The following is a 144,179-nucleotide window of genomic DNA, read 5'->3' as shown; positions in this document are numbered from 1 at the left end:
GCTCTAATCTAACGAGAAGATAAAGAAACAGAAGCGATATGAGAAATTGGAGGCTGTTTCATTGGTGGGCAAAGGGAACTGACGACCAGGCCACGGTGGCAGTACAGTCGTTGTTACGTTAGCGGTACAGGGTGGGAAGCCATCGCCCTTGCCGCAGTGGTAACACGAGTTCCCGTCATATCACCGAAGTTAAGTACTGTTGGGCTTGGCTAGCAATTAGATGGGTGACCGTCCGGATCTACTGAGTACTGTCGGAAAGCGAGATGCACTCAGCCCTTGTAAGGCAATTGAAGAGCTACTTGACTGAGAAGTAGCGGCACCTGTCGCGAAAACTAACACCGGTCGGGAGAGCGGTGTGCTGACCACACCACCCTCCACATTCGCAGCCAGTGACGGCTTTCGGCTGAGGCTGACACGGCGGTCGGTCGGTACCCTTGGACCTTGCGAGGCCTGCTCGGACGGAGATAGAATTACATGGAGCGGAGCTAGGCCACCAAGAGCTGTTGCCGGACGATTGATTCACGGATCCAGTTACATGGCTCCTTGCATGTATAGCGATTTTACGACTATGACGAGTGGGGCCTGAAGATGGCATCAATGTAATGCCGAAACTGGTAGCACATAGAAGTTCATAAAATAAAATAAGTTTCTACAATACATACGGCTGTTGGTAAATTATTGCATCAAGAAACACAAAGTTGACGTCACGGGCTGCAAAGCCCACAGTCGGAAAGCCCATGACACTGCACCATAGCACACCACTAAAGGATTCAAAACAAAATTACAAAGTACTTTGAGAAAATGGAGGACGTGTGAATGGTAATCATACAGTTTTAACTGTCATCTCGAAAATAAAGTTACGTAATTAATTGTTATTTTTTAAGGTAATTCTCTACAATCCTAGAACATAATTAAATCCCTGATAGAGGGGAAACAACAAAACCGTGTAGTCTATATTTAATTTATCGATGGCAACTTCAGTAGAACTGGGCAGATGAATCAGCAGACAAAAAAAAAAAAAAAAAATGATTCTTCGTATGAGATGAAAACAATGCGCCACTCTGGGATTCGAATTCGATTCCTTGCCATTTGCGAGCTAGTGCCCCACCGACTGAGGCATCCAAGCACAACTCAGACAACTCGCACTCACAGCTTCATTTCCACCAGAACCTCATCTGCTTTACTGATTTCTTTGCAACCAGTGACGTGGTGTTTCCGACCATATATATCTTGTGAGGTACCTACGCTGACTGAAGCGAGGAATGAAAATTTGTACCAGGGGTGACATTCTAACCCAGGTCTCCTGCTCAATAACCTGCACTATGGCTTGAACAATTGCGTGGACTACTCTAGCACGATTCCCTCCTCAATCCAAATTTCAGTCAGGATCCTCCATTTCGTCCGATGCTCTGATGCTATTGAAATACAATTGGAGATCTTTAGCAATGATGTTCGAGTTTATGGGGAATACCAAGTGGACTTAGGTCTGAGTCAGAATTTTGGTTGAGGAGGGAGGCGCGCTAGGGTAGTCTGTGCAGTCGTGAAAAGCCACTGTGTCAGGATAGGTTAATGGTTAGCGGATCTGTCTGCTGAGGAGGACACCCAGTTTCGAATCCTGGTTTCCGTACAAAATTTCATTCTTTACTTCAGTTCTGTATATATACATCAAAGATGTTTAAGACCTGAAAATGTCTCTGGACCTATTAAATTTCATTTGACAGTTATTTACGGGTATATATACATCAAAGATGTTTAAGATCTGAAAATGTCTCTGGACCTATTACATTTCATTTGACAGTTATTTACGGGTGACTTTTCCTACCGCCAAAGGAAGCCACTCCGCTGATAAGAACAGGCCTTCACATTTCATCCACGCTTAGTGCCAGCTGTGCACCTTACGGTACTGGCACGCGTGAAGGAAAGGATATAGCAGAGACATGGCTTAGCCGCAGCCTGAAGGATTGTTTCCACAATGAAATTTTGATTCTGCAGTGGAGTGTATGGCAATCTGGAACTTCTTGGTAGATGAAAGCTGCGTGCCAGACCGTGACTCGGAGCCTTGCCTGCATTTTGCCTGCCACTTCTCAGTTTTTTCCCAGCAGTGCTGTTGGGATGTCGCACGACATCTCACAGATTCCATCGATTAAAATATCATCGCTTTTTAGGGTTTAGTATCTCAGGCTTTAATAAAGGAACCCTCATCACTTTGTTGTTCAAAAATCTGTTTCTCAGGGATACGGAGACTTCAGAATTTGAAATTTACGTCATATAATACGGTCAATAACAAACTTTCTAAGTCAATGCAATCAAAAGATACGGCAATTTATGTACACTGATCAGCCAGAACATAATGACCACTGATGACTGGGTGTTGTGTGATGCCCTTAGGTTAGTTAGGTTTAAGTAGTTCTAAGTTCTAGGGGACTGATGACCATAGATGTTAAGTCCCATACTGCTCAGAGCCATTTGAACCATAATGACCACAGACCTACTATCGATATAAACGTGTCCAGACTACAGCAGCGTCACCTGCCAAGAGCTGACTGCTAGTCAGACACTCGCATGGTACATATAGTATCAGTGAGCGTGCTGTCCATGTGTAGAATGGGGAAGGCGCGCTATCTGTCTGAATTGGACAAGGACGGATTGTGATGGCCTGGAGGCTCGGCACGAGCATTTCGAAAACTGCACAGCATGTTACAGAACCAAGGTGAAACTGTTGTGTCCTGCCTACTAGTCGAATATGGGGTGCCTAGGGAACCTGCTACTCGGATCGCTAGACAACAGTTCAAGCAAATCGCATTAATAAATTTAATTTACAGAAAATAAATGACAATACTTAACTCCGTGAAATACAGAAGTGTTGCAAGCAATGGCGACAGACAAATAAGTAGTCTCTTCAGTATATAAAACTCCTAACACAAGCGAAACACCGAGCGAGGTGGCGCAGTGGTTAGCACACTGGACTCGCATTCGGGAGGACGACGGTTCAATCCCGTCTCCGGCCATCCTGATTTAGGTTTTCCGTGATTTCCCTAAATCTTTTCAGGCAAATGCCGGGATGGTTCCTTTGAAAGGGCACGGCCGATTTCCTTCCCAATCCTTCCCTAACCCGAGCTTGCGCTCCGTCTCTAATGACCTCGTTGTCGACGGGACGTTAAACACTAACCACCACCACCACCACAAGCGAAACAGTACAGTTCCTAAGTCACTGCAGTAGCGTTCGGAGAATGGCTAGTCTTCATCTGGGCTGCAACCAGGCGGCGGGGCGCTCTATGTCCTCTTCGTGTAAATGCTGCTGCTGTCTTGTTGTCGTCCTACAGTGGGGTCGGTCAGCGTACTATTCGCCGACGTCGTCTCACACCCTTCTCTGCTCTAACGTTCTTGACCGCCATGACGGCGCTTGACTTTACGCCGGAACAGAAACCGTGTCCAGACGTCGTGGGGTTGGGCAGCCACCACTCATTACAGAAGTTGGTCGTCATAGTATTGGAAGACCGGTAAAATAGGACAGGCGGCGAACTGTGGGTCAATTAAAATCAGACATTAATGCTGGACAGAGTACAGGTGTGTGTGAACACACAGTGCACCGAAAACGCCTAACGATGAGCCCCCGCAGCCAACGATCCATGCATTTGCCACTGTTAACAGCAGAACATAGACAACAACTACAACTGAAAAGGGCACGTAACCATCGGCATTGAACGCTGCTACAATGGCACAGCGTTGCATGGTCTGATGGATTACGATACATTCTTCATCATGCCGAAGGAAGGTCGTGAATCTGTTGTCTTCCAGGGGAACAGTTTCTTGACACCTGTACTGCGGTATGGAGACAAACTGGCGGCGGCTCCATTGTGCTCTGGAGAACATGCACGTGTGTATCCGAGGGTCCAATGCAGGTCATGAAAGGCACAATGACTGCCAAGGAGTATCGTACACTCGTTGCAGACCATGCATACCCTTCATGACTATCTTGGCAGTTTTCAAAAGATAATGCACCATGTCATAAAGCCAAAAGTGTGATGGATTGGTTCGAGTCACAGTGGCGAGTTCCTGTTGACGTGCTGGTCCCCCACCACGCCAGATCTGAACCCGACCGATCTGGGATGTGATTGAACGTGGCGTCAGAGCTCAGCCCCCGACCCCCCTCTCCCCGAAATTTACGGATATTAGATAACACATGCACATGCACATGCGATAAAAACTCCCTTCAGCAATCTACAGAGGCCTCATTACTTCCATGCCACGACGCATGGCCTTGTTTCCGTGCCAAAGCTGGATAAACCGATCATTAGGTAGGTGGCCGTTATGTTCTGGCTCGTCAGTGTAATTGCAAACTACCTCAGTGAAACATATAAAGAGTTTCTCGTTGACATGAAATTATGAAATTCGGCAAGAAGAAAGGTTTCACAGTGCAAGTGAAGGATAAGAATTGCCATTTCGCTGACCGAACATGTTAAGCTACCATGACGGCACCGACTCAACCAAATAAATAAAATATATAAATTGCACTGACCAATATGTTTCGTTTCATATGAGTTACATGCCCTGCTGCCGCAGGGGAATTAAGGGAACCTGTGTACAACGCTCCTATCGCAGCAGAAAAAGGGAGAATATATTTGTGCTTAAAAGATTCTGACAGGAAAGTAGTATACCAGCTGCCTCATTCTACATTATTCAGTGCCTTTAAAAAATTTCCCATAATTTTTGATTTGTAAACATATTCGCGCTCTTTTATGGTGAGAGAGAGGAAAACGGAAAAGTAATAAGTTGTTGTTGTGGTCTTCAGTCCTGAGACTGGTTTGATGCAGCTCTCCATGCTACTCTATCCTGTGCAAGCTTCTTCATCTCCCAGTACCTACTGCAACCTACATCCTTCTGAATCTGTTTAGTGTATTCATCTCTTGGTCTCCCTCTACGATTTTTACCCTCCATGCTGCCGTCCAATGCTAAATTTGTGATCCCTTGATGCCTCAAAACATACCCTACCAACCGGTCCCTTCTTCTAGTCAAGTTGTGCCACAAACTTCTCTTCTCCCCAATCCCATTCAATACCTCCTCATTAGTTACATGATCTACCCACCTTATCTTCAGCATTCTTCTGTAGCACCAGAAATAAGTAATAAGTACTGGAATAAGTAATAAGTACTGGAATATAATAGACAGTGGTTATTTTATAGAAAGAGCGAAGGATAGAATGGCAGTGTGAGGAAAGAGAGGCAGTGGACCATAGTTGCCAGTGATTTAACAGTGCTAGGAAAAGAGTGAGGGATACAGTGCCAGTGTGCCAGGGTGAGGGGGAGGGAGGGGGGGGGGCAGAGGAATAAACAGAAATAGGAAGTGCAAGAATGTGAGAACCACTGATATTGAGAGATAGTATATATGACAACGACAGTGAGGAAGAGAGAAAGAGTGACAGTGAGAAGAGACAGTAGCAGTATGGAGGAAGGAATGAGATATTAGCAGTAAGAGAGAGCAAGAAGGAGACACAGTGAGAGGAGACTGTAGCAGAAGGACAGAACGAAGGGGTCTTTGACTGTGACACGGAAGAGAATGACAGAAAGAGATAATGACAAAGAGTCGGGCTGAACGAGTGAGAGAGGAAGGGCAGTTTGAGGTGGATGGCTTTCAGGACTAATGGGTGTGAGTGACTTACAGTTAGGCGAGGTTGTGGGAGTTGAACGTGAGTAGCGCGTTTAAAAAAAAAAAAACAAAAAAAAACAAAAAAAACGCGAATACGTTTGCATGCCAAAACTTTTGAGAAGTTTTTTAAAGTAAAGGTGCTGATGAAAGTACAGCGAGGCAACTGGTACGCCTGTGAGAGCCCTGTAAATAAACAGGAACATAATCGCACTTTATGTACTGCGATACGAGCATTTTTCCGCGGGTAACATATGCTTAGAAAGGTATGTTTTCGGGTTCTTGTGACTGTCCTGTGTGATCAACCCATCTTGCTGAAACACACACACACACACACACACACACACACACACACACACACCTCTGTGACATCAGCACATGAAACCCCGGCCGCGTGTGCTGCTGCAGAGTGGGGCATGTAAACTAATGTTTGCCGGCAGTAAACAAGCGCTGCAGCCACGTGTTGGACTAGTGCCCCGCCGAGCAGTGAGCCACGCCTAGTTCAGCGGGCAAACTGTAAACAGAGACGGAGCAGCGGGCAGCCGTAGCAGACCAGAAGGGAGCAGAGCAGGGCGGGCAGCGCGCGCCGGGCCGGGCGACACTGAATAATGCACGCCGGCATCCGGCGCCAGCCAGTTCCCCGACCTCCCTCCCACGCCCCACCACACGCTGTCCCCTCCCCTCTCCCACTGCACCCTGCTGCATAATTCGCGGTGCTCGATTTTTAAACAAGGGCCGCCCAGGCGCCGTGTGGCCGCGGCGGGAAAATATCACGAAGGTCGCGGCGAGGTGTCCCGATGCGGAGTGATGCAACTTTCACGCCACGCCGGTTTTTCAAAGTCTGCCAGCTCTCACAGAGATCTGACGCGGCGTTCGGCAATGTCTGCGGTGAATTCGTGAGGCGACCAACCACTGTAAGGCAACATCTAGAACCTTTTTTCCCCCGCGTAGCGCTTCAGGTAGTCGTGGTCACTGCAAAATGATGTCATTTCGTGCTAAAGATATGGTATGTAGGACATCCGCAACTGAGAGGCATGATAATTAATTAAGAGAAATCCGCCTCAGCTGTACTACTTATTTATTCAAACCAGGACCTGTTTCGGGATTTTAAAGTACCATCTTCAGGAATATGAAACTGAAACATACAAATGATAGGAGGGAAGAAATGTAGTGCAACATATCTGTAAAAACCAGAAGATTAGACTACCGACACAAGGCGACTCACTTATTGTACTTCGTAACGTAAGTCACTCTACTCAGTGCAAAGACTCCAGATCACTGCATCTTGGCGGTACTAAAAAAAGGAGAGAGCATAGTAATCAAACTCGCCTAAAAATCTAACTTACGGGCCGGTGGGACGAAGAAAGAGAAACCGAGAACAAACCCTATACTCACACTGTCCGCCGTTGGGCAGCCGCACGGTATGAACGCCAACCACTTGTGTGGGCGGCAACGCCAGTGGTCACGAGGTGTGGTGCGACACAAAATAAACTGACGTTATCAGGGAATATATAAAAAATCTGGAATGACTGATCTAAGCGTTTGCAATACTTCATTTAGAAGCCTAATACAATACGAACAAGCTGTGGTTTTCCGTTAGGCTGAATAAACTTCAAATATGACGTGACGTTTTTAGGCAACAAGGTAATGGTGTGCAGGCAAGATGAATGAACAAGAGATAAAAACAGTAAAAAAAGTGATAAAAAATAATGCTAACATACAGGGTGGTTATAATTAAACTTTCCCTATCCAACACGTTACAACACGGAAACTAATTACCGTACAAGTACCAGAATTGGTAGCATTATTGTCAAAGACATGCGAAAAAGAAATAATGCAGAATCAGTTCAACTGAAACACTTTTAATGTGCTGATACGGTACATCATAACATTACACCCCGGTATTGTTATTGGTACAAAAGGGACTCAATATGGCTCCCATCAGTGAAGATAACCATACTCGGCAATTCTGTGTGTTCACCTCATCCGTCAGAGAAAAATGAGCTTCGTCTGTCCATAGGACGGTGCAGGGCCAGCCATCGCCAACTTCAATCCTTGTGAAAAAGGGGAGAGCGAAGTCAACACGTTGTTGTGAGTCCTGTGGTGCAAGCTGCTGTACGATATCCATCTAGTATGGATACCATTTGAGAATGGTTCGAACCACCTTCCGTACAGTGGACCAAGAGATGTTCGACTGTCGTGACACAGCGCGCGCACTGCCTGGTGATTGAGAATTTCGTGCAGCGTTATCTGCCATACCAACAACTACCTGTGGTGCAACCGGGCGTCAGCCTCTTCCTGGAGTTGATTCAAACTTCCTCATCATGCTCAGCACAGCAAGTGGAGAAAAAGGAACCTTCCATAATCCTATCAGCCGGCGATATTCTCGAACTGCACCCGCAGCATTACTGTTATTTTGATAATAGAGGTTCACCAAGAATGTCCTGCTACTTTTGTTCAAGCTCATGTCGACACATCAACAGTCATAATGAATCATGATGACTGATCACGGCACCTGGTGGCTATAATTGGAACTGGACGCCGCGCAGGATTAGCTGAGCGGTCTAAGTCGTTGCAGTCATGGACTGTGCGGCTGGTCCTGGCGGAGGTTCGAGTCCTCCCTCGGGAATGGGTGTGTGTGTTTGCCCTTAGGATAATTAAGTTTAACTAGTGTGTAAGATTAGGGACTGATGACCCTAGCAGGTAAGTCCCATAAGATTTCACACACATTTGAACATTTTTTGGAACTGAACGGTGGCGCTGTGACGCACGGAAATCAACCACCACATACTCTGGTCATTAATGATACCAAGTGTCACGGTGATTAGTTTCCGTATTATAATGGTCTCCCTCTACGATTTTTACCCTCCACACTGCCCTCCAATGCTAAATTTGTGATCCCTTGATGCCTCAGAACATGTTCTACCAACCGGTCCCTTCCTCTTGTCAAGTTGTGCCACAAACTCCTCCTCTCCCCGATTCTATTCAGTACCTCCTCATTAGTTATGTGATCTACCCATCTAATCTTCAGCATTCTTCTGTAGCACCACATTTCGAAAGCTTCTATTCTCTTCTTGTCCAAACTATTTATCGTCCATGTTTCACTTCCATACATGGATACACTCCATACAAATACGTTCAGAAACGAATTCCTGACATTTAAATCTATACACGATGTTAACAAATTTCTCTTCTTCAGAAACGCTTTCCTTGCCATTGCCAGTCTACATTTTATATCCTCTCTACTTCAACCATCATCAGTTATTTTTCTCCACAAATAGCAAAAAACCTTTGACTTTAAGTGTCTCATTTCCTAATCTAATTCCCTCAGTATCACCCGACTTAATTCGACTACATACCATTACCCTCGTTTTGCTTTTGTTGATGTTCATCCTACATCCTCCTTTCAAGACACTGTCCATTCCGTTCAACTGCTCTTCCAAGTCCTTTGCTGTCTCTGACAGAATTACAATGTCATCGGCGAACCTCAACGTTTTTATTTCTTCTCCTTGGACTTTAATAACTACTCCGAATTTTTCTTTTGTTTCCTTTACTGCTTGCTCAATATACAGATTGAATAATATCGGGGACGGGCTACAACCCTGTCTCACTCCCTTCCCAACCGCTGCTTCCCTTTCATGCCCCTCGACTCTTATAACTGCCATCTGGTTTCTGTACAAATTGTAAATAACCTTTCGCTCCCTGTATTTTACCCCTGCCATCTTTAGAATTTGAAAGAGAGTATTCCAGTCAACATTGTCAAAAGCTTTCTCTAAGTCTACAAATGCTAGAAATGTAGGTTTGCCTTTCTTTAATCTATTTTCTAAGATACGTCGTAGGGTCAGTATTGCCTCACGTGTTCCAACAGTTCTACGAAATCCAAACTGATCTTCGCCGAGGTCGGCTTCTACCAGTTTTTCCATTCGTCTGTAAAGAATACGCGTTAGTATTTTGCAGCTGTGACTTATTAAACTAATAGTTCGGTAATTTTCACATCTGTCAACATCTGCTTTCTTTGGGATTGGAATTATTATATTCTTCTTGAAGTCTGAGGGTATTTCGCCTGTTTCATACATCTTGCTCACCAGATGGTAGAGTTTTGTCAGGACTGGCTCTCCCAAGACCGTCAGTAGTTCCAATGGAAGTTGTCTACTTCCGGGGCCTTGTTTCGACTCATGTCTTTCTGCTTTGTCAAACTCTTCACGCAGTATCGTATCTCCCATTTCATCTTCATCTACATCCTCTTCCATTTCCATAATATTATCCTCAAGTACATCGCCTTTGTATAGACCCTCTAGATACTCCTTCCACCTTTCTGCTTTCCCTTCTTTCCTTAGAACTGGGTTGCCATCTGGGCTCTTGATATTCATACAAGTCGTTCTCTTATCTCCAAAGGTGTCTTTAATTTTCCTGTAGGCAGTATCTATCTTACCCCTAGTGAGATAAGCCTCTACATTCTTACGTTTGTCCTCTAGCCATCCCTGTTTAGCCATTTTGCACTTCCTGTCGATCTCATTTTTGAGGCGTTTGTATTCCCTTTTGCCTGGTTCATTTACTGCGTTTTAATATTTTCTCCTTTCATCAATTAAATTTAATATTTCTTCTGTTATCCAAGGATTTCTACTAGCCCTCGTCTTTTTACCTACTTGATCCTTTGCTGCCTTCACTACTTCATCCCTCAGAGCTACCCATTCTTCTTCTACTTTATTTCTTTCCCCCATTACTGTCAATTGTTCCCTTATGCTCTCTCTGAAACTCTGTACAAGCTCTGGTTTAGTCAGTTTATCCAGGTCCCATCTCCTTAAATTCCCACCTTTTTGCAGGTTCTTCAGTTTTAATCTACAGTTCATAACCAATAGATTGTGGTCAGAGTCTACATCTGCCCCTGGAAATGCCTTACAATTTAAAACCTGGTTCCTAAATCTCTCTTACCATTATATAATCTATCTGATACCTTCTAGTATCGCCACGATTCTTCCATGTATACAACCTTCTTTCATGATTCTTGAACCAAGTGTTAGCTATGATTAAGTTATGCTCTGTGCAAAATTCTACCAGACGGCTTCCTCTTTCATTTCTCTCCCCCAATCCATATTCACCCACTATGTTTCTTTCTCTCCCTTTTCCTACTCTCGAATTCCAGTCACCCATGACTATTAAATTTTCGTCTCCCTGCCACCGAACTTCAATAATTCCCACTATATCTAACTTCAACCTATCCATTTCCCTTTTTAAATTTTCTAACCTACCTGCCAGATTAAGGGATCTGACATTCCACGCTCCGATCCGTAGAACGCCAGTTTTCTTTCTCCTCATAACGACGTCCTCCTGAGTAGTCCCCGCCTGGAGATCCGAATGGGGGACTATACCTCCGGAATATTTTACCCAAGAGGACGCCATTATCATTTAACCATACAGTAAAGTTGCATGCCCTCGGGAAAAATTACGGCTGTAGTTTCCCCTTGCTTTCAGCCGTTCGCAGTACCAGCACAGCAAGGCCGTTTTGGTTACTGTTGCAAGGCGAGATCAGTCAATCATGCCGACTGTTGCCCCTGCAACTACTGAGAAGGCTGCTGCCCCTCTTCAGGAACCACGCGTTTCTCTGGCCTCTCAACAGATACCCCTCCGTTGTGGTTGCACCTACGGTACGGCCATCTGTATCGCTGAGGCACGCAAGCCTCCCCACCAACGGGAAGGTCCATGGTTCATGGGGGTAGGGTTTAAGGGATCACAAATTTAGCATTGGAGGGCAGCGTGGAGGGTAAAAATCATAGAGGGAGACCAAGAGATGAATACACGAAGCAGATTCAGAAGGATGTAGGTTGCAGTAAGTACTGGGAGATGAAGAAGCTTGCACAGAATAGAGTAGGGTGGAGAGCTGCATCAAACCAGTCTCAGGACTGAAGACAACAACAACAACAACAACAACAACAATGTGTTAAACAGGAAAGCGTAATTATAACCACCCGGTAGATCATGCTAAGCAAATCGTCGTGTGTACGGTACATTATAGTCTCAAGTGATGTAAAATAAAATATATAAAAACAATCACAAGACTAAAATGTGCGTTTAATAATGCAAGCAGCGAAATAACAAACGAAAATGATCGGGCTGAGCGACCTACATCATACAAAGCAATAATGACTCGGAAAGATAGCTGAGAGACGATAAACGAATGGGAAAAAATAAGCCTGAGCCGCACAGACTTTTAAAAATATGTACCGTAGTAGGCAAAACCGCAATGAGTGAACAGAGTATTAGACAGAAACTTTGAATAAATAATTAGTACAACTGAAGCGAATCTCTCTAAACTAATTATCATGTCATACAGTTTCACAACAATGCTTCATTTATTTTAAGTTGCAGTTGACTTCATAGGTTTCCTTATTTCGTCTTTAAGGCTGATTGCTTAAACAAGAGAGTGTAGCTTTTAAGTATTTATTTAAATCAGAACTGACGTCCCGGGTTGCAGATTCGTTGAGCGTTGCAGTTTTTACTGTGCTGGACGTACACCAATACATCGTTGAAGCAGTAGCGACTATTCTTTGCAAAACAGAGTCAGGAAAACGAATGGAAAGCATAATTAAATATAAACATTATTTTAAAACAAATTTGAAAATCCTTTATTTAAATTTGTAATTCACGAAACTTCACAACTGACAGCAAAAAATTACAACAAATTAACAATTTCCACAAAATGAACCAGCTTGGCAAGTCTGTCTTGATAACTTGAAATCGATAAGCATAACAGGAAAGACGTAAATCCTAATTCTAACATAATCTTGAATTTAACAATAAAAAAATTCATAATAGCAGTTGGTTAATTAGTTCTGTCTTCGCCTCCACCCATGGGCAGAAACAGTTAGTTACAGACCGATAAGAGAACTAAAACAGAGAAAAGAGAACACTCTTAAAAGATTACACTAAATTAATCAGTTCGAAACAGAGTAGTAATAAGGACGTGACTAAACATAATCCTTCAAAGCGAAAGCTCAAAACTTTATGGAATGGAAACCATTGTAGCTCAGTAGCAAAACTGGTACCTCAGCTGACGGAACTGTTTTATACACGGAACAGCCAAAGAAACTGGTACACCTGCCTAATATCGCGTAGGGCGCCCGAGAGCACGCCGAAGTGCAACAGGACGACTTGGTATGGACTCGAATAATGTCTGAAGTAGTGCTGGAGTTAACTGACACCATTAATCCTCCAGGGTTCTTCACAAATGCGTAAGAGTACGACGGGGTGGGGATCTCTTGGAGCAGCACGTGGCAAGGCATCCCAGATGTGCTACATAATGTTCATGTCTGGACAGTTTGGTGCCCAGCGGAAGTGTTTAATCTCCTAAGAGCGTTCCTGGAGCACACTGTAGCAATTCTGGATGTGTGGGACGTCGCATTGTCCTGCTGGAATTGCCCAAGTCCGTCGGAATGCACAATGGACATGAATGGATGCAGGTGGTCAGACAGGACGCTTACATACCCCCCTCCCCCCCGTCAGAGTCGAGAGTCGTATCTAGACGAATCAGGAGTCCCTTGTCACTCCGACTGCTCATGCTCCACACCAGCTTGAACAGTCCCCCACTGACATGCAGGGTACACGGATTCCTCAAGTTGTCTCCATACCCGCATACGTCCATCCGCTCGATACAATTTGGAACGAGACTCGTCCGACCAGGCAACATGTTTCCAGTGGTCAACAGGCCAACGTCGCGGTTGATGGGCCCAGGCGAGGCGTAAGGCTTTGTCGTGCAGTCATCAAGGGTACACGACCGGGCCTTCGACTCCGAAAGCCCATGTCGATGATTTTTTGTTGAATGGTTAGCACGGTGACACTTGTTGATGGCCCGACATTGAAATCTGCAGCCATTTGCGGAAGGGTTTCACTTTTGTCATGTTGAATGATGCTCTTCAGTCGTCGTTAGTCCTGTTCTTGCAGAATCTTTTTTCGGTAGCAGTGATGTCGCAGATATGATGTTTTACCGGGTTATTCACGGTAAACTCGTGATATGGTCGTACGGGAAAAATCCCCACTTCACCGCTACATCGGAGATGCTATGTCTCATCGCTCGTGCACTGACTATAATGCCAGGTTCAAACTCATTTAAATCGTGGTAAATGCCATTATAGCAGGAGTAACCAATCTAACAACTGAGTGAGACACGTGTTGTCTTATATAGGCGTTGCTGATCGCTGCGCCGTATACTACCTGTTTACATATCTCTGTATTTGAATACGCATGCTTATACCAGTTTCTTTGGCGCTTTAGTGCAAATCCTTTCAGGTAGCGTAATAGCTATTGACTGTCTAACACACTTTTTACAAAAATGTGTTGGCTTGTGACGTCTCGCAAAAGAAATATTTTTAAAGACACGTTAAAATAATTGTACGTAGTGGAATCTGGAGCAGCTAAAGTATTAATCTTTTATTATAATATTAACACGCCGACGTATCTAACACTTACGATGCTCATCTTTATGAGCCCAGCGGAGCCGACCGCTGTGGCCGAGCGTTTGGAGGCGCTTCAGTCCGGAACCACGCAGGTTTGAATCCTGCCTCGGGCATGGATGTGTATGATGTCCTTAGGTTAGGTGTGCTTAGTTCTAAGTCCAGGGGACTGGTGACCTCAGATGTCAAGTCCCTTAGTGCGTAGAGCCATTTGAACCATTTGAGTCCTGCGGAGCGACTTCTCCTATGCGAGACGTGACTGCAGATGCCCAGGACAAAAATGGGATACTAATCTGACTGTCGTCCGCCATAAGGCTCGACAACCAGGAATGATGGTCTGGGGTGCTATTTATTTTAATAGCAGGACCCCTTTCGTTGTCATCGGCAGCACGACTTCAGCACAGCGGTACGTCGGCGGTATTCTAAGCCCCGTTTTGTTGCTGTTCTTGGCGAGCCATCCTGGGCCTACATTTCAGCAAGATAATGCTGCCCGTACACAGTGAGGGTTTCTACTGCTTGGCGTTTTGCTTCCCGCATCCTTCTCGGGATGTTGACGCTCTGACGCGCCAGTTAGGCAGAAAAAATGGTTCAAATGGCTCTGAGCACTATGGGACTCAACATCTTAGGTCATAAGTCCCCTAGAACTTAGAACAACTGAAACCTAACTAACCTAAGGACATCACACACACGCATGCCCGAGGCAGGATTCGAACCTGCGACCGTAGCAGCCTCGCGGTTCCGGACTGCAGCGCCAGAACCGCACGGCCACCGCGGCCGGCCAGTTAGGCAGAGTTTGGCATGATATCCTTATGGAGGGCATGCAACCAGTCTATCAATCAATGATAATCCGAATGACTGCCTGAATAAGGGCCAGAAGTGGACCAACGTGGTACTGACTTCCTCGATTTGTGACGTTTTTTCACGTGAATCAGTCAACCGTTTTTTTTCTGGAATTATAATCATTTGACTTCCCGTAGATCTACTGATTTCCGTCCTATCTGGATAATTCATTCGTGATGCGTCGTTATTTTTGTCTTTGATTGCACGTTGCATTTCATTTCTGGAAATATCCCCAATGACTGATGGGCGAGCTATAAAGTTGTTATTAGAGTGTGCTTAATAGCGCTGGTTGGTGCCTGCCTGCAGCGGTCTGTGGTCTGCATGACGGCGGAAAGACAGAAGCCTACAGCTCTCGGCGTCTAAGATGAAATTTAATTTTTATACAGCCATCCACCAACTCGCAGTCGTAGGAACATGAGCCATAATCACAACAGCGTAGTGATGGGCCAGTGACTGTGGTACGGCTTGCCTTCATCAGTCAGATGCGTAGCAGTGCCCGTAACAAGTATATAATGGTGGAGGTAGCAGAAGCACAGGTTCGTAGCGTGAGACAGCGTCATCTGGTGTGGAACTGTTTGATGTGAGTGGGGGCACTTTATCGTGTGGTGCTTGTTTGAATAAATACGTCGCTATTGCTCCTGTCCTATCCGACCAGTTGGTCGCACACGTATAATCATAAAATATAGACATCACTAGTGCTGATAAAGTCAGGTGCAAGCACAAGTTCCTTACTGTGGCTATACTTTTAAAGAAGGTACTGCTGCCGTCACTAAACGTGGGTAGTTAGATGATCTTGAAATATAGCATAACTAAGTATCTGAAAGGATAGTAACGCTCATTCCTTACTTATTTGAAATGTAGTTGCCAGTGGGTAGTTGAAATGCTGCGAGAAACTTGGCAAGGGATACTACTGCTAAACATTAAGGGGGAATGTAATGGATTTTGGTCCAAAACACGATTTTCAAAAATATTATTTTCTTGATCTACACAGTTTAATCTATGTTGTGTGTGAATTTTATCGTGATAGCAGTTGTAGAAATGCCTTTAAGTTGCCGACATTTAAGAAACTGTTTTCTTCAGCGGAATTTTTGTCAGTGTGAAGGCTATTTTCTTTCTATATCTTTGGCTGACATCTATGTCTCTGGCTGACATCTGTATCTTTGCCTGTAAACTTTCCTGCATGTTATTTATTTACGTTTTGACGATAGTAACAAATATTAGCAGGTGGAAGGTTGAATTCACAAACCCTTACGTGTAAGTCAAGATTGATGCGTAATGGGTGGTGGAAAAACTGTGATTAGGAATAGGAGTTTTCATGAAGGTCGGTTTACCAACAAAAAAGAAGAAGCAGCTCGAAATGAAGAACATAAGCTCTCAGCTTCAGTATCGAAACTTGCGACAGGAGAATTGTACAGCTGCGTGAATGATGCTGATATGGATTCCACTGGATTCAGACTTACTGATTTCGAGCTTCTCTGCCAAGCTGTAAAGTTTTCATGTTCATCTGTTAGCTGTAAAAATACGGAACGCATGATTGTTGTTTAAGGAAGAAGAGTGGGAATAGCTTGAGATTTTAAATTAATTTGTGATTTATGTGGCTATGAATTTTCATTTTCCTCCTCCAAAAAAACTGACACTGGTACCTATTGAAGCGATTTTTGGTTAGCATATGCTCTGAAATGCCTTGGACAGAGCAGGGAAGGAGGTAATGTACTGTGTCGTTTACTGAACATGCCTCCACCTTACGTGAGGTTTGAAAAAATAAATAAAGAAATGTTTGATGCTGAATGCTGCTGCGCTAGTATTAGTCTTAGCGTCTGCCTGGTTAGCCGAGCGGTCTAACGTACAGCTTTCTAGAGCAGGAAGGAGCGCCTGGTCGCCCCAGTGGACTTGTGTCAAGGTCCGGTGAGCCGGCCAGTCTGTTGATGGTTTTTAGGCAGTTTTGCATCTGCCTCGGCGAATGTGGGCTGGTTCCCCTTATTCCACCTCAGCTACACTATGTCAGCGATTGCTGCGTAAACAAATTCTCCATGTACGCGTACACCACCATTACTCTACCACGCAAACATAGGGGTTACACACGTCTCGTGTGAGACGTTCCCTGGGGGGGGGGGGGGGGGGCGAACTGCACAATAACCGTGGGTTTGGTGTGGGGTGGAGGAGTGAAGTGGACTGCGGTAGTCGTCGTGGGGTTGTGGACCACTACGGCTGCAGTGGGAATGGAGCCTCTCCGTCGTTTTTAGGTCCCCAGTTAACATACATACATACATACATACATACATTAGTCTTAGTCGTAGGAAAGGGGAATTTTGTTAAAATTCAGTAAAGGCGCGGTTGGGTGATGAAGTCTGGCCCCGCTGGCAGTGTGTGGTAATAGTCGGCAGCCAGTAGGCCAGGCAGAGTAAACAGCGGCGTATTGCACGTACGCTTTGTTTGGAGTAGAGCAACAGCGAGGTAGGGAACTTCAGTGTTGCTTTAAGTATTGCGATGTACAGGGCGAGGCAGTGGGCCAGAGCCAGGAATGACGATGTGTAAGTGGCTGACGCATGGGAATTTACCCCTGCCATATTTCTGTCTCTTTTTGACACTACAACAGAAGCGAGGGGGAAAGCAGTATAAATAGTCAGGCACTTTTAGCTAGGGGGGTGTGCCAGGTCAGTAGAAAGTCGGGTCAGACCTGTGCTGGTCTACGCTTATAGGGCCCAGTCTGGCAGCGATGTTGTCAATATTCTGTGTAAACCTGTACTTTGTTTCTATGTACTTCCTCGAGCTGTATTCCACCTCTAGGGACACAACACCGGGGTGGGTCGGAACCGCAGCCGGGTACTTGGAGATTGCACGGTCTGCCTGAAGGAGGATAGTGACAGCGGTCTGCAGCGGGTCCAGGACAGGCCATGTTCGTTCTCCCACCTGGTGTACCGGGGTCTGGGCGAAACGTACGCTGTGGGAGGTGCAGCAGTGATGAAACATCATTAGGGATGGCGGCGGGTGTTGACATTCGGCAAGCACTATTAGCAGCAAGTTGCGGCATGCGTCCAGGAGGGCGCGGGTTCGAGTCCGGTCCTGTCCTGGGAGGAGCAGCGGCCGAGAGCCACGGGTGACCAGTACAACCACCTTTGTCCCACGGTCGGATAGAGCATGCCAAACGGGGCGGAGTACGGCGAGGACCAGGGACTGTAACAGTCTCCAGAACCACGGGCAGTGGAGCGACGCCAGTCACTACGCCTCGGCGGACGGCGACCGAGCGAGTGCGGCTGATTTTCATCGTTGGGCAGCCTTGATGACCACAGCAGTGGTGTTGGCAGTCCAGGAGTGCTGAGATGTCCGGACGCGCGGAACAGCATGCGGGTGGTGCACCAACATTAAGCTTCTTTAAACCAGCTGAATAAAGGAATACTTCTGAATACCGCTGTATCACTCTGCACTGCCCCTTGACACTAATGAACTTGCTTGGCCGCCCGACGAAATATGGCAGGGTGGCCCTGGCTTCAGCTCTACCAACTAGAGTCCCAGGTTCGACTATCGACGGTCCGCAACTATGCGATACTGTCAAAGTTTCTTTGAAGAGAGCACAGGAGGAATTGGTGGCAATAAACAAAAAGATGTAGCTCCTGGGGTAGATATTCATGTGAGTGAATCTGCTACAAATGTTACTGTCTTGTGTGTGTATGTAGATGGGACTTGGATGAAAAGGAGTAACACAACGCTGTATGGAGTTTATCTGTTATTGGTATTGACTCAGGTAAAGTTTTAGTGGTAGAAATTTCCAGTAAGCAACAAGGAAAATGTCCAACAATGAAGACAGTGAGAAACTGTGACAAGAAAAACATGCTGTACCATGCTCTAAAAATTATAGTTTCTCAAATGGGTGCATGGTTGCATTTGCATTTGTGAGGATGTTCTCCGAATCTGATGACTAGTATGGTGTTAGTACATCTAAATACCTTGGCAATGGGGACTCCTCTTTTTTCAGTGTGGTAGCAGATAAAAATCCGCACAATACAACAATAGAAAAGTTGAAATGTGTTGGACACATCCAAAAGAGGCTTCGTCGCTTGCTGAAATAGAAGTAATGTGAAATACTTGAGGATGGAAAACCACTAGGGTGAAAAGGCAAGTTTACTCTGAAATAAATTGATTCTCTTAAGTTATTTTACGGGAGAGCTATCAGGTGACACACACATAATTTAGAAACAATGTGGCGTGCTGTGTGGGCAATGTTTTCCACAAAATACCCACTGACCAAACACCAATGCACAAACTGTGTCCGAAAGATGATTGGGGTAAGTCCAACAACCGAAATGAGACGTATTCACATAAACACTCATTACCAGAACCTGTTATGAATAAAATTAAGCCCACATTCAGGTTTCTTGCAAACCCAAATTTATTGAGGAACTATCTTCATCGAAAGAAACAAAATGCATATGAGAGCCTCAATAATTTAATTTGGATTAGATGCTCAAAAAGGACATTCTGTGGACTTGAAGTACTCAAAATAGGCGTGTATGACGCAGTTTTACGTTAAAATAACGGAAATAACGACAGAAATGAAGTGCTGAAGAGAATTGGTATAGATCCTGGAGTGTTTAGAACAAAAGCATTTTACACCATCGACGGGAGCAGGGTCAAGAAAGCTAACAGATACGTGTCTTACCTGCAAATACAGGCCAGGCAGATTTGAAGAGGCGAGAAGAGAAACATGGAGCGAGAGGAATATCAGTATGGAGGATTTTAAAATTGATGTAAGCTTGTTACGTGCGGAAGTATAAGAAGAAACTCTTTGAACCTTATATTCTCTGTTTTACATTCTTTACGTTATTAGAAGCATTTTCTCAAAAAGTACATGCGCTAATGCTATGAAATTTTCAGGAACTGGTCGCAACGGGTTACTGTCTCCCTAGAACTAAAGCGTACGAGATCCTGCAATTACATTCTGATTTTTAGATGATTGTATGTAGAAAAAAGTTAATTTTGGGTATGCGAAATTAAAAACTATGTGAAATCTGGTTTTGCAAGATAGAGCGTATCAGGTTATGGTTGTGGAGGGGGCCGTAATCAGTTACTGCTAGTTGCAGAAAACACACAAACCTTTATTTCCTATGAACTACTTAATTACACATTCTCTTAAAAGGATCAATTAACACAATGCAGCTGAAGGCTAAGTCAAGAAAACTTGGGATACCTCATGGGCTGAAGGCCCAAAGCCGCACCAAAAACTAGAATGGCTGAAGGCTTGAACAAAACTTATAAAAATGCCTTTAAAGAATACACGTGGCTTAAGGCCTTATTTTAAAAAAAAATCACTTAAATATTCGGCTGAAGGCCACACACATTCTACGTCTACATCTACATCTACATCTACTCTGCTATTCACAATAAAGTTCAATGAATCACCTTCAAGCTGTCTCTCTACCGTTCTACTCTCGAACCGCACGCGGAAAAAACAAGCACTTAAATTTTTCTGTGCGAGCCCTGATTTCTCTTATTTTATCGTGATGATCATTTCTCCCTAAGTAGGGGGATGGCAAAAGAATGTTTTCGCAATCGGAGGAGAAATCTGGTGATGAAATTTCATGAGAAGATCCCTTCGCAACGAAAAACACCTTTGTTTTAATGATTGTCACTCCAATTCACGTATCATGTCTGTGACACTATCTCCCCTATTTCACGATAATACAAAACGAGGTGTCCTTCTTTGTACTTTCTCGATGTCATCCGTCAGCCCCACCTGATGCGGATCCCACACCACACAGCAATACTCCAGCACAGGGCGGACAAGCGTGGTGTAAGCAGTCTCTTTAGTAGACCTCTTGCACCTTCTAAGTGTTCTGCCAATGAATCGCAATCTTTGGTTTGCTCTACCCACAATATTATCTATGTGATCGTTCCAGTTTAGGTTATTTGTAATTGTAATCCCTAAGTATTTAGTTTAATATACAGCTTTCAAATTTGTGTGACTTATCGCATAATAGAAATTTAGCTGATTTCTTTTAGTACTCATGTGAATAACTTTACACTTTCCTCTTTTCCTTATTCAAGGGTCGACCGGGGTGGCCGAGTGGTTCTAGGCGCTACAGTCTAGAACCGCGCGACCGCTACGGTCACAGGTTCCGATCCTGCCTCAGTTATGGATGTGTGTGATGTCCTTAAGTTTAAGTATTTCTGAGTTATAGGGGCTAATGACTTCATAAATTAAGTCCCATAGTGCTCAGAGCCAATTTGAACCTTATTCAGGGTCAGTTGCCACTTTTCGCACCATACAGATATCTTATCTAAATCATTTTGCAAGTCGTTTTGATCATCTGATGACTTTACAAGAGGGTAAATGACAACATCATCTGCAAACAATCTAAGACGGCTACTAAGATTATCTCCTATGTCGTTAATATAGAACTGGAACGATAGAGGGCCTATAACACTTCCTTGGGGAACGCCGGATATTACCTCTGTTTTACTCGATGACTTTCCGTCTGTTACTACGAACTGTGACTTTTCTGACAGGAAATCACGAGTCCAGTCGCACAACTGATACGACACGCCGTAGGCACGCAGTTTGGTTAGAAGACGCTTGTGAGGAACGGTGTCGAAAGCCTTCTGGAAATCTAAAAATATGGAATCAATTTGACAGCCCCTGTCGATAGTACTTATTACTTCATGAGTATAAAAAGCTAGTTGTGTTTCACAAGAACGATATTTTCTGAAACCGAGCTGACTATGTGTCAATAAATCGTTTTCTTCGAGGTACTTTCTAATGTTCGAATACAGCATATGTTCCAAAACCCTACTGAAGATTGACGTTAGTGATATAGGCGTGTAATTCAGCGGATTACTCCTACTTCCCTTTTTGGGTACTGGTGTGACTTCAGCAATTTTCCAGTCTTAGGTACGTGGTCTAAGGGTAGCGTCTTTGATTCATAATCAAAAACGTCTTCGGTCCCGGGTTCGATCCCCGCCACTGCCTAAATTTTGATAAATAATCAGCATTGGCGGCCGAAGACCTATGGCATAAGAAGTCAGCCTCATTCTGCCAACGGCCTTGTCAAAGAGGGCGGAGGAGCGGATAGAGGTTCAGGGCACCCTCTTGTCCTAGGGGTGGGAAATTGCCCCTAAAGGCGGAAGAATCAGCAATGATCAACGACATGAGGATGCAGAAGGCAATGGAAATCACTGCATTAAAGACACGTAACGTGTATCCACAGGACATGTGGCCTGTAATTGAAGAAGTGTCATGATGATCTCTCCATTGGCAAAAGATCTCCGGGAGGGGACTGCCAAAGGGGAGGTTACCATGAGAGAAAGACTGAATAATCTACGAAAGGATAACGTTCTAAGAGTCGGGGCGTGGAATGTCAGAAACTTGAACGTGGTAGGGAAAATAGAAAATCTGAAAAGGGAAATGCAAAGGCTCAATCTACACTCCTGGAAATGGAAAAAAGAACACATTGACACCGGTGTGTCAGACCCACCATACTTGCTCTGGACACTGCGAGAGGGCTGTACAAGCAATGATCACACGCACGGCACAGCGGACACACCAGGAACCGCGGTGTTGGCCGTCGAATGGCGCTAGCTGCGCAGCATTTGTGCACTGCCGCCGTCAGTGTCAGCCAGTTTGCCGTGGCATACGGAGCTCCATCGCAGTCTTTAACACTGGTAGCATGCCGCGACAGCGTGAACGTGAACCGTATGTGCAGTTGACGGTCTTTGAGCGAGGGCGTATAGTGGGCATGCGGGAGGCCGGGTGGACGTACCGCCGAATTGCTCAACACGTGGGGCGTGAGGTCTCCACAGTACATCGATGTTGTCGCCAGTGGTCGGCGGAAGGTGCACGTGCCCGTCGACCTGGGACCGGACCGCAGCGACGCACGGATGCACGCCAAGACCGTAGGATCCTACGCAGTGCCGTAGGGGACCGCACCGCCACTTCCCAGCAAATTAGGGACACTGTTGCTCCTGGGGTATCGGCGAGGACCATTCGCAACCGTCTCCATGAAGCTGGGCTACGGTCCCGCACACCGTTAGGCCGTCTTCCGCTCACGCCCCAACATCGTGCAGCCCGCCTCCAGTTGTGTCGCGACAGGCGTGAATGGAGGGACGAATGGAGACGTGTCGTCTTCAGCGATGAGAGTCGCTTCTGCCTTGGTGCCAATGATGGTCGTATGCGTGTTTGGCGCCGTGCAGGTGAGCGCCACAATCAGGACTGCATACGACCGAGGCACACAGGCCCAACACCCGGCATCATGGTGTGGGGAGCGATCTCCTACACTGGCCGTACACCACTGGTGATCGTCGAGGGGACACTGAATAGTGCACGGTACATCCAAACCGTCATCGAACCCATCGTTCTACCATTCCTAGACCGGCAAGGGAACTTGCTGTTCCAACAGGACAATGCATGTCCGCATGTATCCCGTGCCACCCAACGTGCTCTAGAAGGTGTAAGTCAACTACCCTGGCCAACAAGATCTCCGGATCTGTCCCCCATTGAGCATGTTTGGGACTGGATGAAGCGTCGTCTCACGCGGTCTGCACGTCCAGCACGAACGCTGGTCCAACTGAGGCGCCAGGTGGAAATGGCATGGCAAGCCGTTCCACAGGACTACATCCAGCATCTCTACGATCGTCTCCATGGGAGAATAGCAGCCTGCATTGCTGCGAAAGGTGGATATACACTGTACTAGTGCCGACATTGTGCATGCTCTGTTGCCTGTGTCTATGTGCCTGTGGTTCTGTCAGTGTGATCATGTGATGTATCTGACCCCAGGAATGTGTCAATAAAGTTTCCCCTTCCTGGGACAATGAATTCACGGTGTTCTTATTTCAATTTCCAGGAGTGTAGATATAGTAGGGGTCAGTGAAGTGGAAGGAAGACAAGGATTTCTGGTCAGATAAGTATCGGGTAATATCAACAGCAGCAGAAAATGGTATAACAGGTGTAGCATTCGTTATGAATAGGAAGGTAGGGCAGAGGGTGTGTTACTGTGAACAGTTCAGTGACCGGGTTGTTCTAATCAGAATCGAAAGCAGACCAACACCGACAACGATAGTTCAGGTATACATGCCGACGTCGCAAGCTGAAGATGAACAAATAGAGAAAGTGTATGAGGATATTGAAAGGGTAACGCAGTATGTAAAGGGGGACGAAAATGTAATAGTCATGGGCGACTGGTATGCAGTTGTAGGGGAAGGAGTAGAAGAAAAGGTTACAGGAGAATATGGGTTTGGGACGAGGAATGACAGAGGAGAAAGACTAATTGAGTTCTGTAACAAGTTTCAGCTAGTAATTGCGAATACCTTGTTCAAGAATCACAAGAGGAGGAGGTGTACTTGGAAAAGGCCGGGAGATACGGGAAGATTTCAATTAGATTACATCACGGTCAGACAGAGATTCCGAAATCAGATACTGGAGTGTAAGGCGTACCCAGGAGCAGATATAGACTCAGATCACAATATAGTAGTGATGAAGAGTAGGGTGAAGTTCAAGACATTAGTCAGGAAGAATCAATACGCAAAGAAGTGGGATACGGAAGTACTAAGGAATGACGAGATACGTTTGAAGTTCTCTAACGCTATAGATACAGCAATAAGGAATAGCGCAGTAGGCAGTACAGTTGAAGAGGAATGGACATCTCTAAAAAGGGCCATCACAGAAGTTGGGAAGGAAAACATAGGTACAAAGAAGGTAGCTGCAAAGAAACCATAGGCAACAGAAGAAATACTTTAGCTGATTCATGAAAGGAGCAAGTACAAACATGTTCCGGGAAGATCAGGAATACAGAAATACAAGTCGCTGAGGAATAAAATAAACAGGAAGTGCAGGGAAGCTAAGACGAAATGGTTGCAGGAAAAATGTGAAGACATCGAAAAAGATATGATTGTCGGAAGGACAGACTCAGCATACAGGAAAGTCAAAACAACCTTTGGTGACATTAAAAGCAACGGTGGTAACATTAAGAGTGCAACGGGAATTCCACTGTTAAATGCAGCGGAGAGAGCAGATAGGTGGAAAGAATACATAGAAGGCCTCTATGAGGGTGAAGATTTGTCTGATGTGATAGAAGAAGAAACAGGAGTCGATTTAGAAGAGATAGTGGATCCAGTATTAGAATCGGAATTTAAAAGTGCTTTGGAGGACTTACGGTCAAATAAGGCAGAAGGGATAGATAACATTCCATCAGAATTTCTAAAACCATTGGGGGAAGTGGCATCAAAACGACTATTCACGTTGGTGTGTAGAATATATGAGTCTGGCGATATACCATGACTTTCGGAAAAGCATCATCCACACAATTCCGAAGACGGCAAGAGCTGAAAGTGCGAGAATTATCGCACAATCAGCTTAACAGCTCATGCATCGCAGCTTCTTACAAGAATAATATACAGAAGAATGGAAAAGAAAATTGAGAATGCGCTAGGGACGATCAGTTTGGCTTTAGGAAAAGTAAAGGGACGAGAGAGGAAATTCTGACGTTACGGCTAATAATGGAAGCAAGGTTAAAGAAAAATCAAGATACTTTCATAGGATTTGTCGACCTGGAAAAAGCGTTCGACAATATAAAATGGTGCAAACTGTTCGAGATTCTGAAAAAAGTAGGGGTAAGCTATAGGGAGAGACGGGTCATATACAATATGTACAACAACCAAGAGGGAATAATAAGAGTGGACGATCAAGAACGAAGTGCTTGTATTAAGAAGGGTGTAAGACAAGGCTGTAGCCTTTCGCCCCTACTCTTCAATCTGTACATCGAGGAAGCAATGATGGAAATAAAAGAAAGGTTCAGGAGTGGAATTAAAATACAAGGTGAAAGGATACAAATGATACGATTCGCTGATGACATTGCTATCCTGAGTGAAAGTGAAGAAGAATTAAATGATCTGCTGAACGGAATGAACAGTCTAATGAGTACACAGTATGGTTTGAGAGTAAATCGGAGAAAGACGAAGGTAATGAGAAGTAGTAGAAATGAGAACAGCGAGAAACTTAACATCAGGATTGATGGTCAGGAAGTCAATGAAGTTAAGGAATTCTGCTACCTAGGCAGCAAAATAACCAATGAGGGACGGAGCAAGGAGGACATCAAAAGCAGACTCGCTATGGCAAAAAAGGCATTTCTGGCCAAGAGAAGTCTACTAATATCAAATACCGGCCTTAATTTGAGGAAGAAACTTCTGAGGATGTACGTCTGGAGTACAGCATTGTATGGTAGTGAAGCATGGACTGTGGGAAAACCGGAACAGAAGAGAATCGAAGCATTTGAGATGTGGTGCTACAGACGAATGTTGAAAATTAGGTGGACAGATAAGGTAAGGAATGAGGAGGTTCTACGCAGAATCGGAGAGGAAAGGAATATGTGGAAAACACTGATAAGGAGAAGGGACAAGATGATAGGACATATGCTAAGACATGAGGGAATGACTTCCATGGTACTAGAGGGAGCTGTAGAGGGCAAAAACTGTAGAGGAAGACAGAGATTGGAATACGTCAAGCAAATAATTGAGGACGTAGGTTGCAAGTGCTACTCTGAGATGAAGAGGTTAGCACAGGAGAGGAATTTGTGGCGGGCCGCATCAAACCAGTCAGTAGACTGATGACCAAAACAAAAAGTTACGGATCTTTCTGTGAGAGAGTGGTTGTATGGAGCTATTGATCAGCGTAATCTGAGAGGAACCTGACTGGTATATAATCTGGACCGGCGGCCTTGCCTTTATTAAGTAATTTTAGCTGCTTCGTTACTCCAAGGATATCTACTTCTATGTTTCTCATCATGGCAGTTCAAAAATGGTTCAAATGGCTCTGAGCACTATGCGACTTAACTTCTGAGGTCATCAGTCGCCTAGACCTTAGAACTAATTAAACCTAACTAACCTAAGGACATCACACACATCCTAGAACCGCTCGGCCACTCCGGCCGGCATCATCATGGCAGTTGTTCGTGATTGGACTTCAGGAATATTTACTTCGTCTTTTTTGGTGAAGGAGGTTTGGAAAACCGTGTTTAATAACATTGAACATTGAACATTGAACACCTTAGGAAATAGGGCCTGGATAACAAGAATTTCATATAGAACAAATTTTCAAAATTTAATTCTTAAACAAATCAATCTTCAAATTTTAATTTAAGACAGATGAAGGCTTTTTTTTTAAATTGAAACAAACTAAATTAATAGACGGATGATGGCCTCACACAGTTCATCAGACTAAAGTGAAAATCACAATCTAAAACCAAGAGAACAGTGATACTCAGAAGTGTTCCAAGGGTTGGCCTGAGGAGGTGGCTCTAGCGTAGGGTGTGGCGAGTCAGGCAGCCAAGAGTAAGGTTAAATAATCGGATAGCAGCCCGACCCAGGGATGGCTACAATACCGACCAACAACCTAATCAATTCCCTTCTGCCCAACCAACGGTACGACAATGAAAAATATCAACCGAGGACGAAGATACCAGCAGCACTACGTCTTCAAAATTAGCGTCCACAGTTAGGAAAAACATACTGCCGGAATAGCTACGCTAACGCCAGGGCATGTAACTGGGGCGTTAACGGCCACAAGACAGAAAATACCGCAGATGGACTTCAATGATAAATAACAGCCAAATAAATAGTTTTAGACCACACAGGAAGATGGTTCCAAGATAAATAACAGCCAAATAAATAGTTTTAGACCACACAGGAAGATGGTTCCAAAATTCTGCAGACTCCAACACACCAAACGTTCCTGCTAGCCAGAATGGCCCAGGAAGAAACACCCAACAATGAACGAAGAGATGTCACAGCAATTGAGGTTTCATAACAGGTTAACTGATCACTCAACTTCAGTGTCCAGGTTCGGTGGGCAACGAACTTTGTAGCTCTCGCAGCTACCACCTCACAATCCGACAGTGCTTGCACGCTGCCAGCGCTCCCAGCCTGACCTCACACTGCGGAGACTTCTTCGCTGCTCTGTCCCAACTGACAGACTCAATCCAGCATGCAGACAGCATTAAAATAACGGTTCAGGCAAAACCACCTGAGGTACACGCGGCTGCATGAAAACTCTTACACAAACAGCTCAAACAGTACGAAAACGGTCACTGTGGAACAACAAGGACCAATCACAAGTCGACACACACAGAGAACCCAGAAGTGGTCGGCGATGAGACGACTGACCGAACGACCAACCAAGTTCGTCCCCACTCAAGTTATGTGTGTCGGCAACGGTAGGGCAAGGCATGGCTGTCCGGACCTCACTGCTTCTCCGTCCCGACTGAACTCACGACACGTGTCGACCCGGAAATACTACCGGTCGCCCCAAAGATAGTACAACAGTGCTCTTATCGATAAGTGCTGCTGCTGCCATTCACGGTCAGGCAAGCCAGCAACTTATCGACGCCAGTAAATCGAATAAGAAACGGGACAGCAGTGCTGCAAATACAAGATATCAAGTAATAAATGGCACGAACACAGGCCGCGCACTGCTAACTTTGTTAATGATACAATTTGTACCATAAATTAATAACTATAGTTGAGTAGTCTTAAGCTTCTCAGGGCACTAAAATAAAATTTTCAGATAAATTACATTATTAGAATTTGAGTTATGCCTTGTTATAAAAAGACAATAAAAAAATTAAAAATTACAATTTCTGGCAAAATATGAATCCTGAATATTTAAATACATTCTCACGTTAAAACTCAGCTCTTTGGCTTTACACATGCAAAATTTTTGATTTGTACATTAATAAATATGGCAGTAACGATTTTTTTAAAATAAATGTTAACATTTTCCGTTACATCGCCCCTTAGAGATCTCATGTTAAAAGTGATCTAGTGTGCCTTTTGACGACGATCCTGAACTATAGTTGGATGTGCGCTGTTGGAATTCCGTGGAAAAGATTGGCAAGGAAGCACTGTTTGGTGATAACATCATAGTGTGTCGGCCATTTTTTCACACAGTAGTAATCCATGGACAAAATCTTTACAATGAAACGTTCCCGTATAAATAGATGTGGTTTGTGACAAGACATATTTGTTTAAGTATTGCACTGTAGTAATTGTTAAACATTAATGTCTCGTATTTGCAATAATCTACATGTGTTTATGAATGACGGTCTTGAAAAGAAGTTGACAATGCGTAGTTACAATACTGATAAACCGACAAGGGTTCAGCAAAAACTGTAACAAATTTCACCAAAACTATAGCATGCGTTACCCCAAAACTGTAACTACTGGTTATCTTGGAGAGCTTGCAGAAAATGCCATTGAGCACAATTCTCTGCTGCAAAATGTAAGTGAATTGGCCTACAGGGGAGAGGGAGGTGTAACAAGGACATTGAATCTGTGTGGTGGAGGAAGAAGACGGTATGGTGGTTCTCCAACAGATCGCATCACTGTGACATCGAACTGAGGCAACAGCTGCAAGTGTACTATTTGTGCAACCGTGGGTTGGATCGTTGAGTAGTTTGAGTTTGTGAGCGTGTCATGCTTGAGTGTTGTTTAACAGGGCAAGTCGATTGTGTCCGTGAATAGCTACATGCCGCATATGTTCACCCATGCAGAATACACAGACATGTTGTTTGTGTAAGGGTACTGTCAAGGGGGCGTACCCAGGAGCTGAACTAGGGGGGGGGGGGGAGGAGCTGAACTAGGGGGGGGGGGGGACAGCTCAAACTCGAGACAACATACAGCACTTCTTATTAAATAAAACTGATTTTAATAAACATTTTAAATACAACGATGTACTTGTACAATCCGAGAAAACATGCAGCATTTTTTATTAAATAAAACAGTAAACTAGTGAAAAACTGCTTTCAATAGACATTTTAAATATAATAATGCACTTGTTTAAAAATAGAACTTTTTAATTCAGTAATAATCTTCTTGGATTTGCCTCAAATTTCTCAATTACTTTCTTCTCTAACATCTCGCACTTTTCTTTTACATAATTGCGGTGTACGCTCATCAGGCACAATCCTGTGAGCCTTTCTTCTCCCATAGTGCTTCTGAGCCACGTCTTCACTCTTCCAAGTGTGCCTGAAGGATTGTTCCACAGTCGCTGTCGTGCATGGAATAGTGCTCAAAATTTTTAGTGCTTTTTTCATGCTAGGGAAAAAAATATTGGTCTCGTTAAACAGGTTAACGAATTCCATATCCTTTAATTTAGCTTCAGTTATATTCTTTTTCCTCCACAAATTGTACCATAGTTCCAGTTCTCCGGCAATATGATCCAATCCATAAAATGTTTTAAACAATTCTGCACTTCTAAGGAAGTCTGTTACACTAGAATTGCTCATATTCAAGGGATGTAGCTTATTTAGAGCAAAAGCTGGTGTATTTCCTGGTGAAAATCATATATTTAATTATGACATGAATGATTCGATGTATGGTATTACCAGCGACCGTCGCCAGTATTAGTTGTAATTTTGGGATGGTGGATTGTTTCTGAATTTTTGCTTGCAAGCAAAACGTGGAACAGCAATTTCTATTTCCAGTTCCTCTGCTATAACTTGTGCTTTTGCAAGTAATTCGCTAGTTACTTTGTCCGCTTCCTTTCGATCATTACTGAGGACGTCAAGGATTCCTCTGATGCGTTCCCTCACCGCGATCATATCTACAGACTTAGACTGCAGGACGTTAGCTACTGGATCCAAAACTGCTGAGTATGTGGCTGTTGTTTGTAAGATAAGATGAACACTGGTTTGGTAATGGCTGAAAGCAACTGATACGCAGATTTCCTCGTTGCATAATTTCCCTCAGTAGACAATTTTTCTAGAGCTCTCACAACTTCTGGGAAATTTTGAGAAAATAGTTTGATGGATTTATATTTTTCAGACCATCTCGTCTCATACATTCTTGTTAAATTAGGAGCGTATTTCCGACGTGTACTCGAGTTTCTAAAAAAGTTTATAGTGTCTTTCATGGTGGCAACAGTATTCCTATTTTCCGGCACTGCGTTTGCATCGTTGACCACAAGGTTGAATTTGTGGCTTGAGCAATGAACGTATGATGCTCGATAATATTCCTTTATTAAAATGGCTTGTACACCACTCTCTCTAACTGCCATTGTAGAACAGCCATCGAAGCCAAATCCTACACAGTCTTCTGCTGGAAGATTATTACTGATCAAAAAACTGTTAATTGCTTCGGCGATTTAAGTGGCATTTTGTGACTTCAGTTCTATAAAACCTACAAATTCTTCCCGGATTTTCACTTTTCTTTCGTCGTAGAACCGCACGCCTATTGATGCCTGTTCCTTCCCAGCTACGTCAGCTGTCAGCTGTTTCATCAGCCAAGACTGCATAAAACGTCGCTTTTTTAACGCCAGTGCTTATATTATCCATAATAACATCGCCAAACAAATTTATGAATTCATTTTGTATTTTTGGCGATGTGTAAACAGGATTGCGGCGACATTTTTCCAGATGACTCCCTAACTTGCCGTCCCCAGAATCATTTCTTAAGTTCAGTAAATCAAATAAAACACCTTCATCTGTCTGTTTTCCTCTAAGAGGCATATCATGTGTGCCGCAAAACACTATACAAGAAAGAATGGATGACAGTATTTGCCTGTTTTCATCGATCGCTCTTTGGTGCACATTCTGCAATTGGACGTCCACAGGTACATTTTCAAGTAAAGATTTTGCTGCAGCTGACGCTGTTAAGTGAATGTGGGTTTTAACATGTTTCCGAGAGTCTTCATATATATTCTTGAATTTTGTGAATGGCCTAATGATAAATGATCCCAAAACGCCTCTAACAGTGCCAGTGACAGGAGGGAACAAAACACAGTGCTTGCATTGGGCACCTTTCACAAACTTGGAGTCTACTAGCCATGGTGAATATTGATCTAACCATGCATGATTAAATTTTCTTTGCAAATGGCTTGCATCACTTTCAAAATCATAATTATTTGAAGGGATCCAAGTATTTAGTAAGAGATCCTTCTTCTTGTCTACTGGTAGCTGGGTAGTTAGCCCAATAAACCGACCCAGATCATTTTCATTGCAGTAATTATTAATTACAATTTCCGAATCGTCTTTGGACACAAAAGCTAGTTGGGCTGTTGAGTAAGAATAGTGAACAAGGGCTGCTATAGTTACAGGTGCTGCTGATGAATTTGATTGTTGTTCAGCGTCACCTTTAGGTGATGATTGTGACACTTCATTTTTCTTATGATCGTCATCGCTTCCACTGCTACTATTCCGACTCCTTTTCCTTTCGTGAGCGTAGTCCCTACAAAATAAATACATGTTTTTTATTTTCCTACTACTTAGCCATAGAAAGAAAACAGGGTTAAGAGAAATAAAGGGAAGACTTATAGGAAATGGAGGAGGGTTGCCTACATTGGTCCACCTTTAGATTTTGTCACCCCAAGTCTTCAATATGTATTTAATTGAAACAAAATATACTGAACAATAATGTACAAGCTATACACTTCCATCAAATGATATTAGATGTACTCATCGAAAAGCAGGCTTGATTGATTCTTGTTCTTACCAAATAAGGAGTTGCCCTTTAAGATCAATGTTCAGATCACAGACCTTTTTATTCTTACAAACGTTTCACAGATTTATTTTTATAGCAGTGTTACGGGCACTAGTTAATTTTCAACCATGTCACGGTGCTGTCTCTGGCACCAATGTCGAAGTGCCTTCCTTACATTAGAGTTGGCTAACACGATTCTTTTTCAGCACAATACGTATCGATTCCTACGATTCGTTCACAATTCTTTCTAGTTTGCGGTGGCACGATTCTTACAGAATGCCAAAACGTTCTTCATCTTACTCATAAATGGCAGAACATGTCTGAAAATGTCAATGAAATGAGAAACACGCCTATACAGATAAACTTAAAATCAAAATCCGTGTCTAAATATAAAATTTTATCCACATCGTTGAAGCCGTTTCCGAGATACACGAAATTCGCGTTTTTATATAAAAATGTTTTTTGTTTAAAATCGCATTCTTTTAGGAAAGACACATATATGCAGATAAACATAAAGACCAAAATCTTAGCTACATTCAATCATAACACAGATTTACAAGATGGCGCCATAAAACATGCAAAATCGCGTTTTTATATAATTTTTTTTTGTAAAATTGCGTTTTTACGAAACATACAGCTCAGTAAGTGAACTCTAAAAGCAAAAACCTGTCTACATACAAAATTTCATACAAATCGTTAGCGCTGTTTCCGAGATATGCGAAATATTATACGGTATGTACAAGAATTTCTCGTTTAAATATATGTAAACTGTATAAAGAACGTGCGTTTGTGTTGCATTGCATCTGGAACAAATTAGATGTACATATTTATTCATCATACTTTGATTTCTTGATTTTAATCGTGTGTATTGGCAGCTCTGTATTCGCTGTATTTCGTTTCTGTTATCCAGTATCTTATGTATTTAAAAAAAACTTTTTACAGTTCATGGCGGATTTTGGTACAGTAACCAGTGGTCAACTGACAGAAAACAAAACAAGACTGTTTTGTTTTCTGCCTTGTGTATTTAGTCAACGGCGCACGATATTCGTTCCGTGCTTCGTTTCTTCACACGAGTCCCCCTCTTGACTGCTTTCTGGCGTTCGTAATCATTCGGCACGATTCGGCAGTTGCCATCGATGCATAGCGTTCTAATGAATCGTTGGAACTTGGAATCGTCATGAGACAGAAATACGCAATCGTTCTTACGATTCTTTTGAACGACGATTCGTCCCTACCACGATTCGATTCTTACGATTCTTTATTTATATTCATTCAAATGAACGATTCGTTCAGAAATCACCACAACTCTAGTCACTTGCACCAAGCCATGTGGACACGGTGGATAGCGCAGCTGCAGGAGCTAGCCTAGCACGCTCCCAGATAGACGCAACTTTTCAACTTTTATCCTTCACTACTATCGTAGTCCAGAATGAAATTTTCACTCCGCAGTGGAGTGTGCGCTGATATGAAACATCCTGGCAGATTAAAACTGTGTGGCGGACCGAGACTCAAAATTCGGACCTTTGCCTCTATAAAAATAGCCTTCTTCCTCAAGGAATTCAAATATACAACACAAATAAGTCAACAATTTTCCGTTCGGCTAGAACAGTATACTTTTAAGTGCTTTCTGGAAGTATTTTATGACTAATATATAAATATAATCGTAGGATTCATGATGTATAAGTTTAAAAGATAGCTTTATTCAGAACTGTTGACAGAGATACACTCCTGGAAATGGAAAAAAGAACACATTGACACCGGTGTGTCAGACCCACCATACTTTCTCCGGACACTGCGAGAGGGCTGTACAAGCAATGATCACACGCACGGCACAGCGGACACACCAGGAACCGCGGTGTTGGCCGTCGAATGGCGCTAGCTGCGCAGCATTTGTGCACCGCCGCCGCCAGTGTCAGCCAGTTTGCCGTGGCATACGGAGCTCCATCGCAGTCTTTAGCACTGGTAGCATGCCGCAACAGCGTGGAGGTGAACCGTATGTGCAGTTGACGGACTTTGAGCGAGGGCGTATAGTGGGCATGCGGGAGGCCGGGTGGACGTACCGCCGAATTGCTCAACACGTGGGGCGTGAGGTCTCCACAGTACATCGATGTTGTCGCCAGTGGTCGGCGGAAGGTGCACGTGCCCGTCGACCTGGGACCGGACCGCAGCGACGCACGGATGCACGCCAAGACCGTAGGATCCTACTCAGTGCCGTAGGGGACCGCACCGCCACTTCCCAGCAAATTAGGGACACTGTTGCTCCTGGGGTATCGGCGAGGACCATTCGCAACCGTCTCCATGAAGCTGGGCTACGGTCCCGCACACCGTTAGGCCGTCTTCTGCTCACGCCCCAACATCGTGCAGCCCGCCTCCAGTGGTGTCGCGACAGGCGTGAATGGAGGGACGAATGGAGACGTGTCGTCTTCAGCGATGAGAGTCGCTTCTGCCTTGGTGCCAATGATGGTCGTATGCGTGTTTGGCGCCGTGCAGGTGAGCGCCACAATCAGGACTGCATACGACCGAGGCACACAGGCCCAACACCCGGCATCATGGTGTGGGGAGCGATCTCCTACACTGGCCGTACACCACTGGTGATCGTCGAGGGGACACTGAATAGTGCACGGTACATCCAAACCGTCATCGAACCCATCGTTCTACCATTCCTAGACCGGCAAGGGAACTTGCTGTGGCAACAGGACAATGCACGTCCGCATGTATCCCGTGCCACCCAACGTGCTCTAGAAGGTGTAAGTCAACTACCCTGGCCAGCAAGATCTCCGGATCTGTTCCCCATTGAGCATGTTTGGGACTGGATGAAGCGTCGTCTCACGCGGTCTGCACGTCCAGCACGAACGCTGGTCCAACTGAGGCGCCAGGTGGAAATGGCATGGCAAGCCGTTCCACAGGACTACATCCAGCATCTCTACGATCGTCTCCATGGGAGAATAGCAGCCTGCATTGCTGCGAAAGGTGGATATACACTGTACTAGTGCCGACATTGTGCATGCTCTGTTGCCTGTGTCTATGTGCCTGTGGTTCTGTCAGTGTGATCATGTGATGTATCTGACCCCAGGAATGTGTCAATAAAGTTTCCCCTTCCTGGGACAATGAATTCACGGTGTTCTTATTTCAATTTCCAGGAGTGTATATTGAAAGTAACATGGTTATACGCCTCCGTCTCCTTTCCCAACTGTAACTGCAAGTTACACCAAAAATTACATTCTTTTGACAGATGTCCATTTGATGGTTACATCAACTCCATGGAACAATAAAGAAATGGAAGATTAGTTTAAATTTACACTGCTTCCCCGATGAAATACAATGCGATGTCGAGCCGAACCGAGGGATGACAAAGGAATGGAAAATGAAATCGTGTAATGAGCGTGGGTGGATGCGGGGGGGGGGGGGGGGGGGGGAAGGGTCGAGTGGGGGGAGCTAGCCTGGTTTCAACAGTAGCATAGCGAGGTGCCCGTTTAGACTGCGGGATGAGCAGAGCAATGCAGAACAGTGCTGCACGGTAGCTCCGAGTTTTGTTTCGAGCGATCGTTGGATGCGTTTTGTTGCGATGGACATCGAAAGTCCCATATGAACATCAACAACCCATGTTGTGGGATCAGAAAAACAAACACTGCTACGACAGAGGTCTGGTATGCCGAGCTTGGAATGAACTGTACAAGTACAAAAAATTAAAATAAATAACTACCAAAAATACTACAGATAAGAAACGCATAAATTTGGTATATTATCATATTTGAGTTACGTACAAATTTTGTCATTTTAATAAAGAAATGATAGCCCCAGTAGTTACAGTATTCAATAAACGATTCATGAGGTAAATTTGCAATAATGACAGTTGACAGGTTTTGAACACCTCTCCTCCGCTCCCCATCCATCTTGAAGCGCCACTGTTTGCCTCTGAAAGCATGCTTCAAAGCGCTGTTTTCGATTATGTCCTGGTAAAAACTCAACTAAAGGGAGATTTTGGGTCTACCTTTATCGATTAATACGTCTTCGTGTTCTAAAGGAGTTTTTTTTTTCCTTGGGAGAATATGCAACTTGCTCGTCAAAAATCCGAACGTGCGTTCCACTAGCACTCTAGCCGCCGATAATTTCTTGGAAAATAATCTTTCTTCGTCACATAGTAACAATCCATAATATGGACTCATTAAATTATGCAAGTGAGCAAGGGCTTCAGGCAGCCCTAATGGGGCTTTTACTGAAGTGCCCGCTAGTTTTTTCGGTGATGGCCAGTTATGTGGAACGTTCTAAAAATTATTTTATAAATCACTTGCACTAAATGTCTCGCCATCTACTGCTTGTCATAACCTGCATGTCAACTGCTATTAATCTACAGTTAGCGTCAGCTGTAACTAAAAAATTAATAGTTTAGGAGCTGAAAAGCATTTTACATTTAAGTATGGTGGGAGAAACGAAGTCGTTCGTTAGAAACTTCACATAGTCATTATCCCTTACTGCCTACAAGTGAATACGCTGTTCCTTGGCGACGTAACATGCCTGCGAATAGCAGAGCGGATTGCTTACCGCTAAATTTATTATTTCTATAAACTTCCCTGCCGACAGTAACGTGCCGAAGACGAAAAAATTACTCCCGGATCTGCGCGAACGAGTTCGGATATCTTCTAGGGGGTGGGGGGGGGCATCCCCCGCCCCCCCTTGCCCCTCGCTGGGTACGCCCAGGGGTACTGTAATGGCAGTGCCCGAGTGACTGTAAAAGAATATCAGAGATGTTTCCCTGATCAACGAACTCCCTGTATCAGGATATATCCAAGGGTTTTCCAAACTTAAAGTGAATCCAGAACACTACCCAGTGTACACGTAACATCAGAAAGAGAGGACATCCAATGCAATGATACAACAGAGTACCACCACCAGTACGTGGCGCATTAGCCGTCCGTTCTGAATTTCACAAACACGAGTGTGACGTAAGCTATGTTCTGAGCGCTTGTGCAGCTATGCCATATCTACATCCAGGTAACTCAGCAAGCAGTCAACAATTTTGTGAAAGGCTAGCTGTAGACAGAGTCGTCATGCAATAGGCTTTATTTACAGATGAGACTACATTTAAGGGGAAATGGTATCATGAACACCTGCATTTCTCATACATGGGCAATGGAGAACCCACATGACACTAGGGATACAAAATTCGAAGTTGTCAGTCAACGTCTGATGTGGTATTGTTGATGACTTGGTGACAGTGCCTGTGCTCCTGCCGAATCACATGACAGCCGTAGCACACATACATTTATTGATAGAAGAACTTTTTTGTACGAGTTATCAGTTTTCTGATTGGTTTGATGTGGCCTGCAACGAATTCCTCTCCTGTGCCAATCTTTTCATCTCAGAGTATGAGTTGCACCATGCTTCCTCAATTATTCGCTGGATGTGTTCCAATCTCTGTCTCCCTCTACAGATTTTACCCAACATAGCCCCCTCTAGTACCATGGTAGTTATGCCTTGAGGTCCTAACAGATGTCCTATCATCCTACCCCTTCTTCCTGTCACTGTGTTCTGTATGTTCCTTTCCTGGCTAATCCTTCTGAGAACCTCCTCATTCCTTCCCTTGTAATCCACCCAGTTTTCAACATTCTTCTGTAGCATCACATCTCAAATTCTTTGATTCCTTCCTGTTCTTGTTTTCCCACACCTCGTTTTCCACTACCATATAATACTATACTCGAAACGTACATTCTCAGAAATTTCTTCCTCAAATTAAGGTCTATGTTTGATACTAGTAGACATCTCTTTGCCAGGAATGACATTTTCGCCTATGCTCGTCCTCTTATTATCTCCTCCTCACTCTGTCCGTCATGGGTTAGTTTGCTGTCTTAGGTAGCAGAATTCCTTAACTTCGTCTATTTCATGATCCCGAATGATAATGTTAAGTTTGTCGTTGGTCTCATTACCTTGGCCTTTCTTAGGTTTTTTCAGTCCACATACTGCACTCATTAGGCTATTCATTCCATTCAACACATCCTGCAGTTCTTCTTCACTCTCACTGAGGATAGGAATGTCATCAGTGAATCTTATCACTAATATTTTTTCACCCCACATTTTAACCCCATTCTTGAACCTTTCATTTCTCTCACTGCTTCTTCGATGTGTCGATCGAACGGTAAGTTAGAAGGGCTACATCCCTATCTTACACCCTTTTTAATCAGAGCACTTCGTTCTTGGTCTTCCTGTGTTATTGTTCCTTTCTTGTTTCTCATACATGTAGTATGTTACCCGACTTTTCCTATAGCTTTTCCTATTTTTGTCATAACTTGGAACATCTGGCACCGTTTTACATTGTCGAACGCTTTTTCCAGTTTCACAAATCCTAGGAACGTGTTTTGATTGTTCTTCAGTCTTGCTTCCATTATCAATCGCAACGTCAGGATTGCCTCCCTCACTGGGGCCTTTACCTTTTCTGAAGTCAAACTTATCGTTACCTAACAGATATTCACCAACTATCTTTTCCACTCTTCTGTATATTATTCTTGTCAGCTACTGGGATGCGTGAGCTGCGAAGCTGATTGTGCGATAATTCCCTCACTTGTCGGCTCTTACTATCTTCGGAATTGTGTGAATGATGTGCTCCTGAAAGTCTGATGATATGTCGCCAGTCTCATTGACTTGACACAACAACGTGAGTAATCGTTTTATTGCCACTTGCCCCACCGATTTTAGATATTCCCAAGGTCTTTTATCTATCCCTTCTCCCTTGTTTGATCTTAAGCCTTCCAAGGCTCTTTTAAATTCTGATTCCAATAATGAATCCCCTAATTCTTACCTGTCCACCATTGTTTTTTCTTATGTCAAGTGATCAGAAAAGTTCTCCCTCTCATAGAGGCGTTGAATGTAGTCTTCCCACCTACACGCTCTCTCTCCTCCGAATTTAAATGTGGAATTTTCAGTGAACTCTCAATGTTACCACCATTGCTTTTCATATAAACATGGGCTGTATTGATTATCCTATACGTCGAATCCGTCCTTCCGAGACTCACTTCTTTTTCGACATCTTCATATTTTCCATGCAGCCATTTTACCTTCGCTTCCCTGCACTTCCTCTTTATTTCTCTCCTAAGTGACTTGTATTTGCGTCCTCCTGAATTTCCTGAAGATTTTTGTACTTTCTTCTTTCGTCTATCAGCTGGACTATTTCATCTGATATCCATGGTTCCTTCGCAGTTGTCTTCGTTCTATCTACTGTTTTCTTTCCAGCTTCTGTAGTGGCCCTCTTTATAGATATCCATTCTTCTTCAGCTGAACTGCCTGCAGATGTATTCAACATCGTAATGTTTATAGTCTCAGAGAAGTTCAAGAGACTAGTCAGGAAAAATAAATGCGCAAATAATTGGGATACCGGAGTGCTCAAGGCCGCCTCCCCCTTGACAAACCCTCCATCCCGTCCCCCTAGAGATCCGACTGGTGGACATTCCGGAGCCTTCTGTCAATGAAGAGATCATCATGACACTTTCTCAATTACATGCTACATGTCCTGCGGATATACATTGAGTCATTAATGCAGTGGCTTGAATTGCCTTTTGCGTCCTCATGCCGTTGATCATTGCTGATACTTCTGCCTTTAGGGGAACACTTCTTGTAGGACGGATCAGTCATCTGAGCCCCACCTCGACCTCCATTAATCTGTCCACCACAGCGCCTATATAGTATTTCGATAAGTAATATTCAGACTTGTCTTCATGATCATTTGTGGAGGTGAGTAGTCTTCAACCTGCTCCAGTTCCGGAACAATTGGAAATGTTCATAGGAATTTTTTCGGTTTATTTTCACATGTAGAATCATCTCAAAATGGTTCAAATGGCTCTGAGCACTATGGGAGTTATCATCTGAGGTTATCAGTCCCCTAGACTTAGAACTACTTAAACCTAACTGACCTAAGGACATCATACACACCCATGCCCGAGGCAGGATTCAAACCTGCGACTGTAGCGGTCGCGCGGTTCCCGACTGAAGCGCCTAGAACCTCTCGACCACACCGGCCGGCTTAGAATCATCTCACAAATTATGTGACGTTCCCCTGTGTCACAATGAATAGTGAATTCGTCTAGGAAGCAAGAGACCCAGATTCGAACCCTGGTGCTGATAAAAATATTAATGCATTGCTTCAGCCTTCATCGTTACTGTAAAACCTAAAAGTGTTTGTGCTTTGCATGCAAAGTCAGAAAAATGAACCACAAATTACAGTACAAAAGACAGCTGCAGCGACTGATACTCACGAAGATGTTTATATACTAAGCCAAATGGAAATAGATGAAATCCCGAAATGTGTCTTGCAAAGCATAAAGCTGTACCAAAAAGCGGAAGGTTGCAGTATTTCTTCAAGTAACTGAAATAAAAATGATTAACCAGATATCCGTAACTGCGTATTCTTACCCGACACTTACACGAGGACAGGAATATTGAGCACTTCCCTCTCTTGGAGAACACTGGAAGTGACATAACAATATATCCTAGAAATTTCGCTCACTGGAAGAGAAGTCAAAATGAGTGAACACGTGTCTCGACTTATGCGTAGATACTGGACCATTCCTGAGGAAACGATGCTCAAATGTTTCGACGTAATTTATCTCTTTTTGCGCGCAATAGTCTCAGCTGAGATGGTGGCACAGTGGCTAGAGTTGCAGGCTTTCATTTTTGCGCCCAGTGTTCGCAGCCTGTTTTTTGCTTTTATTTATTTTAGTGTTTTAACCATCCTCAGCTACTAGAATTGTATATAACGAAATAATAAGCAACCAGTTGCATAAAAGAAAATTAATTTCTTTACCGGCACTTTACAGGCACTTATGTGTCCTTCTTCAGAAGATTATACCTATCACATTATTTGCGAGTGTCAACAATAAGATGCATACCGTCGTCATGTGGTTCATAGCATCTGTACAGAACAGGTTTGCTCCATCATAAATTCGCTGCACCACATAACCTATCTTTATACTTGATTTTGAACGAAAACCGGTTCATTTAACAAATAATAAATGATGTAGAATAATTCATTCATGATGTATAAAATATTTTACCAAGAACCGACGGAACAATCACCAATGCAATTAATTCTTATTTTGTATGCTTATGTTTATTGCTCAAGAAGGTGTGGTGCACTTCTTTGGATGATATTAATCGTGGAAACATTCGAAACATATAAATTCGAACACACCACGAGCATCGCGTTAAGGTAGGTTTGCCACAAATTCATGCACATGGTATACACGTACAGTTAGTAGACGAACAAGGGCAACTTTATTTCAATATACATTGACAGATATTCATGTAGTAATCTCCTATGGTCATGGGTAGATAAATGACAGACAGAAATGAAAATAGGAGTCGTGTTTCGAACAAGGGGCGCGGATGTGCAAAGCCTCGACGCAGTGCACGGTGCCACCGCTTCTACTGAGCTAATTATTCACTAACAGACACTTAAAGTACCTCGAAAACTTGGACCATCGTTTTCTCAGAAACGGTTGAGTATCTACGTATGTGCAGAGACACTTGTTTGATGATTTGGCTCTCTCCCACTGAGGGAAGTTTCTGGGAAATCGTATTAATGGCACTTGCCATGTTCTCCTCGTCAGTATAGACAATTCTAAATAATCGCAGTAGCTCGCTGCTGGGAATCGCTGCCACATTAGTTTCGGTTTCTGCCCCTTGAAATAAGCTCGCGAGGGTAGCAGTGCGCTATTGACCCCGAGTGCCGGAATGGCTGCCTCCCTAGACCGGTGTCCAGCCGTGCGGAAGACGTGGGTCGGCTGCTGCCTGGTCTGGCCTTTGTCCGGGATGCCCGCTGGAAATAAGCGCCTCTCGCCGCCCACCGCCGGCGCCTCGGACGCCGCTGTATCTCGGCCGCATCTGGAGGCTGAAAGGCGCGCTGCGTCGCACCTGATTACACCCGCAATGCTTTCAGCGCCGCAGACCGCGCCGCTACATCTCGTCGTCCTTGTGCGTCCCCGGGGCTGCTGTCTGCTAGCGTAGCCACACCTGAGTTCACCGCGATTCTCATCGTTCACTTCAGTTTCTTCCTTCGGTTACTACACCCAAATTTCAATATACGGCGTTATTAATTAGGAATGACACACAGTTTTTGGGATGGTTCTATATGTGAAAGTAAACCGAAAAAGTCCTATAAACATGCATCCGATTTTCGACCATTACGGAACTGTAATTGGTTCAAGCCTACACATGTTCATGAATGATTACCAGGGCCCGGACCCGGATTTTAATGACAAGTCATATTTATTTCTGAACTATAGGGTGAATTTTAGAACAATTTATTCACAAATCTAGGCTTTTTAGCGTCGAAAAATGTATTTTGATGGTGCATATAAAGTCATATTTCCACAAATTTTAGTAATAGGTCATATTCCGGATAACTTTTAATATAATAGGTCATATTTCCGTCAACGTTTGCCAAAAATGCATATACCGTTTTTCTCGTATCTTACAGGATACACGAATAAGAAAATGAATATGTTGCTCACGAGACAATATTTAACGTGCTATTATGAAAGATAAACAGATTAATTAGTACACAGCTTCATTTCTCAGGGCTGTAGCAGAAAATCGGTGTACCACAACAGTCGTTTCGAGAACATAAAACACTGATTTGCACAGTCGACAATACGCTCTCAGCCAACAAAGGCGGCTTCTGCCTTAATAATCATCGCAGTCGCACAGGTGTTTCTAGTAACCAGTTTGAATACAGCCTTTGCCTTGTTCAACATGCCTAAAGAAATGTGCTCCGACAGTGTGAAATTGCGATGATTTGTTTGAGAATTTGGAGAGATGTTCTTTAAAACTGATGGGAAAATATTATTTTGTAAACTGTGTGAAGTTATAGTTAGTGCAGAATAGCGCTTTAATGTGCAAGAACACTCTAATACCACTAAACACAGCAGCTGTGTGAAACGAAGTGCTGAAAATAACAGCAGGCAAACGCTGTTATTTGAACAGACAGGTCAATCGTCAACCCTGCAATCATTCTGTAAGGATTTGTGTGAGATGATGGTGTCCTGCTACATCCCATTGGAAAAGCTGAAGAATCCACTCTTCAGACGGTTCTTGGAAAAGTACAAAACACATCCAGTTCCAGATGAATCTACACTGAGAAAGAAGTATTTATCCGTAAGCTACAATGATGTGCTCAACAAAATACGAATTACTATTGCTGAGCAAAAGATCTGGCTGTCGATAAATGAAACTACGGATAATAGTGGAAGATATATTGCAAATGTTATTGTTGGTGTTCTAAAAGTTGATGGCCCTGGAGATATGTTCCAGTAACGTGTGAAGCTCTCGACAGAGTAAACAATTCGCCGATTGCTATTTTGTTTGACAACTCTCTGAAGCTACTGTGGCCGTATGGTGTGAAAAGTGACAACGTTTTGCTGCTTGTAACAGATGGTGCTTGATATATGGCTAAAGCAGCCACAGGGATTCAGATTCTCTACCCCAGTATGGTGTACGCCACTTAGCTTGCACATGCGACATGCGTTGCACAGAGTTGCCGAAGAGGTGCGATCAGATTACCCTGACCTGGACAAATTAATTTCCAGTGGCAAGAAAATCTATGTGAAGGCTCCGCTACGGGTGCAGAAATTCAAGGAACAACCACCTTCAACGCCCCTCCCACCTAAACCTGTTCTTACACGATGGGGTACTTGGCTGAATGCTGCTGAGTATTACTGCACCAACTACACCCAAATAAAGACAATCTTCTGTGAGCTTGATAGCTATGAATCAAGTGCTATCAAAATTGTGAAAGACGTTTTTACAGATACATTGTCTCAAAATTTGACATACATCAACACCAATTTTTCATTGATATCAAAAGCCATCAAACGACTGGAAGCTGTTGGCAATCAGCTATGTGAGGCCCTGAGTATTGCGCAACATGTGCAGAGTGAGTTGGGTCGAGCTCGTAGTCATGTGGCTGACAAAGTGAAAACCAAGTTGCAAAGTGTTCTCTAACAGAATCCTAGATATTCTATGATGTGTCGACAGAAGTGCCGACACAGTGTGATTTGAGGGGACCGCAATGCACGCTATAAACACACGAAGGATTGCGTGAGGTCTGAAACAGGATACGTAATAAATGCTATAAAGAAAAGTACGTAGCTTTTGGAATACTTAACTTTAATCCATCCTTGTAGTATACATCGTTCTTATGAGACATGCTTTATACGATAAGTATCAATTGCTATGTAAGGCTAATGGCGCCTTGCTAGGTCGTAGCCATGGACTTAGCTGAAGGCTATTCTAACTATCTGCTCGGCAAAGGAGCGAGGCTTCGTCAGTGTAGTCGCTAGCAAAGGCGTCCGTACAACTGGGGCGAGTGCTAGTCCGTCTCTCGAGACCTGCCGTGTGGTGGCGCTCGGTCTGCGATCACACAGTGGCGACACGCGGGTCCGACATGTACTAATGGACCGCGGCCGATTTGAAACTACCACCTAGCAAGTGTGGTGTCTGGCGGTGACACCACATTCTACACTGTGCAAAATTAGTGACAGTCTTTCAGGGAGTGCCGCAACATATGAAGATACTGAAACAAAGCTGAACTCCAGTGACCTGGCTGCCTTAAAATACGCTCCAGTGAAGTCTTGTGAAGTGGAGAGGAGCTTTTCCAGATACAAAACTATCCTCAGTGACAACCGTAGATCTTTGACAATGGAATACCTGAAAATGCACCTTGTGATCCAGTGCAACTTTGCAGATACTGAAGATTGACATACGGTATTCAATAATGTGAAACCCTTTAAATACTATGTAGAAATAAAAACATTGTTTTACTGTTTCGATTGATGATCTTTTCGCTGTACTTTCTGTTTAGAAAATAAAACATTCAGACATTCAAAAAGTAGGTGCAGATTAGCCACAAACCCTACAGAAAGAAAGAAATATACTTACAATAATTTGAGAAGTGAATTTTGTATTACTTTATGGTGAATAAAAAATTAAATAAACAAGCAAGAATGCTTTAAATAGACTTCTTCTAAGTCATATTTTATTTCTTAAGGTTATATTTATGTACGTTTTAGGTCATAAATGCTTGCTTATTTCACTGTGTTTTACGTAATTAAAATTCGTGCCTTAATGATTATGAAGACAAGTATCAATATTACTTACCAAAACACTATGTAAGCACTGTGATGCACAGAGTAATGGTAGCACAAATGATTGGTCCATTCAACAAGAGTTCTTCAAAAAGTGGGCCAATACACTGGTCAAGGCATGGGAGGCCGTGTTGTGTTGCATATCCAACATCATCTGGGTGGGCTTTAATGCGGACAACATCGTCGGTAATGTGAGAATGTTCTTCACTTGTATCCACATTCATAGCGTGTACATTCCCATTTAACCACTCCCATAAACACAAGTGATCTGCCAGGTTAGTTAATAGGTCGCCCACGGCCAATCTGTCGTTGAGGAAGTACTCAGATACTGAAATAACTGTGGTTCAGTCAAACGGTGATCCATTACGCTGCAGCTACACTTGCTATCGCTGCTCTAATGTCACGTCTTCCAAAATGCAGGTATGTCTTCTGTCAGGAAAGAAGCTGTCATACGATTTGGCGGGATCATGGACACAATCACCAGGTCATCAATCATACCACACCAGACGTTCACTGAGAACGTAGCTTTAAATCTTGTTTCCCTAGTGTAATGTGGGTTCTCCATCGGGGTCTTCATGATACCATTGTGGCCTCACCTGTAATTAAGTGTATTGTATGACGTCTCTGTGTAAAGCCAATCTTTCACAAAATTGTAGTTAGCTTACTGAGTAACCTGGATGTAGATGTTGTACTGGATGTCGATGGAATGGGTACAGTCCCACGCAATGTAACGTACGCCACACTCGGGCTTAGGGAATATTTTGCTAACGGCTAAAACGGTGTGTACTGATAGTGGGACTCTGCTGCACCATAACGTCGTCACTTTCCTCAGCTGGCTGGATGGCCTCACGTTCTGACGTTACCTGTACACTGGGTATTGTTCTGGGTTCAGGTAATATTTGAAAAACTCTGGGAAATACCCTGCTGCAGAGGGTTCGCCGGTAAGGGAAACGTCTTTGGTATTCTGTCACAGCTGCAGGGGGATTAATATTACAGTACCAACACTCAAGCAACATGTCTTTGTATTGTACATGGGTGAACGTAGATGGCATGTTGGTATTCATGGACACAATGCACTTCATTAAACAACAGTCAATCACGAGTTCACACAGCATCACGACTGCTCACTGATCCAGTGGACAATACCACACTGGGTACCCTAGCAGCTATGGCTTCAGTGCGACGTCAAAGTTCTGCCATCTGCTGGAGAGCTCTAACACCTCCTGTAAGATGGATCAATCTTCCGCACCACCATTATTCTGTCCAACCCAGAGCCTACACGACATTTTGCTAAGTAATATTGCACCTGTGGTCTAGGGGGAGCGTCTTTGATTCATAGTCAAAACGTCTTAGGTCCCGGGTTTCAATCCCGCCGCTGCTTACATTTTGATTAATAATCAGCATTGGCGTCCGAAGACTTCCGGCATACGAAGTGACCCGTCATTTTTCCAACTGCCTTGTCAAAAACGGCGGAGGAGCGGACGGAGGCTCAGAGCACTCTTGTCCTAGGGATGGGAAACTGCCCGTAAAGGCAGAAGAAACAGCAATGATCAACTGCATGAGGATTCAGAAGGCAGTCAAAACCACTGCATTCAAGACATAACTTGTATCTAAAGGACATGTGACCTGTAATTCAAGAAGTGTCATGAAGATCTCTCCATTGGCAAAAGAAACCGGAATAGTCCCCTATTCAGGTCTTCGGGAGGTGACTGCCAAGCGGGAGGTTACCATAAGAAAAAGATTGAATAATCAACGGAAGGGTAACGTTCTACGATTCGGGGCGTGGAATGTCAGAAGCTTGAACGTGATAGGGAAACTAGAAAATCTGAAAAGGAAAATGCAAAGGCTCACTCTAGATATAGTACGGATCAGTGAAGTGAAGTGTAAATAAGACAAGTATTTCTGGTCCGATGAGTATAGTGTAATATCAGCAGCAGCAGAAAATGGTATAACTGGAGTAGGAGTCGTTATGAATAGGCAGGTAGGGCAGTAGTGTGAATAGTTCAGTGATAGGCTTGTTGTTATCAGAATCGACAGCAAACCAACACCGAAACCTTTCAGTATCCTCATACACTTTCTCTATCTCTCCATCTTCAGCTTGCGACGTCGGCATAAAACATCAGATGTTTTATGCCGACGTCGCAATCTGAAGATGGAGAGATAGAGAAAGTGTATGAGGATGTTGAAAGGGTAATACAGTATGTAAAGGGATATGAATATCTGATAGTCATGGGAGACTGGAATGCAGTTGTAGGGGAAGAAGTAGAAGATAAGGTTACAGGAGAATATAGGCTTGGGACAAGGAATGAGAGAGGAGAAAGACTACTTGAGTTCTGTAACAAGATTTAGCCCCAGTAATAGCGAATGCTTTGCTCAAGAATCACAAGAGGTGGAGGTAGACTTCGAAGAGGCCGGGTGATAGGAGAAGATTTCATTTAGATTACATCATTGTCAGACAGAGATTCCGAAATATGGCGTACCCAGGAGCAGATATAAACTTAGACAACAATATGGTAGTGATGAAGAGTAGGTTGTAGTTTAAGACATGAGTCAGGAGGAATCAATACGCAAAGAAGTGGGATACGGAACTACTAAGGAATGACGAGATACGTTTGAAGTTCTCTGAAGTTATAGATACAGCAATAAGGAATAGCGCAGTAGGCAGTACAGTTGAAGAGAAATAGACATCTCTAAAAAGGGCCATCACAGAAGTTGGGAAGGAAAACATAGGTACATAGAAGGAAACTGCGAAGCAAACACGGGTAGCAGAAGAAATACTTCAATTGATCGATGAAATAAGGAAGTACAAAAATGTTCGGGGAAACTCAGAAATGGAGAAATACAAGTCGCTGAGGAATGAAATAAATAGGAAGTGCAGGGAAGCTAAGACGAAATGGCTGCAAGAAAAATGTGAAGAAATCAAAAAAGAAATGACTGTCTGAAAGACAGACCAGCATATAGGAAAGTCAAAACAACCTTCGATGACATTAAAAGCAAGGGTAATAACTGTTAAATGCGCAGGAGAGAGCGGATAGGTGGAAAGAATAAACTGAAGGCCTCCATGATGGGAATATTTGTTTCATGTGATAGATGAAGAAACAGGAATCGATTTAGAAGAGATAGGGGATCCAGTATTCGAATCAGAATTTAAAAAGGATTTAGAGGATTTAAGTTCAAATAAGGCAGAAAGGATAGATAACATTATATCAGAATTTCTAAAATCATTGGGGAGAGTGGCAATAAAACGACTATTTACGTTCAGGTGTAGAATGTATGAGTTTAGCGACATATAATCTGACTTTAGGAAAAACACACAATTCCGAAGACGGCAAGAGATGACAAGTACGAGAATTACCGCACAATCAGCTTAACAGCTCATGCATCCAAGTTGCTTACAATAATAATATGCAGAAGAAAGGAAAATAAAATTGAGGATGGGCTAGATGACGATCAGTTGGGCTTTATTAAAGGTAAAGGCACAAGAGAGGTACTTCTGACTTTGCAGCTAATAATGGAAGCAAGGCTAAAGATAAATCAATACATGTTCATGGGTTTGTCGACCTTGAAAAAGCGTTCGACAATGTGAAATGGTGCAAGGTATTCGAAATTGTCAGAAAAATAGGGGTAAGCTATAGGGAGAGACGGGTTATGTATAACATGTACACCCAAGTGGGAATAATAAGACGGACGACCAAGAACGAAGTGCTCGTATTAAAAAAGGGTGTAAGACAATGATGTAGCCTTGACCCTATTGTTCAGTCTGTACATCGAGAAAGCAATACTGGAAATAAAAGGTAGATTCAGAAGTGGAACTAAAATTCAAGGTGAAAGGATAGCAATGATACGATTCGCTGATGGCATTGGTATCCTGAGTGAAAGGGAAGAAGAATTTCATGATCTTCTGAACGGAATGAACAGTATAATAAATACAGGGTATGGACTAGTGTAAATCTAAGAAAGACGAAGGTAATGAGAAACAGTAGAAATGAGAACAGCGAGAAACTTAACATCAGGATTGATGGTCACGAAGTAGATAATGTTAAGGAATTCTGCTACCTAGGCAGCAAAATAACCAATGATGGACGGAGCAAGGTGGACATCAAAAGCTGACTAGTAATGGCAAAAAGGGCATTCCTGGCCAGAAGAAGTCTACTAATATCAAATATCGGCCTTAATTTGAGGAAGAAATTTCTGAGAATGTACGTTTGGAGTACAGCATTGTACTGTAGTGAAACATGGACTGTGAGAAAACCGGAACAGAAGAGAATCGAAATATTTCAGATGTGGTGCTACTGAAGGATGTTGAAAATTATGTGGACTGATATGGTATGGAATTAGGAGGTTCTGTGCAGAATCGGAGAGGAAAAGAATATGTCGAAAACACTGATAAGGAGAATGGACAGGATGGCAGGACATCTGTTAAGACATAAGGGAATGAATTCCATTGTACTAGAGGGAGCTGTAGAGGGCTAAAACTGTAGAGGAAGACAGCGATTGGAATATATCCAGCAAATAATTGAGGACGTAGGTTGCAAGGGCTTCTCTGAGATGAAGACGTTAGCACAGTAGAGGAATTCGTGGTGGGCCGCATCAAACCAGTCAAAAAATAAATAAATAAATAAATAAAATAAAATAAAATAAAATAAAATAAATAAATAAAAATCTTGCTCATCCTTAGCTTTCCAATTGTGCAGAGTACTTCCTCATTTAATTTATGTTACCAGTCAATATCACTTTCAACATCCTGCTCTAACACTCAAGAGATACACAGCAATGCTACGAGACGCAATCACCACACAACTACACGCTAGGTGCCTCTCAGTTCTGAGCAGACTGCTCTTACATAGCTGTTCGGTACCTCTCTCTGGTTCTGCGCCACATCCATCAGCGTGTCACATTAGTCCTCGAATAGTGATACCAACCATAAAAGAGAACACTGCTTCCGTCTAATACGGGCAGAGATGGAAATCCCTCCGGCGACAGGCAGAAAAGACGATGGGCCGAGGACATTCTCACAATTCAATGCTTGCATTCAGCACGGTACCTGCAGCCAGGTCAATACTGTTCCTGCAATTGCGCTATGGAGCACTGTCTCCCAAGTTTCTGCCCAGAAGACTACATTCAACTTTCTTTTAGTGTCATCAGTCTTCTGACCGATTTTATGTGGGCTGGCAAGAATTTCTCTCTCGTGCCAACCCTTTCATCTCAAAGTAGCAATTGCAGCCTATGTCCTCAATTACGTGCACTGAAGTTTTTAAACTCTGCAACTCGCTCTAGTACCATGGAAGTTACTGCCTGGTGTCATAAAAGATATCTTATCAACGTGTGACATCTTATTTCCAGTGTTTTCCACATAGTCCATCTCTCGTTTTTTCTGCGGAGAACTTCCTCATTCCTTACCTTATCAGTTTTTGTAGCACCACATCTCAAATGCTTCAACTCCCTTGTGTTTCTCTTTTCCCACAGTCCACATTTCACTACCATACAATTCTGCGCTCCAAACGTACATTCTCAGAAATTTCTTCCTCAAATTAAGGTGTATGTTGGGTACTGGTAGCCATCTCTTGCCCATAAATGACTTTCTTTGCAGTGCTAGTTTGTTTTTTATGTCCTTCTTATTCCAGTCACGATGTCTTATTTAGCTGACGAGGTGACAGAATTCCTTAACTTCATCTACTTCGTGATCCCAAATGTTAAGTTTCTCGCTGTACTCATTTATGCTACTTCTCATTACTTTTGTCTTTCTTAATTTTACTCTCAATCTATATTCTCTTCTCATCAGACTGTTCATTCCGTTTAACATACGCTCTTCGCTCTTATTCTTCTTCTCTTTTACTGAAGATAGCAATGTCATCCGTGAATCTTATTATTGATATCCTTCCTCGGTGAATTTTAATCCCACTCCTCGTTCTTCTTTCATTTCCGTCATTGCTTCGTCGGTGTGTAGATTGAACAGTAGGAGCGGAAGATATCCTTCCTCGGTGAATTTTAATCCCACTCCTCGTTCTTCTTTCATTTCCGTCATTGCTTCGTCGGTGTGTAGATTGAACAGTAGGAGCGGAAGACTACATCCCCGTCTTACACACTTCTTAATTCGAGCGCTTTGTTCTTGCTCTTCTGGTCTTATTGTTCCGTCTTGATTCTTGTACACATTTCATATTACCCATCTTTCCTTACAGCTAACTCCTATTTTTCTCAGAATTTGTACCATCTCAAGTTTTGGAAAGCTATTTCCAAGTCGACAACTCCTATCAACACGTCTTGATTTTTTTCCCTTGCTTCCATAAATATCCATTGTCACGATTGTCTCACAGACTCCTTTCTGTTTCTTAATGCTGAACTGCTCGTCATCTAATTATTCCTCAATTTTGTTTTCCAGTTTTCTGTATATTGTACTTGTCAGCAGCTTGCTTGCATGACCTGTTAAACTGATTATGTAATAATTCTCGCACTTATTAGCTCTTGCTGTGTTCGGGATTGTGTTGATAATGTATCCCAAAAGTCGGATGGTATATCGCCAATCACAAGCATTCTAAACTGTCACTTCAATGTTTGTTATGTTGGCTGGTTAGTTTGTTTATAGGAGGGGGAGAAGGGACCAAATTTCGAGGTCATTGGTCCCTGGTTCCCGGTAAAATAAGTACACAACGGAAAGAAGAAAAGAAAGGAGACGCACAGCACAATAACATGAGAATGGAAGAACCAGAAGAGAGACAGAAGGACAACCAACACTTCCATGGACATAACAGGAAAAGAAAACACAGAGAGAAACAAGAAACAGGTAGAAGGGATAAAAAGAAGAGAGCAAATGACCTTGGCTGGCCGACCACGAGAATAAAAAGGAAAAGCCAGCCACTCTACGACACATTAAAACATTCCACCTAAAAGCATTAGAGTGGAGAACACAACGGGAAAAAGGAAAACTTATACAGAATGATAAAACACACTGTCACGTATAAAACGTAAAACTAAATTAGCCGATAGGGCGTTGTCATCTAAAATTAATGGCAACGAGTCCGGTAACTGAAGTGTCCGTTGCAGGGCAGCCAAAGAAGGACAGCTCACCAAGATATGGTCCACTGAGGTGGGTCATCACGGCGCAGGAAGTAGCTGTGCGTCACCCAAGCGTGGCCAACGCGGAGCCACTGTAGAGCTCGTCGACGCTCCTTAATTATTTCAGTGACTTCCGGCGACCACCAAAGGATTTCCATTCGCCAAGGGCACCCTAAAGAGTGAGGGAAAGGATTGTTATAGCCACCTGCTCAACCATCACATCGATTTTCCCGTGTGGGGGAGATCCAACAGTGACAGCAAAGGTGAAAGTTTCCCTCTCCGCCTTGTTTAAAGCCCATCTGCGCAGGCGTCCGTGTACCTGACGGCGGGGCAGTCACAGGAAGATGGGGAAGTGGTCACTACCACACAGGTCGTCACGTGCTTTCCAGAGGATAGATGGGAGAAGTTCTGGTGTGCAAATTGATAAATCAATGGCCGAGTAACTACTATGAGGCCCGCCCAATTGGCCGTGTGGTCTAACGCACGGCTTTCCGGGCCGGAAGGAGCACCTGGCCCCGGCACGAATCCGCCCGACGGATGTGTGTGCAGGTCCGGTGAACCAGCCAGTCTGTGGATGGTTTTCAGGCGGTTTTCCATCTGCCTCGGCGAATGCTGGTTGGTTCCCCTTGTTCCGCCTCAGTTACACTATGTCGGCGATTGCTGCGCAAACAAGTTCTCTACCAGGCACATATAGTGGCTACACTCGTCTGGTGTGAGACGTTCCCTGTGGGGGAGGGGGGAGGGGGAATCCACCGGGGGCCACCCCACAAGGGGTTATGGGCGTTAAAATCTCCCAAAAGTACGAAAGGTTTAGGGATTTGATCAATCAGTGCAGCTAATGCATTCAGGAAGATACACATTGCAGACAGTTATTTCCTGCCTCGTCCTTATTCTGACGGCCACAGCTTCAAGAGGGGTTTGAAGGGGCACAGGTTCACTACAGAATTTAGGACATAAACTCAAACTCCACCTGATACTCGATTATAATCGTTAGGGTTCCTGTAGTTCCCCTTATAGCCGCAGAGGGCAGGGGTCCGCATTGCCAGGAACCATGTTTCCTGTAGGGCAATGCAGAAAGCAGAAGTAAAGCTTAACAGTTGCCATAGCTCAGCCACGCGGTGGATAAAACCGCCGCAATTCCACTGGAGGATGACGTCATCGTGAGACTGGGAAGGCATGAAACATTCAATGAGGCAGTTTACGCCTGAGGGTCACCTGCTGCCACCGACTTATTGCCTGAGCAGTCTATATCCATTGCGTCTGAGGGTCCGGCAAGGTCTAGGTCCCCAGTGGACACTAGAATCTTCACCTCATCTGCAGAAACAGAGGTTGTAGGTAGCGATGGTGTTGGTGCCACCGCAATTCCCTTGGTCTAGGTGATGTTTTTGGATTTGTGCCTTGGATTTACCTGGCTGAGAGGACTTCACTGATTCAGTCTCCAGGAGTGAGGATGAAATCGAAGCCCTATGAAGCGAGAGAAGCGGAAGAAAACTTACGCTTCTCCTTCGTAGAAGTGGGGACTGATTTCCCCATTGGTGGTGGTGGTGATGGGGGGGGGAGCATTGTTGCTGCCGAAGCAGGTAGTGCAGGAGCAACAGGGAGGGAAGTTGCCCCCACCATCAAGAGGCACGTGTAGTCTTCCAGCTCGTGGACGGCGATTGCATCTTTCAACACGATCGAGTACCTGTTCATAATGCACGGCCTGTTGCGTAGTGGTTACACGACAATAAGATCCCTGTCATGGACTGGCTTGCACAGAGTCTTGACCTGAATCCTATAGAACACCTTTGGGATGTTTTGGAACGCCGACTTCGCGCCAGGTCTCACCGACCGACATCGATACCTCTCCTCATTGCAGCACTCCGTGAAGAACGAGATGCCATTCCCCAAGAAAACATCAAGCACCTGATTGAACGTATGCCTGTGAGAGTGGAAGCTGTCATCAAGACTAAGGATGGGCCAACACCATATTGAATTCCAGCATTACCAATAGAGGCTGCCACGAACTTGTAAGCCATTTTCGCCCAGGTGTCCCGATACATTTGGTCAGACAGTGTAGGTAACTTCACCCAGCCAGTCTTGGTTACAGGTCAACAAACTTATCCATCACACTTCGAAAAATCCCTAGAATCTCCTTCTGAAATAGCTTCGCATCCATATCTTGATGGCCAGCGTGGTGCACGTGGAATTCGTAATTTTACCACAGTGTTTCAAGTTAAGTCACAGCGCTGGCCTCTTACGTTGCGGCCAGTTACCTAGTGGTTAATGTCTGCGAATGCGAATTCTGAGCATTCATGACTAGCTAAGGAGGCTGTATCTTAACAGTAGGTCTTCAGGCCCCCCACTGAAGTAACTCAGGTTCTTGAGAAACTGTGGGTTCCTTCACCTTTCATTCAGTTTTAAATCGGGACACACCCTTCAGTGTGACGTACATGACATGAAAATCACTCGTTTCTATCCATACAATGTACGCTGTCACGGTCGGCACTAACTTTGAATCATCCCCTTAGAAAAATTAATGAATTACTGTGCTGATAAACCTCTTACATTATTTGCTTTTCAAACAGCTGAGCAAAACTGAACGTACTCAGACATTACTCTCTTTACTTATTCTGATCCACACTAAACTGACACACAATATTTTTAGCGCAACGCAATTTGACTTTTAATAATCCCTACAAAAGAATGGCCCTGACTAACAATAACCTATACCTTTCATGAATCACTTACCTCACAAAAGCCGGCCGGAGTGGCCAAGCGGTTCTAGGCTCTTCAGTCTGGAACCGCGCGACCGCTACGGTCGCAGGTTCGAATCCTGCCTCGGGCATGGATGTGTGTGATGTCCTTAGGTTAGTTAGGTTTAAGTAGTTCTAAGTTCTAGGGGACTGATGACCTCAGCAGTTAAGTCCCATAGTGCTCAGAGCCATTTGAACCATTTACCTCACAAAAAGCTTCGTTACTCAAACTACTGCAATACGGCGAGCGCCAATACTGCCAGCGAAATAACAGATTCTAACTACTGAAGTCACTAACTACTGATAGACATAGTTAGCAAATGAAAGATTGTGATAAAGAACAAACAATGTATTTACCTTAATAGTGCTCAAAAGTCATAATATATATATCAGTTCATGACATCCAGTCTTACAAATATACTGTCTCTGATGGACACACGTCCAGATCGTCCGCTCTCAAAATTCCGCCATCTCTCTCCCCACATCCACCACTGCTGGCGGCTCACCTCCCAACTGCGCAGCGCTACGCGCTGTTAACAGCCAACTGCCTAACACTACAATATCATATACTCCAACAATGGAAACCAACCACAGACTTCACACAGCACAGTCAGTGATATTCATATAGAGCGCTACGTGGCGTTACCAACATAAAAACCTATACAACCTGCTTACAACTTCACTTAAAACTTCCGCGTTGACGGGTCGTGTCACGCCGTCAAAAATTTCAAACATCACAGCTACCATCTCTCTGAACTTTGATTCCCCTCCTAAATTTCCGCTAGGTTTCGTCTACAGCTAGCTCAACAGGGCACAGATTATGGAACATAGGGAACAACACAGTATTATTCCCTCACTCCCTCCATAAACGGCAAAATTCCATGTTCTTCAACAACAAAAAAATGGTTCCAATGGCTCTGAGCACTATGGGACTTAACTGCTGAGGTCATCAGTCCCCTAGAACTTAGAACTACTTAAACCTAACTAACCTAAGGACATCACACACATCCATGCCAGAGGCAGGATTCGAACCTGCGACCGTAGCGGTCGCGCGGTTCCAGACTGTAGCGCCTAGAACCGCTCGGCCACTCCGGCCGGCTTTAACAACACTAAGTAAATTCTAGGCTCTTTAGTAGTTTTACGTAGAATTAGTTTCATGTGGTTGTTCTATTCTAAATAAGTATATAATGTAATGAAATTTTTAACATAAGCAATTCCAAATTTGAAACGGGCAAATGTGATATGTGCAAATGTGAAATTCTGGTACACTAATAGCCGGTATATTCGCCAGAATGTTGAATGCAAGCATGCAAACGTGCGTGCATGGTATTGTACAGATACTGAATGTGAGTTTGTGAGGTGCAGTTCCATGCCTGTTGCATTTTGTCGGTCACTACAGGGACTGTTAATGCTGTCTGTGGAAGAACCTGGAGTTGTTTTCTGATTATGTCCCGTATGTGCACGATTGACAACATGTCGACACTCTGCAGCGCATGCTGGGTTACAGCAGCGGAATGTGGGTGAGCGTTACGCAGTTGAAAACCACCACCTGGAATGCTTTTCACAGATTGCAGCACGACAGGTGAAATCACCAGATTTATGTGTAAATTTGCAGTCTGTGTGAGTAGGATAACTACGAGGGCGCTTCTGATGTCATACAAAATCATTTTCCAGACGATAACTCAAGGTATACGTCCAATGCGTCTAGCCCGCAGAATGGTTGGTTGCAGGCCCTGAACAGTCCTTCTCCTAATCAACATAGAGCCGTCACTGGCGTCGAGGCAGAAACAACTTTCAGCAGAAAACACAACTGGCCTCCACACTGCCCTCCAACGACCTCTTGCTTGACACAACTGGAGCAGCAAATGACGGTGGTTTGGGGTTAGTGGAATGCCCACTACAGAGCATCTGGTCCCGAGCTGTCATTGAAGTGAACGATTAGTGTCACTGTGTTGCCAGCGGTTTTCAAATTGCTGCTGAGGATGCAGTACAATGTGCCAGAGCCATACACCAAACTCAATGGTCTTCCTTCTCGACAGTGTCACGCGAGAATGCGGAGCCCACTCTTCTTGCAACTGAACATTCTCGAGACCACTCCTGCAGCAGTCATGTACAGTTGTCAGTTGCAGCGCAGCAAGTTGTTAGGAGATAACATTCGTTGCAGTAAAGCACGCAGCAGTCTGGTACTGTGGCTGCAGGATGGCTATCTTCTTTTCGCTCTGCTCACAGCACAGCTGACGCTGCCTGCCTTGAAAACTGCATAACGTAATATTCAGTCGATACGAAGCTTCTACCAATCTAAGTAATCCACGTTAGTCATTATTCAATTTTGTTCATATATGGTACACAGCCTTTTGTTATTACTGGAATTATGCTGTCAAAATATCTGATTTTTCGTTATTATAGTTCTGGAGATAAAGAGAATTACCTAACAGTACTAGTACTTTCGCTTGTTTCTTAAAACCAAGTTAGGTACAATAAGAGATTGACTTCCTTTATCATTTGAAGCCATTACAAAGTTGTTAGTGCATAAAAATCAATTAATTAGAGTTTTCTTTTTAAAACTTTACCCACTTCGCATTAAGTAATACAAAAACTTACTCAAAATTATACTACTGGCCATTAAAATTGTTACGCCAAGAAGAAATGCCGGTATTCATTGGACAAATAAATTATACTAGAACTGACATGTGATTACATTTTCACGCAATTTGGGTGCATAGGTCCTGAGAAATCAGTACCCAGAACAACCACCTCTGGCCGTAATAACGGCCTTGATAGGCCTGGGCATTGAGTCAAACACAGTTTGGATGGCGTGTACAGGTACAGCTGCCCATTCAGCTTAAACATGACACCACAGTTCATCAAGAGTAGTGACTGGCGTATTGTGACGAGCCAGTTGCTCGGCGTCCATTGACCAGACGTTTACAGGTGGTGAGAGATCTGGAGAATGTGCTGGCCAGGACAGCAGTCGAACATTTTCTGTATCCAGAAAGGGCAGTACAGGACCTGCAAAATGCGGTCGTGCATTATCCTGCTGAAATGTAGGGTTTCGAAGGGATCGAATGAAGGGTAGCGCCACGGGTCGTAACACATCTGAAATGTAACGTCCACTGTTCAAAGTGCAGTCAATGTGAACAAGAGGTGACCGACACATGTAACCAATGGCACACCATAGCATCACGCCGGGTGATACGCCAGTATGGCGATGATGAATACACGCTTCCAATGTGCGTTCACCGCGATGCCCCCAAACACGGATGCGACCATCATGATGCTGTGAACAGAAGCTGGATTCATCCGAAAAAATGACGTTTTGCCATTCGTGCACCCAGGTTCGTCGTTGAGTACACCACCGCTGGCGCTCCTTTCTGTGATGCAGCGTCAAAGGTAACTGCAGCCATGGTCTCCGAGCTGATAGTCCATGCTGCTGCAAACGTCGTGTAAGGTGTCAGGCAAATCCAACACCTTCCATGAAAACCCACGTCGCCAGCTAACCGCTAGGACCACACCCCAGCCGCAAGTCTTATCGTGAGACTTTTCCGCGTCTGTGTTACGTCAGGACCACCACCCAGCCCATGTTAAAAGCTAGAGCCCTCCAGAAGAACAGTATAGATCTTACGATAACACAAACAGGGCCACACCACCCGCAAGTTTTAGCGTAAGACTTTTTCGCGTCTCTGTTACGTCAGGACTACCCCCCAGCCCATGTTAAAAGATAGAGCCCTCCAGAAGAACAGTATAAATCTTACGATAGCAGTAAAAGGACCACACCAGCTGCAAGTTTTAGCGTGAGACTTTTTTGCGTCTCTGTTACGTTGCAGACTTTAAAAACATTGCCCCACGACGAAATGTATGACGTTTCTCATTGGATAGACAGAATTTTTGTAGGCGGAGCTTAAGGTTAACATTGAGACCCTGATTGGTCAGATGAAAACACAGCCAGATTTTTTTTTTTTAAACCAACTTCGGTAAATTGTAGTAAGGAGAAGTTAGGGAGGAGTTGCTTCCGAGACGGCGAGGTGAGCGGAGCTGTGCTGCTCGCCGCCCCCTGATGAACACCGACAAGGTAATGAATGCACGCGATGCCGCATAACAGCGCATAAAGCTTCACTCAGAACTGCAGAAGACTCACCTGTTACATCCCCTTTTTGCGTAATACTAGTGTCGATCGTCAATTAAAGCTCATGGTGTTCACATTTGCCACTTGAAGTAACAATCTGAAACGCGATGATTTTTCTGTTATATAGTTATTGAGAAGCCACATCAGCCACTGTAATTTACGACAAGTTATATGAGTAATTAAAGATAATTGAGGGTCACTGTAGACCATTTTGATAGTTTTCTCTTTTGTGAAACTTAATTTAAACTTAGATTATAGATGTGATATGGCATAGGTCATCCTTCGATCCATTGTAGAACTTGGAAACCCATTCAGGGAATATTCGTTCACACTTTTGTTGAACGCAGTTGCTTTTTACCATCCTGTATTAAAACATTTCCTTTTATCAATAGTGCAATTTATAAACAATGTTTTGTGAGTAGAATAAAATTTCCAATGGTAAACTTAACTGCTTTTTCGACGTTATTTTACCAGCTAACTAAAAATAGGAAAGCCTTGAACCCCTTCCACTAAATGTAGTTAGTATTAAGATTCTTTTACCTGGAGTGCAGTGGAGCTGACACTGAAATCATTAAGTATTTGGTTATATCATCGCTAGTCTCACTGAACTCTCCTGAACTCTACATGTCATGTGTGGTCTGGCGTCTCCTTACCAGCAACAGGTCCCAGGATCAAACTAGTCAATTCCCTAAAAAACACGCTCAGAGCGTCGTTGCGCGAAAGTGGTAGGGAGACACGATATAGAACAAACAGACACCACGCAGAATGTTAGAGTCGTCGAACTGTTCGTGCAGATGGTTGTTGTCTGGCAAACGTCCCCATCTGTTGACTCAGGGACCGAGACGTGGCTGCACGATTCGTTACAGCCATGCGGATAAGATGCCTGTCATCTCGACTGCTAGTGATACGAGGCCATTGGGATCCAACATGGCATTCCGTATTACCCTCCTGAACCCACTGATTTCATATTCTGCTAACAGTCATTGGATCTCGACCAACGCGAGCAGCAATGTCGCGATACGATAAACCGCAATTGCGATAGGCTACAATTCGACCTTTATCAAAGTCGGAAACGTGATGGTACGCATTTCTCCTCCTTACACGAGGCATCACAACAACGTTTTACCAGGCAACGCAGGTCAACTGCTGTTGTGTATGAGAAATGGTTTGGAAACTTTCCTCATGTCAGCACGTTGTAGGTGTCGCCACCGCCGCCAACCTTGTGTGAATGCTCTGAAAAGCTTTTCATACCACATCATCTTCTTCCTGTCGGTTGAATTTGCGTCTGTAGTTCGTCATCTTTGTGATGTAGCAATTCTAATGGCCATTAGTGTATTATTTGATTATATTTTGTTCCGTGAGTGGCCGAGAATCATTGAGAGAGTGTATATGAAACATATATTAAAATTTAGTACTTCATTTTACGTGAAATCTTGTACAAACTAACCTTGGGAAAGTTATGTTGCAACAACGATTCAGGTGATGGACGTCTATGGGAGTAGGCTTTTGTATAAAAGCAGCCAGAATGGAAGTTAGAGTGGAATAACTTTATTTATTAATTTGAAGAATATTTCGCACTTTGTTTATTTTGGCTAAACATAATACAAAAATCGAAGTTTTGCAGACGTTAATTACTATCAAATTAGTGACTGGATAAGAAAAGATTTGCTGCTAGAATAATCAGGGAAGGAACGTTTTGACTGGTCGTTTGGATCAACAGCCAATCAGAATTAAGCTATCAGGAGTGTGCAGAGAGGAGACTACCTCGACAGAGATGCTTGCTAGCCGGCCTACGGATAACACGATGTTAGATCGCTCCTTAAAAATACTGTGTAAGACGAGTAAATAGTGAGCAAATTTGGGTTCTGACGTATCGTGATTGAAATGACTGGAGTTACGAACATTTTAATGAAAGTTTTTTGTTTGTAAGTTAAATAGTTTGAGAAATATGAGCGTGTGAAATGTCTAGTCATAGTAACAACTTCATAGTAACAACTCTGTGTGGCGTGTTTCGTGCTCTGTACAGAATATTTTGCCGAGAACTTCTTACCAAGGAGACCACTGAATCTACCGTATGTTTAACTCACGAATAGTTGTGGGTTTGTGACTGGCAGAACATGAAAATTAGTCGGGTCGGACTTGCTAAAATTCTGGCAGCTTTTCGGGTGAATATTTGTTATACAGTTAGTGAACATTCAATGATAATGTGTCACCGTATGAAATATAGACTTGACAGCCATTTCATGTGTTTCATTGTAAATAAAAAACAGAGTTTATGTAGTTTTAAACGCTTTTCTGCAAGCAGACTGAATATTCCGAACGCTCTATTTTTTAATCGTGAACTTTCAACTAGAGTTACTCGGTCTCTGTGCCGTAGGTATTAGGTAGTGGTTTCATCAACGCTGCTTTACACTGCCTGAAAGACACACAGTAATTAGACAGGCACAATTAAAAAAACACGGCGAGAGTCTGGTTTCTGATCGCACGAGAGAAAAAACACAACTAGCGACAGCATGGTGGCTGTTCGCAACACTGACGTGGGGCGCACAACACTGAATATTCACTTTAAACAGCGCTATAGAGGCGACACGGTGGCAAATGTGGGCGTGGGGAAAACTCGAACTGATGAGGGCGAAAAAGGGGGGAAGCGAGGAAAAGAGGGGAAGCCAATGGAGGGAGAGGACATAGAAAAAGGGGGCAGGGCGGATGCAGGATTGTGGAAGGCAGTGGAGGGGAAAGGATTCAGGGGGGAGAAGGGTGTCAAAGAGAGGGTAGGTGTGGAAAAGCAGGATGGAAGGGGGAGAGGGAAACCAGGGAGAGGAAAGGGGGTGGGAGGTGGAGGTGAGGATCAGAGTTGATAGGAGGGATAAATGGAGGGGGAGAGGGCATCATTGTGGACGGGGAGTTGATGGAAGCCACCTTGGGAAAGGAGATGAAGGGTGTAGAGGTGGAGGGTAGGGAGGACACCACAGTGAAAATGCGGCAGAGGGCTGGGTTTGGAGAGGAGAGGAGCGACCAGGGAATGAGGGTGGATGAAGTCTGCAGGAGGCGTAGAGGACATGGATGTGTTCGAGGGAAAGGAGCAGGTGGGGGGAAGGAATGGGGGGAAGGAATCAGGTCACAGAGGATCCGTGTAGGGGATGGGAGGTGTATACAGAAGGCGAGGTGGAGTGTATGGCACTCGAGGACCTGGAGAGACTTGTAGAATCGGGGGAGGGGGGGGGCGGCGGATATCCAGGAGGGACTGGCATAACAGAGGATGAGACGGATTAAGAATTTGTAGGTGTGGAGGATGGTAGAGAGGTTCAACCCCCATGTCTGGCCAGAGAGAAGTTTAAGGAGACAGATGCGGTTGTGGGCATTTGATTGGATAGAGTAGAGATGAGGGATCCGGGTGAGGTGATGGTCAATGGTGAGTCCAAGGTAGGTGAGGGTGGGGGAGAGGTGGACAGGACGAGTGCAGATGGTAAGGGACCGCGCGCTGCCGCAATTGGTGCAATTAGCTGCCGGGAAACGTGAAGTTCAAGTGAGTGCGAACTTTAAAAGCAGCAGTATAGCTAACGTGATAAAAGAAAGACCCACACGTTCATAAATAAACTTTAATAGAAAGACAGAGGAACGAGATGATCTAGGGGAAGATGATTCAGAAAGGACAGCAATAGCGAAGTATTAGATTCAGCGGTTAGAACAACCAGTGGAGAAGGCGGCTTACGACGTCGGCAACAGCTAAACATCGCACGACAATGAGCAACAGCAGTGTGTACAGAGAAACTCGTGAACATGGCGCAAAATAATAACCCTGCTATAGTAGGCGTGAATGTGGGGGTAGATTCTGAGCGAGTAATACATGCAGATGATGCAGTGGCTGGTGAATTTAATTTTGATGCATCACAAACAAATGATAGTGACTTGCCAGATTCAATGCATGCTAATTATAAGACAGACAATGAACAGAACACAGTGGAAACCGATATCAAGTTTACACCGTTTCTTGTTCAAAGGCTGAAAAGGGAATCGAAGGTTGAAAACACCACACCTGTTCCTATTTATGAGGAATAAAGTGAAGCAGAATCTGAGGTTCATGTTAAGTTTACACCTGTTACTGTTACAGAGATAAAACAGAAACCAATGTCAATTGCATGTGAGCAGAGACATAGTATTTCAGAAATGATATGAAATATTTTGAAACATATGGTGGATGTGGATATCAAAATGAATGGATTAGGTTCCGAAACAAAAATTTCATCAAGCCCTGATATTAATACTAAAATAAAGGAAATGGGTTCTGAGATAAAGTATTTTATAAGTTCTGAGATAAATGGTTGCACACTGAAATAAATGGGTTGCATACTGAAGTTGATGGATTGATTTGTGAAGATAAGCAAGGGTTTATTAACACGTCAGTAGAAATGGAATACAGAATGGAAAACAAAATTTCTAAATTAAGAGATCCATGTAAAAACGTTATGACTTTGTTTAATGACAGTGTAAAAGTGAAATTAGAAAAGTAAAACAAGATTTAATAATATTGTTGTAACAGTAAAAAATGAATTGACATCTCAGATTAAGGAAGTTGCTGATGATAGCAAACAGTTAGGGGAACAAGTAAATGCACATTTAAATAAAATGCAGGAAGAAGTAAATAACGTGGAGAAACAATGTGAGGATATTCACACTATAATGGGAAATCAAATCAAGGAAGGAAAGGATGTGTGCGAGAAATTTGGGGTGCAAATGATTGCTAAATTTACTAACCTGGTAACTAACATAACTCAATTTAATACAGCTGTAGGTGAACAACTGCGTAACCGTGATGGTAGACTAAATTGAGGGAACAAAGTGTTACTAACGGTAGTGGTTATATAATATCTAATGGTGTGGTAGAATCCCCAGAAATTGCATATGTGACACATCCGCAGTTTTTGCTATTTGATCTAAATAGAAATGTATATCCTAAAGAATTTTGGGATGATTTTGAGGTCGTTTTGTCCAAATCGTGGACTGACAAGCAAAAAATTGGCTTCATAGCGTCAAATTTGGTGGGTGAAACTACAGTGTTGGGAAATTGGGCACTAGATAAATATGACATGATAGAGGATTTTAAACAGGCATTTTTTGAGGAATATTGGGGCAAACGAAAGCAGATGGAAGTTTTGAACAAATTCTGGTCAGGTGAAAAATATGATCCGAAGAAAGATACCATTAAAAATTTTGTACAAAAATGGGTCACAACATTGTCATATTTGAGCTCTAAAATGGAGACGGAACTGATCATTATGGGGGTAGAGAAATTTGCCTTTGTACTGGCGTAATAAAATAATCTCGGCACGTAGGGATGATACTGATAAATTGATTCATTATCTTGAGAGCGTTTCAATATTTTAAAAGAGAAGGGGAATGTTAGGAGCGATTATAGGCCTCCCGTTAAGCAAAATGAAAACAGAGTCGAGGCACATGTAAATAGAATAAGAATGCAAAGATTCAGTAATTACAGAGGCAGGTACCGAGGGCGAAGGGGAGCTGTTGGAAGTAGACATAATGACAAAGAACGAAAGGTTGAATATAGACAGCAGTAGTCCGCTGACTGGACGGAGTGGTGTAGACAGCCAGCCCACAGAAATGCCAGTGGCAATGACCGCGTAGGAGAGGGGGAAAACTAATGGCAATCTGTAATGGTGCTAGCTAGCGTTTGCAGGCTGCGGCAGCATAGGTTAAATCCTCTAGCAAAACCTTTTGTAAGGCAGCCACCAGCTGAACATCTTGAGGTTGATATACTAGAAACAGATGTTGCAGAGAAGAGGGATCCTGTTAAAATATGTGTTTTTCAGGGAAGTGTAGTAGATTTTCGCGGAAGAAGAGGTCATAACAGCGATTCCAGGAACCACGTAAATGAGGAACAGCTATTAGAAAATAACGATTCAGAACAGGATGTAGGCGTAAGTGAGCACTACAATGCAAATGAGGAGCTTACAGTGAACTGTGGAATTAGCACTATAATAGGGGAAACGGTATTAGAGGTACCTGAGGAAGAATATAGAAGGACAGACGAAGTTTTACGTAGATTAGAAGGAGTAGTGTCTGATAGTGACGAAGAAGGAACAGAAGTGGGGGAAGTAGGGGGTTATTTTGATAATTCTGACAATACGATAGGAAGGGTTGCCGAATCCGATATTTTCATTAAAAATGGAGAGTGTTTGAGGAAGTGTTTTGATTTGTCAGTAGTGGACAGACTAATTAAAGATGCCACAGTTAAAGAGGAAGGAGACTCCGTGAATATGTATGTAATTTCCACAGAAGGTGTAAAATTCAATAGACGTGACGAGTGCAAGATTTGTTAGACGAACCTGATTCTGAAGTCAGAGAGAAAACTGCAGGAGAGCCTATAATAGAAGTTATTATTTTTAATGGGAAGGTTACTTGTTTACTGAAGAGTGGTCCCGATTTGTGTGCAGTGTCTCAGGATTTTATGAATGCTCTCCCTGCTAGTAAGGATGTGGTTATAATGCCAGTGAATGGCATAAATATTATTGTAGCCACAGGGAAAAGTAATAAAGTAGTTAAACATGAAGTTAAGCTACCTGTAAGGATCGTTGATGTACAGTTGAACCAGAATTTTCTGATAATAAATGGCTTATGCGTAGAAATGCTGGTGGGAGCAGATTTCTTACAAAAGTACAAAGCAAAAGTGGATTTTGGACGTAATGAAGCGGTCATTGTGATGCAGGGAAGAACAATAGCTGTTCCTTTTGTTGGTAAAATGCAATATGAATCCGACGAGTAATGCGACACGTCTGTACGTTACTGCAGAAAGAAAGAGGATATTGTGGGATATAATGAGTATGCCGAAAGGAAGGAAGTAGATCCTTCTGAGGTAGGACATATCTGTATGTTAACTAACGAAAAAGTACACGTATTACTGGATTTGACGGAGACACAAAAGGATGAGCTGAAACAAATTTTGAACAGGCATCAGGAAGTGCTTTCTGACCAGCCAGGACTAGTTCGAGATTACGAATGTTATCTAACTGTAAAAGAGGATGCACATTTCTTCCGAAAGCCGTTCGCTGTTGCGGAAGTACGTAAAGAAGCGCTGAGAGATAATGCTTAAATGCTTAAATGGGACATTATAAAAAGGAGAAATAGTATGTATAACAATCCATTGGCTGTGGTGCCTAAAAAAGATGGTTCAATTAGGCTCGTTTTGGACGCTAGAACTTTGAACAAAATGATATTGAAAGAGATGAGAGCCCTGAAAATATAGAAGAATTATTGCGAAAATTTAAAAGTCGAAAATTTTTCACATCGATTGATGTAACTTGTGGTTACTGGAACCTACCGTTAGCGAAAGAATCTAGAAAATACACAGCTTCGCTGTTCGAGGGAAGGTGCTATCAGTACAAGGTTGTGCCCTTTGGGTCAAACATCAGCATTTGTGCATTTGTTAGGGCAATGTCCCAAGAGCTAGGTGACCAGTTACTAAGAAGAATTACAGTTTATGTGGGCGATGTGTTGATTTCAACTCCCACTTGGGAAGAACACTGTTGTAGGACAAGGTTTAGGAGCAATAGAAAGGGATGGAATTTAACTCAAATTAGACAAAACGGAGTTTAAGAGGAAAGAAATAAAATTCCTTGGACATATTGTTGGTGGAAAAGGAATTATGCCAGATCGTGAAACAATTAAAGCCACTAGGGATTATTTATCACCTACTACCCGAAAAGAATCAAGAGATTGGTTGGTTGGTTTAAAGATTAAAGGGACCAAACTACAAAGGTCATCGGCCCCTAATTAAGAGGTGTGTTGGCCTTTTTTGGATTTTATGGAAAATTTGTGCACGGAAAATTATTCAATGCACCTTGTCTGAGAGAACTATTAAAGAAAAACGTACCGTTTAGATGGACAAATGAGTGTCAGAAGGCCTTTGAAGAACTTAAAGAGGAGCTGCTAAGTAGTTAGATCTTAAACCGTCCTGACTTTGTCAAGGCTTTCTGTCTTGGATCAGATGCATATGGTTCTGGTCTGGGGGGTGAAACTGTTCCAAAGTGAAACAGAATGAGAAAACCATGTCCACAAAACGGTCGCGTTTGCTAGTCGATCGTTGCAACAGGCGGAAAAGAACTATGGCATTTCGCAGCTGGAAGCTCTGGCAGTTATATTTGGGCTACAGAAATTTGAACATAACCTATTAGGCCACGAAGTAATAGTTTACAGTGACCATCGGGCCTTAACGTATTTGCAGGCATGCCAACTAATACACGCTACACTGAGGAGGTGGCCAATGTATCTCTAGCAATTTGATATAGAGGTAAAGTACATAAAGGGCTCAGAGATCATGGTAGCCGAGTTATTGTCTAGAAAAGTGAAAGAAAACGGACAGGAAGTAGACCCTTTAGGACAACAGGAATGCCATGATCTTTTGCTGGCAACAATACAAAATACAATACAAAATGGTCCAAATGGCTCTGAGCACTATGGGACTTAACATCTGTGGTCATCAGTCCCCTAGAACTTAGAACTACTTAAACCTAACTAACCTAAGGACATCACACACATCCATGCCCGAGGCAGGATTCGAACCTGCGACCGTAGCGGTCACGCGGTTCCAGACTGAAACGCCTAGAACCGCACTGCCACACCGGCCGGCGGCAACAATACAATTAGAGGAAGAAGGACCGCTTAAACGCATTTGTAAGAACCTCAGGAGGGCACAAAATCAAGATGACAATATTAAACCGGTAAAAAGAAGGCTAGGTCATCCAGATTTTCCGCAAATAGCGGAATATTACAAAATACATCAGGAGATACTACTTACGCGAAGAAAGAACGATGAGGAGAAATGGGGCATCTGTTTCCCAGAACAACATGTGGTATTGCTAATAGATTATCTGTGCAGGAAGTAAGGCCATTACGGAGCCAGAAAAAGTATTTTCGATAACATGTGGCGCAGGGTTCAGAAAAGGCGGGAGCCTTGTGATAGATGTCAGAAGGTACGAGCAAATAATTGGATCATACAAGGACAAATGTACTCTGCAGAATCTCAAAATAGGCTAGATCTCGTAGCTGTGGACCTTTTTGTTGTGGCGGGGGGGGGGGGGGGGGGGGGTGTTGTGAATATGTCTTTGTATTGGTAAATGGATTTACGAATTACGTTGGATTTTATCCTATAAAAAAGGTAGACTCCAAAGTAATTGTTAGTAAACTAGAGAAAGGTTATTTTGTAATCATTGGGGTGCCTAAAGTCATGTTACCAGATAATGGACCACAGATTGCGTCCAAGATTTCAGCCTACTTTCCCCAGGGAAATATAAGCAAAAGAATATTGATAGAACTGAATCGTGTCTGTAGGACTTATTGCCACAAGAAGCATTCAGCTTGGGCCAACTGCTTGGAATATTTTGAAGAGCTGATTAATCACCTGAAACGTGAAGCAACTGTTTTTGCTCCTGCAGAGTTAATGTGTGGAATCAGACCAAATAACTTATTATTTGGCTTAGTTGAATTCCCCACTCTTACTGGAATGCCCATGCAGCAGAAAAAGACACTAGAAAGTAAAACAAGATATGATGCAAGAGCGTGTCCTACAAGAATTTCAAGTAGGCGAATTAGTGCTGGTGAAAAACAAGGAAAAATCTAAAAAGCATAAAACAGGAACCAAAAAGTTTACAGATGAGTATGTGGGATCCTTTAGAATTGTGGTCAAGCCTCATGCCAATGCACATAAGTTAGAATACGTAAGTTAGAATATATTAAGTCGCACAAACTTGTGGGATTGCGAAATATTATTGATTTGAAGCACATACAGAAGGATGATGGGGACAGTAGTAGTTAATAGGCCTCAGGGGACGCGCTTTCTTAGCGTCGACAGGTCTAGATCGAACAACAGTCACCCCGATTTGTTGGCAATATAATTTCCTTTTCGTTTCATACTGACAACCAAACTCTTCATCATTCGGAACTTTTCGCTATTTTCTTTCCTCCTCCCCTATCGTAGTAAATAAGGCATATAGTCTATGTGGTATCTAATGCACACGACCGTGACAGCATACATTTAAAGCAAAACTGAAAAACATCGTTTTAGTGTTACTAATAACACTACTCTTCTGTGACTGGAGCTATATTTGAATAGACATCGTCTTTCAGATGTAAAAAACATGACAACAATCTTTTGTTTAGGTCGTAACTTCTTTTTGGTGTTTCGATTTTTTCCCCAGTGTGTGTTTCAAAATTACAGCAACAAACATCCAAACTTCGAACGGATGTATGAGGTGTTTTGAGGCACCTGTGATTCAGCCTTCTCGACCTATGGGTTCTATACAACCAGCAACGCCTTCAAATAGCACATGCAAAATTTTTATATTCTCTCGCTCGTTGAGAGCAAACTATCAGTTCTACAAAAATGCTTCTGTATGATATTTAATTGACTCAAATTTGGTACTGGGATACCTATTCGCTATAAGTGCTACACTTCGAATTAAAAAAAAAAAAAAAAAAAAAAAAAAGGAACGCACAAAAGTGACCTTGAAACGCGTTTTCCTTGAATAACTGGAATACCGTGGCCTCCAGTGTATACGTACACTATTACAAAATTCAGCTATATAAAATTTCCTTTCCAAATGTCCTGTACATTTTTGATGTAGGACTAATAGTTTGCGCACAGCGAGCAAGAGACTATGAAAAATTTCTGCGGGTCTTATGAAGGTGTTGCGGGTCACTTGAAACTTATAGGTAAGAGCAGTTGAATCACTCTACATACAAGATGATTCCGCGATTATTGTACAAATTTTCAGGGATAATGGAGAAGGATAAATGTCTCAGTTTGAAATCAGGGACACTGATCCTCAAACGAACGATCGAAAGATATAAGTAGGCACCAAAATACATACCTGAGGAGCTAGGTTCACTTGTTCATCGTCGCTACTGTGAAACTCATCTCCTCTATTGAAAAAAATGTGGGTAGTTCTTAAGGAGTGCATTTTACAGTCATTGTTTACTAGACATTTTTCTTGTTTTGGTCCATACTACCATATCTTAAAGTCACCTACCCTCCAATCTTAGCAACAACATGTTTTCCTCTATAGAGATTTTCATTGTAATTTTCGATTCGTTTTTTCCTGAACCAGTTTCCTTTCCTCAATCTGATCCTTCTCCATCATTCCTGAAAATGTGTAACATCATCGTGAAGTAACTATGAATATACCTACATGTACAGGCGCCGGTACCTGAAAAAAAAAAAAAAAAAAAAAAACTTCGGCACCCTGTAGCGTTGCTGGATGACGTTTTCGGACACGAGTTCCTGTAATTTTGTCCCTCAAGACACCTTCTAAATCCACTCGAAGATTATCGATGTAATTCTGAAACACTGTGCATACAGTGTAAATTACTTAAAACTTGTTCCACAAATATTGCGGAAATGGAAAGTGCTATTGATGTGCGGTTTTTACAGAATGGATTGGTATTCAGGGGCTCGTACTATTAGCCAATAAACAGCTTGTAATAATACTTAGCAAGTGTATTTTTGTGCAGACATACACTTATTAAAAGGAAGAACGCCTATTGACATTAACAAACTAAAATTAGGCTACATTAGAGTGTCAGTGGTGTTTATTGCAGGATTCTAGTGCGAGTCTTTAACGAGATATGGTATTCTGAAAAGTTCCCACACCGACATCTCTAGATTACCTGTGGGAGCAGACGCTGAAGTATAACACAATTCAATACACTAATCATGTGGATCTGACCAGTAATGAGACAACTGATCATTATAGGTTGTGTTCAAAATGACCACCGGCAGTGGAAAACACGCTTCCTGTTTAGTATGGAACAACTGGTGCACACATGCAAGAATTTCAGCCGAGACGTCTGATCAAGATGCCGTAATAAGGCGTTCCATATCATCAGGTGTACTTGGCATGTCCTTGTAGACAACGTCTTTCAGCTTCTCCACATAAAAATGTCTACAGGCGTCAAAGAGGGGAACGCGCCGGCCAAGGTAGAGGTCCTCTGCGTCCAACCCAGTATTTAAAAACAATTCATGAAGACGTGCAGCCATCATGTTGGTATCATAGATTTCTCTAGTCTGCAGAGGAACGTCTTCTAGCATCCGTGGAAGAGGATCTGTTAGGAGGCTGCTATGCATGTGCGCGTCCACACCAAATGTTTACACAACATTGACGAGACGTTCCACCCGACGAAGCCAACAAGAATTGTCAACAGACTAAGAGTGTCTGTTTTCAGGTTTATCCGATCATGCTTGGTAAATGTGGTACAGGCTACACGATACATCTGGAGTATCCTGTTTTAATGCCCATCTGCAGAACTTAACGTGATTCTCCTAATCGTTTCCATGCAGCTCTTGAAGGTGGGGAGACACGAGATAGGGGTGGATCCTATGTCGATGGAGAATGTGTGGGACACTTGCAGGAATCATGACGCTTCCTTGTACGACTGCGCGGAAGCTAAGGAGTGAACTGCATCACCTGCAAGAACATAAATTTCTCCCTATTCTGTTGTCACTTGTTTCCTTCTGTTACGTTTTCAAGGTGTTGCACTATTGATTGATGAGGTTGAACCAGGATCGCCGAGACGACTGACGTCTACTGAGATATCTAGCCGCGTATGCTGAACTACAGGAACGAATTGCATTCTTCCTACACTCTGCATACACCATGAGAACGTCGGCTTTTACTGCGCTGTTAAATCCATCATCCATTCACGACCAGCTGCTTGGATTGTCACACACTAACTGACTAGCAATCTGCAATGCACTGTCGTACAACACACTGTAACTACACTCAAGAACATTGTACCTAGCAAGTACGCTGGTTGAATGACACAAACAAGTGTTAATGTGGAAACTTTTCAAAATGTTATATCTCCTAAACAGCTCGCACAATGATCCTATGACAAACACCACCAACATTCTAATTTATCCTAATTTTAGATTTTTAATGTCAACAGACATTGTTCAGTTTAAAAATGTGTATGTTGGCGCAAAAAATGCAGTTTCTAAGTGTTATTACAATCTGTTTATTGGCTAACAATACGAGCCCCTGACAACCAATCGACTATGTGAAAACCGCACATCAATAGCAATTTCCACTTCTCCAATATCTGTGGTACAAGTCTTGGGTGATTGTATATGATGCTTCTACAGAGCGATTTAAAGTGGAACAGTCACATAAAACTAAAGCTATCTGCGGAGTATTGGAATAGGATAATATACAGAACACATAAGCGCCCCGGACGAAAAATTGGTCACTCCTACGAGACGTCTTACTATTACCGTGTAACACCATCTATCCCGCTTGACAATTGTCTCAATTACACGAGAACGAGAGGGCACAAGTTTCAACACACTCATAGATGACTGCGCCTTGTAGAACTACGAACTGTCATTTTGTGACGCCTTCACGTCGCATCATCTTGCTGCGTTGGTAGATGCACTATTTCTTGACTTCCGAAAAGAATTTGACCCTGTGGGACACCAATTATTAACACAAGCGCCATTACCTGAGTTATTAAAGAAAATTTGTGATTGCACTGAGGATTTCTTGGTAGGGATGACACGATGTGTTATCTTGTATGGACAGCCATTGACAGAAGTGTAACATTATATTGTGTTCAGACGTCATGAATTACGTCTAAGAGAACGGTCTGTTGACATACAGTCAACACGGATTTAGAAAACGTCTTTCTTGTGAAAAACAACTTGCTTTTTACTCACACGAAGTTCTGAGTGCTATCAATAAGGGATTTCACATTGATTCCGTATTACTAGATTTCCAGAAGGCATTCGACAGCGTACCTCGTAAGAGACTGGTGATCAAATTCCGCACTTACAGATTATCGTCTCAGCTATGCTACTGGTTTCGCGATTTCCTGTCCAAGAAGTCACAGTTCGTAATAGCTGACGAAAAGCCATCGAGTAAAACAGAAGAGATTTCTGGCGTTCCCCAGGGACTCTGATGATCCTTACAAACCATATAGGAGACGATCTGGGTAGCCGCCTTAGATTATATTCAGATGATGCTGTTGTTAAGTAAACTCATTAGGAGATAAAGAAAATGCAAACCTATTTAGTAGATATAACTATATGTGCGAAAATTGGCACTTGATCCTAAATGATGAAAAATGTGAGGTCATCAGCATGAGTGCTAAAAGGAATCCGTTAAACTTTGATTACACGAAAAAATAAATCACATGTAAAACAGAAAATATTGGGGAAAAGGCGAATCAAAGGTGCGTCTCATTCGTAGAACACTTAGAAGATGCAATCGATCTATTAAGGAGACTGCATACATTATGTTTGTCCGACGTCTTTTGGACTACTGCTGCGCGGAGTGGAATCCTTGCCAGAGAGGATTAATAGAGTACATCGAGAAAGTTCAAAGAAGGGCAGCACGTTTTGTATTATCAATAAATATGGTAGAGGGTGTTACGGACATGATGTATGATTTGGGGATGGATATCATTAAAACAAAGGTGTTTTTCCTTACGACGAGATTTGCTGACGAAATTTCAATCTCCGACTTTCTCCTCCGAATGAGAAAATACACACATCAAAAAAAGTTTTGCATCACCTCGGTTCCGAGAGTTCCGGAAACTTTACTGAAAATTGGAATAGATATCAGCATAAACATCATTTCCTCCCTTTTTATTGCTCATGAAAATCACGTATTGCATGTTGTACCACCATACAGCGAAACCTTCAGAGGTGGTGGTCCAGATTGCTGTACACACCGTTACCTCTAATACCCAGTTGCGTTGATGCATGCCTGTATTCGTCGTGGCATATTATCCACAAGTTCATCAAGGCACGGTTGGTCCAGATTGTCCAAGTCCTCAACGGCGAGAGGTTCGTGGGTCACGTCGTCCATGAACAGCCCTTTTCAATTTATTCCAGGCATGTTCGATAGGGTTTACGTCCGGAGATCATGCTGGCCACTCTAGTCGAGCGATGTCGTTATCCTGAAGGAAATCATTCACAAGATGCGCACGATGGGGGCGCGAACTATCGTTCATGAAGACGAACGCCTAGTCAAATATGTTGCCGATATGGTTGCACTATCGATCGGAGGATGGCATTCACGTATCGTACAGCCGTTACGGCGCCTTCCATGGCCACCAGCTGCGTACGTCGGTCCCACATAATGCCAACCCAAATCAGCAAGAAACATCCATCTTGCTGCACTCACTGGACATTGTGTCTAAGGCGTTCAGCCTGACCGGGTTGCCTCCAAACACGTCTCCGACGATTGTCTCGTTGAAGTCATATGCGACACTCATCGGTGAAGAAAACGTGATGCCAACCCTGAGCGATCTATTTGGCATGTTGTTGGGCCCATCTGCACCGTGCTGCATGGTGTCGTGGAAGCACAGCTTCACCTCCAACATGGCCGTTGGAGGTGAAGCTGCGCATCATGCAGCCTATTGCGCACAGTTTGAGTCGTAACACGACGTCCTGTGGCTGCACGAAAAGCATTATTCAACATGGTGGCGTTGCTGTCAGGGTTTCTCCGAGCCATAATCCGTACGTAGCGGTCATCCACTGGAGTAGTAACCCTTGGGCGACCTGAGCGAGGCATGTCGTCGACAATTCCTGTCTATCTCCCCTATGTCCGAACAACATAGTTTTGGCTCACTCCGAGACGCCTGGACACTTTCCTTGTTGAGAGCCCTTCCCGCGTACCAGATAGAACCCGGTATTGACCGCCTAGGAGTGGTTGAACTACCTTCCTTCCTGGTGGAATGACTGGAACTGATCGGCTGTCGATCCCCTTTGTCTAATAGGTGCTGCTCATGCATGGTTGTTTACATCTTTGGGCTGGTCTAGTGACATTTCTGAACAATCAAAGGGACTGTGTCTGTGATACAATACCCACAGTCAACGTTTATCTTCAGAAGTTCTGGGAATCGGGGTGTTGCAAAAATTTTTTTGATGTGTGTATTTTATTGATGCAGACCTAAATAGGAAACATGGTCATCACAAAAAATAAGGGAAATCAGAGCTCGCACGGAAAGAGAGAGGTGTTAATTTTTCCACGCTGTGCTAGGGAGTAGAATAATAGAGAATTATTGTGAAAGTAGTTTAATAAATCTTACGCCAGGCACTTAAGTGTGATTTGCGAAGTAGCCATGCAGATGTAGATGGGAGTAACTTCACGCATGCCCAAAGAAAGTGTTTTGAAACTCTTGTTGTTCACGTTATATATTAAGACCGTGGTGGAAATTATTAAGAGTAAGCTCAGATTGTTCGCAGATGGTGCGGTTATCTGTAACGAAATTCTACCGGAAACAAAAGCTGCACAAATGTACCTTAGATCCTGACAATTTTTAAAAGTGGTGCAAAGATTGTCAACTTGTTTTAAATATTCAGATATGTAAAGTTATGCACTTCACAAAATGCAGAAAGTTGTACCATATGATTTCAACATCGATGAATCATAACTGGAATTGGATTGATGAGATATGCGATCAGGTTCAGAGGTAAAACACTGGGAGAATGCAGTCAATATATAAAGGAGACTGCTTAAAATTCTGTTCGTCTCGCTGTTTATTTCTTTCAGTTATCCTCTATAGTACACTGTAGCAGTTCTTTCTAGGTATGATAAAAGTTTCACGCAGTTATGTTATTCGGGAGTAGCATATTTGTGTGAAACCTCGTTTCATTTGACGCATCAGTGTATATGTTTCGTGTTATTTGGAATTCTTTGTTTAATGTTTACGCCGTATAACAAAAGTGCGGAATTATTCTGAAATAGGTTGTAGTGAGTTTAATTACTCAGTGCCATACCAAAATAAAATCAGAGTTACACGTGAACAAAAGAATGTTTCCCTCTAATGAAAATTAACAGTGAAGATAGTTTTAAGTGTCTCTAAGATGCGATCAAAATGCGGTACATTTCTTATCCAAAAAAGAATCAAATTACAAACTTTTATTCAACATTACGTAAACCGTATTATATGTCATTTTTCACGATTCATGTTAATTGCTTCGATGCTTTAGAAAACCAAAGTTCAGCATGAGTGCGAAGGAAATAATCGTGAGTGTTTTCCACAATTTTGCAAAATTTTGAAGACCGAATAAACAGATAAGATATGATGTTTATACAGTTTTCAGTTTTTTCAGATTTACGCTTGCTGAAAATGAAGAGAAGAGAGACGAGGCCAGAAGAGTGGAATACCGGAAATCATTCATTTAAAAGAAAAGTAAGGATAGAACTGATCGCCACCCAAACAAGCCTTTCAAGATAGATTATCAAGATGTGTGCTGGAATGTCGTGGTTACATTAGTGCACGTAAATTTTTACAGAAAACCGTACTTAAAAAAGTTGATTTAGCGTGATCCATGACGATAGTTGCGTTTTACACCAGATACGAACTCTAAATCCAGTTAAATTACATAGTTTGTAAAACAGTATCACTGTTTTGCCGAAATTATGCACTATGTACGGCACACCGGATACTAGCGACTCTAGTTCGTGCAAAAGAGCATTAACACTGTGCATAAGACTTTTGTGTATTATGCGTAATTCAAAATGAGTTACAGTTCATAAATCAGCTGCCGTTTCCATGCTACCATAGGAAAAAGAGGCAGCGTTGATTTCCGGTCCCTGTTTGTGACAACTGAATGCAGTCACAAAATGAGAAAGATATTGAAGTACATTACGCGGAATGGCGTGCACTTCTGGAACGAGTAACTCAATTGTGCAACACTCGACACAGCTGATGTACCATGTTTCCGGCCGTCGACATTTTTCAGTGACTATTGCTCGACTGAAACCAACAACATTAATTTCGTATAAACCGCTGCGCCGGAAACGCATTCTGTATGGCAACCTAACTGAGAAGTTACAACCCTTTCTATCAGAAAATATGAATCCAAGTGATAACATTATTCAAAATTCTGCAAATTCAGGGGTTGCAAAATTTCTAATAACGAGTTTTCATATGGGACAAACGGGGTGGAACTGTCTGACGAGGCTTAAAGAACATTCTGCTGCGGCAAGCAAGAAAAAATAGTTTGCCTTCGGCAACACCTTATTCAAAATAATCATGCAACACATAGGGAACAGTTTTAATATTTTGCATATTGCCACGTAGAGCCCGCTGATAAACGTCCTGGAAAAAATGTGTATATCTACAATAATATGAAAAGAAGAACGGATAAGTTTTCAACGATTAAACAGAATACAAGGAAAAACAATTCCTAGAACTGTTCACAAAATAAATATTAGGTTGCGTCGTTAGATTATTTGCTGGATACACTTTTAATCGACAATTTATTGATCTTAATAACCTTTCGAACCTTTCGTTCCTCTCCCCCACCCCGCTTTTTAATCTTTGACTACATTTGCAGAAAATCATCTGTTTCTCCTTCTCTTAGGCCCATAACTAAGATCCCCCTTTCGCCTTACTACGTCCTCTTCCTGAACCCCCCCCCCCCCCCCCGATATGAGCTGTGCAGTACTATTATGTGCAAATTTATGATATTTATTGCGATATACCCCACTGCCTACTATGTTCTTAATGATTGAAGTAGAGATCGATTTTATGATCATAGGGGTCCTAGCATCGTGATGTTTTAAGTGAACTGGACTTTTTGTTTTAAGCTGCAAATCTGCAAAGTAATTATGGACGTAAAGGTGTCTCATAACTTATAGATATAAATCATTGCCAGGTTCAGAATATAACAACTGGATTAAAATTTCACAACAGGATAACGTTCAAAGTACCGCGTATTTGTATGAAACAGTACTGCGATTCTTTGTATCCCTGATATCAAAGCTAACCCATGTAGTCTTCCACAACTGCACGTTACCTGCGGGGCTCGGTGCAGCACCGCCAAGGCGCCCGGCGTACACCAGAACGCTGCTTGGGTAGACATGAAACTGGAGATGCGGCCAAAGATCAACTGCCGGTTATAGACTAGTGCGTAGCCGTACTGCGTCACTATTCGCTCTGGATGCTCGATTTCTTCTCAATAAAAATAACTTCGAAAGTTTCATATATGGTTCTATTGTCAAAACTACACTTACCTGTTTAAAAGCTTCATGGGCAGATCAATGTTTTATAGTAACATGAATGGTATATACACGCTAAATGTAAAAATAGCTACATGAATTTGCTCTTTTGCTTTTAATATTTTATTACAATATGGACTGTTTTACTGTGTAATGTCTTAGCATCATATTTTATGTTATTTGTATTGTATTTTTTTTAGCTAATTCTTTTCGTTATCCATGACATTATGAATGTCTTAAGCTAGCACTGCACTTACATTCGAGAGGACGATGGTTCAAATCCGCGTCCGACAATCCTGATTTAGTTTTTCCGTGATATACCTGAATCGTTTCGGACAAATACCAGGGTTGTTCCTTCGAAAGGGCATGGCCAACTTCCTTCCCCATCCTACACTAATCCGATGGGACTAATGACCTTGCTGTTTGATCCCTTCCCCCCCCCCCCCCTCCCCCCAAGTCAACCAACCAACTAACCAATCTTTAGAAGTAAAAGTGATATGAATGCGTGGTGTTCGTTCTTCCGAACATGTCTGGAAGAACAGACACCACACGGAATCCGCGGCTGTGATACATATTACGTAAATTGAAGGAAGATGGGGGAGCAACAAAAGGAAAGTAAAGGACTAATGATATCAGCTGCATCAGAACTATGTGCGGCGTCAGCGGCGATGAGAGAAAATTTTCGCTGAACCGGGATTCGAAACCGGGATCTCCTGCGTACTAGGCAGTTGTGTTAACTACTCCGCCACCCAGACTCGGTGTTTCTCTACCTGTGCGGAATATCCCGACACGCCTTGATTGTCACGGGAGGTCGGACGTAATTGCGCATCCGCACTGAACGTGGTGGGTTCATTGCCATTCGAGGCGAATCAGTTATATGAATGCGTGTTGTCTTCTCTTTCGGATACATCCGAGCGGTTGTTTTATTAGTTACCGGGGAAAAAATTAATCATCGCTGGAGACAGCATTACAACCACCAATTAACACCGTGTAATTCCGCCCCTGGACTTAATAACTGCCTCAATTCGGTTAGGATGTGAATCCACAAGGTTGTGTAGATAAGATAGGTAGGGAGAGGGGAGGGAGGGGGTAAAGTCCCACTTGGAGTACACACCCGCTCCGAGTTTCTGAATTACCTGCCTAGCTACTAAGATGATATGCCAAAGAATAAAAGAGCGTGCTCTAGAAACAAAACGCTACTGACCGACCGCGGTGTCATCCCCAGCCTATAGGCGTCACTGTATGCGGATATGAAAGAGCGTGTGCTCAGCACACCGGTCTCCCGACCGTTGTCTCTTTTCGTGATGGGAAGATTTCATTATATCAATGTCAAAAAATCGGAAGCAAACTGATCAACTAGTTGATTATTCTCCAGAGTCAGGTTCAGACTTCTCGCATCATGACAGCAGGTCAGATATAAATATGGACTCACTATCTGATTAAGAAGTGTCAGAAGAAGAAGAATAATAACAAGAGCCTTGTACATCGAGGATGTCTCGGAGGCCCTAACAAAGTGCACTATTTACTACGTACCTAAGTAGCTAAGCCTCAGTGACTGAACTCTTTCAGGTTACCCTACTAACCCTCCTTTTGTGAGGAAGAAAGCACTTTTTGTACAAGTATCTTTAAGCATTATGTTTAAATTTACGACACACTTCTGCTCAATATTGTATTGAATATCTTGGCTACAATACAGCAATGTTAAAAAGGGTTATTTAAAGTGTTTTTAATATGCAGTAATCCACATTCATAAATGTTTATGTCAAATGGGGTAAAGATCCGTACTGCATGCCTTTACTCACTTTTTTGGGCTAAAACCCACAGTTTTTGTTTTAGCTAAATTGCAAATTTCTCGGTAATCAATCTCAGTGAGAAGTGAGATTTGGATACGATAAAGGTAATAACCCCACGTATGACTTCAGTCTGAAATCGCGGAAAATTCTACCCTCCATTGACCACAATATTAGAAAACTTGAAAATTGTGGTGTTTAACCTCCGCCTACTCTACGACAAGTCCAGACTGATTCACTTGCTGAGTCTTTGATCACGCAGTTTCACCAAACTGTGGGGATGACGATGTTGGTGTTTTTCCCGATGTTCCAACAAGTCCCACATATTTTCTATTGGGTTGAGGTCAAGTGATTTTGCAGGCCAATCGAGATGTAATGCGATGGGGAGTATCCAGAGAACTAATCACATGTCCTTCCAGTCAGATGTATTTTGCTGTTGTCTTTATGTGGCTGTGTGAGCAATAGCCTCTTGCGAGATGACAGACTCCAGTTTTTAATTCTTTGCAGTTCACGACTGAATGTTCTGTCGCTGACAGTTTCGGATGGATCTTCATTCATTGCCTGCAGCATCTCATGTCGGATGTGAAAGTGATTTTGATTCACAAGCCGTGAAACTAGTCTCCGGTCCCTCCCAGTCACGACCTCCTTCCGAACACAATCCCGACGGCGTGTTTCGTGTCTTCGTACAATGTCGGCTTGAAATATAAATGTCTCCCTGATCGTTACGTACATATGCTCACGTAGAGGCATTGCGAGTACGGTTGAGCACATGACTCGGTCGCTGCGCCATCTGTAAAGGCTTGACGATTCGTCTCCACGTCGACACTGGAATGACGGATTTTTCTGTGCGGTGAGCTTATTTTTCCTGGATCTAAGTGTGTCATTATTTCACCCTTCAACGTAAACTACGTAAGCTCCACATAAACATATGCTTCCGCTACCATTGTCACAGCCAATAAGATTTTTCTGGGTTTTTGGCCGCATTGTCATTATGTAAAACAAAACAAAAATACTCTGAAAAGGGTAGTTTTACATATCGACAATGCGGTCACAAACGCAGAAAATTTTGTTGACGATGTAAGCTCCGTTCGATCACAAGGCAAAGAAGATAACAGACAGCTAAATAGATGTAGATGAAGTGCTTGTTGACTTTCGGTAAAATTTTTTATAGTTCCGCAAAGTGCACAATTAAATAGACACCCTGTATTTATGATGGCTTCTCAAGATTACAGATGCCATGAATTTTAACGAGGCAAATGCCTGGCTGCTGCGAATGAGACCTTAAAAATTCTCTTCAAGACGTTTGGGCTAAATTCTTCATTATATCTGGTTTCTGTGTCTAAAAGTATAACAACTACGTCTTACTTAATGCTAATCCGTAGTCTCTGTGAATAGGATTATTCACGAACATAAGTTCAGCTGCCTCCTCAAAGGCAAATTTCCAATAACGTGAGGCACCACTGTTATTTGTATATCCTCGTAAATTATCACTTGCCCCTTGGACTGGTAGCAGTGATCACTACTGATTTCTGTAGCTTCAATTGGTGACGATTCCTGAGACAATACTTCATTCCCGCCCCCTTCATCGTCAACTAAATGATTAAGTTGCGACCAAACATGAAGTGACTATTTGTAAACTTATTTCAGTGAATACAGAACTGTGACACATTATGCTGGTGTTCAAATAATTTTGTTGTGTAGTTACCTGACGTTGTTAGTGTAGAGACGCGATCTATTACTTCAAAGAATATTAACTTTTTGTAAAATTCTCTATAGCCAAGATCTCATAGATGAAACTGGATAGCCACTTTCGCCAGTTATCTTCAGGTCAGAATATATATAGCAGTGTCTATGACAAGAAGACACTTTGTCAGTGGTCAGTTAGCAATTATGTAATAGCCAGAAACATCAAACCACTTCTGTTTCTTTCTCGAACTACGTCATTAAGTCAGAGCACAAGAATCTGTCATCACCTGCCGAATATTTATCGTTTGTTACCCTTTCTTGTTACTTATCTATTGCCAATTTACAAGCATGTCTCCTTTTGTGTTCATGATACTTCAGAATGGACGTATGTTGATGCATTTGACTTTCTGTTGTATGGACTTTCCATTTACTTGGATCCTCTTGTAAATATTAGCTGTTTACTTAAAGAATAGAATGAAGCAGACACATACACTTATCAACTCTTGTTATGGAGGTAGTCTCTGCCTGCCAATGGCTACAAAACACATAATCAGCTCGAGAGATTCCAACACATATTTTACTGAAATAGGTACTCAGAAACGTTGCAAACTCCTTGTCTTTGTTTACAGGTGTTACTGATATAGGCAGTGACGGTGTGACTTCAGAAAAGTGCAGGTAAATGTAAAGGGGCGTTTGCTATAGCACCGGCCTTCGACCTATATAAAAAAAATGCTGATTTCTGTTGAAACTGCCAGACCTGGAAGGATAGTAAACGAAATTTTTGTTATTGTGTACATACAGTATAGGAGGCAGGATGCACAATCAATTTTTAAACTTTTAGGGGAAATTTTGTTTACAAATCTGTGCAATGTTTCAAAAGTATTTCCTCTGATAGTATGCATTTGCTAAGACTAATTAATCCCTGCGGTCACTGTAGCTGCTCAAGACTGAGAATCGCATCATTTGATGCAATTCTGCTTTTTATTTATTTAAGACAAGGGAACATGAATTAGCTTCGCCTTCTTCCCTCTGCTGGCTATGGATTGCGACTATTCTGATAATTACTCCTGCTCTGACAACAACTCCACATAGATCACATTGCAAGTAGTACATAGTAGCATTTAGACAAGTACATAAGCGCTCAGGGGCTTGTGTCTAATTTGTATGTGGAGAACCATTTAAGGTCACTCACATACTTCAGATAAACATCATTCGCACATTTCCGAAGACTGCAAGAGCCGAAAGCTGCGAGAATTATCACACAATCAGCTTAACAGTTCGTACATACAAGTTGCTGATAAGAACTGTGGTGTCACCGCCAGACACCATACTTGCTAGGTGGTAGTTTTAAATCGGCCGCGGTCCATTAGTACATGTCGGACCCGCGTGTCGCCACTGTGTGATCGCAGACCGAGCGCCACCACAAGGCAGGTCTCGAGATACGGACTAGCACTCGCCCCAGTTGTACGGACGACTTTGCTAGCGACTACCTGGACGAAGCATTGCTCATTAGCCGAGCCAATAGTTAGAATAGCCTTCAGCTAAGTCAATGGCTACGACCTAGCAAGGCGCCATTAGTAACATTGCATGTATCTAAAGAGTCTCACTTGTATCGCCACAATCTCCAGATGTACCAAAAGGATGGATTAAAGTTAAGTATTCTAGCAGCTACGTACTTTTCTTTGTAGCATTCATTACGTATCCTGTTTCAGACCTCACGCCATCCTGCTTTAGTTTAGCGCGTGCCTTTCGGCTTCCTCTCATTGTGTCTAGGCTGTCTTGTCTAGACACAACAAGAACAGTGGAATGGAAAAGAAAATTGAGGATATGATAGATGATTATCAATTTGGCTTTAGGAAAAGTAAACCACCAGAGAGACTGGTTGAAGTAGATAATGGAATTAAGACTAAAGAAATATCAAGACACGTTCGTAGGATCTGTCGACCTAGAAAAAGCGTTCGGCAGTCTCAGGTGGTGCCAGATGCTCGAAATTGTGAGAATCGTAGGGGTGAGTTACAGGGAAAGATGGGTAATACACAATATATACAAGGGCCAAGAGGAAACAATAAGAGTGAAAGACCAAGAACGAAGTGATCGAGTTAAAAAGGATGTAAGGAATGTAATCTTTCACCCCTATTGCTCAATCTATACATTTAAGAAGCAATGACTAAATAAAAGAAAGGTTCAAGAGTGGAATAAAAATTCGAGGTGGAAGGATATCAATGATAAGATTCACTGATGACATTCTATTCTCAGAGAAAGAGAACAACAATTATAGGATCTGTTGAATGGAATAAGTTGTCTAATGAGCACAATGTATGCGCTGAGAGTAAATAGAAGAAAGACGGATGTATTGAGAAGCAGCAAAAAATGTAGCAGAAGTGAGAGCAGTGAAATACTTAACATCATGTTTGGTGACCACGAAAAAGACGAAGTGAAAGAATTCTTCTTCTTTGGCATTAATAGCACTGGCAAAAAGGGCATTCCTGACTAAGGGAAATCTACTGGTATCAAGCATAGGTCTTAATATGAGGAGGAAATTTTTGGAATTGTAAATTTGGGGCACAGCATTGTATGGTAGTGAAACATGAACTGTGAGAAAAGCGGAAAAGAGGGGAATCGAAGTTTTGAGATGTGGTGCCACAGAAGAATTTTGAAAATTAGTTGGACTGATAAGGTAAGGAAAGAGGTGATTCTCCGGAGAGCTGGTGAGGAAAGGAATACATGGAAAACACTGACAAGAAGAGGGGACTGGATGGCAGGAAATCTGTTAAGATATCGGAGAAAAAAATCCCGCGTTACTAGAAGGATCTGTAGAGGTATGTTATTTAATATTGTAGTCTGCTACGTTTTTGAGACAGTGCAGATACAGTTTTGTGTTGGCGTTCCATTTTCCATTAACGACGAAGCGAATATACTACCATGAAAGTATTTCTTACGTCGCTGAATGCAAAGACGATAGCCAAAGAAAGATAACCTGCAGATAATCACAACTAATAATACATTGCTCTTGTCTGAAATACCTAAGACACTAAATTGAATTAATATTACTTTCATATGATGTACTGCATACAGGGTGGTAGAGATATAAGTACAGATACTGCGATAACTGGTGCCTTAATATGTACCCACTTTTCTCTGTTCTGCTATCTGCCTTCATGCAAGCATATCACGTAATTTAGTAAGCGATGAACCTGATGTTCTTAGCACAGTTGTAGAAATATCAGCGTAGGACGGCTGTAGTACAGACTTTCCGTTTTTTGTCCACACGTCCAGACTTCCATACCTGACCTGCTGGCCAGTGGAAAATAAACATTAACTCCTTGCTTGTGCCACACTTCTTGATACCAACCAACTTAAAACCATACTACTCGTAATACTATATTTGTTAGTCCACAAATTTAGCAAATAATTATGTAATGCTGTTCAGTAAACTGTCCTCAGTCATCAACAGGAATATCTGCACTTATATTCATAACATCGTGTCTATAATATTTCTGTTAATTGTCTACGGATGCCACAGCTGCCAACTCTGGCAGCAACAGTGCCTCTAACCCGTCTGGCATCAAGCCAAACTCAGCTTGTATGATAGACACGGGTACGTCTTTCCAATCTGCTTAACTCAAAAATTCATCGATAGTACTAACTGGAGAGTGATGCCATACCAGTTTGTCAGGCGGGGCATCAAGGGAAGCAGCAACGCACTCGCCGTTGTTATCGTATTTTTGAAATATTCATTATCTATAAATATGTCCTTGTTATACAGATTCCGTCTCTACAGCTAAATGAAACGCTATTCATTTGGTTGCCAGATGCATTTATATTCTTTCATTCGCAGACAATCTCCAGTGACCTTGAAAAGTTACAAGCTGTCTGGTTTGCCTTATTCCGTTAATAAGCTAACACAATTTACTCCTTGTCATTACTGGAGATATGCGGGACACCTCATTCTCATTTCTTTATTTAACTCTGATTACCGTACTTGATTGTGAGTACTGAATTAGATAAAAGGTGCGGGGATTGTCTGGCTGGACGTATGTCGCTTCGGCCAAGAGAATTCGTGGGAGCCTTGTAATTCGTTTGCACAGGTGTTAGGGAGCGGCCGAGGCACACGTCACTGGTAGTAATGGGGCTCGCTCCCTGGCTTACACGGGTGGCAGAGACACTCGAGAGGGGTTTGTGGGACTCTCGTGTCACTCAAAGAAGGACGGGATTTTCTGTGTTGTGGCGAGCAGTACTGCCCGGTGCACGGCTGGCTGGTTTGAGTGTTAGGGGCTGGCCCGCCATCTGCCAACATCTGGAGGCAACTCACTATTCATGGAGAGACCGATCATTGGACAGAAGTAAATAACATTCTATTGGCGCAAAACGGGGAGTCGGGTGCACGGACAAATGATCGTGAACACTCTGGTATCAGTCGACTTTAGAGGCGACTGCACGTGCTCGATCGCTGAGAGGGCGATCATTCTGGTGTTCTGCGCTGGGAAGTCGTGCTGACGACTTAGCGCGATCTGCAGATTCCCGGCAGGTGCAGATCTCTTGCTGCCCCACATCTTTATGTCCATCGAGGTGACAACAGGTTGGTGAGTATATTGTGCAGCACCGGCTCGTTGGGGGTAGTTTACCATTTTATTAGGGTACACCGACGCCGCACTGCCGTTAGATTCCAGTTACAAAAAAGGTTCTTTTCATTTTGGCGGGCACAAGCAACCCCCTACATAGTAAAATACAGATTCTTATGGTTTATTCACATCACTGAGCGAATGTGCAGGTTGAGCCCATTGTCCTTCTTAAATCCATTTTTCTTCCCTTGGATATAATACTTGTGCTAATAAATAGTCAATCATGTTAGGTTCTTATTTATCAGTCTGTTGGTTTTCTCGTGTACAAAGTCGAAATTTTGTAATAAATACGTTTATTTTGATTTTAATTTCATTTAAAGAAGGTAGTGTTCCCTTCATCTCAGTTTCATTATCAGAATGATTTTTAAAATACAGTTGTTATCGGATCTGATAGCAATGCCTCATCTTAGGATTTCATGTTAGGGCCAAATTTCAGATAGTTGATCTCCATTGTGTTAAGTATATCAACATCGTGTCATAATGTGTGTGTCGTAGTCTAGTATCTGGTAACGATTTCTAAGTTCGCGTAGGAGGGATATTGGAACCTATGATTGAGATCTGACGAGATTCAGTTCACACATTTTTTTTCTTTTGATGAATTTGATGCAGCTGCCACGAATTCGTATCCTGTGCTGACTTTTTCACTATGGATTAACACTTGCACTTGTACCGTATGTCTCAATTGTTGGTTGGATGTATTCAAAGCTATATTTTCTCCAACAGTTTTAGCCTCTAAGACTGTAGAAGCTATTCCTTTCTCGCTATTCTCAATTCTACTTCTTCTCATTATCATCGTCTTTTCTAGTTTACTCTCGATGCATGTTATTTATTCATTAGACTGTTCTTTTCGGTCAACAGGTAATTCTTCTGCACTTTAATTGAGGACAACAATTTAAACAATGAATCTATCACTGATATCTTTCCATCCTAGATTTTAATCTCACTCCCGAACCTTTCTTTTACTTATGTATTGACCAACTAGAATCACGTAACACCTTCAATTCCTTTCTTTCTTTGCGTTGTTTGCTACTTTTCCAGTGCTTCTTCATATTCTCGCCACCCTCTCTTTCAGTTTCTTCTGTCCGTGATGTTCCCAATTTCTTATGTCTTCTGCATTGAAAGCTTTCTAAATTAAATATTTTATTCTTAAAAAGGGTTCTATCTGTTATTTCCTGTTCTTTGATGCGGTTTCTTTCTGATTCTTTCCTTATTTCTGTAATCAGTGCAGCTGTCGATTTCTTCTCCCAGAGATACAGGAATATTTGTTTTATAAGACTTTTCTCATTCATTCGGTAGGGCTACCCAAAAAAGATTAATCCTATTCTAGCCATTGCTACTGATATTTTCTCAATATTTTTGTAGATCATTACTTCATTATTTCTAACCATCTGTAGTTTGTATTGCACCCATTCCTTCATTTACCTCTGTTGATGTCCAACTTTTCGTTCATCGTTAATTATTCACATCCATATGAATATTCTGGTTTTACCACTGGGATATAACGTCTCAGTTTTTCTTTTCATAGACTGGCTTTCTTGTTGTCTATGTTATTTTTCAAACCATATGATCTCTTCATTTGGTTAACTCTTACAGCTACTGCAGATTGTCCGTCCATTCTTTTGTATAGTTTCTTCAAGATTAAATTTACTTACTCGCCAGGTTTTACTTATCTCTAGTTCTATTAGCTTTCATGCATTTAAAAAAAAATTACGATGAATTCTGTTTTCTCAGTTGCAATTCGCCTTTCTCCAGTTTACTCTCAGTGCATATTCTGTACTCGTTAGACTGTTCATTCCAGTCAACAGAGCCAGTAATTCTTCTTCACTGTCACTGGAGATACCAATGTCGCCAGCGAATTTTATCACTAATATCTTTTCATCCTGTACTTTAATCCCACTCTTAAACTTTTCATTTATTTCCGTCACTGCACCTTTGATGTATAGATTGAACAGTAAGGGTGAAAGAACACTTTCCTCTCTTACAAACTTTTAAATACGGTCACTTTGTTCTTGGTCGTCCAGGCTTATTGTTCCCTCTTGGCTTTCGTACACATTGTATATTACCTGTCTTTCGCTATAGCTTACCTCTATCTTTCTCAGAATTTCGAACATCTTGCACTAATTTACATTGTCAGATGCTTTCTCCGAGTCGACAAATCCTATGAACCAGCCTTGATTTTTCGTCAGTCTTGCTTCCTTTATCAACCGTGACGGCAGAGCTGCCTCAGCTGCCTCCCTAGTGCCATTACCTTTCCTAAACCAAATTGATGGTCATCTAACACGTCCTGAATTTTCTTTTCCATTCTTCTGCATATTATTATTGTCAGGAACTTGTGTGCATGAGCAGGTAAGTTTATTGTGTGATCATTCCCGCACTTGTCGACTCTTGGAATCTTCGGAAGTGTGTGGATGACGCTTTCCCTTAAGTCCGACTGTACATCGTCCGTCTCATACGATGTGATTAATCGATTTGATGCCTCTTCCCCCAATGATTTTAGATATTACGATGAAATTTATGTATTCCTTCTGCCCTGTTTGTGCTTAAGTCTCCCAAAGGTATTTTAGTTCCTTATTTTAACACTAGATCGTCTATATTTTCCCTATCGACTTCTGTTCCTTGTTTCATCACGTCATGAGACAAGTCCTCCCCCGCGTAAAGGTCTTTAGTGTTCTCTTTCCGTCTATTGGCTCTCTTCTCTGCATGTCACAGTGAAATTGCCATTGCACTCTTAATGTTGACGTCCTTGCCTTTAATTTCACCGAAGTTTGTTATAACTTTTCTATATACTGAGACAGTCTTTCCGACTATCATTTCTTGTTCGATTTCTTCACATTTTTCATGTAGCCATTTCCTGTTTATTTCACTCCTAAGTGACTTGTACTTCTGTATTCCCGAATTTCCCTCAACATTTTTGTACTTCCTTCTTTCGTCGATCGGCTGATGTGTTTCTCCGATACCAATGGTTTCGTCGCAGTTACATACCTTGTATCTATGTTTTTATTTAGAACTTCTGTGATTGCCGTTTTCAGAGGTGTCTATTTCTCTTGATCAAAAGTACCTACTGAATTACTCCCTGTCGGCGAATCATAGACTCACTCAATTTCACGCGTATCCCTTCCTTCCTTAGTACTTCCGAATCCCAGTTCTTTGAACACTGATTCTTCCTGACTAGTCTCTAAAGCCTCAACCTACTCTTCATCATCACTAAATTGTGATCTGGGTCTATATCTTCTCTTTGGTAGGTTTTTCTTGAACGGAATATTCGCTATTATTAGGCTAAATTTGTTGCAGAACTCAAGTCACCCTTTCTCCTGTCTTATTTCTACTACTAAGCCAATATTCTCGCGTAACTCTTCCTTCACTTCCTTTCCCAGAAACAGCATTCCAATATCCCATTACCATCAGATTTTCAGCCCCATTTACAAAGAGAATTACATGTTCAACATCCTCATATACTTACTCTGTCTCCATATCTTCCGCCTGCGACGTCGCCTTGTGTTGTATTTCTGTCAATTATGAGGAGAAACAGTTCTATCACTGAATTGTTTACAGTAATTCACTCTCTGACCTACATTCCCTGTAATAACGAATCTTACTACCCTTATACCCTTTTCTCATTTTCTGCTGCTGATGATATGAACCTATGCTCATCTGTCCAGACATGTTACCAATTCACCTAACTGCCCCCATTATATTAGTTTGATCCTCAGCATTTTTCTTTTCTGATTGTATAGCTCCAATACCACGTTCAAACTTCTGACATTCCACGTCCCGATTCGTAGAACGTTATCCTTTCATTGGTTATTGAATCTTTGTCTCATTGTCGTCTTCCCTATGTCAGCCCATCCGGAGATCCGAATGGAAGACTAAACTGGAATTTTTTGCCAAGATCATCACGACACTTTTTTTCCAATTACAGGCCACATATCCTGTGGATACTCATTATGTGTCTTCAATACAGTGGTTTGCATTGCCTTCTGTATCCTCCTGCCATTGATCATTGCTGAATCTTCTGGAGTTTATGGGCAGTGTCACGCCCCGAGGGCAAGAGAGTGCCCTGAGCCTCTGTCCAGTCCTCCGCCAGCGTTGACAAGGGTGACTTCTTATGACAGACTGGCTGAGAAACCCGGTGTTGCTTGGGTCTTCAATTGTAACTGTGCCCGAGGCTTCGTACGTGTGGAATTTACTTCTTACTTATAAAGCTTCCTTTTATACTACTGTTTGAGGTAGTATAATTGGGGACATGAGAGAGGAGTTTGTTTGCTTCAGTAACGTGGAAGAGAAATGGCTCTGAGCAATATGGGACTTAACTTCTGAGGTCATCATTCTTCTAGAACTTAGAACTACTTAACCTAACTAACCTAAGGATATCACACACATCCATGCCCGAGGCAGCATTCGAAACTGCGACCGTAGCGGTCGCGCGGTTCCAGACTGTAGCGCCTAGACCCGCTTGGCCACCACGGCCGGCCTAACGTGGGAGAGAGTCACGTACATTTGCTATGCAAAAAGCAGCTGACATTAAGGTTTCCACCTGCAACAACAACGTCTGGCTTTGTGCTTTGGTTATGGTCATGGCATCACATACGCTCACCGGGAATTGTACATTTTTTTTTCAAGCGAAATAATAAATCTTTAGGAATAAGTGGAATTTTGATTATAAAAGCTTACAACCCTACAACTACTATTCCAATTTAATATGCTCGTACCTAAATAACAGAAACCCTGTCTCTAGGTTGCCACGTATAACCGTCTTCCTAAAATTTAGTTTAACTTCCAAATCAAGTACACTATGGGAGGATAGTCCTGTTTATAGGAAAGTGTAATCAATAGAGTTACCCTTTCTACAGGATTTGACAGTGTGTTGTGTCTAATGGATAAATAAATCTGACTATTCACTTCTTTTCCTAAGATTTTACCCAACGGTCAGATAGAAACACAGTATGAATAATATTATACTAAAGCTAGCACATCTCAGTTCCAAGTTCATTTAGGGGCTTAAAACAGGTACTAATGATCGACAGCCTAGCCAGGCAATGGAACAGTGAAATATTGGAAAAGCAGCTCAGAATTTTGCCTACTTTCTTGCTACTGTTTAAGTTGCTTCCTAAAATAAATATTACTCCACTTAAACAATGCTGGACTACACCCTCATTCATTACGTTTTTAAAAGACAAAAGGCCCAGTAGGTAACTTCAAGGAAGCTAAAAATATTTGGCCAGGGTGGACCTTTAGAAAAGCACTTCCCACAATCATTAAACCTAAATACTAAAATGCTTAGATATAAGGCACACACTTTTTATACTGAAAATTTCACTTCAAGAAAACCGATTTCTCACTGGAATTTACATTCTAAAGCTATTATTCCTTGAACTAACTCTGTACAGCCATTTAATAGCAACTAGTAACAGTTGCTGAAAGGTTCAAAGAAAACTTGAGTTTGATTTCAAACACGTACCCGACTCATACGATGATAGTTGCTGGTGACTTTAATTTACCCTCGATATGTTGGCGAAAATACATGTTTAATCCCGGAGGTACACATAAAATATCATCCGAAATTGTGCTAAACGCATTCTCTGAAAATTATTTCGAGCAGTTAGTTTATGAGCCCTCGTGAATAGTAAACGGTTGTGAAAAGGCACTTGACCTCTTAGCAACAAATAATCCGGAGTTAATAACGAGCACCAAAACCTATTCAGGGCTTAGTGAACACAGAGTTGTCGTAGCGAGACTGAATATTGTAATCGAAAAATAAGCGAAAAATGTACCTATTCAAAACAGCAGATAAAAATTCACTTGACGCCTTCTTAAGAGACGATGTCCACTCATTTTATACCAAATAAATTAACAGACGACGGAGATGATCCTCCTCGGTACACAAAACGGGTTAGAACACCGTTGCAGAAATAACAAAACAAACATGCCAAATTCAAACAGACGCAAAATCCCCAAGATTGGCGATCTTTTACAGAAGCTCGAAATTTAGCGCGGACTTCAATGCGAGATGCATATAAGAGTTTCCGCAACGAAACTTTGTTTCGAAACCTGGCAGAAATTCCAAAGAGGTTCTGGTCGTATGTGAAGTATGTTAGCGGCAAAATACAACCAATGCCTTCCCTGCGTGATACCAATGGAGATACTATCGAAGACAGTGCTGCGAAAGCAGAGTTACTAAACACAGCCTTCCGAAATGCCTTCACAAAAGAAGACGAAGTAAATATTACGGAATTCGATTCGAGAACAACTGTCAACATGAGTAACGTAGAAGTAAATATCCTCACTTAAATCACTTAATAAAAGCAAATCTTCTGGCCCGGACTGTAAACCAATTACATTCCTTTCGGAGAATGCTGATGCATTATCTCTATACTTAACAATCATATACAACCATTCGCTCCAAGAAAGATCAGTACCCAAAGACTGGAAAGTTGCACAGGTCACACCAATATTCAAGAAAGGTACTAGGAGTAATCCACTAAATTACAGGTCCATATCGTTAATGTCGATATGCAGCAGGATTTTAGAACATGTATTGTGTTCGAACATCATGAATTACCTCGAATAAAACGGTCTATTGACACACAGTCAACATGAGTTTAGAAAACATTGTTCCTGTGAAACACAACTAGTTCTTTATTCAAATGAAGTGTTGAGTGCTATTGACAAAGGATTTCAGATTTATTCCGTATTTGTGGATTTCCGGAAGGCTTTTGACACTGTACCACACAAGTGCCTCGTAGTGAAATTGCGTGCTTATGGAATACCGTCTCAGTTATGTGACTGGATTTATGATTTCTGTCAGAGAGGACACAGTTCGTAGTAACTGACGGAAAGTCATCGAGTACAACAGAAGTGATTTATGGCGTTCCACAAGGTAGTGTTGTAGGCCCTTTGCTGTTCCTTCTATATAAACGATGTTGCAGACAATCTGAGTAGCCGTCGTAGGTTGTTTGCACATGACGCTGTCGTTTATCGACTAATGAAGTCATTAGAAGATCAAAACAAACTGCAAAACGATTTAGAAAAGTTATCTGAATGGTGCGAAAAGTGGCAGTTGACTCTAAATAACGAAAAGTGTGAGGTCATCTACATGAGTGCAAAAAGAAACGCGTTAAACTTCCGTTTCACGATAAATCAGTCTAATATAAAAGCCGTAAATGTAACTAAATACCTAGGTATTACAATTACGATCAACTTAAATTGGAAGGAACACACAGAAAATGTTGTGCGGACGGCTAACCAAAGACTGCGTTTTATTGTCAGGACACTTAGAAAATATAACAGACCTACTCAGGAGACTGCCTACACTACACTTGTCCATCCTCTTTTTAGAATACTGCTGCGCGGTGTGTGATCCTTACCGTATAGGACTGATGGAGCACATCGAAAAAGTTCAAAGAAAGGCAGTACGTTTTGCATTATCGCGAAATATGGGAGAGAGCCTCACAGAAACGATACAGGATTTGGGGTGGAAATCATTAAAGGAAAGGCGTTTTTCGTTGCGACAGAATCTCCTCACGAAGTTCCAATCACCAGCTGTCTCCTCCGAATGCGAAAATATGTTGTTGACACCGACCTACATAGGGAGGAACTATCACCACGATAAAATAAGGGAAATCAGAGCTCGTACGGAAAGATATAGGTGTTCATTCTTTCCGCGCGCTGTACGAGATTGGAATAATAGAGAATTGTGAAGATGGTTCGATGAAACCTCTGCCAGGCACTTGAATGTGATATGCAGAGTATCCAAGTAGATGTAGATGTAGATGAACCTATCCCCCGAACGACTGGGTCCATTAACACAATTATGTCCCTCTCGTGATATTTCCGAACATATAAAAATAGAATTCCCACAGACGGAGTGGAGACAATGGGTCATGAGTTAGTCGGCTGTTAATGTCTCTGGGGTCATTTGTACCTGTACAGTCCCAGCGGAGATGGTACCTGACGACTCACATTCAAATCTGTGGTGATACGACTCACATCAGACTGTTCATCTGAGACGCGACGTGATGTATGTTCGTAAACATTGTAGTCATCCTGTGCACGGTTAACACGTGTGAAAACATTGTCTCTGCGATATTGAAGGTACCTCAGACAATGTTGACCTCGGAAACTTTACTTCATGTGTGCTCTCCGGCCAATGTGCCTTGCACCGGTTACTGTTTCACAAAGTCGATTACATGGCGTTGTGCTGCTGTGTTCGCTGTACACATGCCTCTGATAGAATGATCCGATATCCTGTCTACAGTGGCTCCACATGCAACAGATATTCGTAACGTTCGGGCATTATGCACAAGAGATATCCCAATGAGTCAACTCTTCGCGTGACTTTTTGTCCCTGAGTTTCATAAATGGGGTTGGTGAAGATGTTCATACCGTTGTTCCGTAAGTTTTATAAACACAACAGATACACAAAACAGAGACTTTAATCATCAGTAATATATTCTTCCTCTCCATTTACAACAGTCTGCCGACGATGGGGTAACTTTTCTTCGACTCCGTGACTGTCGAAATCACATTGTTTTGAGGCGAAGAACTCGTCGAGGCGTATTCGGAGCATATTTTGATCCGGAGGTCCTTGAAAGTTGTTCGACAAAGAGCGCAAAGATGAAAATCTGAGGGCGCAAGATTAAGTGAATATGGTGGGTGTGGAATGACTTCCCAACCCAAGTCCTGTATTGTGTTTTTAGTCAGTCTAGTAGAATGAGGACGGCCCTTATCGTGGAATAGCTTCATTTTTTCGCAGTGTTACGGGTCGTTTTTCTTCGATTGGGTCTGCAAGATGTCTCAGTTGTGGGCAGCAATGATTGTTACACGTGAGGGACGCGATTTGTAGTACACCAAATCGTCGCTGTTCCATCAGATGCATAACATTATATTTTGTGGATACGCGCGGTTCTTTTTATGGGAAGTTGCTGCTCTTTTTAGCTTCAACCATTCCTTACTTTTCCTTGTGTTAACATAGACGCCATTTTTCGTCACAAGTAACTATACAGGACAGGTATGGTCTGTGTAGTTCACGAGCCAGTTGATAAGGAGCAAGTAGAGAAGCACTTGTGTCCAAACGCTGGTTTTTGTGATTTTGGCTTAGATCATTCGGTACTCATACTCCTACACACGAGTTTTCAACATTCCCACTGCATGAAAATGGCCCACGAAGGTGGAATGATCACATTTCAGTCGAATAATCACGGTTCATCACATTTTCAGTTCTCGAGTACACTGATGTGGTTTATTGTGAATTAATTAGTTTAAACGACCTTCTTCAAACCCAAAACGATCCTCCTCAGAACGAGAAATCCATTTGCTAGCAGTGTTCTGTCCGGCGGCATTCTCCCCACATAAGTCGCAAATGTTTCTGTCTGTCTCCAATGCTGTCACTTCTCTACTGAACTGAAACAGAAGAATGTCGGAAATTTTGCAATTTTTCCATTTGGCTCTCCATTTTCTGAGCGTCTTCAACTACACTCACTATCTGTAAATGAAAAAATCTAGTGTTATCTACAAATAAAAAATGACAGTCGGTAAGTATACCCACAGCGACCGGAATACCGACACGCAAAACAAAAAGGCTACGAACTTATGGACCACCCTAGTGAAACATTATGTTCATTGCCCACCGCGAGGCTAGCTGCCACTAGTGATGTTCCTGGCACATGACGCGGTAGAGAAAGCATATAATCAGAATAGGAACGAGCGATTATGGGGAAACACACTGACATAAGGTTTAACGAACGAGACCGTAATGATAGGGCGCCTGGGGACGAGCATCTCGGAAATAACAAAGGTGCTCGTCAGTTTGCGTAGTTTTGAACGACGGTGAAAAGAGGTGTAGGCGACCAGGTTCCGGACGTCCACGCCTCAACGCAGCACATGTAGGATGGAGTCTGGCCCGCTAAGCACACGAATGTCGATCTGAGGACAGAACATAATGCTGGTGGAGGCACAAGTGTTTTGGGGCTCACCGTTCAGCATAAATTGTTGAACATCTGACTTCCCAGCAGATGACCCATACCTCCCAAAGTCGTCATTTCAATAGCAGTAGACACCAGATAATCAACGTTGGACCACGGAGCAACAGAAACGTGTCGCCTGATCGGGTGAACCATGTTTTTCGTTGTACCAGGTGGATGGTCGTATCCGGATTTGTTGTCAGCCCAAGAGACAACCGCTCGAGACATGCACCACATACCGGATGGAGGCTAGTGTTCGCTGTATTATGCTATGGAGGATAATCACATGGGCTGCCCCATGGGACCTGCTGCAATACTGAAAGGAACGATGACAGCTGTGTGGTATGAGAACACTATTTCGGGCCAGCTGCCCCCTTTCATGAACGATGCTGACATGGCTCAAATGGTTCTAAGCACTATGGGACTTAACATCTGAGGTCATCAGTACCCTAGACTTAGAACTACTTAAACCTAACTAACCTGGGGACATCACACACGTCCATGCCCGAGGCAGGATTCCAATCTGCGACCGTAGCAGCAGCGCGGTTCCAGACTGAAGCGCCTAGAATCGCTCGGCCACAGCGGCCGATGCTGAAATGACTATGACATCTTCCAGCAGAATAACTCTCCATATTATCAAGACAGAATCGTCCTACGGCCGTTTGAGATGCATATCAATGAACTTTCGTCAATGTTTTGGGTTACTAGTTCAGTTGATCTTATTCTGATGGAGCACATGTGGCACGGCGTAGGGCATCAGCTCCATGTCCACAAACCACCAGCCCTTAGTTTATGGGAACTGCATGCTCTGTGCGTAGACAGGTCCTGTCAAATACTTTCAGGACTTCCAAGGACTTGTCTAAGCCGTGACTTGCACTATCGTATCTCCGTTGCTTTCGAAATGTTGACCAACGAGCTATTAAGCAGTTGGTCATGATGTTTCGTTTCATTAGCGATACTGCTGTCTAATATTGGCATAAATGACAAAAATTAGATAATATCGAATACAAATTATACCCATAATGTTTATTGAACAGATCCATTTTGTAATTGCGGGGTTTATAACAATTATGCTTACAGAACTTTAGCGTTTAAAGAAGATCTAAAGAAACACGTATTTTATGTGACGAAAATATCACAGGTTCAATGATTTGACGCTAGTAATGCGCAGAGACGGTATCCAAACAGCTGTGTGATGGGTACTGTTTTAGACATGTTGCTGAAAATATCATCCGTTTCCATTAATGCACAGCTGAGATCTGTGTTTTAATGATTGTCAAAGACGCTTAAAACAAGCACGTGATTGATGAATAATGGCTCCATCTTCAGCCAAACGGGCATGCGGCGCTTCAAGAGTGTCAGTTGGTGTCTCGTACACAAAATGCTTCATCTCCTACCACTAAAAGAAAACCATACTTCTGAGGCCTGGAGAACGTGGTGGCCACGTTACTGTTCCACCTCTCATAATTCAACAATTGGGAAATATTGTGTGACATCAACCGATTACGTGGGCTGTCCGTGGTGAGACCTTCCAACTGTTCGTAGAAATCGACATTCCACAAAAAGTAACTCATGCTAAGAAACACATGAAAGAGCCTGGTGGTGTCCTGCGAAGTCCCACTCAATGGTTCTTTCGAACCGATATGCTTACAGGCTTTATTTACAAAAACCAGCGGTGATAGCAGATTCATTCAGGAAATACACTGAAGTGTCTCAACTCGTGCGTGGGACTGTGGCTCAGTCCCTTGGTCTCCACCATTTCATTTCGCGAATGCTGTAAGAACACTGTTTACAGCGGAAACATTATCCAAATCAGCTAACGAAAACGCAGAGAAGCAATTATAACTGAAACTATTGAGATGCATCGGAAGATATCGTCTTGGATTAACTATCGTTCTGACATTTAGAGAGCAACTAATAGTACAGAAATCCAAATCCACTTGATGTTTATAGAAGCTTGCACACTTGTGATCACTGCAGTGTAAATTTTCAATTTTGTAGGCTACAACTCGTAAGTAAGTATTATATTCAATATTTCAGAGTTGTCAAGAGCTGTTGATGAAATAAGTCTTTATTAATGACCTATCATCTGATCATAATAACATATTATAATATAATTTACACTAGCATGTAAGCGGTCGACCTCTTACTGTGTTTCTCGCATAGAAGTGTAGAATCTGATTACGGCACTTCACGAAGGTCAGTTTACTGTAAAAATGCATTTAACAAATAACTCTTATGCAGCCTTTTACTACTCATGGCAGAGGCCCAGGATGGCTTTTACTTTATTTGGCGCCACAGAAGGAGCGTTACAAACACTTTTATGATACCTGATGCTACAATCTGATCGAAACTAGTAGTTAATAAAGATTTATTTCAGCAACAACTCTCTATGATTCTTAAATACGACATTCTACTAATTCTGTATGATTTGTGTAACAAAATTTTGGAATCCTTCCGTACTCTTTCGATAACCTTGTATCACGTCTAGAACTACACAAGAAATTTATTGCATAAAATCAAATTGGATTCCGCAAAGGCAGATATTATGAAACTCTGCTCGCTCTGTTTGCTCATGAAATCCAGAGCACATGACAGTGTCAGAGCTGATAATCTCTTCACTGACTTTCGGAAGGCATTCCATACGCTTCCGCAATGTCGATTAATGAAAAAAGAAAACGGAATAACATCAACAAAACTACAGCCTTACAGAGTATCAGACCGGATTTACGATTTGATTCATGACTTCCTTGCACATATAACTGAACATGTCGCTCTTAGTACAACTGAAACGACAAATGTTAAGGTAATTTTGATACTCCAAGGACGATTGATACAACTGCTACTATTTACAATATACATATAAAATCGTCACATCTAGCAGGATGTTCGAAGGCGCTGCAGTTTCCTATATGACGGAAGCAACGCCAGTCAACCGTCGTGAATTGCAAGAAGACCTACAGAGGATCGGTAATAGGTGTAGGGACTTCCAGTTCACGCTGAACGTAAATAAATGTACTGAATTGCGTGGATATAGACGAAGAAACCCAGTGCTTCTAGACTGAACTATTGCGGACAAAGCAGTGGAGGTAGTTATTATCGTAAAATAGCTAGGAGATATCCAGTTTGCCAGAGCGCCCTAAAGTGGAATATCTTCATAAAACAATTTGTAGGAAAGGCAGATATGAAACTGACAATCGTTGAGAGAATATTCGGGAAATGTAATTCACCGACGAAAGAAGTCATTTACGAAACACTTCTTCGACAGATTCTTTAGTTACTGCTCATCAGTTTGGGACAGTTTTCAGGTTGTATTAACTCTAGTCGTGTACACCTGTGAAACTGTCACAGGAATTGTACACCAAGTTCACAGTTACCCTCAACTATTTTCTGGAGGAACTGCCTGAATATAGAATTTTTTTGATGAAATTTGACTCTCGAATATGGAACGTATTCTATTTCACCTCTCTTAAGTTCTTTTTCAATCAATATTAGTGTTTATGCATCCAAAATTCGAGACAAAGATAAAACTCCCATGGAAGTTTTCGAAGTTGAAACTTGAAAATGATGCGTCTTTAAAGCTTTTAATGGCAGTTTAATTAGGTGAAGATGCTATTCATTTAATGAAATGCAAATATTACACATTTTGGAACATCATTTATTCGTAAGCCCATTCGTTCATTATTTCCACACTCTTGGAATATGGACTACAAAGTTATCAGCAAATGGCTTCTGTTAGGGGCAGCTATGTTCCAACAATGTCCGTTCTTAGCGTGAACGATTGTATTTTCTTCATCGCTGTCTGAAGATTCGGCGGACTAATCAGTTTCCGTATTGTCCATAAATCCTGCAGAAGCATCACCTTCAGAACCACGTTGATCAGGAAAATCATTTACGTCACTATCATGATTAAGTTTTTCTTCCGCTAGTAAAGTGTCATTCATATGTCCGATTTCCACGTAAATGTATTTCACACTGAGCGACTGAATAGCAACACGCCCGCCAGTATAGCCGAGAGCGCTGATGCGCTGCTTCTTGGACTCGGGTAGGTGCGCCGGCCCCGAATCGAATCCGTCCGGCGGATTAACGACGTAAGGCCGGTATGCCGGTCAGCCTGGATGTGGTTTTTAGGTGGTTTTCCACATCCCCCTAGGTGAATACCGGGCTGGTCCCCACGTTACACGGCTCGCTGACATTTGCAACATGTTCGCAATATTCCACGGCTTACATTAGACGAAGACAGCTGGGGTACACTAATTCTTGCCTGGGGGGGAGGGGGGGTACGGGGTGGCGGCAGGAAGGGCATCTAGCCACCCCTTAAACTTACCATGCCACATCCGATTAACCATGGCCGATCCTGCGTAACTGTGGGTCAAGGCTCAGACGCATCCGGGAAGACGACGGTTCAATCCCGCGTCCGGCCATCCTGATTTAGGTTTTCCGTGATTTCCCTAAATCGCTCCAGGCAAATGCCGGGAAGGTTCCTTTGAAAGGGCACGACCGACTTCCTTTCCCGTCCTTCCCTAATCCGCTGAGACCGATGACCTCGCTGTCTGGTATCCTCCCTCAAAAACAACCCAACAATGCTCAGACAAAGAAAGAAAGAAAGACTAAATAGCAACACAATCTGTACTCCACATTTCTATCATATTAACTAAACAAGAATATCTTACAATTTTGAACATCCGTCCTCCACTAGGTCTCATTCGAGGTTGAATTTGCACGGTGGCAACGGGCTGTGTATGTGTCGTGGCGCATGCACAGTAACAAACAAAATACTCCAGGGTCAGACTGACCCTGGTGTACACTTGTAGGGTAAACAGAAGTGACAGAGAAGACACAACGACTAGCGGCGCATTTCGCCAGGAGATCGTTTACTCAGAACGAAAACGTTACAGAGATATTTAAAAAACTCCAGGGTCAGGCGCAACAACAAAGCAAAAGAGGTATTTTACACCTCAAAAAGGCTTATTGTTAAAACTCTGGGATCGTACGTTCCAAAAGAGACGGGTCAACATTACTTCTTCCAAATACGTCTGACTAAACGGCCACAACGTGTGAATAAGAGAAATTAGAACTACTACGGTTTATCCTCAAAAATTCTTCCCACGCGGTATTCGCGAGCGGCACAGGGAGGATGGGAAAAGATGGTGCCTCCAGAAGTACCCCAACCACGCTCGCAGAGTGTAAATATGGATCTTATCGAAGTTGTCTTCGGTCGAAGAAAAGTACGTGGTGAAATTTGTGCGGCCAACTTTTAAGATTATTTGCAGACTCTTCCTCGCACACAGAGGGTGCTGCTCGAAGTACGCAATTAGCTGGTGGACTGCTCGACCGGTGACCCGTGTTGTAGTGCAGTTCCCCGAGGACGCTTTCCGGCAGCGCGCATTAACATTTACCGTCGGAGCACTAGGCCGTGGAGAGCGCATGCGCAGTGCCGGGCTCCAGGTGGCGGCGACTGGGCTCCGCGGGCAGTGTGGCTGGGCGCGCCGCTGCTTCCGCCCGTGCTCGGCCGCTGCGCCGTCGCCGTCGAAGTCGCCGCCGCCGCCGCCGCCACTGGCTACGCGAGCCCGGGCTGCCGAGCTACGCGGGTCGTCGTCTTTCAGGCGCGCACAGTGTCCGACCGTAGGCCGCCCGGCTGGCGTTGCAGGAGGTGCCAGAGCGGACGCGAAGCGACAGGTGGTGGCAGCACTCGTTTGCGTGGACGAGCACCACTCTGTCGGCCGGTGAGTACGCGAGGTTTTTTCGCTGTTACGAGGTACTTGTACGACGCCAATCCACCTCCGGCTGCATCTGGTGGATTCGGTGCTGCCTGGCTGATCTAACGAGTTATTGATATCGCTTACCATCTACTATAGAATGTGTTGTGAGGTCAAATATAATGGATCTGTCTTTTGAATATCATAATAATATCTCAAAGCTGATTTAATTTTTACAACACAGTCGGTTTGTCTGAACTCGACCGTCTTGATGTAAGCGGACGATGGAGGACTTAGGAGTTTGCTTTTTTGTTCATGGAGACTAAAGACAAAAATAGGGTCCACCATTATTCACAACTATTTTTTCCCAGTCTACAGACAAGGTTTATAACTCATTCACAGAGTGTTTAACTAGTGGCCTAACGATCCAACCTGCATGATTTTAATATTCACTAGTGATTGCTGTCCTGTGTCTCGGTCACTCAGAGTTGCAAATATTAAGTTGTTGGGAAAGGAGGAGGAGGAGTTTACAATAATACTCGTTATCGTTGTTACGTCACACATCGGACTGCATTGTTCACACGAGTATGAAATGAACTGATCATGTATTTGCTAGCAATGACAACTTAATTAAGACATAGAACTGCGTCTTAGGTCTTCGAGCAATTCACAACACGTTGTACATCAGTCGGTGTTTATAAGGGGGATATTGCTCCCAAAAAGCATGGCCAATTCTTTTCACATTTATGAAGTGATTCATTAAACCTGTAGAGATCAATTAAGTACGCCGGGTTTTCATGCAAAAGTGATATTGGTCGGTTTCAGACTGAAACTGACTGTGTAATAAAAATTATTCTGTGTGATTGTGGATGTGATGCGTATTATTATATTTAAAAAATATTTAACAACTGGTGACCACTGCCTATTAAAATGACTATATCTGCAATATTAAAGTACGTTCTGTAAAGCCGGTGATATTAAACACGAAAATATCGAACTTCTTGAGACCACACACGCGGTCTGTTCACACAACATCCTAAGAACCCATTACAGTGTTAAAAAGGTGGATTAGATACGGCTGTGTTTGGGGTTCAATACCACCGTAAAGAAATACATTGAATTCTATATAACATTAGGCTTGTTACAAAACAGAAAATGCCTTGACAGCCAGAGTGCAACTCGTTGCGGAGTCATCCATAAACATGGAAGCAATTTCAGATTTATCGCAGTAACTCGTGTGAGGATCATTACCATACATTAATGAATTAATAGAGAGTGCTAGAGTCAAGGTTACTGATAAAGTACATGCAAAATGATAAAATTGTAACCTTAGTCTCATGCTCATGAAGCACCAGCCTGATGGAAATACTAATAACCAGCTCTTAATCTTGTCAAATGTAAAATTGTGCACTTCACGAATGGTGGAAATTCAATAGATTATCATGAAATAACTAATGAGCTAGCGATGTTATACAAGTACGTGCAAATAAAAATGTATATAGGTATGAAAGGAAATGAAAATATAGATCTAGCTACAGATATAGCAGAGAGTTTACTGCGAATCTACCTCAGATACCACCTTGTAATAGCTGTGCAGCTTACGTATCTCAAGTAAGATACTGGGAAACTATCTTTTGTGTACAAGACAGATTACATTCAATAAGCGTATACCTCCCATACCGGATTACCATCCTGTTGCGTTGGATCCATACTAGATCGGACTATCAAGGGTCGGAAAGAGGAAAGAGACTTTGCCAGAAAAAGTGAAATCTCTCAAGTGCAAAAACTCGAAAGAGGTCTCTCGTGAAGAGGCTTAGAAAACTGCCTGAACCGTCTCTATCAAGGCGGAAAAATATAAATAACATTCAGTGTACTCGTATGAGGATGAGACGAAAAATAATTCTGATGGATAGTAGAATATAAGTCACCCCCTTTTCCGAACATGATTGTTGTCTATGCAATAGATAGGTATATGAAGTATTTCATGAAGGCTCTGTGGAATTTTCTTGTGGGAACAAAAATATTACCTACACTAATAATAGTAGTCATCTGCATTAGTCAAAACCACCATATCTATTTTATGTCCTGCTCAATTAGTAGCACATACTAATTTTTTCTAAGTGATACTGTAAGGATTATAATTTAAGTAAATAACATTCTGTCACCAATTTTTCGTACAAGTAGTACATGATTACGAATCAAATTTCATTGCAGCATATGCAGTTGAACCGTCACAACTTCTGGCTCTGATAATGAGAATCATTTCGTGGAGGTGTAGACCATTTTCAGTCAAGCCAAATAACGTGTTTGTTAACTAAAGTTTTCCAGAATAATATGTTCATGCTGACTCAACTACTCTTGTATGGTTACCGTTAGCGAGATGTCTGTGTTAGTGTACAAATGAAGTCAGTTGCAATCGTCACATTTTGCTTTCACTGGCACTTATGAAATGCTCTTCTTTACAAAATGTTAAGAAAAAGACCTCGAACATACGGAACTTATATAGTTACAACCTGTGACTTCGATTCCAAGGATGTTACTGAACATTTAGGTAATATTCGAATAAACTGTGTTGTATTTTGCTATTTATGTACAGTAAGCAATATTTACTACGAGTGGCAAACAGATTGGTAAATTCATGCGCTACAGCATTTGGAGAGATATCTGTTGATATATGGGTACGGCCTCTTGTACGGTTCACGTTGTCTCTCCGGTCGAGAAGTTAAGGCATAATACATGTGTCAATAATATTTGATGAAACATTAGTTTCAGAACTTCACCGTCGTACAGATATTGTTTCAGTTTCCGCATTCGAGATATATGCCAGCAACAAAATTTGTTTCGTTTTTAAAAAGTATTACTACAACCGTTTCGTTTCATGTTAATATCATTATTTAACCACTGCTTTGCATATACGTTACGTAGTATTGTAAATCGTGTGGGCTTTCCGTTACTATCTGGTAATTGCTTTTAAATTAATGGTTCAAAATTGTTCAGATGGCTCTGAGCACTATGGGACTCAACTGCTGTGGTCATAAGTCCCCTAGAACTTAGAACTACTTAAACCTAACTAACCTAAGGACATCACACACATCCATGCCCGAGGCAGGATTCGAACCTGCGACCGTAGCGGTCGTGCGGTTCCAGACTGTAGCGCCTTTAACCGCTCGGCCACTCCTGCCGGCTTTAAATTAATGTCACCAGACGAAGTACGTAAGTTTCAGTAAAAATAATTTATGCTTTTTCTTGCTGTCCCTTACCATGAGCGACAGCTTGCGTAGAACCATTAGCTTTTTTAAAAATTTAATCTTGATTCTTTTCGTTTATCAGCAGCCCTACATGAAAATCTCCCTTGAGCCACCCTTTTCCTCTCAGAGTGTCACTTGCACTCTGCATCCTCAATTATTTGTTGAATGTATTCCAATCTCTGTCTTGCCCTACAACTTCTAACCTCTGCGGCTCCCTCTGATACCACGGAAGCTACTCCCTGTTGTTTTAACATATGTCTCATCATTCCGTAATTTCATCTTGTCATTTGCTTCCATATGTTTGTTTGTTCATTTTTTATCAGTCCACTTAATTTTTAATATCATTTTACAACGCCACATTTTAAAGCTTCGATTTTCAGATGTTCTCACAGTCCGTGACTCACTCACGTACAACGTAAATTCCAGGAATTTTCTTCCTCAAATTAATGTATGTACTTATTAGTAGCAGACTTATTTAGGCCAAGAATTTCCTCTCCACCTACTCTAATTCCTTTTTCTGTCCTCCTTGCGTCGTCCATCATATGTTATTTTGCGTCCAGGTAGAAAAATATCTTAATTTCATGTACTTAAAGGCTAACAAATTTTGAGATTGTTTATTGTTACTCACATTTCTACTGCTCCTCATTAGTTTCGTCTTTATTCGATTTGCTCTCATTCCATACTCCTTGCTTCCATTATCACGCGCGGCGTCGGAATTGCCTTCCCAAAAGCCAAAGTGATTGCCATTTAGCAGTTTCAGACTTTTTTTACCATCCTTCTGTATTTTATTTTGTAATCAAGTGGGATGCATGAGCCGTTATTTCAATTTTGCGATAGTTCTCGCACTTATCAACCCTTGCTCTCTTTGGAACAGATTGGTTGATAGTTTTCCGAAAGTGTATGAAGTTCTACACACCAATTTGTAAGTTTTTGGTTGCCATTTCCCCCCAGTGATTTTTAGAAGTTCCGAAGGAATGTTATCCATCTCTTATACCTTATTTAATGGTAGAACGTAACCTTCTCTTCCTGTACAGATCAAGCTCTGATTGAGCTTGTGGTGGTTATTTGATGTTAAGATCAAGTGTGTTTACGTTTCAACTCTTTGATTGTGTAAATCTACTACAGTGGAAATTCAATGGAACAATTGTACTTGATGTTGTCGCATTTGGCAGAGATGCATGTTTGACCAGTTGAGATACAGTATTATCTCCTCTGAATTTGGCAGCCAGTACCGAAACCAGTAGAGAGTAAATAAAATAGTACAGTTGTTGGCACAAAAATGATCTTTTAAAAACGGTTTTCTTTTGGTTAGTAATTTACTGTTTTTCTCATTGTCATCTCCCCTTTGGAAATTCCGGAGATACGAATGGGAGCTATACTTCAGAACCTTTAGACGGGGGAGTGGTCATGACGACACGTTTTCACGTTTTTTTTTTTTCATTTGCAGGTCACAAGTCCTATGCCTACATATTACGTGTCTTTAATTCCGTGGTTTACAATGCCCTCCGAATCCTCATGTCATGATAGCTGCTGATTCTTGTGCCTTTATGATAGTTTCCCACTCGAAAGGAAAGAGGTTGCCCTGAATCTCTGTCCTCTCTTTCGCCCTCTCCTCCCCCCTCTTTGATAATACTGTTGTGCACATGACAGAGACTTCTTATACCGGAGTTTTCGACCGAAATTGCAGGTGAATTTTATTCAGTATTTAAGCAGTAGCTGGATTAGAACCCACGACACAGGACTTTTTGATTAGTAGTTAAAGACGCTATTGCTAGACCGCGACTGGAAACTTTGCTTAGGAAGGTTACTACTGCAGAAATTTGAGCGTGTATAAATGAAGTTTAAACGCCACTTCAGTTATGCTCAAAAATATGTTTACAAGCTTTAAGTTCCTGTTATACGTAAACAACCGAACACTTCAGTCATTTCGAATAATTTTGCTTTTCAGTTTTAGGAATGCCAGTAATTTGAAGTTTGCCTCTGTTCTTAATTGCAGTTATACCGAATACTTTGAAATTATTTTTCATACTCATAAAAATACATTTGGAGAAACAATGCGACCCCATTCTTCAAGAAAAGAGATAACATATAGGTGCAGAGGTTTAATTAGACTGCCCATTAGTAACTACAAGCTTCTGAATCGTTAAATCTCCTCTGTTTTGTGACGTTGAAGTAATAATTGAAATATGTGTGAGTGCATTCTTAGTTAGTTTGAAAATGGAGTAATAAGCGCTGCAGTTTTCATGCAGAAATATGATAGCAACATCAGCTTTCGTGTTTGTGAACTTTTTTTGTTAGTTAGTTTCTGATTCTATGGATCATTTGCGCGATAAGTCGTAGTGATGTGGAACGAGTCATTTTGCATTCAAATCGCAAATTAATTTATAAACCTGGCTGCATGTTGAACATTTATAAGTTTCTTGTGCATTTATTTCAGCAAATATCTGCTTATTTACGTAGCACAGTCAACAGTACCCATAATGTTTGCTCTTATTAGTAACGTATTTTGTTAACACTCAAATCTCTGCAGCCACTTTCTTTTGCTCAGCAGCGACGTATGTGGATCTCAAATATAAGATATATCTGCATGAGGCCCTTACATCACTGCAACGATTCGCGAATTATACACGCAATCACTACAGATATGTACATCTGCATAAATACTCAGAAAGACACCTGACGGTGCGTGACGGAGGGTACTGCGTGCACCACCTCCGGTCTCCTTTCATGTTCCGGAAGCGAATGATTCGCGGGAAGAAAGACTGTTGGTATTATAAACTTGCGTCTCTATAACTTTACCTCCATTGCCTTTTAGTGAATGATGCAGAAGACAGCAATGTATTAGTCGATTCCTCTAGGAACTTATGCTATTAGAATTATATTAAAGTCATAATGTATAAGGCCCCTAGGAGTGGATGAGCTTCTCCGTGACGCTTTTGCGCTAAAAAAGCCAATCCGTCCCATTAGAGTAATTACAGTGCGCGCAGAAGCATTTAAGCAGTCAATTTGCGCGATTAGTGCGGACAGAAATCTTGTAGTCCTATACAAAGAACCCTCTGCCATACACTTCACAGTGATTTGCAGAGTATGTATGTAGATGTAATTGTGCACTATTCCACCTGCCCTAGTTTCGGTCTTGTCTATTTCCTCTGTCAATACTACCTGTTAAAGGTCACAGATTCAACAGCAATACTCAGGTTTCGGTCGATCGAGGGTTTTGGGAGCTACTGACTTTGTACATTACATTTCATGAGGATTCTTGTGCTGAACCTCCCGATTGCCTTTTCTACGATTTAACGTGAACCGTGCAGCCAAACAGTATGTGCATAAAGAAACATGGGGGTCTATATGAAACATGTACAGAAATAATATTTAAAAATGATAAAGCAATTGGTGGAACACCGAGATTACAAATTGTCATGCAAATACCCGCCGACTGAAACTTCCTTGGCAGAATGAAATTGTGTGCCGGATCAGGGCTTAAACCTGGGAACGTTGCCTTTCGTGGGAAAATGCTCTGCCGATTGTGATACCCATGTACAACTGATGATTCGACCTCACAGCTTTATTTTGTTGTTACAGTCTTCTTACGCACTTAAGAGTATTGTTCAGCGTACATATAATGTTAGTGTCAATCATTAACGCTCTGTTGTGTGTGACACTAGCCACATCAAGGGGTATATTTACTTGGTACCTGTTACTTACCATGATATGGGAGAAAAAGTATTAACTTAGGTTGTGGAACCGACATTTACGTGACAGACATTCAGATGAGTTCTACACATGCATGACTGCTCATAACAATCATGAAATCTAGAATTGGTGTCCTCTACAAGGTTCCAGTGAAAGCACTTTTCCATTGCTTTTCTCCCAACTCTTATGAAACGTGTTGTTGATGACTCAAGACTACTTGTGTAACGATTTATTGTGTTGTGGCTGTGTATGATATGAAATAAAGGGGAAGAGTGAATATTGCTGTGGACACGTTGCATAAAACCAAGGGTCCCGCCGAGTTTACCATCCTCATTCAACGGACGAACCGTCATTATAATTGTTGCATGCCCTCTCCTTAAGAGGTACTGTAGAGACATATGGAACTTAATCAAGTATATTGCAGGAATTCAGTGTTTATCATTTTTATACTGTGATCTCTATATCTCTATACTATCACAGTAAATGACACGAAAAATTCTTCAATCGCTTTTGAACTTGCTATCTGTGAATCAAGTGATATTCCAACCAACGTGCGTTAGGAACCTCGGCTACGGGAGCAGGTTGTGGGACACATAGAAGAGGTCTTCCGAACCACCTATTGACTTCATGGACAGGTGTGTGTCGAGCACACAGTGGTGACCGTACAGAGAAACATTGAATTCCTGGGTACAGATGTACAAGGTATTTTGCCAAAGAAAGCAGAGGGAGGAAGCCGACAGGGATAGTCTGAATACACATAGTGAATGAAATTTACTGGTAGTGTTGGAGGGTGCAGATCGGAGATTTTCTTGGGGAAAGGAGTGGGAGTCGGGTGGATGGTGTTTGAAGATTTAGGGTTGCAGAAGCAAGTGGAGACACGCCACTACGAATAACTGTTTCTCGTAAATGGGTATGAAGAGTGAAGCAGTTAGTACCACAGATTAGCAGGTGTTTAAGTTCTTCCTGTGACAGAATTTTACCTGTCAAATAGCTAATGGTAATTTTCGTTCTAGTAATTGTAGCTACAATTTTCTCTGCAAATTATGTGACGTAACTGTTACAAAAATAGCAGAACTGGTAAGGCTTGAATTTGTAGGTCGGGTCGTGCACTTGTAATCATAAACCTAATGGTGTACTAACATGAGCAAGAAATTTGATTTATCAAAGTCACGAGAGTCATATGCGGAAAAATTCTGAAAGTCTTCTTTATTTGAAACTTTCGTACTGAAATTCAATGTCAGTGTAAATTTTGAGTGAGTAAGATTCGTAATTTGCTTGAATGAAGTTTCTACTGAATTTAATAAGGTGCTTGCATTCAAAGGGTTACGTAAACGTCAAAACAAGCAATAAAAGAATGCTTCAAAGGTACCGCAGGTCTCTGTATGTTGATGCGTAAATAAAAACTATGAGCCACTGCGTGGGTGAAAATGATATATGCAGATACAGTCTGCAAAAATGGACGAATGTCGTGGAGAACACACCCGCAATCACTGGTTTTTTAACGGAGCTATTATCAGTCTTGATTGCATTAACTTTTTAAATGGCTGGTTTCTGTGCAATATGAAACATCCTCAGATTTGAATATCTATTAATAGTGTCGTCGAATCATCGACACATTTACATGCTGAATCACATAACAAAAATGTGACGTAGCATGTAAATTTGCTGGTAGTTGGACGGCACACTCTTGTAACCGTTACACTGGGATGTGGGGAAGGTTCGTGTTGAACTGAAACCCGTCATTTGAAAAATTGAACATTCAGAACGGATAATAAATCAGCTACTCTTCTTTCAAAACTACTTTATAAGCGACAGTTCCGCAAGAACACACGGAGGTGGGGTGCAGAGGTGCCACGTGGATGGACGGATGAATAGGTTTAAATATTCATCAACGATCTTCCCCAAGATCGTGGTACTGACGAGAGCTACCACGTCCCGTCAGGAGCACAAGAGTAATCTTGTGCTTCATGCAACTCGCTCAGACAGTCTATTCAATGTGCAAATATGGAACTGGCATTAATGTATTCTGCAAGAGCAACGCTACGCTTTGATTTATTTTACTTGGGCCAACAAATTATCAAGTCGCATTACGGACAATTTAAAAAAAATGGATTTTCTGACAACGAACCGAATTTCCTACGTGAAGGAAACATTTTTGTTATTGGAGTAAGGTGAGTATATTACAGGAAGAAATGTGTCACAGTTTTTAACGAGAAATCATTTCAGTGAAATATGACTCTGAGTTATAGTATAATGTACGTGCATACAATTAATGACAGAAGTCATGGTGTACCTCCTAATATTGCGTTGGACATCGTTTTGCCCAGCGCAGTGCTGCAGCTCAACCAGTCAAGGACGCTCCAATCGTTGGAAGTCCCTTGCAGAAATATTGAGCCCTGCTGCTCCTACAGTCGTCCATAATTACGAAAGTCTTGCCGGTGACGGATTTTGTGTACAAAATGACCTCTTGGTTATGTCTCATAAACGTTCGATAGTATTTATATCGGGGGATCTGGGTGGCCAAACTGTTGACTCCAGAACGTTCTTCAATCCAATCGCGAAAAAATGTGGCCCGGTGACATTGCGCACTCTCATCCATAAAAATTCCGTCGTTGTTTGGGAACACGAAGTCCATGAATGGCTGCAAACTGTCTCCAAGTAGCCGAACATAACCATTTCCAGTTAATGATATGTTCAGTTTGATCAGAGGATCCAATCCATTCCAAGTAAACACAGCCCACGCCATTATGGAGCTACCATTAGTTTGCACATTGCCTTGTTGACAACTTGGGTACGTGACTTTGTGGGGTCTGTGCCATATTCGAATTCTACCATGAGCTCTTACCAACTGCATGACTTCGTGGGGTCTATGCCACATTCGAATCCCACCATCGGCTCTTAGTATCAGAGATCGGGACTCACCTCATCAGGCCACAATTTTCCAGTCGTGTAGGGTCCAACCGACATGGTCAGGAGCCCAGAAGAGGCGCTACAGGCGGCGACGTGCTGTTACTAAGGCACTCGCGTCGGTTGTCTGCTTCCAAATTGTTCAAATGGCTCTGAGCTCTATGGGACTTAACATCTGAGGTCATCAGTCCCCTAGAACATAGAACTACTTAAACCTAACTAACCTAAGGACATCACACGCATCCATGCCCGAGGCAGGATTTGAACCTGCGACCGTAGCAGTCGCGCGGTTCCAGACTGAAGCGACCAGAATCGCTCGGCCACATTAGCCACGTCTGCTTCCATTGCCAGTTCAGTGCACTGTCCTAATGGATACGTTCGACGTAGGTCTCACATTGATTTCTGCAGTTATTTCACGCAGTGTTGATTTTTCTGTTAGCCCTGACAACTTTACACAAACGCCGCTGCTCTCGGTCGTTATGTGAAGGCTTCGGCCACTGCGTTGTCCGTGGTGAGAGGTAATGCCTGAAATTCGGTATTGTCGGCACACTTTTGACACTGTGGATCGATTTTCGAAATGAACAGTCACATGCCTCTAGCTCCAACTACCATTCCGCGTTCGAAGTCTGATAATTCCAGTCGTGCGGCCATAATTACGTCGGAAGCCTTTTCACATGAATCACCTGAGTCCAAATGCCAGCTTCGCCAATGCACTGCTCTCTTATACCTTGTGTACGCGATAGCAATGCTATCTGTTGGTTGTTGTGGAGGAGGAGACCAGACTGCAAGGTCATCGGTCTCATCGGATTAGGGAAGGACGGGGAAGGAAGTCGGCCTTGCCCTTTCAAAGGAACCATCCCGGCTTTTGCCTGGAGCGATTTAGGGAAATCACGGAAAACCTAAATCAGGATGGCCGGACGCGGGGTTGAACCGTCGTCCCCCCGAATGCGAGTCGAGTGTGCTAACCACTGCGCCACATCGCTCACTAATGCTGTCTGTATATGTGCACATGGTCAGCCCATGAATTTCGTCACCTCAATGTGTTTTCTGGCCAGCGTCTCAATTTAGTGACCGATTGTAGTGTCGAATGAAGGAACACGCACCAGAGACCGCCGTGTCTTTATTTTGTGCAGTGTTTGTAAATTTTTCAGATCTACACACTTTTTTGTATAATATATTAAAGCTGCCTATAAGATATTCTTAATCGTTCAGTTACAGAATTTTATCGTGAGCGAAATTCTGTACGTTTCTAAAACTGGTTATATAACGTGTCTCTTGAAACGGAAGGAGGTCTACAATGGAAGATGTGTAAATTAACTGAGTTTCTTTAATTTTTTAGCAGTTTTACCTTTCTTGGAAACGGATATATCTCAGTTTTCAGTAGGTTCCATTCCAAAACGTATTTAAGTTGTAAATGGTTTTTCATAGTCTACTTAATTTGATTTCACTGCTTATCGGTGTGTCGTAGAGTAATAATGTAACAGTCACACCATTGACAAGATTTCCTCGTGTGAAGCACTTTTAAATTTAAATTTTAATTTATTTCATAAATAATGCACAGCTTGGCGTTATTGTGGACAATGAAAATTGCCGCAGATGTAGTCGGCAGGAGGTAGAAGCAATTGTTTTTGTTTTTTGTTGTGTACTCTGACATAAAATTGGCGAGAGGTAGAAATAGGCCCTGCAGCGGTCTCAGGTACTGAGACTGTTGAAGAACAGAGGTCGTACATTAAGATCGAAACTTTACAAGGAAAAAACAAGACAGAAATTCACAGTGTGTTAAGCGAAGTTTGTGGTGAGTTTACTGTGCACCGTAGTACAGTTTCACACTGTATTTATCGTTTTCGTGGTGGTAGTATGGGCATAGACGATAATCCAAGACCTGGAAGATACAAAAGTCGACAGATGAACGAAGTGTGAAACTTGTGACAGATGCTCTTCTAGAAGATCGCAGTGCGACTTGTGAAGAACTCTCTGAAGTCACGGGAATTCCCCAAAACTCAGTATTCCATTTCCTGTCAGACGATTTGAAGAAGAGAAAAATTTCTGCAAGATTGGTCGCATACTGTTGAAGAGGAGCAGAACCGCTTGAACATTGCAAACTTGCTCAGACAACCATTCGACCTTGAAAGTCAAGGATTCTTAAGTCTAATTGCCGCTGTTGATGAAACATGGATTAGAGGCTTTTTAACCGAAGTTGAAACCACAGTCCAATGAGTGGAGAGCTTCAGATTCTCCACGACCAAAAAAATTTCTACGAGCTCCATCAAAGCTCAAGCAAATGATGATTTTTGCTTATGATCACTAATGAATTATCATGACAGATAGACTCCCCCGTGGAACAAGTGTCAAAACAGTGTATTATCGTAACTGCAAGCAAAAGCTGGGAGAAAAATGCACAAAACTCGATCAGTGTGAAGTGCGCAGTGCGCACTCTAAACAAGCAGCTTAATTCGCCTCTAACTTCATTTCCTAGGTGGTAATGGGAACACTTCTCCGTCAACACTTTAATCCCTGACAGATGTTGGAAGTATCACTGTAACTGACATTGTTAGTTAACTGTTGTTCAACCCTATTTTTCACAACTATTTCAGTCTGCCATGGTCTCTCCATATATTTCCAGTGACGACGTTTGTAAAAGCGTCCTTTCTGAGTGCTTTGACTGCAGAAAGCGTAAATGTATATTTATTTCTGGCAACGTAATCGTTAATTTGGGGACATATTTAATGGCCACAATGAGGTGGTAGCTGGCTGGCTGATTCGGGGGAGGGAACCAAACGGCGAGGTCATCGGTCATGAGGTGGCAGCCAAATGATTTTATGCCCACGCGTTGTTGCCAGCTCTTATATGGGGATCTGTGGCTTATGGAGAATTATTTCCACCTTTGTAAGGTTATCACTTACTTCGACGCTGAAGTCACTCAACATTTCATCCTTTCGCTTCACCAAAGTAGGTGTCTTACCAACAACAACCGGCAAGCTAAGAAGCATTATCTAGAACAACTGTTGGTGGCTTTCCCAGATTCTGAACCACTGAGTTTGCGAACCACTTTGTTCATCAATTTCTTCAAGGTACTCTTCTGCCTCCTCTGATTTAGAAAACAGAAGAGCGTGTAGAAGATAACTTTGCGTTGTTTTGCATGACGACGAATAAGTCTGTTCCGGTTGTCGAAAGGCACTTCCACTCTTTCCAGCCCTGCTTGACAAGATCACCAGAATGGGCCCACGTCTCTTCAAGTTAATTGATCTATCTGCCTTAAAAATCGGCACCGCCATGCAGCTTTAGCCTCCCTTAGATCACAGCTACAGAAATATCCAATGAACTATGTTGTGGAAAATTGTAAATAGCGATGTACGACAGCCTCGGAAAAGACCTGACTGTTCAAGAGTAACTAATAACTTGCTGAGTGTGAATCTTCTTTTCTGCGATAATAATCATAAACATGATCGCGAATAGCACCCTCAGTAAATGGGTCTATATTGGTGATCTGCCTATCCATACAACGTTCTTTTCAGTATCAAGTTTTCAAGTTTTTCAAAGTTTCTTTCCTTTGTGAAACATTTCCTTGCAAAGCTGCACAGCAGTGTTTTTGTTTACATTCAAAGCTACAGCAACTATAGCAATTTCCTTGTTGACGGACAGCAGTGGGCCGCAGTTATTTCAATCTCAAAGTGGGACGGCAACGCGAAAATCATTTCTCTCGTTCGAAAATGGTTCAAATGGTTTCTGAGCACTACGCGACTTAACTTCTGAGGTCATCAGTCGCCTAGAACTTAGAAATAATTAAATCTAACTAACCTAAGGACATCTCACACATTCATGCCCGAGGCAGGATTCGAACCTGCAACCGTAGTGGTCACGCGGTTCCAGACTGAAGCGCCTAGAACCTCTCGGCCATAACGTCCGGCCTCTCTTTCGACCTCGAATGCGAATCGCTTACGTAAGAGAACTACATCGAACTTTATCAATCGTAATTTCCGACGAAATTCCTTATGATGTTGCTCACTACCTTACAACAAATAATGGTAACAACCAATAAAATAAAAACTACCGAGAGAGTAAAAATTATAACAAACAAAACTACAGGGTTCAACAAAAACACAGAACAGAAAACTACCTCAAACTGCAGCACTGCGCAAGCGGGATGTCTTGCATAGGAGGCGGTGAAGCTTTGGTATCTTCGGGTAGTTGCTGCGGCTACAGGGCTCCTGAGATTTATGGAATGTGTGTCGTGCCTTTCTAGTGGGTTCTGTCCCCCGTCCTCTTGCGTCGACTTCTGTCGTAGATGTCAATATTTAAGTAATTCTAAACAGCCTTTAAGATTGTTAGAGTCACTAGGATAATCCATAATACAATATTTTTATGTTGCGAAGATGAATCTTTAATGGAAGTGTAAAACACGAATGACACCGCAATTATTGTATATTGTTCATCAATAGTGTGGTGAATCTGATTCAGATACACTTCCTACAAGAGACGTAATATTCTATTAGGAACTAGGCGTAAGGATCGCTCTAGCGATTTGCGCATGTTAGAAAGATAGGCAGAAAATGTGCCATTCCTCATGTTAATAACTTAGCAACGACGTTTAAGTAGACTTTGTCACACCAGTGAGCTGTTATTGACATTTGGATCTTCGTGCAGCCTAGCCGAGTATGAAATCTCCGCTCCGTCTTTAATATAACGTCTGAGGTTCTCGGCCGAGGGTAGGAGTACCACAGATGACCGTCAATGTCTTCAGGGAACATGAAACAGAGGCAACTTATCATAACTTCTAGCTCTGGTTTAATGGACAGTTTAATAGGTTTTAGAGACACAAGTGATGTCATATCTTTAGCGGTAAGATTTCGGTATCTCTAGTATTTAAATACCTTATTCCTTCAGCGTGATTATACTGACCTGTTTTTACGCGTATTAACTTATTTGCATTGCTTTTGAAGAATATCATTCAGCAACAGTTCATTTTATTCCCCTGTGGTCACCAATTTTCGCTCCTTGACTCGAAAACAGTTCGTCATCACTAATCATTTTGTGGCAAACATTGGGTTACGTTTCTAAAGAAACGTTTGTTAATTATTTATCTTCACAAATGTGATGTGTCTTTACCATTGCAAACAACAGTAAACTTATATGTGCAAATTTCTATGTGCAAACTTTGTAATAGTGAAGTTTCCACGTTCATTATACACCGAAGAGCCAAAGAAACTGATACACCTGCCTAACAGGTGCAGAAGAGCAGCAATGCGACATGTCATGGACTCCACTAATGTCTGAAGTAGCGCTTGAGAGAATTGACACCATGAATCCTGCAGGGCTGCCCATAAATCTGTAGGAGTACGAGGAGGCAGTGGTCTCTTCTGAACAGCACGTTGCCGGCCTTTGTGGCCGAGCGATTCTAGGAGCTTCAGTTCGGAGCCGCGCGACTGCTACGTTAGCAGGTTCGAATCCTGTCTGGGGCTTGCATGCGTGTGATGTCCTTAGGTTATTTAGGCTTAAGTAGTTCTAAGTTCTAGGGAACTGATGACCTCAGATGTTAAGTCCCATAGTGCTCAGAGGCATTTCAACCATTTCAACAGCACGTTACAAGGCATCCCAGGTATCCTCAATAATGTACTTGTCTGGGAAGTTTGGTGGCCAGCGGAAGTGTTTAAACTCAGAAGAGTATTCCTGGAGCCACTCTGTAGCAATTCTGGACGTGTGTGGTCTCGCATTGTCCTGCTGCAATTGCCCAAGTCCGCGGGAATGCACAATAGACATGAATGGATGCAGGTGATCACACAGTAAACTTACGTACGTTTCACCTGTCAGGCTGGTTCCATATCACTCCAACTGCACACGCCCCATACAATTACAGAGCCACCAGTAGCTTGAGAAGTTCCCTGCAGACATGCAAGGTCCGTGGATTCATAAGGTTGTCTCCATACCCGTAAACGGCCATCCGCTCGATACAATTTGAAACGAGACTCGTCCGACCAGCAACATGTTTCCAGTCATCAACAGTCCAATGTAACTGTTGATGGACCCAGGCGAGGAGTAAAGTTTTGTGTCTTGTAGCCATCAAGCTTACACGAATTGGCCTTCGGCTATATCGATGATGTTCCGTTGAATGGTTCAAAATAATTGTTCAAATGGCTCTGAGCACTATGAGACATAGTTCTGAGGTCATTAGTCCCCTAGAACGTAGAACTACTTAAACCTAACTAACCTAAGGACATCACACACATCCATGCCCGAGGCAGGATTCGAACCTGCGACCGTAGCGGTCGCGCGGTTCCTGACTGTAGCGCCTAGAACCACTCGGCCACTCCGGCCGGCCGTTGAATGGTTCCCACGCTGACACTTGTTGAAGGCCCAGCACTGAAATCTGCAGCAATTTGCGTAAGGGCACGTTGTCACGTTGAACGTTTCTCTTCAGTCGTCGTTGGCCTCGTGCTTGCAGGATCTTTCTCCGGTCGCAGCGCTGTCGGAGATTTATGTTTTGCCGGATTCTTGATATTCACGGTACACTCGTGAAATGGTCGTACCGGAAAATCCCCACTTCACCGCTACCTCTGAGATGCTGTTTTCCATCGGTCGTGCGCCGACTATAACTCACTTAAATCCTAATAACCTGCCATTGTAGCAGCAGTAACATATCTAACAACTGCCCCAGACACTTGTCTTATTTAGACGTTGCCGACCGCAGCGCCGTATTTCATAACTCTATTTGAATACGCGCGTCTATACCAGTTACTTTGGTGCTTGGGTATATGAGGCACGACCATTCTTGATGGCGTGTATGTACGGTATAGAATAACAGAAACCGTCCCTACCTGCAATACGACTTTGTTGCTACAATACGAAACAATGAGACAAAACGCTGCTCTAAAGAAACGTACATGTTCTCATTGTCAGCGTCGCCGATTTAAGTAAAAGCGTTGTATTTTTTCTTCTCTCAGATAGCTCGTAGTAAGAGGAAAATACACACTGATCTGATAATGTTCTGATCAGCCAAAATGTTATGACCAAGGAGCTACTATCGATATTAATCCGTCCAGGCGACAGCAGCATCGCGTGGCGAGGAATGACTGTTAGTTAGACACACGCACAGTCCACATAAATGCGTGCCTGAACACACGGTGCACCGAACACACCTAACGATGGGCCTTCGCAGCCGACGATCCATGCATGTGCCAGTGTTAACACCACGCAATGGGCACATGTCGATCGGCACCTGTCTTTGGCGCAGTGACAGGGTGTTGCATGGTCCGATGAATCCCGATACGTTCTTCATCATGCCGATGGGAGGGCGCAGATCAGTCGTCTTCCAGGGGAACAGGTTCTTGGCACCTGTACTGATGGATACTGCGGGACGGAGGCAAACTGGCGGTGCTCCAATATGGTCTGGGAAACATTCACGTGGGCACCCATAGGCCCAGTGCAGCTCGTGCTGGGCACCATTGTGGCCAAGGAGTGTCTTACACTTGTTGCGGATGACGTACACCCATCATGACGGTTATGGTTCCCGACGGCAGTGATATTTTTCATCTAGACAATGCGCCATGTCACACGGCCAGAAGTGTGATGTAGTATTTCAAGGAACACAGAGGTGAGTTCCAATTGATGTGTTGCCCCAAAGCTCAGCAGATCTGAACCCCATCGAACTCATTTGGGATGGGATTGAACGTGTGTCGGAGCTCATCGCCCCCCTCCCTGGAAATTACGTGCGACCTATCAAGGCCTCGTCGCTTCCACGCTATGACGCGTCGTCGCTGTTATCCTGTCAAAGGTGGACATACCGGCTATTACATAGGTAATCATAATGTGCTGGATGATCAAGTGTACAGATAGTTTTCGTTGACGTCTCATAGCAAATGTGTACATGTCGTTGGACACGTCCTAAATGTTTTAGCTTGCTACTGTGAATATGCCTAAAACTACTGTAATCGCCAACTGTGTCGGTTCCTAGTATTCTCCGACTTGTACAGTTGCAAAATTTGTAACTCAAAACTAGGATCTCCAGTTTAATTGTCTCTGAGTGAAATATCTACATTTTATTCTTAATCTGAGGTTTAGTCAACAGTGTTTCACTTATTTAACGGACCATCTTAACTATTACACTTCTTGCTCCAGAATGCATGCGAAACTCAGTTATTGAATGTCGATAGGCCCCGACTGTGTGTGTTCCCTGTGGTATACCATTTTTATTTCATTAATGTTACGCGTTCTACGTAAAAACTGGAAATTGCGCTCTGCCGTTCGGTGTCGTAATAGGTAATAATCCTGATTCATTTGTTGTCCCTTTTAATCCTCGCAGCATTCTGAGCCGGATGAAGTACAGCTTGTATGCTTTTGTTCTTCGTTTAATCGTTCCATAATCTTGCGCTAATTATAATCCTCCATACCGTGTTTTTCTCTAATCTGTAGACTACATTGGCCAGTTAGCCTGTTTTGTACCTGTATCTTTTTTTTCAGAATTAAACTCGCTTAAACTCTTAAGGTATATCTGATTATTTTTAAGCTACAGTGAGACAAAATTATTATGAAAAGGTAGAATACTTTTTAGTCTAATGTAGGAGAAGTCTTTCAAAATGACGGTTTCCCTTCTTTTACCAATCCATTTACGTTATATAAAGGGCGATCAAAAATTTCCATTCCAAGGCGTTCAGTCCAGAATCGATGTGTCCATCAGGCAAAATCACCGTCACCATTACGGCAATCATCCCACCATCGCACTAGGTAAAACTTTGTGCTCTTTTGCGTGAAGAAATCCATAACTGCCTTCTGCACATCTTCGTGCGACAGGTTCGTCGACTTTCAAAGGCCTTTTTTAGGAGACTGGGGGTGTTTTCTACAGACATGCTGTCCCATAAACATTCTTCATTCACCAATTGTTTTCTCTTCGGCAGCCAATAGAAGGATAACAGCACTGTGGTCCTGTTTGCATGCATTTGGCAATGACACTGCAATCATTCATCTGTTCACTCTTGCCGCACACACGTTGGAAAGACAAGAAATGCCCCACTAGTCCCTTGCTTACATTTCGGTGCTTATATACCCTCATGGCAGTATCGCTATCTTGCACATACGCTGTAACAACGTCCTTGAACGCAAGTTTTTTTTATCTCCTCTTATAGAAGAATTGGTCCTTTTCGCCTGCGTGTATGGTTGCATAAGGTGTGGAACCGATTGCACGGTTATCAAAAAAGACTTCCCGTTCTGCACTTTTGTAACATTATACAACGAATTATGTTCTTCGCACGTACTGGGAACCATGAAACGAGGAAACATACAGATTTCGACCTCTTGAACTGATACTTATGGGCTTCCGTTTCAATGAACGTTCTATTCTTCGTATATGTCGAATTAAAACAAGGTAACCTTCGTTAAGCAAAAATCTCATATGGAAAATGTAGCTATATTCAATCGTATGAATAGTTTAGCCTTTTTGACTTTTTTTGTTTAACGGACAACATTTTCTTGAAGTACCTAGTCTATGAGTTGGAAATACAGAAATATGTTCTCGAAAGGCATCATAAGGCAACAAAGACTTAGGGCCTACTACCACCACTAGTGGTTTATTATGACCGCCTACAACAAGATCCGAGGAGTGAAAGATCTCCCAGTTATTGAGTGAGTACGTAACCGACTGTGCTATGACACTATCTCTCTCTACGGAGAAATAGCCTAGTTGTTTACAGTACGGTGTAACGATTACCTTATAATTTCTTCGATCGGTTGTCGCCTTAGTAATCACAGTCTGTTTCAGATAAGACATCCTTGTATTATCAGTACACACGAGACGTTCGATGTTTACGAGGAGTAATTCTTATTATCATCTCGAAAATGTTGAGTCCACTTCAACAGTGAGCTGCGCCGTTTTGCTTTTTCCTCCTTTGGCGGCTTGCTACGCCACTGTCGCGCGAGCATTTCGATGTCAGGACACATATTTTCAAGGTGATATTTAAAATTGTATGATTACCCCTCGTGACTGTAAATCACTTTCAGTGCCCTTGATACTACAACAGCTGACCGAAGCTCCTACTGTACTGGAATAAGACGTCCAGTAAGGCCAGAGAAGCTTATTGCATGCAGGCAGAATCTTTTTTCCATTTCTGAAGACCGCGGCGCGCCATTCTAAGAGATCCTCTGACGGCAGTTGGGCCGTGCGCGTCTGTGCTGTGATATGAATGGAAGGAGGGATTGTGCGTGCCCTTAGTCCCACTAGTAATAGCCGGTTACCAACAGTTCGTTCTGACACGTCTGGCCTCATACGCCCTCTTATCTCTGCTGTGCTTACAGCACTACCATATTCATGAAGATGCAAACCTGGTACTTTTTACCGATGATACAAGGATAGCTGTCACACCCAACAGACAAGAATTAACTGATGAAATTGTAAACGATGTTTTTCAGAAAATCATTAAGTCGTTCTCCTCAAATGAGCTCTCAATAAACTTTGACAAAACACAGTGTATACAGTTTCACACAATAAATGGAATAACACCATTAATAAATATAGACTTGAATCAGAAATCTGTAGCTAAGATGGAATATTCAAAATTTCTAGGTGTATGCATTGATGAGGGGTTTAACAGGAAAAAACACACTGAAGATCTGCTGAAACGTTTAAGTTCAGCCACTTATGCTATTAGGGTCATTGGAAATTTTGGCGCTATACATCTCAGTAAATTAGCTTACCACTCCTATTTTCATTCTCTGCTTTCGTATGGCATCATATTCTGTGATAACTCTTCATTGAGTAAAAAAATGTTCATTGCACAAAAGCATGTAATCAGAATAATTGCTGGAGCTCATCCAAGATCATCCTGCAGACACTTATTTAAAGAGCTAGTGATCTTCACTGTAGCCTCACAATGTATATATTCACTTATAAAATTTGTTATTAACAAGCCGAACGAGTTCAAAGTAATAGCAGTGTACATGGCTACAACACTAGGAGAAAGGATGATATTCACTTTCTTCTTTTTCTTCTTTTGCTACTGCCATTATCCCGCATTGTGCGTCGGGTCGGCAGGGTTAACTACGGATTTGGCACGGTTATTTTTAAGGGGTGGCCGGATGCCCTACCTGCCACCACCCCATACCCCCCGGCACGGAAGTAATGTGCCCCAGCTGTCTGCGTCTAGTATAAATCGTGAAATAGTGTGAATGTGTAAAGGATGATCTTCACTACTCAAGGTTAAATCTAACTTTGGCTCAGAAGGGGGTAAATTATGCTGCCACAAAAGTCTTTCGTCACTTACCTAATAGCGTCAAAGGGCTGACAGATAGCCATATAGAATTTAAAAGGAAATTAAAAGAGTAATTGATCGGCAACTACTTCTATTCATTAGATGAATTTTTGGATATAGTAAATGGGTAATTTCCCCACCCCCACCCCAAAAACAATTTAAAACGTGTCATGTAATATTTTGTGTAATGTAATATCTTGTATGGACACCTTTTATTAACCTGACACGTTCTACATCATTACGAAGTGTCATATTCATGATCTATGGAACCAGTACTAATGTAATCTAATCTCTAGCTGTAAGGCCTGCCACTGCTGCCCTTACAATACGTCTGTGCTGCGTGGACGTCCAAAACCTCGTCTATGGGTGTGAGAGACTATTCACGTTAGGCAGCACGTTCAACTTGTGTGGCAGTTCTCCGAAACGACCATTCCGCTATTCGGAAGGCCACAGTTTGACCCCTTTAAAACTCGCTCAGTTTGTTGTAGAAATCACGAGTGCGTCACTGTCGCATGGTTGCCTGCTTGCTTCTCGCGGTCGCACCACACCGAAACTTCTGGCTGTTAGTAATCCCTATGAAAGGGCGCACACAGATGGCGCTCTGGTAACTGTGACACTACGTAGAAATCATATCAGCACATCTACCATCCCCCAGGTGGTGTATGTTAACGACTCGGTCGGAGCGAATGAAAGAGCGGGATCGTGTTGCCAGATGTCTCCAGATCGTGAACAAAAAACTGTACGTCACATGGCATGAGGTCAGCGTGACTTTCCCGGCAAATGGGGCAATAGCCGGCAGTTGAAGGAACGAAATACTGTGTATGTCAATCAACGAGCAGTTACGGTGCACTATGGTGGTGTTCTTCATAATACAGTGCCCCGGAGGAAATTTTGGGTGATTTCACACGGGGAAGAATCATCCGGGAACTGGAAGACGGGCGCAGTGTGACACACAGCATGGCTCACGTGCATGCGGAGCGTTCCGGACCAAAGGCACTGCTAGCCGAAGGAGAGTAAGTGGTCGCGAATGGTCGAGTACAGCAACAGACGACGGTACATTGTGGAACAGGCAAGAGGGGACCCACTTCGAACAGTGGGTGCAATTGCATACACATTTAGCAGGACTGCAAAGCACTCATTGTCATGCTCCACTTCGGCACAGCAACCACATGAGGTGGTCTCTTTGCCAGTCGACCATGAGGGTCGGGCTGGGGATATTCTCTGCCCGGGGACTGGGTATTTGAGTTGTCCTCGTCATTCCATCATTTCGTGAAAGTGGACTGTGAACAGATCGGGAATGTGTACGGGCGCTAATGAACGCGCAGTTGAGCGCCTCACATACCGAACATCGTCATCATCATCCTTACCTTTTCCAGACGACCAATATGTTCTGTTCTGTTGGCACCCTCACATTGGCGGGACCGTTAAGCGTGGATCACTGGGTCATTTCGGATGAGAGCAGATTCAGTTGTGATACTGGACGTGTCCTGATATGGCGAGAAATGGAAAAACATAACGCTCCCAGGAACATCGTCGAACGTGATCGTTTTCATGGTACAGGAATTTTGGTATGATGAGGCACAATTTTCATAATATTCTGACCTCCAAATCATTGAACACGGCACATTAAATTTTATTGCGACAGTGTTCTCCTTCCAAATGTGCATTTTTGCAGAAGTAAATTCGATTCGACCGCATCGAAAATCGCATGTGGAGGAGCTCTTGGAACGAGAGGGTAATCACCAACTAGTATCCAGCAGTTATCAACCACGCAGTTGGTGGAATGAAGCGCCTTGCCTCAGGAACTCCAAACCAATCTTGTGGTCACTGTGGGAGGACGTTACAGAGCACGCATTGCCATCAGTAATGATCACACATCGTATTAAGATATCCCGCCTTTTGTAATGTTCAGGGCATCATCTTATATCTCGGTGACTTCAGTGTACATACTGTGCTCCAATAAAAGTGTCATTTCTTTTGGCATCATTGCGCATTTCTTTCACTTATGTTCAGTACTGTATTGTACTGTAGCAGTTCTTTCTCTGAATAGTCAAAGTTATATGGAGCTATGATACTTCGGTTGGGATGTTTTGGGGAGGAATCCAGACAGCGAGGTCATCAGTCTCATTGGATTAGGGAAGGATGGGGAAGGTAGTCGGCCGTGCCCTTTGAAAGGAACCATCCTTGAATTTTCCAGGAGCAATTTAGGGAAATCGCGGAAAACCTAAATCAGGATGGCCAGACGTGCGATTGAAACGTCGGCCTCCTGAATGCGAGTCCAGTGTGCTAACCACTGCGCCACCTCGCTCGGTATGATACTTGGCAGTGGCACATCCTTTGAAAGTTGTTTTCGCCGTTAAGTTTAGCACATCAGTGTATTTAAATAATAGGTCCTTATAAATACACTTAAGACGGCTCCGTACAATCACGTTGCTTTGTCTATGGCGAGAATTCTTATACATGACAGAATGCCCAAAGTGCTATTAACTTCTCTTCTCGGTAATTATTGCCTCTAGTGGAACTAGAAGTGAGAATCAGTAATGCTTCGGTATTGTCTACGCTGTACCTTAGAGTAATTTTCAACGGCGCCTTACTGTAGTGAAGATTAGCACAAAGAAACAAATAAAACAGGCATTGGGAGATTTGTTAAAGCATGTTGTTTGTCACTAACTGTTCTCACTATTTATGCTGAGAACTGAAAGACAACACATTAGATACTTTTAGAGGCTTAATAGTGAGACGAGAAATGATCATGTCATTTAAGTTAGCAGATGACCGGGTAATATTCTCAAAATCAGTGTTAGAACTATAATTTTAGACGGAGAGGATTGTAAAAATGTGAAAAAGAGGATGACTGTAGAAAAGGTCAAAGTGGTGATAATCGTCAAACGTGAAATATCTGTCAAAGTATAATTGGAAGGAATGAAGCTGAAACAAGTAAAATCTTTTAGGTACTTGGGAACTTTGGTGACAGAAAGTGAGGGGAAAAGAGGTATAACATCTATAGCTAAAACAGCTTTTGGAACGAATCCCGAAAAAAAAAATCGCCTTTATTCTGTCTGAGGCGTAGTAACGTATGTCAACAATTCATGGACAGACGAAACGCAGAACATAATTTGAACAATTTTGCAAGGTGATTGTGGAGAAAGATACTTTAAGTGAACTGGAGAAACAGAATGACGAATAAAACAACATAAAATTATAGGAGAAGCAAGAAAATCAGTAGACATGATAATAAGAAGGGAGATGTCTTGCCTGGGACACATACTCCGAAGAAACTACCAGCAACGTAGAGTCATAGATATAAGACGGTAGCAAGAATCAGAATCAGTAAGCGGATAGACATTAAGAATGGACGAAGCTAGTAGCAGGATATGGGAGGGACACACACATAGAGCAAAAGGGAGAGTGTAAAGTTGATACCTGTCGTAAGACCCACATAGTAAACACAAAGAGCTCTATGCAATATGGCGCTGCTGTAGCTGAGAACTCCCTGTCTAAAGATAAAGCTTTTCTCAACCTGAAGGATCATTTGAAAATCGTAGCACTTTATTACACTTCGTCCTATTGAAGGTGACACTCCCAATGCGTACAAAACTGTTGCGAGTTTGAAGTGTTCTAGCTCGTACACGTGACTAGACACTCATTGAGTCGATATGATGGCTTAACGTGAGAGAGAGTGTAGATGGTATTGGCTTCGAATAGATCATGAAAGCAATGTGTTCTTCCTGTTACCTTCTATACTACTGGACTAGTAGACCTTAAATGAAAATATACTGTTTCCTGGCTTGTGGTGGCATCAGACTCCTTCAATTCCAGCGGACATTTCGATTGCCTGTTAAAATTAGTTTGTTAATGAAGGGGGAAACACATAAAACACAACAGAAATAATGATAACTAGTCCTTAGAGAGAGTACTGATTCAGTGAATCAGAGATGGATCTCGAGGAATTGAATCACAAGCGAAGATAATGAGCCATGAGCTGACATAGGCCGCCAGCACGCGGACAGGGGTATCGCGACAAATATGACCGCTCTAAAACTGTACGGACCATGAAGCTAATACCTTGCTATGTAAACCGCGTATTTCGGCTTCACTACGTGCGGAAGTGTTACGGGAATTCTACCGCGAACGTCTTGGCTAAAACTGAACTTAACTGTTTACATTTACTTCCAAGGGGTTAAAAAGAGCATGTACTGTGAACAGGCAGCACCTACCACACTGCTACTGGTCACCAAGTAAAACCTGCCAAGAACTGCAACGAAGAGAGGCCGGGAGGGTGCCTCTTGGCAGTTTCGTAGCTTCCTCCGAGGATAACTAACTGGGTGGCAGGCAGGCCGTTGGTGACCTCCTGCAGAGAGTCAGTTCGGCCTGCTCACGCACAGGTTTGCGTTCGTAGGGGAGGGGCGGCGCCATCGCTATGTTCACGAGACAAGTTGCTGTCCCTCTGCGCAATAGTGGCCTCGGCTTGAATTAACGGAGACTGAAACTTCTGATGACTTAAGGTCACTTTGCGTATTTTAAGAATTAAATTATTGGTAATCACGAAAATTGGTCCTCTCAGCCATTCGGTAACGTCTAATTCGGGAAGCTATTGTTGGCTTCAGTTGGCTTAGGAAAATTACTTATAAGGTAAACAAGCAGATTAAATTAATTAAATTTTCAGTCTGCAGCGGAGTGTGCGCTGATATAAAACTTCCTGGCAGATTAAAACTGTGTGCCTGACCGAGACTCGAACTCGAGTACCTTTGTCTATTACGGTCAAGTGCTCTACCATAAGCTACCCAAGCACAACTCAGGCCCCGTCCTCACAGCTGTACTTCCGCCAGTACCTCGTCTCCTACCTTCCAAACTTCAGAAAAGCTCTCCTGCGAAAGCCGGCCGGAGAGGCCGAGCGGTTAAAGGCGCTACAGTCTGGATCCGCACGACAGCTACGGTCGCAGGTTCGAATCCTGCCTCGGGCATGGATGTGTGTGATCGGTTAGTTAGGTTTAAGTAGTTCTAAGTTCTAGGGGACTTATGACCACAGCAGTTGAGTCCCATAGTGCTCAGAGCCATTCTCCTGCGAAACTTGGAGAACTAGCACTCCTGAAAGAAATGATATTGCGGAGACATGGCTTCGCCACAGCATGGGGGATGTTTCTAGAATGAAATTTTCACTCTGCAGCAGAGTTTGCGCTGATATGAAGTTTTGAAGGTAGGAGATGAGGCACTGGCAGAAGTAAAGCTGTGAGGACGGGGCCTGAGTTGTGCTTGGGTAGCTCAGATGCTAGAGCACTTACCCGAGAAAGCAAAGGTCCCTAGTTTGAATCTCGATCCGACACACAGTTTTAATCTGCCAGGAAGTTTAGTATCAGCGCACACTCCGCTGCAGAGTGAAAACTTCATTTTGGAAACATCATCCAGGCTGTGGCAAAGCCATGTCTCCGCATTATCCTTTCTTCCAGGAGTGCTACTTCAGCAAGTCATTCGACTCTCAGCCGTGTTCCGAAGCGGACGTGCAAGGGGCTCTGTACGGCGTTCCGCAAGGGGGCCGTTGCTTACTCGCGCGGGGAGTGGTATTGCAGTGTAAACACATCACCTCCAACAACGATGGCACTTTCTTATAGAAAGTCCACGATTAAAATAACGGTTGGTTGGTTTAAAGAGGGGGGAGGGATCAAACTCTTACGTCATCGCTCCCTAAATTAACGATCCATGCTCGGTACGCAAAACCTAAAGCTTACGAAGTAGAGCGTTTCCTGCGTGAAGTAATGCACGTCGATCCACAGGAATTTCTCGGTATAGATCTTTCGATCGTATCCAGCATTGTTTACCTGAAATTTGTTGATGAAGCAGCGTGTGAACGGCTTATTCGCCGTTCCACCGATGGATATCGTTCTCAGCAGTCGGACGTGTCCTGTTCTGAATGGAGTGCGTCAGGTGCGAATCGAACTGTGCAAACACATCCCGTCGTACGTGACCGTTGGTGGCTGTCGAGCGATCGTCATTTATGACGGTCAGCCGCGGACTTACTCAGGGTGCGGGCAGGAAGGACATGTAAGCTCTGAATGCCTGCAGAGATGCCTCTTCCAGATACCACGTGCAGACACGATCCCTACATCGCAACCGGCAACGCTGCCTATTACATACGTTGAGGCAGCGAGGAACATGACGGACGCAGACTTTGTTCCGTTCCAGTTACAGAACCGCGTGGGACCGGGCTCCCTGGACGCGACGACGCTGCCTCGATCGGAACCGTCGCCGTGCTAGACAGCATTGACCACGTCTCCACTTCAGCCGTGTGAGACAAGAGAGCACCAGCAGATCGATTCGAGCTCGGACACGGAGATGCGGGAGGTGCCTACTACTTGTCGTGATCCACAGGATGCGGACATGAGTACCCGCAAGCAGAAGTTGCCCAAGCGACGAGAGAAGAGGAAGCTGTCTGTAGGAAATGCTTTGCGAGATGGTGACACGTTGCAGGAGGATGAGGAAAATCCATCTGCGGCCCGGGCTGTGGACCCCACTCCAACGGCTCCTGATTCGCTGTTGGCATCGTCCGCCCAAGAACAAAGCCACATTGACGATGCTCAGCTCACTGATGATCCCCCTGGGGATTTTGCGGCTAAGAGACCTGATGAACGTAATGCGTCGCATAACGTACCACACCTCCAGCTTGGTGACTGGGCTTCCGAGATGGAGAAAGAAGGACCTGATGACCGCGGCCAGCGGATCGTTGGACGGACACCTTGGCTGTGTCGATCAGTAATATCTACGGTGCGGGTGGCAGGATGGTCGGACGGGCGACGTGGCGCTTACTGGCTTAAACGACTGCAGGATACCTCATCATACTATCAAATGACCCAGGTGTGTCGTATAGGTACAGTCAATGTCAACGGCATTAGTTCCGCGATCAAAACCCAGCTGTTGAAGGACTTGATTCGGGCGACGGACATTGATATCGTGTTTCTTCAAGAGGTACGGCATGATGTGCGCCTGAATGTTTATGGATACGAGTCTTACGTCAAGCCAACTTCCGACGGCTTCGGTGGTACAGCCATACTGCTTCGCGATGGCATCGAACCAACGGATGTTCAGTATTTCCCATCAGCGAGAGGCATTGCCCTCACCAACGGTACAGTCTGCCTTGTGAATCTGTATGCCACATCTGGTACTGCGAAGCGTCGAGAGCGAACACACTCAAGTAGCTTTACTGTTTCAAGGCGCTACAGAGCACTTCGTGGTGGGCGGAGACTTCAACAGCATCTTACGCCCTGAGAATCAGAGCCCTCACCATGTCCCATGTCCAGTCCTTCAAGCTATGGCCGGGGTCCTGCGCGACCTGCCACCTTCGGGTAGGACGCAAGGCGACACCTTCTTGGAGGCTTTCCATGGTACATGGACCCTCATCCATGGTGACCGACGCGCATATACACACTTCACCAGCCACTCGGCCAGCCCAGCAGGTTGGGCAGGGTTTACGTCTCCCGAGGTCTTCGGGCAGCGACTGTCGGAGCCGAGCTGTAGCCCACTGCATTCACCAACCATCAGGCCTTCATCTGCGCCGTGATTCTGCCACAACTGACGAGCCGTAGTAGAGGACATTGGACTCTTAACGTCAACATTCTCCGGGAAGGGGCTTGCCGTGTAGCCTCACAACTACCTGGCACAAATGTGAGCGATGGCGTCATACTTATGATTCCACGAACGACGGTGGACATACTGGGCTAAACCAGCTCTTCGCCGCACGCTCATGGCGTATGGACGAGACAGACCGCTTTGGCTCCGATCGACCTCTGATTTTTACTAAACGGTCTTGAGAGAATTAGCGTCGCACAACCTTCGCCAAAGTGCCAAACGGCCGTCCACCAGACACAGGAACGGCTTCTGCAGAACACGCGTTTCGAGCGAGACTGTAACATTCCACCCCAGAGGAACGTGCTTCCCTTTATCACATTGTCAGAGAACGGAGACATCGTAAGAGACGTCTAAATCACGGCAGTTATTGCGGCGGAACGGCATCGTGCAGAGAGACAACACCATCTCCCGTGCCCTCATACATTATTACCGCACTCTCTATCTAGCAGATCAACGACCTGCACGACCTGCCACTTTCGGTTACGACGAAAGGCGACACCTTCTTGGAGACCATCACGTGGGAAAAAATGCGCAAAGCCTTGTCGCTGGGCGCGAGAAACAAATCCCCTGGACCTGATGGTCTTCTGCTTGAATTTTATACCACCTTTTCTGACCTGATGGAGAAAGGTTTGCGGCAGATGTGCTGCCAACTTTTGGAACCAGAGTTTCGCGTCCCCCCTCCACCCTTCCGCGAATTTTCGATGGGTATGATTATCCCTGTCCCAAGACCAAACAGGGGTTGCAGACCGCAAGACTTCCGGCCGTTGACTTTAGTGAATGCGGATTACAAGCTGTTCGCCCGCATTCATCGCGCTCGCCTCCTCGCTGTTGTCAAAAATGCCATTCATGCTCACCAAACACGTCTGGTCCACAGCTCGTGGTCGTGCGGTAGCGTTCTCGCTTCCCACGCCCGGGTTCCCGGGTTCGATTCCCGGTGGGGTTAGGGATTTTCTGTGCCTCGTGATGACTGGGTGTTGTGTGATATCCTTAGGTTAGTTAGGTTTAAGTAGTTCTAAGTTCTAGGGGACTATGTTAAGTCCCATAGTGCTCAGAGCCATTATTTGAAACACGTCTGGAAGGTGGCAGTAATATACACACGGCGTTAAGATCTTATAGAGATGTGGTGGCACTCATGTCGGCATGCCACTTGTAAGGCGCCCTAGACCTCACATTTGACCGAGTTGAGCACCATTTCTACCAGGCTGTCTTAGAGAAGATGGGACTGTCCTCAGTATCGGCAGGTGTGACTCTCCGTCTTATCCACGGAGCCCCTTCCACAGTCCTGGTCAATGGCTACCGCTCGCCACAGTTTACTACTGAGCGCTCAGTGCGACAAGAATGCCTTCTGTCAGCCTTTTTCCTCGCTGTCGCCCACGAACCTCCATGGTCTACGACCGCCTTTGGAGGGCATTCGCCTTCAAAATGTGCATTTTAAATGTTGTGCCTACGCGAACGATGCAGTTTTCTTGGCGAGGTCTGTAGAAGATGTATGTATGGCGATCGCGTGGCTTCAGAGATACGGCGAGGTTGCCAGGAGCCGTATCAACCTGCGAAAGTCGAACTACATTGATGTTTTCAGAGGACTCAATATGAGTATGCCATTGCCTATTACCAAGGTCCCAGCAATGAAATGTTTGGGAGTGACCTTTCGCAGGGAACGTGCAGCGTACAGCAACATATACGTATCGCAGACAATACGATCTGCATGCAAGTTCGTCTCCGTAAATTTCGAACATGAGGGTACATTTTGACAACGTCTACCTCGCTCCGAAACTTAATAATTACACAGAGTTCTCCCAGTGCCCGCTACGGTAGCTACCAAGTACAAGGCGGTCTTAGGTCATTTTGTCAGGAGGTTAGGGTGGTCAAGAACCGTTACGAGACGCTAGCGTTGCTCACACATGCTGGCAGCATTGGACTGATAAACGTACACAACAGGGAGCGCGTTCTCTTTCTGCAGACAATGCATCGCTCACGTACTCAGGACAAGGCCACCCTCCCTGGTACACTGATTCAGGAGGTGTTGCCTCAGTCCCTCCGGCCGCCGATACCTGTTGGACATCTCAAGCCGGCACTGTGTCACATTCGCACATATCTGGTCGACATGAGTTATCTGTTGGATGTCTTACCAAACACGCGGGATCCTAGAACCAAGGACTTCTACCGCTACTTTCAGCGGACACTGTCTGCTAATTTTGTTGAACGCCGACATCCGGCGGTTGGTAGGAGGCGGCTTTGGAATTAACACACACTCGCCTTTCCTTTCCACCACGGTCAGGGCGCTGTGGTATGTGACAACTGAAAAATTCCCCACCCGACGACGTTTGCACATGATATACTCGAATCTTGCCGAGGATCCTGTCTGCCCCAGATGAGCCGCTGGCGACACCGACATGCACCGTTTCGTTTATGGGACGGCTGCCGACTGCTGGCTCCTCACACGGCGTCTATTGGCATTGTTGCTGGGACGGACGCCTCAGTCCGTAGAGCCTGCCGAACTGATTCATCCCGACGTCTCTTACTACCCTGCTACTCGTCATAACGCCACGGTATGGGTTCGGTGTGTGGCATTGTCATACTTCTTTAGTGAGAGCGTTGCAAAAGTGTTAGATTTTGGCACAATTTAACGAGCAACTACACGGATTTACGACGAAAAGCATCGTATGGTTCGCTCTTTGCGAATTACTTGGGGTGTTTTTTACACGCCCTCCAGACCATTTGGGTGTACAGGGTATGAGAAGAGATTGTGATATAGTGTAGATGAGATATCCACAGTAATTACTCGCTGAACGAGAAGACGACCTGGACATCCCGCCATCTGGCTGCTGTGGAAACCCCATAGAGAAGATAAAAAAGATAAAAAAATTACAAATAAAAACATAACAACAACAAAAATAAAAGTATTGTACCCCTTCCTTTAGTCTTTTCTTTTTTTACAAAACGTTAACAGGCGTATTTAAATATTGTTCGTGAGCGGAGCCTGAAGTGGTGGTGCACTACCGTCCTAGTTAGCTTTTAGGTTGAAAGTGGCGGTGGCACTAGCTTTGTTTATGTTTTTAGGTTATATAGGTTTTCTGGGGTAGTATGGGTGATAGTGGCCAACACCTGAAGTGGAAAAAAAGTGGTCAGAGCATTAAAATATTTTAAAACCATAGAATAAAAAACAGATGGTAGAGCAGTTGCCCGCGAAAGGTAAAGGCCTCGAGTTCGAGCCTCGGTCCGGCGAACAGTTTTAATCTGCCAGAAAGTTTCATACCGGCGCACACTCCGCTGCAGGCTGTGGATAACGCATGTCTCGGCAATATCTTTTCTTCCAGGAGTGCTAGTTCGCAGGAGAGCTTCTGTGAAGTTTGTAAGGTAAGAGATGAGGTAGTGGCAGAAGTACATCTGTTAGGACGGGTCTTGAGTCGTGTTTGGGTAGCTCAAAAAAATGGTTCAAATGGCTCTGAGCACTATGGGAATTAACTTCTGAGGTCATCAGTCCCCTAGAACTTAGAACTACTTAAACCTAACTAACCTAAGGACATTACACACATCCATGCCCGGGGCAGGATTCGAACATGCGTCCGTAGCAGCAACGCGGTTCCGGACTGTAGCACCTAGAACCGTTCGGCCACTCCGGCCGGCGTTGGGTAGCTCAGATGATAAAGCACTTTCCCTTAAAAAGCAAAGGTCCCGAGTTCGAGTCTCGGACCGGCACACAGTTTTAATCTCCCTGGAAGATTCAGATTAAATTAATCTCCTTTTTAATTGAAGGGTATACATCCCTGTTCCTTCTACATTGAGCCAGACTGCTATAGAGTTTTCGCTACGTGCTCTAAATGTCTCCGATCAACCTGTATTTTGTAAGATCACACCATACTGCAACATCTAAGACAGCATAATTTCGTGGTACGACAGTGTTGTATAAAGTTGGTTTCACCAAGGTTTGTGTTTGTTGGAGGTAAAACGTGATGTGTGTGTAAAATAATGTTAGTTGTCATCGATACAGTATCGTATTTGAATTCTCCTGTGCCGGAATGTTAGCCCTACACTCGAAAATATGATCTTAACGTTGTATCATAGGAGGAAGGGAAAATATTGTGAAATACTGTGAAGAGTGGAACTGGGATGGCATGGTATGCAGTGAGCTCCATAAAGCAGTAGAAACGCCAGTTGAACCGCTAAGCACGGTTGAGGGCGGTGTGCCGTGTCCATGCGGGCCTCCCTTCCCTTGGCTCCCTTTGAGGACAGGCGAGAGGCGCCCGCCCGCATTCCATGGCCCGCCCTCCGCTGGTCCGGGCTATAAACGGAGCCCTGCGGCACCTCCGGTGCTGTAATCTTGGCCCGCGGGCTCCGCCATCAAGGATTTACAGCCGAAGCGACGCGCCAGACAAAGGATTTTCTGGCTGTCGTAATACAGGATAAGTGTTCGCCTCTCTAGGGGAAAATAATTTAAAATTCCGTAGTTTTACAACTTTCCCTTTAGGACGTATAATAAGTTAGCAATAGTGCCTACAAATCACTGCACTGTATCACAAAACAGTGTTTTTACTACAGTTAAACGAAATTTCCAGAACCCAACAGCGGGCTCAAAGAGGCTGGCTAAATTTTTTGTGCAAACAAGTGCGGCGCAGGATTCCGGTGGGTGCGGACTTCGGCCAGCCGCTACTCAAGCATCGACTGTGCAGTCGTTCACTCATGACCTATAGTAAAAGATCTATAGTAACTAAATTTTATTAACTGTACGGACTGTACAATTACCATACTGAATCCGTAAGACAAAACAAAGAAGGACCTCACACTTCGTTTTCCAAATGACTTTAACATCTGATATAATAGCATAAAAATCCATGAAACTAACCTGCCACACCACAATAACAACTAAAACGTTAAGGGGCACAACTGATTAAACAATAAGAAATCCTTGACTAATATGCTCTACATATAAACAGCCGGAAAGAAAAATTAGTCCACCTAGAAAGACGTCATCGATTTTTTTCTGAAGAAGACATTTGCCTCCTGGGGGATAGCAGACGTACTGATGTCAGCCTCTTCGGCCAACAGGTAATGTAGTTGCATAGCTACCAGAGCGCTATCTGTGTCTACCATTTAAGAGAGAATACTCGCAGTCCTAAGCCTCAGTGTGGTGCAGACGTGTGGAGTAAGCGAGCAACCATGCCACGGAGATTCTTTCATACTTCCTACAGTTACCGGTGAGTTTGAAAGGGGTGAAACTGGGATCTTCTGAGTGCCGGGATGGTCCTTTCGGAAAATTTACAAGCAAGTTAGACGCTCTGACTCAGTTGCGCACGATGCTGGTATCAGTCGTCATGTGAACATTCTCACACACATAGACGAGGTTCTGGGCGTGCACCCAGCAGGGAAGTGCACCAGGATCGTCATACTGTAATGACATCAGTGGCTGGTCGTACAGCTACCACAGCATAGATAAGACAGCTTGTGAACCCAAATGTGTTAACACGAACTGCTGCAACCTGCTTATTAGCAGTGGGACTATGGGTACACAAACCTCTAGCCCATCATTATTCACGCCGCAGCATCGATATGCACTACTCGACTGGTGCTGTCAGAGAATCATCTGGAAGGTGGACTCACTAGCTGTGATCTTCAGCGATGACAGCAGATTCTACATGCAAGTGGCGGTCGTTCGCGCATACAATGTAGACCTGCTGAGCACTGTCTCGTAGAGTGCGTTCGTCCAAGACACCCTGGCCCCACGGGAGGCCTTATGATATCGGAATGCGATACATTACAACTATCGTTCACCTTTGCTGTTTCTGGAGTGGACACTAGCCAGCGACCGGTAAGTTAATCCGCTGTTTTTCCGAACTTACAACGAGAAGGTGATGTGTTGTTCCAACAGGGTAGTGGTTCCAACAGAGTAATGATCGCTCACACACTACGAGTGAAACTAAACGTGCTCTGCAAGATGTGCAACAACTTCAGTGGCGAGCACGATCTTCGGACTTGTCTCCATCGAACACGTGTGGGATACGATGGGACGAGAAGTGACTGGAGTGACTTGTGAGTCAATAATTGTTAAAGAATTACGTGAACGGATCGAGCAGGCATGGCACAACATATCCCAGGACAGTATTCGCCATCTGTACGATCGACTGGATGCCACAGCCGGCACCTGCGTTTGGCGCCAGTGGAGACAACACCAGTTACTAATATGGGCGTTTCAGCATGGGACGGTACCTGATACATAAGAAACGTTTGTGCCAGTGATCTGTAAATGTAATCATTTCATGTACTTAATGTGCGCTGTTGCAACAATAAATATGGAGTGAATTGGAAACCTCTAAATGGGTGTACCACGTTTTGTGTGTGTCAAATCTTGTGGGACTTAACTGCTAAGGTCATAAGTCCCTAAGCTTACACACTACTTAATCTAAATTATCCTAAGGACAAACACACACACTCATGCCCGAGGGAGGACTCGAGCCTCCGCCAGGACCAGCCACACAGTCCATGACTGCAGCGCCTTTGACCGCTCGGCTAATCCCACACGGCATTCCAATTTTTATCGTGGTGTATCATCCGATATAAATACTGCGCTCCACTGAGATTATCCTTACAAAAAGGGCACACAGTTTAATCGAAAACAACGGACTCTTGTCAAAAACATAGCATGAGAGCATCCTATATGAGCAACACCTTAAGCAAACGTGAACGCAGAAGTCAGATAACATACACGATATACAGCGACACACTAACAAGGGGACCTCCCCATCGCACCCTCCTCAGATTTAGTTATAAGTTGGCACAGTGGATAGGCCTTGATAAACTGAACACAGATCAATTGGGAAAACAGGAAGAAGTTGTGTGGAACTGTGAAAAAATAAGCAAAATATACAAACTGAGTAGTCCATGGGCCACATAGACAACATTATGGAGAGTGCGAGCTCAGGAGCGTCATGGCCCCGTGGTAACGTGAGCAGCTGCTTAACGAGGGGTCCTTGGTTCAAGTCTTCCCTCGAGTGAAAATTTTGCTTTCTTTATTTTTGCATAGTTATTATCTGTCCGTTCGTTCATTTGACGTCTCTGTTCACTGTAATAAGTTTAGTGTCTGTGTCTTGCGACCGCATCGCAAAACCGTGCGATTAGTAGACGAAAGGACGTGCCTCTCCAATGGGAACCGAAAACATTTGATCGCAAGGTCATAGGTCAACCGATTCCTCCACAGGAAAACACATCTGATATATTCTATACGACACTGGTGACGGCATGTGCGTCACATGACAGGAATATGTTGTCGACCCACCTAACTTGTACACTTCGCGAATGGGCAAAAAGATTCTTCTACCTTGCCCGATTTAGGTTTTCTTGTGGATGTGATAATCATTCCCAAAAAAGTGATGAAAACATAAGAGTTTGTCACATAAACTGAGAATAAAAAATTAAACTTTTCACTCGATGGAAGATTTGAGCCAAGGACCTTCCATTCCGCAGCTGCTCACGTTACCACGAGACCACGGCGCTCCTACGTTCTCAGTGTCCTTGATATTCCATATCGTCCCATGAACTACTCAGTTTGTATACTTTGCTTATTTTTTCACAGTTCCACACAACTTCTTCCTGTTTTCTCAACTCATCTGTGTTCAGTTTTTCAAGGCCTATCCACTGTGACAACTTATAACTAAATCTGGGGGGTGGGGGGGGGGGGTGCGATGGGGAGGTTCCCTTGTAAGAAACATGCACTGTAGATATCAGGGCACGTAGGAAGGCTACTTCAGTCGCTAAAATACAGTTTCGGAGAGAAGTTGCTGTATTAAGATTCAGGTCCCATGCAATCTCACCATTTTTCATCCAAATACATTACATATATATATATATATATATATATATATATATATATATATATATATATATATATATATATATATATATATAAGGCACTATTCCTCAAATTTCATGAATTCAAAATCTTGCCAATTCTTTAATGCCATCAGAGACTCAGAGGTGAGCACAACAAAATGATAATAGTCACTCTTCATCATCATCATTCACTGTACGCAAATATTTCCTGGCTTCCAACCGCTACATACACTGACCTTTCGAAGGCAGACACAGTCTGTTGTTCCAGCCAAATGAGGCCTTGCGTTAACGACATGTCACACGCAGTTCTGGCGGTCCACATCCTCACTACCTTGATTCCTGGCACACTACCTACTCCGTAACGAGACAGGAATGTTGAGTTTCCTCCAGAACGGCTTCGCTTTCTTTGGTGGGTTCCAACTCCTCGTGCTTCATTACAGCTGCCTCACTTACACTGACAGCGGCCGGACGTCCTCTTACTGCACAGAGCCGCGCCATCAGCAGGAGCTCCATGAACCATCACACCGATACAAAACAAGGTCGGCCAGGGCGCCATGCCTGGCCCCATCGACACAGCAACCACTTGTCTGCTGTAGACCATGACTGCTGCGGGCTGTTGATGCGGCCGATTATGTCCTGATCTTCAGACTGTCCACTGGTATGATACATCTCAACTGCTAACCTTGGCATGTTGCTGTGCTCCCAGAGGCAGCAGAGAGGAGATGGCCTGTGCTGTTGATGCTAATAGGTGTGGAGGGAAAAAACTCTGCTGCAGATTGGAAATACGTGTCATAGTAGGCAATGTGACTACTGATTATTGAATGACATGTTTTGGGTGACATCTCAACTATGCCTAGTATTACATCTACATCTATACAAGATGAACCATTGTGAAGTGCGTGGCAGAGGGTACATATTATTGTTCTGACCTACGTGGGTAGCCACATACATTAGCACGCCACTTCCAGGATTCAGGGAGATGCAACAGTCCCAGATCAAATCCATCCAACAGATTAACAATGAGGGTCCATATGCCGGCCAACCTGAATGTGCTTTCTGGTGGTGTACCACATCAAACTATGTAAATATTCCGCTGGTACACACGTCCTTCTTCAGTTACACAATTCACAATCATTTCGGAAACGTTCTCACACTTTTAAAAGGGGTAACATTAGATCCAGATGGTGTACGCAAGTTCCGTCCCGGAGGGGAAGGGTGTAAGGAAGAGCATCTGGTTACCCTCTTTCACTAACATTACTAAATGCAGATTAACATGCTGACGGTGAAGATAAGGGGTAAAAAGATTATAAAATTTCTTCTCGCGCTGCAGTGGCGTTCGATAGGAGGTAGGTTATATGAATCCTGGTGTTGAAATAAATTTCCGCCATCAGTGAATGGCCAGTAAGGAAAGAAAAGTGGTTTCTTTAATTTCTTGGCCATCAAATTTTGCGCGGATATTCTGGATTAAATTCAGAATCTCTCCAGAGTATCTCTTAAAGCATGGGGATATGAATCTGTTAATGGTGATTCATTAACACGGAGCTCATAGATCTCCTTGGCTCTTTTCGAGGGAAGTAGGCTAAGTGCCTGCACTGGGTTTCACCCCTTCTCCCTTTCCCTTCTCTCTTGATTACGAAACAAAAACATGAAACTACACTATACACACATCCCTCATGGTCATCTACACGCGAAAGATACACTTAACACCCAACTCTCAGGAAAGGGTCCATTGTGGGCAGAGGAGGAGCACTCTTTCAAATCAGGAAGCTCAACACACCTCTTGGTATCTGCCAGAAAATAATCTCCTGCATCACCTGGTTTCTTTCTTTCTTCTCGTTCCATATTTGTCTCCATAATTATACTTCGTTTTTAACTACTGTGCAGTGGGCGCTTTTCGTTAGGGGGGAAGTATCCGAAATTGCAATATTTTGAAGAAAATCTTATAAAGCCAAAAGGTTTCGAGACAATGTAACTAAATTTCACACAGTTGTTACGAAACGTTACGTGCACAAACAAAACAATTTTCATTCTTACTGACGTCAAACGATTTTAATTATAAACAAATGAATTTTTTCAAAATTGTGAGTACAAATGTTCCTCTTTTAAAAACTGTATCGGAATGAAATTAATGAATTTTTTGTAAAGTTCGTTCTACCATTGTTACAAATACTGGTGGAACAGAATTTTGATCTCTCCTTTTGCTGGAATTTTAGGGCAAATTTTGGGGTTTTTCTCGTACATAAACGCCTTAATAGTGCAGTAAATGAAAATTCCTTGGATAAAATGTTTTACTATAGTATTGACTAATTGCATGCCAAATTCATGTACTACATTGTCAGTGGTTTGTGAGGAATAGGTACATAAAACATCGAAAATGTAAGTTACGGAAAATCTGAAACAAAGACTTTTTACTGGTTGTATTAGGCTTTACCGTATCTGGGTGAACTATAGCAATCCATGTGCATACTCCTTTTCATCCTCAAGGAGTCTTTTCATTGTTTGTCTTCTTGGGTACACCGTTTTTTTTTTAAACTGAGCAGCACTTGTTTTCTTACATGAAGGGACGTCTACATCTACATCTACATCCATACTCCGCAAGCCACCTGACGGTGTGTGGCTGAGGGTACCTTGAGTACCTCTATCGGTTCTCTCTTCTATTCCAGTCTCGTATTGTTCGTGGGAAGAAGGATTGTCGGTATGCCTCTGTGTGGGCTCTAATCTATCTGATTTTATCCTCATGGTCTCTTCGCGAGATATACGTAGGATGGAGCAATATACTGCTTGACTCTTCGGTGAAGGTATGTTCTCGAAACTTCAACAAAAGCCTGTACCGAGCTACTGAGCGTCTCTCCTGCAGAGTCTTCCGCTGGAGTTTATCTATCATCTCCGCAACGCTTTCGCGATTACTAAATGATCCTGTAATGAAGCGCGCTGCTCTCCGTTGGATCTTCTCTATCTCTTCTATCAACCCTATCTGGTATGGATCCCACACTGCTGAGCAGAATTCAAGCAGTGGGCGAACAAGCGTACTGTAACCTACTTCCTTTGTTTTCGGATTGCATTTCTTTAGGATTCTTCCAATGAATCTCAGTCTGGAATCTGCTTTACCGACGATCAACTTTATATGATCATTCCATTTTAAATCACTCCTAATGCGTACTCCCAGATAATTTATGGAATTAACTGCTTCCAGTTGCTGACCTGCTATATTGTAGCTAAATGATAAGGGATCTTTCTTTCTTAGTTACTTTCTGAGTTACTTTTCAAGTTGTGTTTATGGCATCGAGAAGAACTACAGTTCCTAAACATTTTAAACACTACACACAACTTTCATAAAGTTACTCCTCTTCAACCACATGCAAACAAACACCATAAACCGAAGAATACAATATCAGTGGCACTGATAATATTCCAAAGCCTTTTTGAAGCACCTTATAAACATTCCCCATATTGTGATTGCGTAAAACTATAAGAAATTGTCGCAGGAATAAATATTATGAGAAAATACCGAATAAGAAATGGGCGTTATCCCTTTTATCATTTTTTTAAGAGTTGGACTGGGACGAAATACTCAGAAGTTGATATTTCAGTACCATAAAGAAAATGAATAGCCATTTAAAAAATTCAAATTGTAAATGATGTAGCAACCAGTCGCGGAAACATAATTTATTTATCTTGTTGCAAATCGTTTTCCACTTATATCCGTCATCATCGGTGCATTTTTCTAACCGGTACATGCCATAAGTAGAAGTACTGCCCTTGGCAGATTTCTATCATGCTACATTATTTATAATTTTACATTCCACGGTCGCTGCACTAAGAGGGGACCTTATGGAGCCCAACATTCAAAAATAATTTCAGAATTTCAGTCGCTTTCACGTACATCCCCCCCCCCCCCCCCCCCAATCAAGAAGCTTCCTGGCAGCTCTCGTCTTCTATGAACGTATCTTTCTAAAGTTTGATCCACTATTTGCATGAATGTAAGTCATAGTTCCTCTAAATGTTCACGGCCTGAATCAAATGATTCTAGGCCCTTTTGAGAAATGAGACATCCTTCCCATCCTTTTGAGAAATGAGACAGCCTCCCCACTATTCACTGTACTCAACGTGTAAACGTTTCGAGCCCTTTGTATTTTGGTGCTCATTATTGTTATAAATGCTTTGTGATCCCAGGACACCCTCTGCGTCAGAATGCTCAAAGAAACTGGGGAACTTTGCTTCAAACAAGTCTCGTATACTTCCATATAGGGTAGGGAGCTGGTTCATCAGATTTACGTAATTTTTCGAGTCAGTTATGTGGTTATTAAAATCTCCAGCAACTAGTACAACACGAATTGGAAACATGCTTAGTACATTAGCGAGGTTTCGAACCGAAATTGTTGGTTACTTCTGCATTGAGCCTACTGGCTGATAGCAGGATCGATCTTAAATTTTTATTCTATTCGTGATCGTTATTCGCTCCTAAATCAAGTAGCGTGCTGACTCAGATTCTATCTCAGATGATTTAAATTCATCTCCGCTGCTGCAATCATGTCACTTTATAGGTAAAGAGATTTGTCCCGGAGAGCTCAGTGCTACCAATCTCTGATTTCTCTCTGACAGCGACGAGTATTATTTGGGGCCTCAATATTTTTAACAACGCTACAAACCGTGGCATTTTCTTGCGAATGCACCTACTTCTTTCACCTACTTCCTACAATTTCCATGTATATAGGATAATTTTGGAATGCAAACGAATTTTTTGGAGCATTGTTTATCCAGACTAGAAGAAATCACTTAAGAGAAAAAAGAATCCCTCGTATGCATTCCACGCAAACAGCTGCATTCCTTGTAGCCTCTGATGCGTTTCGAGTGAGCCTGACGATGTGAATCCTGACGCCCAAATCTTCAAACTTGCACCCTAGTTTGCCATTGAAGTCTGTGATAAAGTCTTTCGATTGTATCCATAAGGAAACCCTTGAGTGTGAGAGCGCAAGTTCAACCTTTAGTATGACTCATTAGTTGCTAATAATAACCATGTCTATTGGGAGGGTGGCAGAAAATTAGCGTGCAGAAGGTGCAGAGATCAACCTTCTTGACAGAACGGACATCGCCGAAATTCAGGAGATGTTAAAACCCATTAACTTGCACCATGGACACCGAATGAAAAATGGCGAGCCGCAGTCATCACAAAGGTTCGGATCATCAAGATCGAAGACGAACTGTTTGGGAATTACAAATGATGCAGACGTTCAGCTACGTGTCCGCTCTTGAAGAACGCATATACGATCACATTGGCGTAACGAGGATATGAGAACTGATGGAATGTGATGGCATGTAACCGAATGTGAAACAGTCTGTCCTGTAGCTTATCGTAAACTGGCTATCCTTTAGGGCTTAGCTGCACATAGTGCGATACTATGCTTTATGGGCATGGAAAAAAATGCAAAGGCTGAATTTGTTCGATG

The sequence above is a fragment of the Schistocerca piceifrons genome, chromosome 2 (assembly GCF_021461385.2).
Source record: "Schistocerca piceifrons isolate TAMUIC-IGC-003096 chromosome 2, iqSchPice1.1, whole genome shotgun sequence".
Taxonomy (NCBI): domain Eukaryota; kingdom Metazoa; phylum Arthropoda; class Insecta; order Orthoptera; family Acrididae; genus Schistocerca; species Schistocerca piceifrons.
This window is presented reverse-complemented; position numbering follows the sequence as displayed.